We start from the raw sequence: 144,179 nt of genomic DNA, 5'->3' as shown, positions 1-144,179 counted from the left end.
TATATTTATATAAAGTATGAAATATTAGTGAGAGATATTTAATTAACATTTTATTAATGGTATATATTAAAATATTTAAGAAGTACTGTTTTAAACTATATATATATATAAAACATGTTCCACCAAGATTGATGAAGTCCAAGACGGGTGCATCCCTTATCTCGAGGGTGGGCTCCCGTACATTTCTCTCCAAACCTAATTCAGAACCCTCACGGGGTCTCATTAGACATTTATTTTGATAGGCGCACGCATTTTGGCGATTTACCTTTTTCAATGCTCATAAAGTTGACACTGCAAAGTTAATGACATGCGTTTAAAAAACATTTGAACTGATCTTATTGGACGATATCATGGCATGCAAGGAAGGACTACTGCCAATATAGTTCACATACAGTTATTACGGCGGCCATGCTGGAATGTTGTTTCACTCACATTATCCGAATGGAAGTACTTCGTTTTTTATGTTCCTCATTGATACAGTCCCAAATGAGCAAATACAATAGTAGTCTTGCATAGACAAAAAGGATAGTACAGAGTATCTCGTTCAGGGAAAGTCATAAATATTTCAGTCCTCCTCATTACTCCACCTTGAAAGGGCTGCCCTTAAATCTCCATAGTGCCATGTCTTGTCTCTATTTAAAAATCTTTGCCCCTCGCCTCCGCCAAAGATATAAACGTTGCACACATACCCGTAGGTGTCAGTCAAATGGTTAAGACATTCACCAATTCAATAATTGTCAATTTTGGTCGACGGTGATTTGTGTTTCGATGGCGGTTCAGGCAGTATAGATATACTTCCCAACACAAGTTCCACCAAGACTGCCGAACTCCAAGGTGGGTGCATCCTTTATCGTGAGGGTGGGCTCATGTACATTTCTCTCCAAAACAAATTCAGAGCACTCATGGGGTCTTAATAGACATTTATTTTGATTAGCAGATGTGTTTCGGTGACTTACCTTCCTCAATGCTCATAAAGTTGACACTGCAAATTTATTGACATGCATTTAAAAATAATTTGAACTGATCTTATTGGACGATATCATCTTGGCAAATAAGGAATGAATACTGCCATTATAGTTTACATACTGTTATTACGGCGGCCATGCTGGAATGTTGTTTCACTCACATACTCCAAATGGCAGTCCTTCATTTCTTATATTCCTCATTTATACAGTCCAAATGAGCCAATACAATATCAATCTTACATATACAAAAAACAATAGTACTGAGCATCTTGTTCAAGGATAGCCATAATTATTTCAGTCCTCCTCATAATTCCAACCTGAATGGGCTGCCCTTCAATATGTTTTTTCAACAATAGTAGTGTAATATGATATGTTTTTTTCAATATTTTTGTACTTACCATTATAAAGATAAGGGCACAATATTTCTTTTTCATGTTCATTCACAAGAACATTATTTCGATTAAAAACCTTAAAAAGATGTACATAAAAAACATGCAGTGTCAAACAATGCTTTGACAAAATATAAACATTTTGCATCTAGCATTAGGAGGACAGAAGGGAACAGTAGCTCAATGGAAAGTTTGCATCAAGCACAGACCAGTGACAAAAACTTAAAACACGGTCCGCTACTCTATCCAACTATGCTAAAAATCAGAAGAGCTTATGATCTCATTATCATGGAGAGTATGCCCCCCATACCCAGACATTAATGTGTGATGATCGATCAGTAATAATGCATCTATTAAATACTGCACAAAAAGTGTGAGTAACATACAATTAAAGATATCAGAAAAGGCATTCAAGATTAGAACTAATTTGTGCATTTCAGAAAATGAAATAAATACAATTAGTTAAACATTTGATCAAAGACCCCAACTTGCTTTAACAGAGTAAAAGCTCTTTGCCTTTCATCTTACTAATTAAATACACAATGTGCAAAAGTCTGCTAAGGCCAAAGATAATAAGGGGCGACAAATCAGTTAAAAATAATCAAAGTGCTGGTTGGAAAATGCAGAAGCCAGTGTAAGACACATGGGTCTACTCCATTTGTATCTGGGTTTGACATAATTTGGACATAAAAATAAGAAATTTTCAATGTTTTCAACAACCTTATTTGTGTACAGCTCACAAAAAAAGCCATGTTATCAGAGCCATTATACCACTTAGCTGTATGTGTATTGACTTTCAGGACTACAAAACACAACTTCATAAATGCCAAGATTTGACATATTTTGGACAGAAATATAGGACATGATCAAAGTTTTCAAAAGCATTATTGGAGCACAACCTACAAAAAGTCATGTTATCAGAGCCATTATCCCACTTAGCTGTATGCGTATTGATTTCAAGTACTCCAAAACGCAACTTCATGATCAGGGTCCTAGCCATGGGTGGTTGAATACAGACTAGATACACGTCATACCTAGAAAATGGGTTATAAAGATTGAACCTATTAGGGAAGCCCAGATAACTTTGACACAATATTTGTGTTACACAATAATGTTGATTTCAATATTCTGTCAGTGATCCACCTCCAGATTTTCTTGGGGTACAAAGGAAGGGGTTTCTCCATAATGAAAAATAGTTTTTTCATGAAGACTAAAAGTATGTTTGCACATGGGGCCCTCTTTCCCTGTACAAAGTTCACCCAGCAGAAATAGAACAGTTCTGGAAATGCTATATGACTTTCCATTATTATGCATGGAAATAAGGGGGGAGCAAAGAATTCCACTCCGCCGGCGGAGTTGGATGAGATTTACCCTCTGCACGGTACGTGCAGATCACAGAGTTCTGAAAAACTCAGAGAAGTGACGCTGATCAGAGTTTTTTCTCATGGTGGCTCGCCGATGTTAAGGTATCGAGTGAAAGAAATCACGCACTAGACCAGCTTCTGGCAGGATTTCTGAACGTGGGCGGTTGCGGTAGGTCACTACTGCTTGAGTTCAGATATCTGCCACTCATGTTGAGGAAGCTGCCACTCGATTAGAAAATGTATCGAGCGGCAGAAAGAAGCAGCGCACTCTGGCACTCTGCATGATGCCGTAGGGTGACTCCATGATCTCCACCCAGGCCTAATTGAAACCAGCGCGTTGCACAGCTTTCCAGGTATATTCATGGGAATGTTTGTAAATTCCTGAAAGTCATAAAACTACAATTTTCCATAGGTGTTTTATAACTTCCTTTTTGGGCAGACTGAACTGAAGTTCAAGGACTCTGAGCAGTTCCCAAGTGTTTTTATGGCAGCAGTGATTAACATCTACTGTTTTAATCTTTGATGGAAAAAGACATAACTTGAAGGTAAATGTTTCATATTCAGCTCATGGAATTATTACTTCACCAAAATGGCTTATAGGAAACAAAAGTATGTATTTAATGTTCATTTTCCCGCACTGAAACCCAAATGCACCCTCGAAAGAAATTGCTGCCCATCCAAACCCCCGACTAACCTAAACATCACACTTAACAATGATTCTATGCCATCCTGATCTCCAATATACCTAAAATCCTAACCCCAGTCACAAGAGCACCACTACCCTGACCACACCCCATCTACTTCCCAAGACACCCACCACAGAACTTCCATCATCCCAACAGACGCCAATTCCAATTCCAAGTAGCCATTCCATCCTTACTTCATTACCTATTGTAAAATCCACCTGACCATACAACAAACAAATTTTCTGAAAATAAAATCCAAGATACAGGATGGAAAATGAGTCTAAACGATCATACCGCATGGCAGAGTACAAAAATGTGCTGTCCTTGAAATGCTAGAGGTGTTGCCAAAGATCAAATTTCTGCTAGTTGTGAAGGCGTTAGTTTTTTACACTCAGCTTCAGTTGTCAACAGCTTATTGCATCTTGGTGGTCCCTCCATCCCAGCATGATTTACACCACTGTTTGTTAACTGCAGGATAGATGTAAATTTTCCAATGGCTATGCAGGGTATTATACTGACTTACTGTGAAAAGTCCATCCAGCATGAGATTTGTGATTAAACTGTTATTATTAATAGTTTACTTCTTTTCATATAAACCATTTAAAATCTAATACAATTAGTAAGAATTCAATGACAATGTTCAGGTATTTGGCTTCACATTTTAGTTTTTTTATACCATGCTTGAGAAGTTCTCATAAGTATCCAAACATAGTTGGACCCACTGTCAGAAAATGTTTAGACAGCCAAAGCCACATGATGAATCAATGTACATAAAATGTATATGCTTCACTCGTATTACCTATTGGCGGTCATCAGTAGGTAGTTATAGTTAGACCCATGTTTCCACAGGAAAAGTGTTTTTATCTTTGGTGCCGTTTGACGAATCTTTGAGAATTTTCTAAAACAAACTGGCCTCGAGTGTCTTTTTGTGCATGGAAAGTTTTTGGGTGACCTGTCACAAAGTGGCTGCGAAAATGGGGGTGTAAAAAAGCGTTTTTCCCATGTTCATTTCCTTTTTTTTCTTCCCATTTTGTACAAGGCACATTCTATAACCAAAATTATGGGACATTCAACACCAGATATAAGTAGCAAAATACACTGCCCGGTTTGGACTAGTTTAAAAATAAAGATAACAAAATACACTGCCTGGTTTGGACGAGTTTAAAAAGAAAGAATTAATAATACATTAATACACCAGATTTTTTCACAGATACAACCGGTAGTATTAAATCGTAATCCTCTATCCCCACCTGAGATTAGATATCACACAATAATTGAACAATAACAAACATCAGATACTGCTTACCAAACTGTTATTATACCTTTCCTACATTTGCTGTATCCAACCTGTAACTGGAGCCCATATTTGACATCCCAGGGCCCTTTTTCTTCTACCTTTTGTTTTGTAAAATCAGAATTCTAAATTATAGATAGCTGACAACCTTGACCGCCAGTTAATAAACGTAGGAGGATCAGGGATGATCCATTCACTTGTTATACAATAAAGGACTAAAGCCATAGCGATAAACAATATTGCAGTCGTAGATCTCGGCCTTGTATTTCCTTCCCTCTCAAATCCTACATCCAAAATTACCAAGTCCGCAGTAATACTTATTGACGTTCCAAATATAGTACCCATAACATTTTCAACTTCTAATAAGAAAAGACCTAGTCTAGGTCAGGAAAAGAACATATGAACCGAATCTGCAGCTTCTAATCCTCACCTGTTACATTTATACCTCCTTGAAACCCACCATTTAACAATCTTCCCAGGAGTATAATAGAGATCAAAAATCGACATAAAATGCTGGCTCCTAAGTTTCCCGGTCATTAAAATCTGATTTGCAAAATCCAAAGAATCCTCTATATTTATTCCATCGTTCCACAGCTTATTCTCCCACTTTAGATTCCATGTGCCAATTTCGTCCGGGAATACTTCCAATAATTGTTGGTAAATCTGTCCTATTGAAAAACAAAAAAAATCTTATTTTTTCAATCAAGGGAATTTTTTCCAGCACCTGACCCGATCCTCCCTAAAAAGTTGCGAACTTGTAGATATTTAAAAAAAATCTTGTTTAAATAGACCAAACTTAGCCTGCAAATTTGTAAAGGATAGAAGTTGGCCACCATCAAACAAATCACACAAAAGAAAATATCCCTTTGACCACCATCTAAATGTAACTTGATCCCAAAAGATTGGTGGGAGAAGGCCGGAGGAAGAGAATGGGGTATAGACGTTTAAATTTGGAATATTCATCTTCTGCCTAATTTGTTTCCATACTGGATAGGCAGCCTTGAGTACCTTAAACAAGTCTTTTTATAATAACTAGGCTCTGAACCAAACAGCTGTTAACTTCATCCCCCAACCCAAATTCATAAATGGATGGTATACTAGCAAGCGGAATCTCAGTCTTAGTCCCAACTAAAAGGGTGCCCAATAATACAACAAAAAATGTGGGATACCCCATCGTCCCCGATGTCTCCGAAGAATGATCTGTTTGAACGCCCTTCTCGGACTCAGATAGCCCAAAGAACTCTGGAGCAGATCCGCTCTACCTTTCTGAGACAATAAACAGAAAACTCAAGGGGGATTGTTCTAAATAAATATAAAAATTTGGAAAGGACCAGCATTTTTAAAACATTACAACGCCCATGGAGAGAGAGATGTAAATGGTCTAATATGTCCAGTTTTCTATTAACCATATCCATCACCGGTATTATATTCAGGTCCAGAATGTGATCCACTACCGGTGTCATTTTAATTTCAAAATATGTTGCTACAGTAGCGATTGCCAGATATGCCGGAAACTTAATATGGAAATGAAGCTTCTGGGTTTTATCTATGTTTAATTGATAACCTGAAAATGTACCAAACTGTTCTGCGAAAATCCTAACTGCTGGAAGTGCAAAAGAAACATCACTGGTAAGAGCCACAATATCGTTTGCATAAGCCAATGTTCTATTCTCCATATTATGAACTCTGACAGGTTTAATATTAGTGCTCAAATTCAGCTTATTAAGAAATAAATCAATATACAGTGCAAACAGCAGTGGTGAACATGGGCACCTCTGCCTTGTGCCTCTACTAATGCTATATAGTCTTGACTCCTGTCCAGAAATACGAATAGCAGCTCCTGGGCGTACATATAGGGCCTTCACTGCTTGGATAAATTCCGAACAGAACCCCTTACATTGCAGAACATACCACAGGAACTGCCACGAGACCCTGTCGAACACTTTCTCAGCGTCCAACAGGATCACCCCTAGGGGAGATTCTGTTGCCTGAGCCCAATCGAGAAGAGCAATTACACGTCTCACATGATCAGTCGCATCCCTTCCCTGAATAAATCTGTGCTGATGGTCTGAAACCAAAGGAGTAATGACTTTACCTATGCAACAAGCCAAGATTTTTTAGAAGATCTTACTATCAAAGTTGAAAAGTTAGATAGGCCTGTGCGAAGAAGGGTACAGCTCAGGCTTGTCTTTTTAAAAACAATGATTATAGTAGTTTTTTGCCAAGAGTCAGGGTTAGAGCCCCTTTGGGCAGATTGAAATAATATCATAAGATCTTGTTGAAGTACCTGCAGAAAAGTCCTAAAAAATTCCAAAGGGATGCCATCCGGACCGACTGCTTTTCAAGTAGCTAACGACATTATAGCTCCCTCCACTTCTTCCCAAGTAATTGATTCTGCTAATGTCTCGTTCCGATCATGTGTGACCTTAGTTGTCTCTAATTCTGAACAGAATTCCTGCATCAGATCGTCTCCACCTATAGTCTCTCCCTCTGTATATAATTGAAGATAATACCTATTAAACACATTCAGAATTTCAACCAGGGAATCCTGTATCTGGTCAAGGTGGTCCTTAATCCTATGAATTTGATTAGCAACTTCCCTCTGCTGTAATCGCTTTGCTAAAACACTGCCTGTATTTTCTCCTGTTTCATATATTTCGGCCCTATAAAGGGCATGTTTAGCAGCTAGCTTCTCACCAAAGCCTTTTGAGATTCCTCACTATTTAGACTCCTTGTTATTTTCCCCATGAGTTCTATTTCTAATAATCTGAGCTGTATTTTCCTCTGATTAGCTATAGAATAACTAAGAGTCTCCCCAAGTACCCCAGCCATAAAGGCATCCCAGACCATAGAATCAGAGGCTGTATTTCTGTTGATTTTAAAAAACTCAACAATTCAGCTTCCCATGTGAACACAATATGCTTGATCCAACTGCAATTTTTTTTCAAAAGTCCAGGACTTTTGTTTAATCTTAGTGCTCACTGGTAATTCTAATATTACCGTGTTATGATCTGAGATAACCCTGGGTGTAATCATGATCTTGGCAGTCTCAGCAATTTGAGTGAAGACAAAAAATAGTCCAGACGCACTAATTTCTTATGAGGAGCTGAATAAAAAGTAACTCCTGGATCGTCTCTCTTGTGCCTATACCACACATCCACCAACCCATGTTCCATAACTAAACCGTGAGTAGCTATAAAGACTTTAACTTTTTTACCCCTATATGGGAGATTACTAGTTATATCTAAATCACTGTCTAAATGTATATTAAAGTCACCACAAAGAATTAAAGGATGAGGCCATAGTGCTTATTCAACCCTCCGATAATGCATCACTTCCGTATCATCTAGATTTGAACCCTAAATAGAACAAACTGACAAAGGAGTGTCGTTAATCATAATTTCCGCAATTACACACCACACTAAAGTATCCTCTTTTACCCACCTACAAACTCTAAGGTTATGCTTTGCCAAAATGGCTACCCCTTTGGTTGTCGTGCCTTGCCTAGTACAAGCAAGCACATCAAGGCCCAGATTCCTCAGCCACCCACGATTGTTTCAGGATAGATGGGTCTCTTGTAAACATAGCAGATCAATTTGCAAAACCTATAGAATTTTAGCGGTCACACCTCTCTTTTTCCTATAATTCAGGCCACATATGTTCCATGAACAAATACGAATTCTACAAGTCATCATCATATCTAAGATATTCCAACTCAAATCTGGCCAGCCCATACCCAAAACTAGATTCTATACCAACAAAAAAGTGTTATTTCTCTCATAGAAACAAGTACCATAATCATAGCTAACAAAAAGCAGCAAACAACAGCAGTGCTACCCTCTACCCCCTACTCGTGCCTACCCCATGCCCACCAATTCCCCCTCCCCCTCCTCCCAAATGAGGCATAAGGACCGTGGTCCTCTGTGATGGAGATCAGATAATCAACCCCCCCGGTCTCCCCAATGCAAAAAAAGGGTGCGAAAAAAGGAAAAAAGAAGCACAGCAGAAAGTACAACATTAATCCCAGACATCTATAACCGTAAGACACCTTATGTATTCCAGTACATATATTTGTTAAATTGTTTCCCAATTTCCACCTCAGATTGAATTTAAAAACTCTTTAACTAGAAATTTTGAGACAAAAAATTGTGTCTGATCCTCATGTATAATTTTCAATTTGGCTGGATTTATTAAAAAAATATGTGCCCCCCTTTGCCTGAAATAAAGGAATCAGCTGCTGAAGATGCACCTTCTCTCGACTGTGACCTGGCAAAAATCAGTTCGAACAAAAAATGTGCATCCCTTTCCCTTTCTCTACCTGTCCGGTCTATCCAAATTATACATTGCTTCTTGTAATAAGAAATTATTAAGACAGATCAAAATTGCTCTTGGTCTTTTAGTTGATCTCCCCGCTTTTTTCCATTGATTGAAAGGGAATTGATAAGATGTTTGCAGTTCAACTGTCCAGTCCCATTGTTGAAGCTCAGGAAAGGCTTCTAATAAATGTTCCACTGCGAATTGCCGAACGTCATTGCCCTCCACTCCTTCGGGCACTCCGAAAATCCTTAGGATGTTTCTTCTGGAGCGATTTTCCAACTCAGCCAACTTCCAGGCTGTATCATCTTTCTGAGCCTTCAGAGATTCGATAATAACCTTCTGCTGTGCTAATTCATCTTCCAAAACTGAAATTCTAGCTTCAGCTTTAACAAATCTAGTCTTTGCAACTCTGCGCACAGCAGTCTGCAATTTTCAAACTGCTCCCCTGAGTCCATAACCCTTCCGCCCTGTTCTTCTCTCGATGAGCCATTATACTCTGGTAGATGGTAGAAAGAGTAATTTCCCCTTGCGGTTCCATGCTTGATCTGGCTGCTTCCATAGAGGTTTCACCATGCCCCACTTCATCACACAATTTTGGAGAGAACGAGTAGTCCCAGACCAATGAGCCAACTGGGCCCAGAGCTGTATTTGCCAAAGAATCAAGTTGCTCCCTTTGTTTCCGAACCGTCCCATTATTTAAAGAGACCTCATCATCCGTCTCATCTTCATCCAACCGTAGACTGCTTGTGTCCCTTCTGTCTTCTGCCCATTCTCTCCCAGGACTCTCATCCCCAGAAGAGTTAGAGGGGTCCGACATGGAGTAAAACGTATCCCCTGTATCTCATTGCTCCACCAGTAGCTGACTGATCCACATTCTGTGAGCTCAAAATTCCTTCTTCCCCCCTTTCCAGACAGCTATTTACACAGTTATGACTAATAGCTTCTTGTTCCCGGCCAGTCCTTCGAGGATTAGTACATAAGATGGCTTCCAGTACAGATATTTTGGCCTCATTCACAGATATTATATCCCCTGGGATATCAGATGCAACTGTTTGAGGGAAGTTTTAGGGAGCATTTTCCTAGGGGGCAGGGGGCACAGGGGCACTTCACTGAGTGATCGAAGGAGTAATTTAGGGACAAAAGGGGCACCTTAATTTGAGGCCGGTTGTCTGTGAATGCTTGCAATGAAAATGAAGGAAACAGATGTGTGAGTCATGAAAACCAAGCCAAAAGGTTAACAGATTTATTTAAGAGGCACAGTGTTGAGAAAAAGTATTAATAATGCAAAATACATCAGTGATGTCATCAGTGATGTCATTTGAAATGTCATCAGTGATGTCATCAGTGATGTCACTGACCATGTCATGAATGATGTAATATGTGACATGATCAGCAGTGGATTGCGGGTGCGCGATATATAGTTAGTACAACTAACTATATATGGAATTTCAATGGTTTTGTGTGAGTAAAATAAGGTTTTGTAAATGCTAATTCCTAACTATATATGGTCTATAACCTATGGTTTTTTCAGTGAATTTCAATGGTTTTTTAATAGCAAATATCAAAACCTTTAAAATGTATTCTTCTTTAAATCGAAAAATATATTTTACATGTTTTTAATACAATTCATTTTTTTAAATTATTTTTTTTGTTTCGCTCCCGGTCCGCGAACCGGTTAGCTTCCCGTTAGCTTAATTTGGTGCCGCGACCCGGTCCGCGAACCGGTAAACGTTCCGTTTCCGCAACTGCCGCGTTAGAAAACAACATCGTGACGCGTCGCGTCAGCGTGACGTATCGCGTTGTCGCGTGATACGTCATATGACGCGCCGCGTTAGCGTACCCGGAAGCGAACCGGTACGCGAAGCGAGGCGCGAAACGCAGCTTCCCGGAAGCGATCCGGGACGCGGCGCAAAGCGCGTAACGTAAACACAACAGGTCATGTGACTTGTTAATAACACTTTTCATTGGTTCATTTCACTTTTGGTTTCCTAATGATGTAAGACTAGGTCATGTGACCTAAAAGTAACACTTTTCATTGGTTTAGAAGTATTGTTTTTCCCAAATGATGAAAACCCCTCCTTCTTTCCTCACTCTGACGTTCATCTTTGTGAGAGGAAGACCCTTTGTGATCACTGAGCAATGGCTTCATTAGTAGCTTCAGCTGGTGCACCCCCACCACCTCCACCACCTTCAAGGAAGAGAGGACCACCTGCGGAAGTTATCATTCAGCAAGAGGAGGAAGAAGAGGAAGAAGAGGAACAGCAGGAAGAGAGGCATTTTTTGCCTGAGGAGCCCAGGAGGTCTCATCTGAAAGAAAACTTTATTTGGCAATTTTTTAAATATCCTCGGGCCAAAAAAAAGTCAATGCACGGTACGTAACTTGCCTGATCTGTAAGAAGGATTTGTCCAGAGGGACAGATAAGAAGTACAGTTAGGGGAATTATACTATGCATCGCCATATGGATAGGTGGCATCCTATCAACTACAGTGCTGCACAGTTACGTGACCAGCAAGATAATCCCCCTTCTATGGCCAGAAGATCAGTTGTACAGGAAGTGACGGGACCAGAGGCGAGGGAGATGGTCCCAAATATACAGATGAGGTTCGGGGAAGTGAAACAAGTGTGCGTGCGTTGTAACCAATTCATTTGCTGCAGAGAAAGTAGCATCACTCTGATCAACAGAGCTATCGACAATCATGTTTGTCCGAATCGCCCCAGAGAATAAATTCTTTTTTTTTTGTTGCTCCTGTTGAGCCCTTTATAATGAATCGTTTTCGTTTCCCCCCCAAAAAAAACAAAAACAAATATAAAACCGTTCAAAAAATACAAAAAAAGTAAAAAAAAATTCACAAAAACAATTAAAAAAAAGTTCTTATCAGAACTACCTCCCCTTTATAAAGAAATTGGTAGAATATTTAGCAATCTGCCAACATCTATTTCTTTTGGTTCGCTTCCCGGTTCGCTCCCCGGTACGCGAACCGGGAGCGAACCAAAAAAAAAACATTTTTAAAAAAAGAAGAGTAAGTATAAGGGAAGGAAACAGAGAGTAATGTTAAAAGAAAGACAGCTATCGGGACTAAACCAAAGATACTGTTTAATAGATCTATTTACTGAAGAAAAGATGGAAGAGGGTATAATTGAGAAAAACAAAATAGATAAGGAAGTGAAAGAAAAAAAGGAGAGTAGAGAATGTGACTGAATGATTAAATTAAGATTAAAACATTGGAATAACAGAGAGAAAAAACACAATGCAGAAAAGAAGAAGTAACAGAAAAGGAATGATTGAAACAGCAAAGAAATATAAATAACATAGGGGCATATTATCAACATGGGCGATAAAAGTTTTGCTGCTTTTATCGGCAGAAATCTGACGCTAAAGACGCTTTTGCGGCAATTTTCTGCCGATAATGACTGCTTTTATCGGCAGAAAACTGCTGCTAAAGCCGCTTTTGCGGAAGAAAACTGCCGCTAAAGCTACTTTTGCGGCAGTTTTCTGCTGATAAAAGCAGCGATAATTTTATTGCCTGTGTTGATAATATGCCCCTTAGTGTGCTTGAACTACAGAGAGAAAGCATAAGGAACAAGTAGTGAAAGAGTGATCAGTCAGAGACAGTGAGAGTAATAGAGATGGAATGAGTGAACAAGAGTGAGGAAGTATGAGAAGAGAGGGACTGAGAAAAGGAGTGGAAGTAGTAGAGTAAGTAAGTAATAGAGAAAGGAATGAGGGAAGTAGCAAAGGCAGGAAAGTGAGGGTTAAAGAAATGAAGCAGTGGAACTAATAGTAGTTAAATGTGATAGAAATGTAATGAAAAGAGTACAAAACATTTACCTTATAATTGTCGTTAACTAAGTCACTTGTTATTTTTATACTTTCAATCTGTGAAAGAGAGAACAAACATTTGAAAAATATTAAAACATGTATTTAAAAATTAGAAAAGACAAGGGAAAAGATTGAAGGACAAACAGTTTTTCAACAATTTTGACACTTACAGAAGCTTCTGCTTCTCCAGGCCCCCTACACAATCCTAAAGATATACATTTTAAACTAACAGTATCTTGATGCAGATGAAGTGAGGCCTATCTTGGAACATGGTGCATCTTTTGCACTGCTGTTGTCTCACAAAAGTGACGCAATGGCAGCGCAAAAGAGGTGCACAATCATCATAAAACTGTTCCTAACATTTTAAATGATTGTTTCAGGATGGCAATAAAGTGTGTCCTATCCAGACGTTTGTTTCAGGTGAGGCCTACTCAGGGTTGCAGATGAAATTTAGGCTTGTTGAAGAGTACAGAGGAGATAATACATGTGCAGGCCAACCAATAAAGTTCAGACCTCCTCTGTTTCCCTGGACAGGCCTAAACTTCATCTGCACAATGTGATTCGTAATGTTAGGAAACACAGGTAATGTATTTGAAAAACGTGCAATTTCATTTGCTCATTTCACAATCACATCACTTGTGTTTCCTTTGATTAGGTATCTCATTGTGTAGATGTAGTCCAGCATATGAAAGAGTACGCACTGCATGCAACAACTTTGACACTTACTGAAGCCTCAGCTTCTCCATGCCCCCTACACAGTCCTAATTATATACATTTTAAACTGACGGTATCTTGCTGGAAATGAACTGAGGCCTATCTTGCAACATGGTGCATCTTTTACACAAAAGTGACGGAACAGCGGCGTAAAAGAGGCACACAGCCTTCATAAAACTGCCCTTAACATTTTAAATGATTGTTTGTAGATGCTGATAAGGTGTAACCTATCCACAGGTTTGTTTCAGGTAAGTCCTACTCAGGGTTGCAGATGAAATTTAGGCTTGTTGAAGAGTATAGAGGAGATAATACATGTGCAGGCCTAATAACGAAGTGAGTCATGTCCACTGCACTCTTGAACAAATGTCAGACCTCCTCTGTCTCCTGGAACAGGCCTAAACCTCATCTACACAATGTGATGTGTAATGTTAGGAAACACAGGTAATATAATTGAAAAACGTGCAATTTTTTTTGCTCATTCCACAATCACATCACCTGTGTTTCCTTTGCTTAGGTATCTCATTGTGGAAATGTAGTCCATCATATGAAAGACTATGTAGAATGTGAGCACTGTATGCAACAACTTTGACACTTACAGAAGCCTCAGCTTCTCCATGTCTACTACACATTTCTAAATGTAGATCATAAGTACAAAAAGTACAGAATTAATTATACATGTTAAATGGTTTATTTTTGCTGTTCTCAGAATTTATCAAATTTCACTAAAAACAGTGACTTGAAGGTATTCATCATATAACACCGGGGAAAAAAAAACACAATCAAAATGATTGTGTTTAAAAAACCCATATAACATAACCAATCAGAAATCAGAACTCCTCAAAAGTAACTTACTTTCCATGACGTCGAAGGATGTCCTATGAACAGCTTACACTCTGTTGTGCTGCTATTATTTTCAGCCCGCCACTTTCTGAAAGAAATCCTCCATCGTTTTGAAAAATATGTTACATACAATAAATGACTTCTCGCTCTCTACCACACGTTTCCACAAGGCCAAATCATGTAAGAGCCATTTATAACTCTTGGAATTCTTGTAAGCAAATCCCGTCATTTTGTATTTCCGCAACTTTCAGAAAGAAAACGTTCAAGATCACTTTCACAATCCTGGACCAGTAATATCTTACCCTTCTTGCTCACTCATGTTCTACATTTCCTATGACACTGATACTGCTTACTATGAAGCAGACTTACACTACCTCTATGACTACTGCAATTATTTAATTCTCTACATCACTTTTAATCACAAAGCAATATAAAACAGTAGATAAAATTATATCAACCCCTAGAATCATTACACGCCAGTTACCTACCCTAAATTCTCTTTTCTGAAAACAGAAAGTAAGAATATTTTTAAATAAAAAGGCAACATTGTATCGTAGTCAAATGAGAATAATTTCCGAAACAGCAATTTTTTTTACATTTTCAATAAGCTGTGTAATAAGCGGATCTTGTCAAATGACCATCATGCCATATAATAGCTGCAGTTACAAATGTTCTTCCTAAAATCAACGACTGTAGCCACAACATTTGTAATTAAAGTTGAAGACTTACTTTCATCAGGTTTATATAGTTGGATTTTTAAAATGACATAATAATCAAAAGTTTGGACCGATAATCTAGACAGCATTGCAGACTTACATTCCCTCTACTCCATGTTTCGATTGGCTGCTTGAATTAGCTTATAAAAAGAAACAGTTTTTCTGAACTCATACAAAGTGCAGTTATTTTTCCATGACGTCAAGTGTTATGGTAAGAACACCGTTTGCTTTGGGAAATACTCTGTTGTCCTTTAACTAATCTGTGCCTACCACTTTCTGTAAAAAAACATTCTTTTTTTTCAGGAAATACTTAAAACTGAAAAATAACTTTCGACTCTGTACTACACTTATCCTCAAGGCCAAATAGTGTAGGAGCCATTAGAACCTCTTGAAATTTCTCAGAGCAAATCCCGAGATTCTTTCCCTAAAATATTGGTTGTAAAAACACCAGGTAAGAATTTTTAAGGTCAAAAGGCAATTTTTTTTAAAGTTAAAACAGAATCATTGCAGAATGACCAGCCATTTCTAGACTTTAAATAAGCTGTGTAATGTCCTGATGTTATTGAAGGACCGTCATGATATATAATTGCTGCAGTTACAAAAGTCCTTCCTGATATTGACAACTGTGAAGCCACAAAATTTCTAATTAAAGTTGTCAATTTTGTTTCATCAGGCCTACATCGTTGGAACATTAAAATGACATACTGGCCATATGTTCGTATAAATAATGTTGACAACATTTCAGACTTTTACTAGCTTAATAAAGGACACTGATTTACTGTCTGGCAAAGTTAAATATATAAATCTTTCTGAGTCCACACTAGTAGTACTTGATCCCCTACAGTTCTCGCAGTCATGCTGCCATTGATAAGAAAGCCCAAACAGGTGATCTACATCTACACCTTCAGCATGCAATACATCAAGCATATACATTAAAAACTCCTGACAATCTTGCTGAATATTTTGAGAGAATTGTGTTTGACCTGAACATCTGTCTAACAGATTTCGAATTTCAGACACACTTTCTATTTTTGTTCTATCAGTGCTACATTTCTCTAACACAGAATTTAACAAACTGCAAAATCTTTGATCAGAATTGACCACAATCTCTTCTTTTATATTTTCTAGAGAAAACAAAACATTAACCACTACATTAGCATAGCAGTTGACACCAGAACTGTTTTCAAATTGAAAACCAACAACATCTTCAACAGAATCCTTTTTCTTTCTGCTTATAATTTCAGGTTCATCGACTTTTCGTCTTTTTGCTACAACCTCCCTACTATTGGTCACATTTCTTCGTTTCCGGCCTACCACACGTTTCTCAAACAAAGGATATTGAGGCAAATGTGGCGCATACTCTCTTCTTAACCTATTGTATTCCTTAACACAATCTAGATCCGCACAAATGTTTGTGACATCACACTCAATCAAGTACAATCCCGATAAAGTTCTAACTCGTGACAACAGCTGCTTTTACTAGCTTATTAAAGGAGACTGATTTACTGTCTGGCAAAGTTAAATATATAAATCTTTCTGAGTCTACACTAGTAGTACTTGATACCATACAGTTCTCGCAGTCATGCTGCCATTGATAAGAAAGCCCAAACAGCTGATCTACATCTACACCTTCAGCATGTAATACATCAAGCATATACATTAAAAACTCCTGACAATCTTGCTGAATATTTTGAGAGAATTGTGTTTGGCCTGAACATCTGTCTAACAGATTTCGAATTTCAGACACACTTTCTATGTTTCTTCTATCAGTGCTACATTTCTCTAACACAGAATTTAACAAACTGCAAAATCTTTGATCAGAATTGACCACAATCTCTTCTTTTACATTTTCTAGAGAAAACAAAACATTAACCACTACATTAGCATAGCAGTTGACACCAGAACTGTTTTCAAACTGAAAACCAACAACATCTTCAACAGAATCCTTTTTGTTTCTGCTTGTAATTTTAGGTTCATTGACTTTTTGTCTTTTTGCTACAACCTCCCCAGTATTGTTCTCATTTCTTCGTTTCCGGCCTACCACACGTTTGTCAAACAAAGGATACTGAGGCAAATGTGGCGCATACTCTCTTCTTAACCTATTGTATTCCTTAACACAATCTAGATCCGCACAAATGTTTGTGACATCACACTCAATCAAGTACAATCCCGATAAAGTTCTAACTCGTGACAATGCCACATATGCCATACCCTCCTTGAACACAGAACTGCCAATATTCACCAATGCACTGTCTACACTTAAACCTTGCGATTTATGGATTGTCACCGTATATGCCAAGCAAACAGGAAACTGCTTACGGCGAACATATGAGTCTTTTACAAGCAAAAATCTAGCAGAACAACGACCAATTAGCTGTACTTCCTCAATGCCATCAAATTTAATTTTTAAAAATTCAATTCCATCTCTATTTCTGTATTTCACAAAATCAACAACATTACCCATTGATCCATTTACCAGACCTCTTTCAACATGTAAATTCCTTCTTAAAATTATACGGTAGTTTAAGCACACATTCAGAGTCTTTTCAAAACCTGCAGTTTTAGATATAGTCTTCTCTAATGAATCGAATTTTGTTTTCAAATTCTCAGACAACATAATTGTTGATCCCATATGCTCTACTCTGTCAATAGCTTCCAGTTTCACAATCTCTTGGTTTTCTAAATGCAACATTTTATTGTTGAAGATGGCACATTCTGCAAGAGTTGGCTTCAAACATATTCCAGATTTCTTCTCAGTAATTTTCTGAAAAATATTCTCAGGCACAACGTCTTGTTCTGGATATAAATTTGACAGTAATCGTGCATGTAAAGCTTCTTTCCCATGCTCGGTCACTTTTCCAATTCTAACATCTTGTAGAATATTCTTGTAATCTTCATCCTTCGCCTGACGCATATTTTCATGCAGTTCAGCATAATTGAAGTTTAACCATATATTGACGTTGCCAATGCTCCCTAGGCACTTCCTGGTATCTTCATGCGTGAGCATTTTGAACACAGGTTGTCCTTTCACTGGTGTCAGCTGCAGAAGATCTCCGAAAACAATGATGTGTTTGCCACCAAATAACACATCATACTCTGTTTTAAGAACTTCTTGCATTCTCAAATGCACAAAGGCAAGCATGACATTAGAAACCATGCTTACTTCGTCAATGATAAGAAGTTTCATTTTCCTCAAGACTCTTGAAACTTCACAACAAGCATCTCCAGATAACTTGTGGTATTGTAATTTGTTATCATGCTCCACTGGCAGCATCAGTAGACGATGCAAAGTAATACCTTTAATGTTATGTGCTGCCAGTCCAGTTGGAGCGGTGACAACACAAGACAGCGATGACTCAGTCCTTTCCTGCAAATAACATGAAATTGCTTTAATGAGGAAACTTTTTCCAGTTCCCGCTTCTCCACTCACGTACAGTCGGACAGGCTTCAACGACGTACATGAGCACTCTTTCTTCTCATGACTTAATCCATGATCAATTTGCTTGGTAACTTCGTCATATATTTTCCTCTGCTCAACGTTGAGTTGTCTTTCCAAGTCTTCTAAGTTAACCACATCCTCCTGAGCATGTGCCATGGCTCTTTCCACTTCATTCATGGCAGTGGCAGCTTCATTTTCGATAACAGGTCCTCCTAGTGGATCCTGACTCAATGAAACAGAACTCTGACTGTCCTGAGAACTGTCTCTGGCAATCTCGGCTGCAATCGTTGCTTCCTGCTCGATTTCTGCATTCAACATTTCTAGATATTTGGGAAAAGCAGGATATTCTATGGTCTTCTTGGCGGCAGTGAAAGAGTCTTCGTAACAGAGGAAATCTCCAAGCAGTTCCTCTTCTGCACGCCAAGGCTTGAAAAGTTGCAAAAGTGCTAAATAGAAAAACTCCTTTTTTTCAGGAGATTCGCCACTCAATTTTCGATGGTTTACCAAGTGGCATTTTCTTTGCTTGACCAGACATCCCTCACTTCCAATTACAGCATACACTCCTTTATCAATATCTTCTTTGATGTTCCTCTTGAATATGTAATTTTGTAGAACCTCATACAGACAAACATTCTCGAGGTGTCTGCTTCTATTTGGATAATATGTATCCAACATGTTGGTCTTCAAAATATCAGTACTGTTTGGCTCCTTTTCCGCCAAATACTCAATTTCCCGCACAGGTTTCAGAACTCGATTACGCGTTGCAGCAAGACCAAGACTCGCCCAAACGATACTCCTGGATTTGGCATAGAGACTTGCTGAAGACAACCGGTCAGAACATTCGTAAGCTCCGATTTCTCGATGTGACAACATCTTCAGACTGAAACTGTACAACTTCTTACTGAGGCTCTTTTCATGGGAAATGTCCTCCCACATACCCTTCAATTCTGTCTTTTCTTTTTTGGTGATGTAAGATGTCACATACCGAGCCAGAGCCATACAGTTATCAGCCACAAACTGTATATCCATGTTAGCATTCCACATGGACAAAATCACTGGGTTGTAGTCGTTATTATACTTGGACTCTTCGTTCCTTTTCAAATTGTATGTGTTTTAGGTGATTTCTTCATCACATTATGTCGCAGCGAAGACATCAAACTGTTCACTCTACCTTTAGAAATCACCGGCCGTGGAAAGGCGAAACGACATTTGGTGTAGAACTTGTCCTTGTTTCTGAATTTACGACGACAGTACTTTCCGCAACGATGGCTTTGGAAGCGTAGAACTTGTTCTCCTAGGCTTTTGTCCTCCTTTGCGTTTGGAACAGCACATGTAAAATACTGTTCTATGAAACTCATCACTAAGTCTTCTGGATCTGTTCCAAATTTAGGTGCATCCTTGATCCACAGCAGCATATGTATATGAGGAGCACCTCTTGCTTGGTACTCCTTTCTCCAGAAGAAATCCAACACCTCTCCAAGAGGTGGATTCTTCTTGTTCATGATGAAAGACATCATAGCTTCAAATCTATGATTGAAGTACCTGCATACATTCACTGGATCCAAAGAGCACAGTTCTCCGGGTGTCTTGAATTCGATATTTTCAATGTTTCCATTTGCCTCTCGTAAAAATTCAAGTAAGTCTTCCCAGCCATACTCGGCACAGCTCAGAGTGAGGAACCATGTGGGAGTTCCTAAGTTCCTCAGCATACATTTTAAATCACCATGACGACGGTACCAGTACTCATTAGTACCACGCTGACACGCCATGAGATTAATCAGGTGACAATCCAAAATACTGTCTTGGACATTGACTTTATCCATAAAGTCACTTGCCGAGATGTTTTGCATCTGTATACCACTTTTCAAGATGTGGTTCACTGCATATGACAGTCCAGACAGATCGCTTTCAAACAGGAGATTAAACAAATACGGAATGCATTGTCGAAACCTAGCATCTTCTGCATACAATCGTAAAGTCCGGTATTCAGAAGCAGGAATTTGATGAGGTCGCTCATCATATCTTCCTCCTTGACCTGTTGGAAATAGCTGTGGGAAACACCGAGCTTCCAAACTTTCCTCCCAAACACTAATGGGACTCCCTTTGGCTTGTTTCATTTGAAACAACTCAATAGCATTCCCCATGACTTCCTTGGAATGCAAAGGATGAACACTATAATGTTCATATATTTCTTCACTTTTAGAGGGTTCTACTTTCTCAATTTGACCAGCACACAAATCGCTATCCTCTTCCTCACTTACTTCCTCTTCTGCAACATATACATTCTTATAGTACTTATTATTTTTTTTCAAATACAATGTTGCCTTTTTGACTTTCCTAACATCCACTAAATCTTGCCATATTTTCTTATTCTTTGTCGGAACACCATTAACTAAGATAACCAGAGGTTCCTCTTCCACTTTTTCTACTCCAATTGTGTTAATGTTTTTCTTCAAATCTAGAGGCAAATAAACAACTCTTTCCTTTAATCCTCTCTGTAAATCTGATGGAGGCAATTTCCCTGTCTTTGGCTCCATTCTTACAATAGCCTGAAAGGGATGGATACTTTGAATCAAAATAGATTCATAAGTATTTAAATCCTTCAATTCAGAAGGAATCTCAACCAATTCCAGAATATTATGAACCGCTCTAGCAGGCATCTGGTTTTGATTTAATTTGTTACAACAATAAGTACACACACGTTGATCCAATCCCAAATCAAAACAATTTTCTACCATCAAGTATGTTGCGAAATCCTTCCATTCACTATTATTTTCCCTTTCACTTTTTGCATATAAATCCACTAACTTAGTCTGATTCTTATAATAAGTGTGTCGACAACACACACAAGTGAAATTAGGCCTCTCACTTGATTTCACCTGAAACGTGGCAATTTCCTTCTGAAAATTATCTGTACTGGAAACCTGTACACTATCTTCCACATTACCCTCTTCTTCTGGGTCAATTTCAACATTCTCCTCTTTACTTCCAAAGTAACAAAACTCAATTTCTTCAGAAATATTCTTCACATCTATTTCAGAACCATGCAAAAGAGCAGTGCATAATTGTTTAAGCATAATTGCTGGACTCTTAGCATAATACAACATTCTAACTAATTTCCTCACTTTATTATGATGCACTGCTAGCATCCTGAAATGATGAAAAACACTCTGGCATACTCTCCTGGAAAGACAAGCCAGTGAATGACCATGCAAACCTGTCACTTCTCTCACTCTGCAAGGATCTAATTCTTGCAACAACTTCATTTTCTGCTTCAAACTTTTCTTATTAAATGTCCGTACAAAATCACAAAGCAAATTGATGGAATCCTGTCGCCTACTGCAAATACTACTAAACTTCCAGGTGTACACAGGTCCCTTAGGACGTCTTCCTAAAACCTCATTACCTAACACCTCTTCTGCCTCTGTTGTCACAAGTTTTTCTTTTTCAACTGGACAACCATCTTTCACCTCATAAGCTCGACCACTGGTGTCAACTGCATGCACCAAATCATTATCCTGGAAATAACTCTCCTCATTAAAAAATGCCTCACAACTTGAACTATGCATCCATTCTCCTGAAAAAACTTCACAAAAATTACTACGATTAACTGTTCTCTTCCATCTACTATTTGTTTTGAAATCATAAATTGCCTTGTTTAGCTTCCTAATTCTATTGATTATCAAAATAAATAACTTTCGCTTAATTTCAAATGCCTGATCAATAACTTTCTCAATTTTTTTTTTCTCTTATAAAAAACCACTTTCTGCTGACCTTTCTTAATATTTTTTAACAAATTGCCAATTATCCTGTTGCGGAACATGCGTTTACGAATGTCCCTAAACTGTTGTTTCCTTCTACTATCATGCACAGAGTTATCTCTTGCTCTAGCAGTAACATTTTTGATTGGCCTTTCCTTTCCGTTTAAATTGCTTCTCTTTTTCTGGACTAAAACATTTTCTGTAGTACTACTTTTTTTTTTACAAATGTTTCTTATGAATGATTTCGTGGTCTTACCCGGTGCTTTCTTGGTGACTTGACGATTTTTTATTGTAGAGGACTGCTGCAATAATTGATGAACCTGCTGTCTTTGACGTTTTGTAGCCTTTCTGATTCTATCCTTAGACGGCATTCTCAAAATTTGAAATGATCTGCAGTTGAATCTGTGGTAAAATATAATCAAAAATGTTATTAACCACTATTACCAAACAGTAAATCAATAACAGTCATCAAAAACTTAACACACTACTTGTCATTTTTACATAGAATAATTTTTAGTGCTTTGGCAAATTTAGAATACACAAATAGCAGAAAAGAAATGGAATGCTTCTACATTTTACCTGTGCTGTTTTATATGTGAATCTGATCTAATTTTATGAGCATATTTTAATATTTTATTGAAGACACTACACATAACCTGTTTTTGAAGGTGTGTTTAATTTTAAATGAAACGGTTTACATTTTTACTTTTCATTTATTGTAAATTTTAAAAATAAATGTTTATAGTTCCATAGGCTCAAGCAGGTCAGCTTCCCACCCTATGTCATACAATTCTGACAAATCGGCATCCTCATCATGTTCTTCATCATCCTCAGGATTTAAATCATCCAAGGGATCTACTACCACTGACGTTTCAATGACAAGTTCAATGATAAGATCGAGATCAACTGATTGCTCATTATCACTCATGGTTGATGTTGTCGTTATCTTTAAAGAAAGAGAACAACAATAAGATGTTGCAGAGTAAGGCACAAATCTCAGAGACTATAATAGTAAAATTGTTTAACAAGAGTAACATTTTGCAGCTATTATTTAGCCATGTCCAGCAATGCTGAAGAGGTGAGGCCTATGACCAAGTTTTCAGTAAACAGGACTCATCTCTTCTTAACCTTGGATAAACCTCACCGACTCTGTGTCCCCTGCACATACTTAAATGTAAAGGGGCAGATTTATGTTAACTGGCACATCCCCAGGGATGCACCAGTTAACGTGCACCGCTGCTCTACCACCCATGGTGTGCCGCATTTACAATGTGGAGCACCATTGAGTAAAAACAGCACAGATGCGTCACGCATCTGTGTCGCAAAAGCAGCACATTGCACGAATCACATCGTAAACACGACATGTCTACTGCAATGCACAGGAGGAAGCCACACATTGCATGGTGCTTCACTCCTTATGCCTGTTTCAAACAGCCATAAGGATTTGATTCAGCAATGCTATAAAGCTGACTCAGTGAAATCTTCTAAATTTCACTGTGTTAGTTTTACAGGGCTTTCATGCAAATGAATGCCCACCCTGCAACAAAACACCTATATGAAACCTGATGCAGGTTTCATGTGGCACAGGACTTTACAGCATAACACATCTGCCTAGATGCATCAAGTTGTAAATATGTTGCCACATAGCAAATCTTTTGCACCGCCACTGCGTCACAAAAGTGACGCACAGTGACGCAAAAGAGGCATACACCTATCATAAATCTGTCCCTAACATTTTAAATGATTGATTCAGGAGGACGATAAAGTGTGGCCTATCCAGAGGTTTGTTTGAGGTGAGGCCTACTCAGGGTTGCAGATGAAATTTACGCTTGTTGAAGAGTACAGAGGAGATAATACATGTGAAGGCCTACCAATGAAGTAAATTATATCCACTTCACTCTTGAACAAAGGCCAGACCTTTTCTGTGTCCGTGGACAGACCTAAACCTCATCTGCACAATGTCATTCGTAAACTTAGGAAACACAGGTGATGTAATTGAAAAATGTGGAGTTTCTTTTCCTCATTTCACAATCACATCACCTGTGTTTCCTTTGCTTAGGTATCTCATAGTGCAGATGGACTCTAGCATATCAAAGAGTACACATAAGTTGAGCAGTGTATACAACAATTTTGACATTTACAGAAGATTCAGCTTCTTATCTTGTTGGAGATTAAATGAGGCCTGTCTTGCATCATGGTGCATCTTTTGCATCACTGCTGCATCGGTTTCATGTGGCATGGGACTTTACAGCATGACACATCTGCCTAGATACATCAAGTTGTAAATATGTCGCCACATAGTAAATCTTTTGCACCGCCGCTGCGTCACAAAAGTGACGCACAGTGACGCAAAAGAGTCATACACCTATCATAAATATGTCCCTAACATTTTAAATGATTGATTCAGGATGACGATAAGGTGTGGCCTATCCAGAGGTTTGTTTAAGGTGAGGCCTACTCAGGGTTGCAGATGAAATTTACGCTTGTTGAAGAGTACAGAGGAGATAATACATGTGAAAGCCTACCAATGAAGTAAGTCATGTCCACTTCACTCTTGAACAAAGGCCAGACCTCTTCTGTGTCCGTGAGCAGGCCTAAACCTCATCTGCACAATGTTATTCGTAAACTTAGGAAACACAGGTGATGTAATTGAAAAATGTGGAGTTTCTTTTCCTCATTTCACAATCACATCACCTGTGTTTCCTTTGCTTAGGTATCTCATAGTGCAGATGGACTCTAGCATATCAAAGAGTACACATAAGTTGAGCAGTGTATACAACAATTTTGACATTTACAGAAGATTCAGCTTCTTATCTTGTTGGAGATGAAATGAGGCCTGTCTTGCAACATGGTGCATCTTTTGCATCACTGCTGCATCGGTTTCATGTGACATGGGACTTTACAGCATGACACATCTGCCTAAATACATCAAGTTGTAAATATGTCGCCACATAGCAAATCTTTTGCACCGCCGCTGCGTCACAAAAGTGACGCACAGTGACGCAAAAGAGTCATACACCTATCATAAATCTGTCCCTAACATTTTAAATGATTGATTCAGGATGACGATAAGGTGTGGCCTATCCAAAGGTTTGTTTAAGGTGAGGCCTACTCAGGGTTGCAGATGAAATTTACGCTTGTTGAAGAGTACAGAGGAGATAATACATGTGAAAGCCTACCAATGAAGTAAGTCATGTCCACTTCACTCCTGAACAAAGGCCAGACCTCTTCTGTGTCCGTGGACAGACCTAAACCTCATCTGCACAATGTCATTCGTAAACTTAGGAAACACAGGTGATGTAATTGAAAAATGTGGAGTTTCTTTTCCTCATTTCACAATCACATCACGTGTGTTTCCTTTGCTTAGGTATCTCATAGTGCAGATGGTGTCAGGCACTGACTTGCGCCTACCAAACTACATCCCCCATGATGCTCTGGCTCAGAACTACATCCCCCATGAGCCTTTGCGTCGCGGTGGATATAGCACGGCTGAACAATGGCGCGGGTGTACTTGATTCTTCACGGCAGTCTTGCGGATGCGCTGGCGGCTCGCCTTCCTGTGACCCGCCAGGACTGGGGAGAACTCTGACAGTATCACCGGCTGGGATACTGCGTATCTGGTAGAGTACCGCGCCTAGTTTTGCAGGCGCTCCTGTGTTGTGTGCCTGAGAGCCCCGGCTCACTGTGATCAGGCTTGGCTACATTTGAACATTGCGTTTTCAGACTTAGAACGGTGGAGGAAGTGGGTGGCTACTCACTTACCTGCTGTTACTTGTGATAATATGGACTCGTCTAGTGGCGGAATGTAGGGGGAGGATTCCTTCACTTTGCCGTCATGAACCCCTGCCTTTAGGAGTGTTCAATTACGTATATGGAATACAAGTACCAAAGCGGAGGGCGGTAGTGCTGTAACTACGCTCTGCCGTGTTTGGGGTTTTGGGACTACGTTTGTGTTTATGGATTACAGGTACCAAAGCGGACGGCGGTAGTGCAGGAACTACGCCCTGCCGTGTTTGGGGTGTGTGTGTTAAGGCAACTGCAATCAGGAACTTACCAAGGTTTGTGGATGAAGGAATCCACGTTGCTGGTCTGCTATTAACTTGGATTTTTGTTGGAGCGGGTGGTTACTCCCCCAGGGGTAGGTTGTCTTTCTAACAGATGCATACATCTAAGTTGTTACATCATACACATATACTAATGCTGGCATTCATGTCACACAGGGAAGGAGAAAAGAAGGAGTGCATGTTGGCTGGACGCTAATAAAGGGCAGCAAAAGGCAGGTGGCATTTAGTCTTTTGTTTCAGTGAGAATTGAAAGAGAGTAGGATTTGTGACTTGTATTAACCTGTGCACCTTTCTCTTCACAGCTTCCCTTTCCCAGCTGTCCCTTCCTTTCCTTTCCCGGGTGTTTCCCCTTTTAGGGGTTTTTTCCCTCGCCGTATCACTTGAACACCCTGTGCATTCACATCCAGGGTGTTTGGGAGGTCCGGAGGTGGAGCTTTGTCACATCGCATCGATCCTGCAGAGTGCAGAGCTTGACAGAATCAAGTACCCACGAATTACACTCTGCTCGGTCGGTGTGGTGTTGATAAATGGCATCCATGGAGGATGTGTTGCACGCGCTAGTGTTAGTGCAGCAGGAGTTGGCTTCTTCCAAAGCCGAAACCGCTGAACTGCGAGACAAGGTAGAACAGATGTCAAAGAATCCTTTTAATGCCTCAACTGCTGCATCTCCTATACAGGTAACGGTACCACCGCCCATTCCTTTAGCCAATCCTGAAAGGTATTCAGGGGATCCAGGGAAGATACAAGTGTTTTTGACACAGGTGTTGATGCATTTTTCGTGTAAACCGGCTTCATTCCCGACCAATCATTCTCGAGTGGTGTTCGCCATATCTTATTTGGTAGGGGATGCAGCCAATTGGGCTGTGCCATTGGTTAAAAACAATGACGCCATCCTGTCTGACTGGTTGGCTTTTAGAACCGAATTCGAGAAAGTGTTTGACCGCAGGGCGACTAATTTTAGCGCAGATAGGGAGCTTTTAGAGTTAAGACAGGGAAGGGGCGAGTTGATCACCTATTTGACCAAGTTCAACAAATTGGTGGCGGAGGCTGAGTGGCCAGAAGATAAAAGGATGTCCCTTTTCTATCAGGGTTTGAAGGAAGATCTGAAAGATGTAATAGCCCAGGTGGATCCCCAGCCTAGGACATGCGTAGACATGGTTAATCTTGCACTGAGATTGGACAGCAGACTGACGGAAAGAGGGGGCTCCAGGAGAAGATGGGAAAGAGGTTCATTGTACGTAGACCGATCCCCTCGTAAGGTGCCAGGGGGAACAGAGAGTAGCCCAGAACCAATGGAGATAGGGGCGCTCAGAGCCCCGTTGTCCAGAGAATAGAGGGAAGTCAGGAGAACACAAGGGCTATGTATGTACTGCGGTAAAAAAGGACATTACGTCCGGGAATGCCCTTCTAAGCCTAAGGCTTCTGCTGTTAGTCGGTTCAAGAAAGTGGCTGTGTCTACCACAGGGGTTGAGACGGAACAGGCCAAGGACAAGAGGCAGGTGGTGGATGAAGAGAAGGAGTGGAAACTCACTTCTCTCTCTACTATAGGGATAGGAGAGACAGAGTCCCATCTGGTTATTGACATGACCTTGGAATGTGAGCAACAGTTCCATCAGGTGTTGGTCATGTTGGATTCCGGAGCCACTGGTAACTTTATCGATGATGGATTGGTGTCTAGGCTGGCCTTACCACGTGTACCCAGAGACAGCCCTGAGGAAGTCCTGGCTGTGGATGGGCAACCATTGAAATCCGGACAGATAACGGAAAAAACCTGTGAGGTAGGACTATCGGTGAGACAGAAAGGAATAGTCCATTCTGAACTTCTATCACTGAACATTATAGCTGCTCCCCAGTATGAGGTGATCCTTGGAATGCCCTGGTTGTGTCATCACAACCCGGTCGTGGACTGGAAATCCAAAACGTTCCGGTTTTTGCCCGAAAATTGCGGAGCACATATGATGTCCTATCCTTCCGCACACATAGCAGTTCTGTCTTCGTCTTATTCCGCTGCCACTGCGGTGGAAACTAATGTGCAACTTCCAAGCGAATACAGACTCTATAGCGATGTATTCAGTGAGAGCAAAGCAGAAACCCTGCCACCACATAGGGATTACGATTGTCGCATAGACCTGGTGGAGGGGGCTACTATACCTTCTTGTCGGGTATACGCGTTATCCGTGCCCGAAACAGCCCACTTGAGGGAATACATAGATCACTATCTTCGGCTGGGGTTCATCCGACCATCCCGTTCACCTGCAGCCTCCCCTTTGTTCTTCATAGCGAAAGCTAATGGCGATCTCAGGGCCTGTGTGGATTATCGCGTCTTGAACAGGAACACCGTGCGGCATCGTTATCCTCTCCCCCTCATTTCTGTGTTGCTCGACCAGGTGAGAGAAGCCAAGATCTACACTCGGTTGGATCTGCGGGGGGCTTATCATCTGGTCAGAGTTCGCGAGGGGGATGAGTGGAAAACCGCGTTGAAGACGCGATACGGGCTATATGAGTACCTGGTGATGCCCTTTGGGTTGTGTAACGCCCCTGCGGCGTTTCAGTTTTTTATCAATGATGTGCTGAAGGACTATGTGGACCGTTTTGTAGTAGTATACATAGACGATATACTGGTGTACTCACAGAACGAGGAAAGCCATACAGCACAAGTTAAAAGGGTTTTGGATAAATTGAGAGAACATCATTTATACGTCAAGTTGAGCAAATGTGAGTTTGGAGTCAGTGAGGTGGAGTTCTTGGGGGTTAACCTCAGTTCAAAGGGACTGCAGATGTCCGACAGAAAAGTGCAGGCGGTAAAGGAGTGGCCCGCCCCAGGGAATGTACGAGAAGTACAGAGCTTCCTGGGGTTCGCCAATTATTATCGCCGATTTATAGTCCATTTCTCACAGACAGCAGTCCCCATTACCAGACTGCTGAGAAAGGGGGCACCCTTTGTGTGGACTGCAGAGGCGGATGAGGCATTCCGGACCTTAAAAAAGGCGTTTACTTCAGCTCCGGTGCTGGCACACCCCGTTTTGGAACATCCGTTTGTGGTGGAGGCCGACGCTTCGGACGAAGCGATAGGAGCGGTTTTGTCCCAGCGAGATCATCTTACCGGTCAGCTCCATCCAGTGGCCTATCTCTCTAAGAAATTGACCCCTGTTGAATACAACTACACCATTGCAGAAAAGGAACTTCTAGCCATTAAGAGGGCCTTTCAGGAATGGAGGCAGTATTTATGGGGGGCTTGTCATGCTGTGACAGTGTACACTGATCACAGAAACCTGCAATACATGACCTCCGCTAGACACCTAACGCAAAGACAAATGCGCTGGATGCTTTTCTTTGCGGAATATAATTTCGTGGTGACATTCAGACCAGGGACAGATAACAGAAAGGCCGATGCACTGTCCAGACAACAATCACCTACCGAACTTCCGACAGAGACCCAGCATGCCATCATCCCCTCAGCCAAGGTGTTGTGTGTGGTTCGGGCCGAGACCTTTCTGGAAGAAATCAGGAAATCCAGATCGGCGGCAGCATGGGGGCTCTGGGCTAATGAGGCTCCTGGAAGGGTGCTGAAACAAGGTCTCCCCTTGCAAGGAAAATGTTTGTTCCTTCCTACTAGGGTGTTAAGGAGAAAGGCGTTTGAGTGGTGTCACGATGCTCCCATGGCTGGGCACCCTGGTGTGACTAAAACTGTGCAACTCCTGAAACGGCACTTTTGGTGGGAAACAATGGCAATGGACGTGGCCCAGTGGGTACAAAGGTGTGAAACATGTGCAAGAGCAAAAGGAGACAACAGCAAACAAAAAGGCTTGCTAATGCCTATGCCATCGCCTGCTCGACCTTGGCAGAACATAAGTCTGGACTTCATCACAGGCTTACCGCTGGATCAGGGGTGTTCAGCAATCATGGTGGTGGTGGATAATCTGACCAAAATGGGACATTTCATCTCATGCAAAAACCTCCCTACAGCAGGGCAAACTGCTCAACTGTTGGCCTCTCAGGTCATACGGTTACACGGTCTTCCTAGGGTGATTGTGTCTGATAGGGGTCCCCAGTTTGTGGCACGCTTTTGGAAACTGTGGTGCAAAGCGTTGGGCATTGAAGCGGCTCTATCAACCAGCTTTCATCCACAAACCGATGGTCAGACCGAAAGGTTAAACCAAACTTTGAAAAAATACTTACGGTGTTATTCCAGGGAGGCGCACGAATCTTGGGTGGACTTGTTGTGGATGGCGGAGTTGGCCTACAACAACGCCTGGCATAGTTCTACGGGAATGTCTCCTTTTAAGGCCAACTACGGTTACGATGCACATACCATGCCAGTGGACATCCCTGTAGAGGTCTCCAATCATCCCTCCGTCCTGGCACACGTCCGGGCACTGAGAAAGATGCACAAAGGTGTCCAGAAACATTTGGTGAGGGCTAAGGAGGTATACAAGAGGTGGGCGGATAAACACAGAAGGCTGGTCCCTTGTTTAAGGTAGGAGACAGAGTATGGCTCTCCACAAAGAACATCCGATTTAAGCTGAGAAGCGTGTTCCACCCTCGCTACATTGGTCCTTATCCAATTGTTCGGCAGGTGAATCCTGTGGCCTATAGACTGAAGTTGCCTGGCTCATTACGTATCCATCCAGTGTTCCATGTTCACCTTTTGAAGAGAGCTCACTCGGCGCGCAGAGTGGCGCCGCCGCCTGAAGATGGAGAAAAAGGAGTGGAATATGAGGTGAGGTCCATACGTGATTCCCGGCTACGCCGGGGAGTGCTCTGGTATCTGGTCTCTTGGAAGGGTTACTCTGCGGAGGACGATTCCTGGGAGCCGTGGGACAATGTCCACGCCCCGAAGGCTGTTCGCTCCTTCCATTTGAGGTGTCCGTCCAAACCGGGCCCTAGGAGGCGCTTGGGAGGAGGGCGTACTGTCAGGCACTGACTTGCGCCTACCAAACTACATCCCCCTTGATGCTCTGGCTCGGAACTACATCCCCCATGAGCCTTTGCGTCGCGGTGGATATAGCGCGGCTGAACAATGGCGCGGGTGTACTTGATTCTTCACGGCAGTCTTGTGGATGCGCTGGCGGCTCGCCTTCCTGTGACCCGCCATGACTGGGGAGAACTCTGACAGTATCACCGGCTGGGATACTGCGTATCTGGTAGAGTAGCGCGCCTAGTTTATCAGGCGCTCCTGTGTTGTGTGCCTGAGAGCCCCGGCTCACTGTGATCAGGCTTGGCTACATTTGAACATTGCGTTTTCAGACTTAGAACGGTGGAGGAAGTGGGTGGCTACTCACTTACCTGCTGTTACTTGTGATAATATGGACTCGTCTAGTGGCGGAATGTAGGGGGAGGATTCCTTCACTTTGCCGTCATGAACCCCTGCCTTTAGGAGTGTTCAATTACGTATATGGAATACAAGTACCAAAGCGGAGGGCGGTAGTGCTGTAACTACGCTCTGCCGTGTTTGGGGTTTTGGGACTACGTTTGTGTTTATGGATTACAGGTACCAAAGCGGACGGCGGTAGTGCAGGAACTACGCCCTGCCGTGTTTGGGGTGTGTGTGTTAAGGCAACTGCAATCAGGAACTTACCAAGGTTTGTGGATGAAGGAATCCACGTTGCTGGTCTGCTATTAACTTGGATTTTTGTTGGAGCGGGTGGTTACTCCCCCAGGGGTAGGTTGTCTTTCTAACAGATGCATACATCTAAGTTGTTACATCATACACGTATACTAATGCTGGCATTCATGTCACACAGGGAAGGAGAGAAGAAGGAGTGCATGTTGGCTGGACGCTAATAAAGGGCAGCAAAAGGCAGGTGGCATTTAGTCTTTTGTTTCAGTGAGAATTGAAAGAGAGTAGGATTTGTGACTTGTATTAACCTGTGCACCTTTCTCTTCACAGCTTCCCTTTCCCAGCTGTCCCTTCCTTTCCTTTCCCGGGTTTTTCCCCTTTTAGGGGTTTTTTCCCTCGCCGTATCACTTGAACACCCTGTGCATTCACATCCAGGGTGTTTGGGAGGTCCAGAGGTGGAGCTTTGTCACATCGCATCGATCCTGCAGAGTGCAGAGCTTGACAGATGGAGTCTAGCATATCAAAGACTACGCAGAAGGTTAGAACTGTATGGAACATGGCTATGTAAGTCAAAAATTCAAAATCTAAATTTGCCAAGCACACATGGGGGCGTATTTACAAGGACTTTGCACCAAAGGGAAAGGTCTTAAATTAAAATGGGAAAAATACCATCAGAGAGACACAAAGGCCTTATAAATATGTCCCAAGCAACCTATGAAGCTCTAGCAGTACATATCAAGAAACCTAATTGTTTTCATAAATCGTTTTTAAACACATCATCTAAATTAATTATATACCTACATTCAAGGGGAAATGACTTAAAATGGCCTAAGACACATGAAAGCGTTTTTTTTAAGGCCCTTGCAACATTTTTGGGTCACTTTTAACATGGCTATGTTAGTCAAAGAATTAAAATCTAAATTTGCCAAGCACAGATGGGGGCATATTTACAAGGACCTTGCACCACGGGGAAAGGTCTTAAATTAAAATGAGAAAAATTACATCAAAGGAACTCAAAAGCCTTGTAAATATGCCCCAAGCAACCCATGAAACTCTAGCAGTACATATCAAGAAACCTAATTGATTTCAAAAAACGTTTTTAAACACATCTTGTAAAGCAATTATATTCATACATTCATGGGGAAGTGAGTTAAAATACCCTAAGACACATGAAAGCATTTTTGTAAGACCCTTGCACTTTTTTTGCGTCACTTTTAACATGGCTATGTAACACAAAGAAACAAAATCTATTTGTAAAACACTTGACACAAAGCAACATTTTAAATACACAACTTTCTTCATAATGTTCTCCCTAAACCATACTATTCTCTATCTAAATTAAATGAATCTTTTCTCACCTTAGCAAATACTTTATGAGTTTCAAAACAGTCTCAGAAACACACCAAATTGTCTTTAGCAGAGCAAAAGGTATGCACTCCAGAGTCTGCAGCTATAAAAAGCACAGAAAAGCTGTAATTCATCACACATATCTCTCATGTCACCCAATCAAAACTCTTCCCTCACTTTATTCAAATCAACACCCTTCCCCCCTCTGCCCTTTCTGCCTTTTTTGCATAGCAACCACCTCCTGAAAGACCTCTCATGTTTGCAAGTTCACACAACAATGTTTCAATTGAACTCTGAACTCTCAGTACACCTGCGTATCCAGTGCAATCTTTCATAAAATGATTTTTTCTTGACCATTTAAATTACATCTTTCAAAGAACTCATCCATGCACCCTAACTTTCTGTTTTCAGCAATCAAAATCCACCAATCACTGCTACTGCTTCATTAACACAGAAACTCCACAGTTTTTTTCATTTTAAACTCTTATTTTTTCAACTGCCATTTCATTGCCACACTTCATCTGACTGCAGCCGAACCTTCTCTCACCATGTTTTCTGTCTGGATTGTTGGACATAGTTACATCTACTGGGCTCAGAGGTATGCTGATAACAGAAATTTACCTAACCTCAATTTACAAGATGTGGAAATTAAGTGGTTTGGCCACAGAGGATTAAAATGTCACCAATTGATACCATTGGTGAAAACCTTTATGCATTTGCCTAAACCTGACCTGTTAATTGTGCACTGTGGAGGAAATGACTTGTGCACTTTGACTGGGGTAGGTCTGGAAATGCTTTTAAAGGACACCTTTGAGCAATTGATGGCACTTTTTCCTCAAACTGCCTTGGTATATTCAAATATATGCCAAAGACAGAAATGGAGGTGGTCGAACCAATTTTGTCCACAAATTGAGAAATCGAGGAAGCATGTAAACAAATCTGTTTCAGCTTACATGAGAGACCATGGAATGGGCTCCATCTACAACAATAACTTACGTTACTACATGCAAGACATCTACAGAGGAGATGGAGTTCACTTCTCATATGAAGGGAACAGAGTTTTCATTCTGAATTTAAAACTGTGCATTGGTACCTACTTATAAGTACCTAAATGTACCATAAACCCAAAAGCTCTTCTCAGAGCTACCCTACATCTGATCACTCACAATTATTATTTTACTCTAACTTTTTTCACTAATTTTCACCAAAGTACGCTCCCCGGAGCGCTACCCGGTACGCGAACCGGAAGCTAACCGCGCGAAATTTTTTAAAAAAATGGTTTTTTTTCGCACATATGGGCCTCCTCAGCCACCCTCAGAAAACCTAGGGGGTCAAAATACGTCTACCGTGCCCCCTTCTACCCATTCTGAACATTATTTGCCCTCCATCTTGTATCTTAATTCGACCGAAAAACAAAATGGTGGACTCCCGTAACGCTGCCGGTTCGCGTACCGGGGCGCTCACCGGGAAGCGCTCCATTAAAAAAGTAATTTACAGAAGAAACCTTGGAGACACTTTCACCAAATATAGATTAGCTCATACTACATACCAATCCCTACCATTTTCACAAATTTGGTTGGAATTCTATTTAGCCATTTAGCCTGTAGACCTCTCTAAATACCCTGAGGTAAATTACTTCACAAAACACATCTGAAGTGTTGGAATTGACAACCAATTAAAATGTTACTTTCATTTTCTACTTTTTTTACCTGACATATGATTGGTTATGTACCTGAATATATATAAAAAAAGAGAGAGAAACACAGCCATTTTGACTACTACTTCCTGAACTACATTGCAAGATCATTTTCACTCACAACTTAAACTTGTTTTTAAAAGGTAAGATATTATTTTATAAATTTGAAAACATTTTCAGATAGTTATATACTATCCCTCTGTAAGAGTTAGACATTGAGAAAGGCTTGTTTATTATAATTATGGATTGATTTAGGTTTCTGTGGTATTATTATGAATTTACTTAGGCTTTCTCACAGGCACTTTTTAATAGTACTACTTCATGCCTCAAAAGTACCTGTCTGAACTTAAACCCAACAGTGCCCTATCTCTACTGATATATTTATTTTGTATTCAAATTTCAGCACAAAAATGCAAGGAGAACAGAACGTTTCCTTTGAAATTGTCCTAGACATTAATAATGAGGAAATAATTGAACCCATTGACTTGGAATTCATGGATGAATCACGAGACCATGAACTTCTACAATGTGTAGAATCTGTGGATTATTTACTTCATTATGATGACGGTCAAATGTGGGAAGTTATGTTCACTCAACAAGAGGACATATCGGACAGTCAAATGTTAGACGTTCTATTAAATTTTGAAAAAGAATCAGAAAAATAAAATTATATTTAATATTAAAAAATTGTTTGAGTCTTTAATCATTTTTATATGTAATTCATAAACTAGTACCAAATTGATTATAATGTAAAGTCAGACTTATAGTATACTGTGCACAATTCCAAAAATACATTTATATTTAATAATCATTAATACTGCTACTTAAATAAAAAAATAAAAAAGAACAATCAATAAACATACAATATTTCAAAATATCATAGTCTATCATTATTTTTTCCTTATAGTACGCTCTCCGGACCGCTTCCCGGTGCGCGTACCGGGCGCTACCCACGCAAAAAAAACAAAAATTTGTTTTTTTTTGCCCCGCGTGGCCCTTTTAAAGCCTCCACATTAAACCTAGGGGGTCAGGGAGGATCTACTATGCCCCCTTATGGTCATTTCCCCCTTTCTTTTGGCCTCCTCTTGTCTCTCGATCCTACCGAGAGACAAGATGGCGGCCGCTCCGGACTGTTTAGAATGTTGACAGACACCGGAGAGCCAATCAGCTTCGCTTCGCGAAGTTCCGTTACGCGTCAAGTACGCGAACCGGGGCGCTGCCCGGAGCGCGCTTACAGATATATATATTTTTTTGAACGTTAATTTCTCAAAATCCACTGGAGCACATATCTTGAGACCTAGCAAAGGCACATCGGGCTAACAGTCCCTACAATTTTGCCAATTTTCGTGCAAATCCATTCAGCCTTTCGGGCTAAAAGTGAGGCCAACCGCCCTATGGAAATTAACATGGGAAAAGCGTGTTTTGGGACCCCCTTTTTTCTCAGCCCCCCCTTGACGAACTCTCCCCACATTTTCAGTGGCTGCTCAGAAACAAAATGTTCCATTTTCCTGAAAATTTCAGCCAATTCCGTCCACAAACGCCAAAGTTATTAGACATAGAATTTTCAAAAATCCCATAGAGAAAAAATCCTAACTATATATACCTACTGGCGACCGCCAGTAGGTAATATATATATATATATATATATATATATATGAAAGCTCCTAGTTCCCCACAGGTTCCCCTTCAAAAACATTAATTGCCCATTGGAGGATCTTTAACACAATTCCGCATGCAACTGTACATGGTGGACTACGTATCCCAGAAAACCTTCAGCCTATCAGGAGGCATCTAACGGCAGCCTATCAGGAGGCAATTAATGTTTTTGAAGGGAATAAAGGTGTGGTCTTAACGAACACTGTGTGCTTTGTGGAATTTAGCCTTTGAAGAAGAATTTATTTCGAAACGCGTCGGCTGCCTGAGACGTGTTGTGGGTGTGTGGATGTACACCTTGGCTTGAGTGCTTCCCGAACCTGTGGGGAAGTAGGAGCTTTCATTTGTACGCGGCAACCCAGCCGTAAGGGGAAGCACCACCGCATGAAGGCAGGAGAGCAGCGGGCCAGCGGGCTGGAAATCTTGTCCTGTTCTGCATGGAGCCAAGGCACCTATAATTTACCACGCACGCCTCGGGGCCCATTGGAGGGTCTTTAACACAATTCCGCATGCAACTGTACATGGTGGACTACGTATCCCAGAAAACCTTCAGCCTATCAGGAGGCATCTAACGGCAGCCTATCAGGAGGCAATTAATGTTTTTGAAGGGAATAAAGGCGTGGTCTTAACGAACACTGTGTGCTTTGTGGAATTTAGCCTTTGAAGAAGAATTTATTTCGAAACGCGTCTGCTGCCTGAGACGTGTTGTGGGTGTGTGGATGTACACCTTGGCTTGAGTGCTTCCCGAACCTGTGGGGAACTAGGAGCTTTCATTTGTACGCGGCAACCCAGCCGTAAGGGGAAGCACCACCGCATGAAGGCAGGAGAGCAGCGGGCAAGCGGCCTGGAAATCTTGTCCTGTTCTGCATGGAGCCAAGGCACCTATAATTTACCACGCACGCCTCGGGCCCATTGGAGGGTCTTTAACACAATTCCGCATGCAACTGTACATGGTGGACTACGTATCCCAGAAAACCTTCAGCCTATCAGGAGGCATCTAACGGCAGCCTATCAGGAGGCAATTAATGTTTTTGAAGGGAATAAAGGCGTGGTCTTAACGAACACTGTGTGCTTTGTGGAATTTAGCCTTTGAAGAAGAATTTATTTCGAAACGCGTCGGCTGCCTGAGAGGTGTTGTGGGTGTGTGGATGTACACCTTGGCTTGAGTGCTTCCCGAACCTGTGGGGAACTAGGAGCTTTCATATAGATATATATATATATATATATATATATATATATATATATATAAATCCCTTACATTACATATTATATATATATGTATATATATATATATATTACCTACTGGCGATAGCCAGTAGGTATATATAGTTAGGATTTTTTTCCTATGGGATTTTTGAAAATTCTATGTCGAATAACTTTGGCGTTTGAGGACAGAATTGGCTGAAATTTTCAGGAAAATGGAACAGTTTGTTTCTGAGCAGCCCCTAAAAATTTGGGGGGGTTTCGTCAAGGGGGGGCCGAGAAAAAAGGGGGGTCCCAAAACGTGTTTTTCCCATGCAATTTTCCATAGGGCGGTTGGCCTCACTTTTAGCCTGAACGGCTGAATGGATTTACACCAAACTTGGCAAAATTGTAGGGACTGGTAGCCCGATGTGCCTTTGCTATGTCTCAAGATATAGGCTCCAGTGGTTTTTACGAAAATTAACTTTGAAAAATATATATTGGGCTACATTGGGCTATATATATGTTGGAGCCCAAATGTAGCCCAATGTAGCCCAATGTAGCCCAATGTAGCCCAAAGATGGCCACCAGAGACAAAAAAAAACAAATGTAGCCCAAATATCAGCCAGATGTAGCCCAACTATAGCCCAATGACAGAATGTCCCAGAGTGTTCTAAAGAACAACTAGAGTGCTAACAGTCCTACTTATTACAAAGGTATGGCACACCTGAAGCCATCTTGATTGGAATAAAGTGGTAACTCTTAAAACATTTAATTTAAAAAGGAACAAAATGAGTGGGTTCATTTTCCCATAGAAAGTATGATTAGCGAATATATGACGAAATCCCGCATACCATCAGTCCGCAAAAAAAAATCCCGCATGTACTATTAGGCCGCAAATTAAAATAACGAAAACTTTTAGACCGAATATGCCTTTAGCATACACTAAACAACTAAACTACCCTAAACCCTAAAACACTACCCCCAGCATGACCCTACACTACACAAACAGTACAACACTACCCTAAACCCTAAAACACTACCCCCAGCATGACCCTACACTACACAAACACTACAACACTACCCTAAACCCTAAAACACTACCCCCAGCATGACCCTACACTACGCAAACACTACAACACTACCCAAAACCCTAAAACACTACACCCCAGCATGACCCTACACTACGCAAACACTACAACACTACCCTAAACCCTAAAACACTACCCGCAGCATGACCCTACACTACACAAACACTACAACACAACCCTAAACCCTAAAACACTACCCCCAGCATGACCCTACACTACGCAAACACTACAACACAACCCTAAACCCTAAAACACTACCCCCAGCATGACCCTACACTACGCAAACACTACAACACTACCCTAAACCCTAAAACACTACCCCCAGCATGACCCTACACTACGCAAACACTACAACACTACCCAAAACCCTAAAACACTACACCCCAGCATGACCCTACACTACGCAAACACTACAACACTACCCTAAACCCTAAAACACTACCCCCAGCATGACCCTACACTACGCAAACACTACAACACTACCCAAAACCCTAAAACACTACACCCCAGCATGACCCTACACTACGCAAACACTACAACACTACCCTAAACCCTAAAACACTACCCCCAGCATGACCCTACACTACGCAAACACTACAACACTACCCTAAACCCTAAAACACTACCCCCAGCATGACCCTACACTACGCAAACACTACAACACTACCCTAAACCCTAAAACACTACCCCCGCATGACCCTACACTACGCAAACACTACAACACTACCCTAAACCCTAAAACACTACCCCCAGCATGACCCTAAACTACGCAAACACTACAACACTACCCAAAACCCTAAAACACTACCCCCAGCATGACCCTACACTACGCAAACACTACAACACTACCCAAAACCCTAAAACACTACCCCCCAGCATGACCCTACACTACGCAAACACTACAACACTACCCAAAACCCTAAAACACTACCCCCAGCATGACCCTACACTACGCAAACACTACAACACTACCCAAAACCCTAAAACACTACCCCCAGTATGACCCTACACTACGCAAACACTACAACACTACCTAAAACACTACACCCCAGCATGACCCTACACTACGCAAACACTACAACACTACCCAAAACCCTAAAACACTACACCCCAGCATGACCCTACACTACGCAAACACTACAACACTACCCAAAACCCTAAAACACTACCCCCAGCATGACCCTACACTACGCAAACACTACAACACTACCCAAATCCCTAAAACACTACCCGCAGCATGACCCTACACTACGCAAACACTACAACACTACCCTAAACCCTAAAATACTACACCCCAGCATGACCCTACACTACGCAAACACTACAACACTACCCAAAACCCTAAAACACTACCCCCAGCATGACCCTACACTACGCAAACACTACAACACTATCCTAAACCCTAAAACACTACGCCCAGCATGACCCTACACTACGCAAACACTACAACACTACCCTAAACCCTAAAACACTAGCCCCAGCATGACCCTACACTACGCAAACACTACAACACAACCCTAAACTCTAAAACACTACCCCCAGCATGACCCTACACTACGCAAACACTACAACACTACCCTAAACCCTAAAACACTACCCCCAGCATGACCCTACACTACGCAAACACTACAACACAACCCTAAAACACTACCCCCAGCATGACCCTACACTAAACAACCACCACAACTCTACACTACACTAAAACAACACTACACTACACAACACTACACTACACTACACAATCACTAACCCACGAAAAAATTAACACAAACCCACTTACCTCTCTCGTCATCGTGGTTTTCACAACGCAAATGCATTTACATACATGCCTTTAAAACGGAATTCTTTGTAAAGGCATGCGCGATAAATGCACATGCGTTTTGAAAAAATGCGGGATAATGGTATGCGAGGTCAATGACCTTGCGGGATAATGGTATGCGGACTGAAAGTCTGCGGGATAAAAAATGCGGGAAAATGGCTGCAAACCATGATTAGCAGCAGACTTCCCTGGTGAGCACTAGCTTTACTACAGTGATCTAATGAGCAACTAGAGTGCTAACATTCAGAATTTATGGCAAATGTGTGACACATCTGAATGCCTTCTTGATAGAACCAAAGTAAACAAGCATTGAAAATGCAATAGATCTCGCCCTCGTTCAAGTTAAAGCCATTCTGTTTGTAATGAGGTGGCTTTTTAGCTTTGCTTTTATTAGTGTTTTTAAAACTTTCATGTAAATAACATGCATATGTATGCATATATGTATATGTATGCATGCATTTATATTTATATAGATATGCAGATTATATATGTTTATATATGTATATTACCTACTGGCGATAGCCAGTGGGTATATATAGTTAGGATTTTTTCTCTATGGGATTTCTGAAAATTCTATGTCTAATAATTTTGGCGTTTGTGGACGGAATTGGCTGAAATTTTCAGGAAAATGGCACATTTTGTTTCTGAGCAGCCCCTGAAAATTTGGGGGGGTTTCGTCAAGGGGGGGCCGAGAAAAAAGGGGGGTCCCAAAACGCATTTTTCCCATTCATTTTTCCATAGGGCGGTTGGACTCACTTTTAGCTCGAACGGCTGAATAGATTTACATGAAACTTGGCAAAATTGTAGATATGGTTTGCCCGACGTGCCTTTGCTATGTCTCAATATATGTGCTCCAGTGGATTTTGAGAAATTAACGTTTAAAAAAATATATATATCTGTGACAGCGCTCCGGTTAGCGCCCCGGTTCGCGTACCTGACGCGTAACGGAACTTCGCGAAGCGAAGCTGATTGGCTCTCCGGTGTCTGTCAACATTCTAAACAGTCCGGAGCGCCCGCCATCTTGTCTCTCGGTACGATCGAGAGACAAGATGTGGTGAAAAACGAAGGGGGAAATGAAGGAAAGGGGGCAAGGTAGACCACTCCTGACCCCCTAGGATTGATGAGGGGGATATTAAAGTGCCCCGCGGGGCAAAATATAAAAACATTTTTTTTTGTGATTTTACGCCGTAGAGGCGCGTCCCGGTACGCGAACCGGGCAGCTCACCGGGAAGCTAACCGGGCAGCTAACCGGCAGCGTAGCTGTCAACATTGTAAACAGTCCGGAGCGGCCGCCATCTTGTCTCTCGGTAGGTTCGAGAGACAAGATGTGGTGAAAAAAGAAGGGGGAAATGAAGGAAAGGGGGCAAGGTAAACCCCTCCTGACCCCCTAGGATTGATGAGGGGGATATTAAAGTCCCCCGCGATTTTTCGCAGTAGAGGTGCTTCCCGGTACGCGAACCGGGCAGCTAACCGGCAGCGTAACGGGAGTCCGCCATCTTGTGTTTTTGGAGCGTCCGGTTCGCGTACCGGGTAGCGTCCCGGTAAGCGTAGCAAGGGGAAAACCAAGAGAAACAGTAAAAAAAAAATTAAGGGAATAGATTTCCAGCAAACTTGGCAAAATTGTAGGGACTGTTTGTTTGATGTGCCTTTGCAAGGCCTCAAGATATGTGCACGTGTGGATTTTGTCTAATTAAGGTTAAAAAAAATATATATATCTGTAAGCGTGCTCCGGCACGCTTACGTTACGGGTTTTGTTTGCGCTGCAGAGCCGATACGTCACGGTTATGCGACGCGTCATGAGGCGTCTCACGTGGCTACGTGATACGTCACGTAATAAAGAATATATTTTACAGCTATAGATATTAGCTTTTAAAAAACCAATGAAATTCACTGAAAAAACCATAGGTTATAGACCATATATAGTTAGGAATTTGCATTTACAAAACCTTGAAAATTCACTGAAAAAACCATAGGTTAGAGACCATATATAGTTAGCTGGACATTTTATTGACATAAAACCAATGAAATTCCATATATAGTTAGTTGCACTAACTATATATCGCGCACCCGCAATCCACTGCTGATGATGTCACATATTACATCATTCATGACATGGTCAGTGACATCACTGATGACATCACTGATGACATCTCAAATGACATCACTGATGACATCTCAAATGACATCACTGATGACATCACTGATGACATCTCAAATGACATCACTGATGACATCATGACACACCAATACCAGTTACTACATACGCACTCACTGATTCCTACGTCTACACACACATTCACTCATTCACCCATACAATCACTCATACATACAGTCACTCATTATTACAACACTATCATATGCACTCATACACCTATGCAGACACTCACACACTGCCACTCATCCATGGAGTTACTCACACACCTAGTCAGTCCTGTAAAGAATCAATCACACTTCCATTTCCTCATCTATACAGTTAAACACAGAACACCATACTTCAGTGACATCACTGATGACATCACTGATGACATCTCAAATGACATCACTGATGACATCTCAAATGACATCACTGATGACATCATGACACACCAATACCAGTTACTACATACGCACTCACTGATTCCTACGTCTACACACACATTCACTCATTCACCCATACAATCACTCATACATACAGTCACTCATTATTACAACACTATCATATGCACTCATACACCTAGTCAGTCCTGTGAAGAATCAATCACACTTCGATTTCCTCATCTATACAGTTAAACACAGAACACCATACTTTTCACACATATACTAACACATACTTACTCTCTTATACAATCACTGATACAAGTACACATTGATATGCACAGAGTCACACACCTCCCAGCCAGCCACACACACACTCAGTCTTCCATACATCCACTCATTCTTCAATATGTAAAACATATTTAAACTTTACAAAAACACACAGACACTAGATGATGTCATCAGTGATGTCATTTGAGATGTCATCAGTGATGTCATCAGTGATGTCATTTGAGATGTCATCAGTGATGTCATCAGTGATGTCACTGACCATGTCATGAATGATGTAATATGTGACATCATCAGCAGTGGATTGCGGGTGCGCGATATATAGTTAGTGCAACTAACTATATATGGAATTTCATTGGTTTTATGTCAATAAAATGTCCAGCTAACTATATATGGTCTCTAACCTATGGTTTTTTCAGTGAATATATATATATATATATATATATATATATATATATATATATATATATATATATATATATATCACTACATCACTACAGCAAGTTTTCTTCATTTAAGAAGACGCCGCACACCACTTCAATTGTGCTTTGTTGTTTTTATTCTCCTGTAGGTTTTTCCCACCTATGCGTTTCGGACTATACAAGTCCCTGGTTACGGTCAACAATACATGCTTTATTTCACCCTGGTAAAAACCAGTGGTGATCACCCAACAAATCTAGTTGCAAAGCGCCAGCTAGCAGACCACCAACACAGCGATAAAGCTAGAGAAAATAGCAATCAACTGAAATTGCCTACTGTTCCCACAATGCATCTTAAATTGCCAAGTGAGATTTTCAGTATAAATATGCAACATAAACAACTGACAAGTGTTTGTAAACCGTGACCAGGGACTTGTATAGTCCGAAACGCGTAGGTGGGAAAAACCTACAGGAGAATAAAAACAACAAAGCACAATTGAAGTGGTGTGCGGCGTCTTCCGTAATGAAGAAAACTTGCTGTAGTGATTTTTAGCGAGGTTGTCCCGATCCTCGCCGCCAGCACCAGCTAAAGGACGCTCCCCTCGCTTGGGACATTTGCTTGTGAGATATATATATATACATATATATATATATTACCTACTGGCGGTTATAGTTATAGTTAGGATTGATTTCCATAGGGAAATCGCAACCTTCTATTTGGAATAACTTTGGCGCCGGTTGAGGAATCGCCTGAATTTTTCAGCAACTTCGCCTCGCGGCGCTCCGCTCCGCTCCTTCTCTGAAAGTTTGGGGGGGATTCGTCAAGCGGGGGCCAAGATAAAAGGGGGGTCCCAAAACGTGTTTTCCCCATGTTAATTTCCATAGGGTGGTCGGTCACACTTTTAGCTCGAACGGCTGAATGGATTTTCACCAACCTTGGCAAAATTGTAGGGACTGGTAGCCCTATGTGCCTTTGCTATGTCTCAAGATATGTGCTCCAGAGGAATTAGAGTAATTTAGGTTCAAAAAAATGTATATATCTATGGCAGCGCCCCGGTACGCGCACCGGGGAGCGCTCCGGGCGCACCACGCGACTTGCGCACGGAAAGCTGATTGGCTCTCGGGTGTCTGTAAACATTCGAAACAGTCCGCAGCGGCCGCCATCTTGTGTCTCGGTAGGATCGAGACACAAGAGGTGGCAAAAAACAAAGGGGGAAATGACCAAAAGGGGGCAGGGTACCCCCCCCTGACCCCCTGGTACGCACCGGGGAGCGTACCAGGGAGCGTACCATGGGGAAAAATAGTGAAAAAAATTATATAATCATAATAATAAATAATAAATAATAAAATAATCATTTTTAGTGATTACAGGTAGGGTAGCTCTGAAAAGAGCTTTTGGGTTCTGTGGCTGTATTAGGTATGTACAAGTACGTCCCACACACACCCACGTGCACACAACCCCACACCCCCACAACCACACACTCCCCACACACACCTCACACACGCACACCTCCACCCACACCCAAATACCCCACACCGACACCTTACACATCCACACCCACACCCACATCCCACACACCCACACTCACACGCACACCTCACCCCCCAACACACACACACACGCACACACAGATACCTCACAGACACACCCCACACATCCCACACACACACCTCCCCCCCACACACACACACACCTCACAGACACATCCACACATCCCACACATACATACACATCCTACACACATACCCCCCACACCCCAGACACCCCTCACACACCCACACTCCCAACAAAACCCAAACACCCCACACACCCACACCCACACACACACCTTACACACCCACATCCCCACCCACACCCACATACCCCACACACCTATACACCTCATCCCCCCCAGACACACACACACACACATACACACCTCACAGACACACCCCGCACACTCCCCCCACACCTCCCCCCCACACATGGGAAAAACTCAGTGAAACACTAAAATAATAATTTAAAGTGCTTAGAGGTAGGGTATCTCTGAATAGAGTTGTTGTGTTGTGTGGGTGATTTAAGTACCAACATGTAGGTACCAATGCAGAGTCTTAAATTCAATGTACACCTTTTTTTATGTGGATATCTAGCATGTTGTTATAGAAGTTATTGTGGTATATGGAATTCATACCATAGTCTGTCAGGAAAGCAGAAAGAACATGGAGGCAGAAGATGAAAAAGAGATGTCAAATACACATTGGAGATAATATAGTGGGAGAAAGGAAGTATCTGTGAGCAAAATTACTATGTAACACAAAAAAGTTGCACAGTATACTATAAGTCTGACTTTACATTATAATCGATTCTTTTTCTAAATTAAACATAACTTCCATCATTTGACTGTCAGAAACGTCCTCATATTGAATTAACAAATCCACAGATTCTACACATTGTAGAAGTTCATGGTCCCTTGATTCATCCATGAATTCCAAGTCATTGGGTTCAATGATTTCTTTATTGTTCATCTCTAGGACAATTTCAAAGGAAACGTTTTGTTCTCCTTCCATTTTTGTGCTGAAATTTGCACACAAAAAAAAAATCAGTAGAAATATGGCACTGTTGGGTTTAAGTTCAGACAGGTAGTTTGGATTTTTGAACAGTGAAGTTATCTTTGGGCAGTGTATGGTATCAGACTGGAAGTAGAAATATAAAAAAGTGTATGTGATGAAACCCAAGTAAATTCATAATTATACAAGACAAGCCTAAATCCATCCATAACTATAACAGAGAAGTCTATCTAAATCTATATCTATTACAGATGGATAGTATAAAACTATCAGAAAAAGTTTTCCAAATTAACTTAAAGTGCACAACATACTTCAGTTTTCAAAATAACAACTTACCTTTCAAAAAGCAGTTTAAGTTCTCAGTGAAAATTTTCTTGAAATCTACTTCAGGAGGTAGTAGTCAAAATGGCTGGGTTTTCCACTCTTTCTTTATATATATTCATGTACATAACCAATCAAATGTCAGGAAACAAAATAGAAAATGAAAGTAACATTTTAATTGGTTGTCAATTCTAACACTTCAGATGTGTTTTTGTGAAGTAATTTACCTCAGGATATTTAGACAGTGCTACAGCTCAAATGACTCAATGGAATTCCACCAAATTTGGGAAAATGGTAGGGACTGGTATGTAGTATGGCCTATTCTATATGTGATGAAAGTGTCTCCAGTGGTTTTTATGTAAATTAACTTTTATTTTATTTTTTGGAGCGCTTCCCGGTGCGCGCCCCGGTACGCGTACCAGCAGCTCTACGGGAGTCCTCCATTTTGTGTTTTGGTAGATTTGAGTCAGAAAATGGCGGACAAACAACGTTGGGAATGGGTATAAGGGGGTACGGTAGGCACTCCCTGACCCTCTAGGTTTTCTGAGGGGGTCTTAGGAGGCCCATATAGGCCCAAAAAAAATATATATTTTCACATTTTCGCGGGGGGAGCGCCCGGTACGCGCACCCTGAAGCGTACCGGGGAGCGTACTATGGTGAAAAATAGTGAAAAAAGTTACAAAAAGATAATCATTTGGAGTGATAAGAGATAGGGTAGCCCTGAAAAGGGCTTTTGGGTTCTGTGGCTGATTTAGGTACCTACAAGTAGGTACCAATGCACAGTCTTAAATTCAGGAGGAATATTCTATTCCCCTCATCCGAAAAGTGCACACCATCTCCTCTGTAGATATCTTGCATGTTGTAACGCAAGGTATTATTGTATATTGAACCCATTCCATAGTCTCTCATGTAAGCAGAAACAGATTTATTCACATGTTTCCGTGCTTTCTCAAATTGTGGACAAAATTGGTTGGACCACTTCCATTTCTGTCTTTGGCATATATTGGAGTATGCCAAGGCAGTTTGAGAAAAAAGTGCCATCAATTGATCAAAGGTGTCCTTTAAAAGCATTTCCAGACCTACCCCAGTCAAAGTGGCCAAGTCATTTCCTCCACAGTGCACAATTAAAAGGTCAGGGTGTGGCAAATGCAAAAAGGTTTTCACCAATGGTATCAATTGGTGACATCTCAATCCTCTCTGGCCAATCCATTTAATCTTCATATTTGGTAAGTCAAGGTTGTGAAAATTTCTGGTAGCTGCATACCTTTGAGCCCAGTGGATATAGCTATGTCCAATAATCCAGACAGAATACATGGTGAGAGGAGGTTCTGGTGCAGTCAGATGAAGTGTAGAAATGAAATGGCAGTTGGAACAGTAGGAGTTTGCAAAAAAAAACCTGTGGAGTTTCAGTGCTCTTGAATCACAAGCAATGATTGGTAGATTGAGATAGTTGAAAACTGAAAGTTAGGGTGCATGGTTGTGTTCTGTGTAAGAAGTATTTGAATGGTTAAAAAAAAGTCATTTAAAGAAACATTGCACCAGATAAGCTGGTGTGTTGAGTGGTCAAACACCCTTGCTGATTTGATTTGCAACATTGTAGAATAAACGTTTTACCCCGGGACCTCAGTGAGGAGGGAGTTGCTATGGTAACAGGTAGAAAGGGCTGAGGGGGGGAAGGGTGTTGATTTGAAAATAGAGAGGGAAGAGTTTTGATTGGTTACCATGAGGAATATGTGTGTACAATTAGAGGTTTTCTCTGCCATTAATGATTCCAGTGGCTGGAGAACATACCTTTTGCTCTGCTAAAGAAATATTGGTGTGTGTATCTGACACTGTTGTGAATCTCCTAGAGCATTTGTAAAGGTGAGTTATGATTCATTTAATATACATAGAGACTTGTATACTCTATGGAGAAGATTTGAAAGCAAATTGTGGTTTTTTAATGTTGCTTTGTGTCATGCTTTTTGATAATGCTTGGTAAAAAGTTTTTACTGCATAGAGGAATTGTATTTTGTAAAATTGTGAAGTTTTAGTAGTGACATGGAATGCTTGTACATAAGACCTGTGCTGTGTTTCTTAAATGTGATGTCAAAAACGATTTTGGGAAAAATGAATGGCTTTTACATTTTTTAAAAGGGATAAAGAATGTGTGCATGTTTAAAGAAATAAATGTGACTCTTTACAATGATGTTACCTGTGTTAACTCAGTGTAGGAAGCATATTGAGTTTGTTTGCATAGAGGAATTGTATTTTGTAAAATAGTGAGGTTTCAGTAATGACATGGAATGCTTGTACATAGGACCTGTGCTGTGTTTCCTAAATGTGATGTTAAACATGATTTTGAGGAAAATGAATGGCTTTTACATTTTTGAGTATAATGTGACGCAGAGGTTTAAAAAGTGACGCATCTACCTACATGCGTCACTTTTTAAATATGGCAGAAAAAGGTACGTGTTTGGGCTTTCCTGGGGAGCGTAGGTGGTGAGGCTTGTGTCTAAGAGTGCAGTGGACTAGGTTTCATGAAGCCTATCCCTGACTGCACTCTTAGACACAGGCGTCAATTTGACTCTTTACTATGATGTTACCTGTGTTAACTCAGTGTAGGAAGCATATTGAGTTTGTTTGCATAGAGGAATTGTATTTTGAAAAATAGTGAGGTTTCAGTAATGACATGGAATGCTTGTACATAGGACCTGTGCTGTGTTTCCTAAATGTGATGTCAAAAATGATTTTGGGAAAAATAAATGGCTTTTACATTTTTGAGTATAATGTGGTGCAGAGGTTTAAAAAGTGACGCATCTACCTACATACGTCATTTTTTAAATATGGCGCAAAAAGGTACATGTTTTATGCCGCCGATGCGTCACAAAAAGTGACGCATCAGCAGTGCAAAACTGACGCAGGGCCTTATAAATGAGATTCTTTTTTTTTTGCACACTACTCCAGTTTAGTCCTGTCCACTGCACTCTTGGACACAAGCCTCAACTTTTGTGCTCCCCTGGACAGTCTTCATCTCATCTGCACTCCTACTTAGGTGTCAGAATCCTATCACATGGGGAAAGCCTCAGTCTTATACCTGCTGTGAGGCAGATGCTTGTACATAGGACCTGTGCTGTGTTTCCTAAATGTGATGTCAAAAAAGATTTTGGGAAAAATGAATGGCTTTTACATTTTTGAGTATAATGTGGCGCAGAGGTTTAACAAGGGACACATCTACCTACATGCGTCACTTTTTAAATATGGCGCAAAAAGGTACATGTTTGGGCTTTCCTGGGGAGCGTAGGTGGTGAGGCTTGTGTCTAAGAGTGCAGTGGACTAGGCTTCATGAAGCCTATCCCCGACTGCACTCTTAGACACAGCCGTCAATTTGACTCTTTACAATGATGTTACCTGTGTTAACTCAGTGTAGGAAGCATATTGAGTTTGTTTGCATAGAGGAATTGTATTTTGTAAAATAGTGAGGTTTCAGTAATGACATGGAATGCTTGTACATAGGACCTGTGCTGTGTTTCCTAAATGTGATGTCAAAAACGATGTTGGGGAAAATTAATGGTTTTTACATTTTTGAGTATAATGTGTCGCAGAGGTTTAAAAAGTGACGCATCTACCTACATGCGTCACTTTTTAAATATGGGGCAAAAAGGTACATTTTTGGGCTTTCCTGGGGAGCGTAGGTGGTGAGGTTTGTGTCTAAGAGTGCAGTGGACTAGGCTTCATGAAGCTTATGCTTGTACATAGGACCTGTGCTGTGTTTCCTAAATGTGATGTCAAAAACGATTTTGGGGAAAATGAATGGCTTTTACATTTTTGAGTATAATGTGGCGCAGAGGTTTAAAAAGTGACGCATCTATCTACATGCGTCACTTTTTAAATATGGTGCAAAAAGGTACATGTTTGGGCTTTCCTGGGGAGCGTAGGTGGTGAGGCTTGTGTCTTAAAAAGGTTTAAAAAGTGACGCATCTATTTTTTTTTTTTCTTCAAAATCGTTTTTGACATCACAATTAGGAAACACAGCACACGTCCTATGTACAAGCATCTGCCTCACAGCAGGGATAAGACTGAGGCAAATGCTTTCACATGGAGCTTTGCCCATGTGATAGGATTCTGACACCTAAGAAGGAGTGCAGATGAGATGAAGACTGTCCAGGGGAGCACAAAAGGTGAGGCTTGTGTCCAAGAGTGCAGTGGACAGGACTAAACTGGAGTAGTGTGCAAAAAATAAGAATCTCATTTATGAGGCCCTGCATCAGTTTTGCCCTGCTGATGAGTCACTTTTTGTGACGCATCGGCGGCATAAAACATGTACCTTTTTGCGCCATATTTAAAAAGTAACGCATGTAGGTAGATGCGTCACTTTTTAAACCTCTGCGCCACATTATACTCAAAAATGTAAAAGCCATTCATTTTCCTCAAAATCGTTTTTGACATCACATTTAGGAAACACAGCACAGGTCCTATGTACAAGCATTCCATGTCATTACTGAAACCTCACTATTTTACAAAATACAATTCCTATATGCAAACAAACTCAATATGCTTCCTACACTGAGTTAACACAGGTAACATCATTGTAAAGTACATTACACTTGACAGAGGTATAATGTGGTGCAGAGGTTTAAAAAATGACGCATCTACCTACATGCGTCACTTTTTAAATATGGTGCAACAAGGCATATGTTTTATGCCGCCAATGCGTCACAAAAAGTGACGCATCAGTAGCGCAAAACTGACGCATGGTTTTATAAATGAGGCTCATCTTTTTCTTGCACACTACTCCAGTTTAGTCCTGTCCACTGCATTCTTGGACAGAAGCCTCACGTTTTGTGCTCCCCTGGACAGGATTCATCACATGAGCAGTCCTGCTTAGGCCTCATAATCTTTTTTTAGAATGAAATTTGAAAACCAGAGAGAAGGTGAAATGTATAAGCTTTACATTACATTTCTGAAACATTTATAGGGCAAAGTAATGTGTTTTACATTTTTGAGACAGAATAAATTGTGTGTGCATGATTACATAAAAAAATGTGATCTTTTCACTATCGTGTCACCTGTTTCACCTGAGATTAGGAAGTAGATTGTGGAGATGAGGTGAGGCATGTCCAGAGGGACAGAGGAGGTGGGATCTATATTCAAGACTGTAGTGGGAGAGAGGCCTATCCTGGGAAGCATAGGTGGTGAAGCCTTTGTATAAGAGTGCAGTGGACTAGACTTCATGAAGTCTATCCCCTACTGGACTCTTAGACACAGGTCTCACCTACTTTGTACCTGTGGACAGAGCTGTGTTCCACTACACTCTTCAATACAGGCCTCACGTCTTTTGCACCCCTGGAGAATCTTTACTTGATCTGTAACCCTGAATAGACTGTTTGGTTTTTGTCATTGCTTTGTTGTTTAGTAATAGTGATCTATAATGTGCTATTTTTTTCTTTAACACAGATTGAAATCAAGATTTCAAGAGTAAGACAAAATGCCTTCAAGGGAAAGGCGAAGAAAAGAAGATAACCGCAAAAAACAAAAAGAGCAACGGAATTACAGCACTCTTCCACAACAAATACTTCAAAAAACAGGAACAAAGCTCCTGGTAAGAGAACTAAGTCTTTCATACGTAACATATGTACATCGCAAAAAAATGATGGACAGCATGTAGAAAAAGAGAATGAGAGAGTAAATTTGAAAAGGAAGGAGAGACCCTCAAAGAATTCTACAACTGGAGCAGGAGAGAATAATATGTATAGGAATAGAAGGCAGAATCAGTTTAGAGACATTCGTAAACGAATGTTTCGCAATAGGGTAGTTTTAAAATTGTTAAAAAACATTAGGAAAGGTAAACAGAGAGCTGCTTTTTATTAGAAAATAGAAAAATGTAGAGAAGATTGTTGATCAGGCTTTTGAAGTTAAGAAAAAATTATTTATTTTAATAATCAATAGAATTAGGACACTTAACAAGACAATTGATGTTTTCAAATCAAACAGTAGATGGAAAAGAGTAATTAATCGGACTAATTTTTGTAAAGTTTTTTCGGGAGAATGGATGCACAGTTCAAGTTGTGAGCCATTTTTTAATGAGGAGAGTTACTTCCAGGATAATGATTTAGTGCATGCAGTTGACACCTGTGGTCGAGCGTATGAAGTGAAAGACGGTTGTCCGATTGAAAAAGAGAAACTTGTGCCTAGAGAACCAGAAGAGGTGTTAACTGATGAAGTTTTAGGGAGACGTACTAAGGGTCCAGTGTACACCTGGAAGTGTAGTAGTATTTGTAGTGTGCGACAGGAATCAATTGATTTGTTTTGTAATTTCTTACGTACATATAGTAAGAAAAGTCTAAAGCAGAAAGTGAAGTTGTTGCAAGACTTAGATCCTTGCAGAGTGAGAGAAAACACAGGTTTGCAAGGGCATTCACTGGCTTGTCTTTCTAGAAAAGTCTGTCAGAGTGTTTTTAATCATTTTAGGATGTTAGCAGTGCATCATACCAAAATGAGGAAATTAGTGAGAATGTTGTATTATGCAAAAAGTCCAGCACTTAAGCTTAAACAATTAAACAGTGCTCTTTTGCATGGAACTGAATTAGATGTGAAGAAGATTTGTGAAGAAATTGAGATTTGTTATTTTGGTGAAAAAGAGGACAGTGTAGCAATTGACACAGCAATTCAAGTTAATGTGGAAGACAATGTACAGATTTCAAATACAGAAAAGTTTAAGCAAGAAATTACCAGGTTTAAGGTGAAATCAAGTGAAAGGCCGAATTTTACTTGTGTGTGTTGTCGACGAAGTCATTATAAGCATCAAACTAGATTAGTTGATTTATATGTAAAAAGTGAAAAGATGAATAATTATGAGTGGAAAGATTTTGCAACTTATTTGTGGGTGGAGAATTGTTTTGATTTGAGTTCTGATCAGCGTATTTGTAAATATTGTTATGATAAATTAAATCAAAACAGAATGCCTGCTAGAGCTGTTCATAATAATCTGGAGTTGGTAGACATTCCCCGTGAATTGATGGATTTAAATACATAGGAGTCTATTTTGATTCAATGTGCCCATCCTTTTCAGGCAATTGTTCGCATGGAGCCTAACATAGGGAAATTGCCTCCTACAGATTTGCAGAGAGGATTAAAGGGAAGAGTTGTTTATTTGCCCCTAGATTTAAAAAAAAAATATTGATACAATTGGTATAGAAAAAGTAGAGGAGGAACCTTTAGTTATTCTAGTTAATGGGGTTCCGACAAAGAGTAAAAAAATCTGGCAAGATTTAGTGGATGTTAGGAAAGTCAAAAAGGCAACGTTGTATTTAGTCAAAAACAATGAGTATTACAAAGATGTATGTGTTGCAGCAGAGGAAACAGCTGCAGATGAAGACAGTGATTGTTCAGGCGGCCAAATTGAAAAAGTTGATGTGTCTAGAAGTGAAGAAATATATGAACATTGTACTGTTCATCCTTTGCATTCCAAAGAAGTAATGGGGAGTGCAATTGAATTGTTTCAAATGAAAGCAGCAAAAGGAAGTCCCATTAGTGTATGGGAACAAAGTTTGGAAGCTCGTTGTTTTCCACAGCTATTTCCAACAGGTCGAGGTGGACGATATGACGATCGACCACTTCAAATTCCTGCATCTGAATATCGAACTGTAAGATTATATGCTGAAGATCCAAGGTTTCGTCAATGCATTCCCTATTTGTTTCATCTACTGTATGAAAGTGACTTGTCTGGGCTTTCTTATGCAGTAAACCATATACTGAAAAGTGGAGCACATCTGCAAAATGTTTCGGCGAGGGACTTTATGGAGGAAGTGAATCTGCAAGATAATATTTTAGAATCTCATCTAATCAATCTCATGGCATGTCAGAGTGGTACAAACGAGTATTGGTACCGTCGCCATGGGGAATTGAAATGTATGCTAAGAAACTTAGGAACTCCTACATGGTTCCTCACTCTTAGCTGTGCCGAGTATGCATGGGAGGACTTACTTCAATTTCTACGAGAGGCAAATGCAAATATACAAAATATAGAATTTAAAACACCTGGAGAACTTTGTTCTTTGGATCCAGTGAATGCATGCAGATATTTCAATCATAGATTTGAAGCTATGATGTCTTTTATTACCAACAAAAAAAAATCCTCCCCTTGGAGAGGTTTTGGATTTCTTTTGGAGAAAGGAGTATCAAGCGAGAGGTGCTCCTCACATACATATGGTGTTATGGATTAAAGATGCACCCAAATTTGGAACAGATTCGGATGAGACAGTGATGAGCTTCATTGAAGAGTATTCAACATGTACTGTTCCGAAAACTACCGAAGAAAACAGTTTAAGACAACAAGTTTTACGCTTTCAATCCCATCGTTGTGGAAAGTACTGTCGTCGAAAATTCAGAAACAAGGACAAGTTCTACACAAAATGTCGTTTCGGCTTTCCACGACCAGTGATTTCTAAAGGAAGAGTAAATAATTTGATGTCTTCTCTGCGACATACTGTGATGAGGAAATCACCAAAAAATACATACAATTTAAAAAGAAACGAAGAGTCCAAGTACATCAACGACTACAACCCAGTGATTTTGTCCATGTGGAATGCTAACATGGATATTCAATTCGTTGCTGACAACTCTATTGCTGTGGCTCGATATGTGACGTCTTACATCACAAAAAAAGAAAAGACAGAATTGAAGGAAATGTGGGAGGACATTTCACATGAAAAGAGCCTAAGCAAGAAATTATACAGTTACAGTCTGAAGATGTTGTCGCATCGAGAAATTGGAGCATATGAATGTTCTGATCGATTGTCGTCAGCAAGTCTCTATACGAAATCTAGAACCATCATTTGGGTGAGTCTAGGTCTTGCTGCAACACGAAATCGAGTTTTGAAATCTGTACAAGAGATAGAGTATTTGGCGGAGAAAGAACCAGAAAGTACAGATATTTTGAAGACAATCATCTTGGATACATATTATCCAAATAGAAGTCATCACCTTGAGAATGCTTGTCTCTATGAAGTTCTGCAAAGATATATTTATAAGAGGAACATCAGAGAAGATATCAATAATGGAATATATGGAGTCATTGGATGTGAAGGATGTCTAGTGAAACAGAAAAAAGGTCATTTGATTAATCATCGAAAATTGAGTTGTGAAAATCCAGACAAAAGGGAATTTTACTATTTGGCTCTTTTGCAACTCTTTAAACCATGGTGAGAAGAAGAGGAACTACTTGGAGATTTTCTCTGTTATGAAGACTCTTTTAATGCTACGAAGGATACCATAGAATGTCCTGTTTTTCTAAATTACCTGCAACTGTTGAATGAAGAAATAGAGCAAGAAGCAAAAATTGCTGCAGAGATTGCGAGAGACAGTTCTCAAGGCAGTCAGAGTTCTGCTTCATTGAGTCAGGATCCACTAGGAGGACCAATTATCCAAAATGAAGCTGCCACTGCCATGGATGAGGTAGAAAGAGCTATGGAGCAAGCTCAAGAGGATGTAATTAATTTAGAAGATTTGGTGAAACAATTAAACCTTGAGCAGAAACTGATATATGACGAAGTCACAGAACAGGTTGAACATGGATTGAGTCATGAGAAGAAAGAGTGCTCATGTACATCATTTAAGCCTGTCCGACTGTACGTGAGTGGAGAAGCGGGAACTGGAAAAAGTTTTCTAATTAAAGCAATTGCATCTTATCTGCAGAAAAGGACTGAATCACCGCTGTCTTGTGTTGTTACCGCTCCAACTGGGCTGGCAGCACATAATATTAAAGGGATTACTTTACATTGTTTACTGATGCTGCCAGTGGAGCATGATAACAAATTGCAATATCACAAGCTATCTGGAGATGCGTGTTCCGAAGTTTCGAGAGTCCTGAAGAAAATGAAACTTCTTATCATTGATGAAGTAAGCATGGTGTCAAATATAATGCTTGCTTTTGTGCATTTGAGAATGCAAGAAATTCTTAGAACAGACTATGATGTTTTATTTGGAGGAAAACATATTATTGTTTTTGGAGATTTTCTGCAGTTGACTCCAGTGAAAGGACAACCTGTGTTCAAAATGCTCATGCATGAATATACCAGGAAGTGCCTAGGAAGCGTTGGAAACGTTAATATATGGTTAAACTTCAAATATGCAGAACTGCTTCAAAATATGCGGCAGGCAAAAGATTATAAAAATATTTTACAAGATGTAAGAGTAGGAAAAATAAGTCAGCAAGGGAAAGAAGCTTTACATGGACGGTTAATTTCAAATTTGTACCCAAATGAAAACATTCTTCCAGAGAATATTTTTAAGAAAATTAACGAGAGGAAATCTGCCATATGTTTGATGCCAACTCTGAAAGAATGTTCCATGTTCTACAACAGAATGTTAAATTTAGAAAATGAAGAGATAGTGAAACTGGAAGCTACAGATAAAATAGAGCATATGGGAGCAACAATTGTTTTGTCTGAAAATTTGAAATCAAAATTGGATTCATTAGAGAAGAGTATATCTAAAACTGCTGGTTTTGAAAAGACTCTGAATGTGTGTTTGAATTGTCGTGTCATTTTGAGAAGGAATTTAAATGTTGAAAGAGGTCTGGTAAATGGAGCAATGGGTCATGTTGTTGGTTTTGTGAATTACAAAAATAGAGATGGATTTGAAATTTTAAAAATTAAATTTGATGGCATTGATGAAATAGAACAAATTTGTCGTTGTTCAGCTAGATTTTTGCTCGTGAAAGACTTATATGTTCGCCGAAAACAGTTTCCTATTTGTTTGGCATATGCAGTGACAATTCATAAATCTCAAGGTTTAAGTGTAGATAGTGCTTTGGTGAACATTGGAAGTTCTGTGTTTAAAGAGGGTATGGCATATGTGGCATTATCACGAGTCAGAACTTTAATAGGATTGTACTTAATTGAGTGTGATGAAACAAAGATTTGTGCTGATCTAGATTGTGTTAAAGAATACAATAGGTTAAGAAGAGAGTATGCTCCACATTTGCCTCAATATCCTCTGATTGAAAAACATGTGGTAGGCCGAAAAAGAAGAAATGAGAGTAATTGCAGTGAGGTAGTAGCAAAAAGACAAAAAGTAGATGGAACTGTACGGGAATTTAGACTCGAGCAATTGCCCTGCGTGCAATTACAAGCTGGAAAGTGACCTGCACGTGGTTTTGTTTTGCAAAGCTTATAGAAAAATCAGGAGTTACTGGCTGGTCCCCTACTTAAGGAACCTGGGCTTCCGGACTTACGCCCCAGCCTATAGAGTGCTCAAAACTGACCTTGCAGCCCCAACTGTGTTTGTGATGGCAAAATTCTTGACGGCAATGTGGAGATCACGGGCAAGAATCATAAGGGACTCCAACGTGGCACGATCCATAAGTTTTTAATCCCACCTAAAAATGAACTGTGTAACTATGAACTTTGATTTCTTGATTTAAAAAAAAAAAAAATCTTTTGAAACTATTTTTAATCTTTTTAATGTTTTAATGTTGTTATTTGGATATCTTTTATGATCTTAACGATCGAAATAAAGATTTTTTGAAGTTGTAATTGTAAGCAGAAGGAAAAAGGATTCTGTTGAGGATGTTGTTGGATTTCAGTTTGAAAACAGTTCTGGTGTCAACTGCTATGCTAATGTAGTAGTTAATGTTGTTTTTTTTCTTCAAAATTTACAAAAACAGATTGTCGAAAATCGGGAAGAAACATTGTGCTGTTTATTGAATTCTGTGTTAGAGAAATGTAGTAGTGATAGAGGAAAAATAGAAAGTGTTTCAGAAATTAGGAATCTTGTAGACATATGTTCAGGTCAAAATCAATTTTCACAGATAATTCAGCAGGATTGTCAGGAATTTTTAATGTATATGTTTGATGTATTGGAAGATGAAGGAGTAGATATAAAAAATCTTTTTAACCTTTCTTATCAATGGCAACATGACTGTGATAACTGTGCTTCATCAAGTAGTACTAGAATAGACTCTGAAAGATTTATATATTTGACTTTACCAGACTGCAAATCAGTGCCTTTTAATAATCTAGTTAAAGCAGCGGATCACAATATGGTGTGTACCCAATGTAAGTCTACAATGCTGTCCACATTATTTCTACAAAATTATGGTCACTATGTCATTTTAATGTTCCAACGATGTAGACCTGATGGAACTAAATTGACAACTTCTATTAAAAATTGTGTGGCTTCTCAGTTATCGATATCAGGAAGAACCTTTGCAACTGTAGCTATTATTTTTCATGATGGTCCTTCCACAACATCAGGGCATTACACATGCTATTTAAAAACTTCTAAAGGTTGGACCCAATGTAACGACACTCATTTGACTTTCAAACAACGTTTGCCTTTTGGCTTTATAAATTCATACCTAGTGTTTTTACAGCCAAAATTTAGGTAAAAGTAATTGGCTAATGAAGACGGGAGCAGTTAATAAAGGTTATTTTGCTGTTTAAAAATATATTCTGAGTAAAAGTGATCCAGGCAATATAAAAAATTGACTTGTCATATAGGTATTGTAAGTGGATCTCATAGTAATTGATGTTAGTATTATACAAAATGATGAACATGAGTGAGTCAGAGATGGTTTTACAAATACTTAAATATTGTGAAAATGTTGTATAGCCTTTCTTTCAGAACGTCGGGAAAAAGGTCATTTCAGAGTGTCTTAGAATTAATTTGAACATATCTTCATACATCTGACACTATTTGGCCAAATGGAAAGGTGCAGGAATGAGTAAAGAGTCATGACTGAAAAAAAGGAGTATATGAAAATATTGAAAATATTTCAGATGTTCTTGGAGCTTTTCTGATAGAAAGTCGAAGAAATGGATTTTTAAGTGAACAGCAAAGTACTTTCCAACGAGAAAAAGGACCACCATGATACAGTATTTGGCCTCAAGGAAAAGTAAGTCAATCTAACTTTAGCGTACATTTGTCTTTTGTCAGTATTTTAAGTTTTTTCTTAAAACACAATCTTTTAGATTGTGTTTTTTTTTCCGCTGTCATATGATGAGTAATTTCAACTCACTGTTTTAAGTGAAATTCAATATATTCTGAAAACAGCAAAAATAAACTATGTAACATGTTGTACAAGTTATTTTATACTTTGGATTGTGTAAATTAAATTGTATTCCCATTCTGTGACACTTCCTTTCCTTTTTCCATCCTCTGTCAGCTCTTTTTACTCATTTATAATGTTTTTCTCTCACTCTCTGTAACCCCCGTTCCCTTACTCCACTTCTTTGACAACCCCTCATTCTCATTTCAACTGTGTGTATCCCGTCTCTCCCTTGCATAACATTTCAGCTTTCAGTCTCTCTGCTTTACTTCTCTTTTCCGTATTTTCCTCCTTTGCTCTTTTAGTAATTCCTGTTTACTCACTCAGCAGTATTATTGCACTCTATCACTATAAATCACCCACTCTACCTAGCTTATCTTTGTTTGCTCCTTACTTTTGACCTCTTCTCTCTATTTGTCGTTCACTACTTCTATGTCCTCAGTGCCTCACTCTACTTGTGTTATTTTCACTTGTGTTTATCTACCTTCTATCACTTCTTTTACAACAACTTCACTGCTCCTCTCTCATCGTTCTTCATCCCATTTCTTTTACTCTGGTTCCATTACTATCCTTTATTTCCTTTCTTTCAATGTCCTTCTCTTTACTTTCATCACCAAATTATTTTCTCTCAGTACCACTGTTTTAGTCGTCTTCTCCTCTCTTTCCTTCTTTTTGCTCACTTACTCATTTTCTTTTCTCACTCATTGTACTCCACCTCACTCAGTTTTTTTCTTAGTGTGTCTACCTTATAACTTCCTCAGTCCATTTCCCTCAATCGTTGTATATTATCCTGTCTCCCTTCATCCTTTCACTCTATGACTGTTCTTCACTTACTCTCAGTTATCTTCTATTCCTCAGCAAGCTCCCGCCTCCCAGCGGACCCTCCCTCCTGGCTCCCTTCTTATGACGCCCCCAGAGCGCGAGCGCAGCGGACGCGCGCAGCGGGAGCACCGAATGAGCGCCGAATGTGCGCCAAAGGTAAGCCCGTCTGCGCCCGTCCGCGCCTGGCCCGCGCCCAGCACCTGGACCCCTGTCTCCCGCAGTCACCAGCCCTCCCGCCGGACCTACGACGCCACCGAACTCAACGCACTCAACACCGGCCGATCCCCCGGATGCTACCGAGCCACTCCGAGACGCACCCACGGACCCTTCGACTGCCACTCCTGCAAGTTCACCTGCATCCGGACCTGCACCTCTCCAGCACCGACCAAGACCAAGACGAGCAACAGCAGCAGCCACCTGAAATGCTTCCTGCTCAACACCCGCTCCATCCACAGACACGCCGTCGAGCTCTGGAACCTGCTCGACACAACTTCACCAGACGTCGCCTTCCTCACGGAAACCTGAATGAACGCCTCTTCAGCGCCCGACATCGCCATCGCCATCCCAGAGGGCTACAAGATCATCCGTAGGGACCGTATCAACCAGACCGGAGGAGGCATCGCCATCATCCACAAGAACACGATCCGCATCACGACCGACACCGACGACTCCCTCGCACCCGCCGAACACCTGCACTTCCAGGTCCACATCAACCCCAAGACCACCCTCAGAGGCACCCTCATCTACAGACCCCCGGGACCACGCACACAATTCAGCGAGGACATCGCCGACTTCGTCAGCCCTCACGCCCTCCTCTCCGCTGACTACATCCTCCTAGGGGACCTCAACTTCCACCTGGAGTACAACAACGACCGCAACACCGCCACCCTGCTGGACAATCTCGCTAACCTCGGACTCAAGCAACTGGTGACCACCCCCACCCACCACGCCGGACACACACTCGACCCCGTCTTCTCATCCAGCAAGGACATCACCTTCAGCCACGCCACCGGACTCCACTGGACAGACCACAGCTGCGTCCACTTCAGCTTCAAAAGGACCACGATCCACCACCACCAACAACAGGTCCCACGCAGAAGCTGGAACAAGATCACAGCCGACCAGCTCACGTCTTCCCTGAGCAAGAACCGACCCACCAGCGCAACTAACCCCAGCCAAGCGGCCACCAACCTCACCAAGTGGATCAGCGACTGCGCAGACGACCTCGCCCCCCTTAGGACCCCGCCCAGCAGACCCGGCAGCAAGAAAGCCCCATGGTTCACCGACAAACTCAAGAGCTCCAAGAAGAACTGCCGAGAGCTCGAGAGAACCTGGTGCAGAGACCCAACACCGGACAACATGACTGCCCTCAAGCTCGCCACCCGAAAACACCACCAACTCATCTGTGCCACCAAGAAAACTGCCTTCAAGGAACGACTGGACTACAACAACACAACAGCAAGGAACTCTTCAACATCGTTAAAGAGCTCTCCAACCCCAACGCCGGAAACAACGACATCACCCCTTCGCAAGACCTCTGCAACTCCCTCGCCACCTACTTCCACAACAAGATCGCGGACATACACAACAGCTTCAGCACTCAACCTTCGCACGCCATGACCGAACCACCGCACCCCACCACCACCCTCCGCGTCTGGACCCCGATCAGCACCGAAGACACCGTCTGCACGATGAACTCCATCCACTCCGGATCTCCGACCTACCCCTGCCCCCACCACATCTTCAACAAGGCTGACACTGTCATCGCACCCCACCTGCGGGACATCATCAACATCTCCTTCGACACCGCTACCTTCCCGGAGAGCTGGAAGCACGCCGAACTCAGCACTCTTCTCAAGAAGCCATCAGCCGACCCCACCGACCTCAAAAACTACCGCCCTATCTCGCTGCTCCCGTTCCCTGCAAAAGTCATCGAGAAGACCGTCAACAAGCAGCTGGCCGCCTTCCTCGAGACGAACGGATCCCTCGACCTCTCGCAGTCTGGCTTCCGGGCCAACCACAGCACCGAGACCGCCCTGATCGCAGCCACCGATGACATCCGAGCACTGCTCTACAACGGAGAAACTGCAGCCCTCATCCTCCTAGACCTCTCCGCGGCCTTCGACACTGTCTGCCACCGTACACTAGTACAGCGTCTCAGCGACGTCGGAATCCAGGAGAAGGCACTGGAGTGGATCACCTCCTTCCTCGCCGGAAGGACACAGGGAGTCCGCCTCCCACCGTTCAGATCTGAAGCCACCAAAGTCATCTGCGGTGTTCCCCAAGGCTCCTCGCTCAGCCCTACCCTCTTCAATGTCTACATGAGCCCCCTCGCAGCCATCGCACGCCAGCACAACCTCAAAATCATCTCCTACGCCGATGACACCCAGCTGATCCTCTCCCTCACCAACGACCCCGCCACCGCCAGAGCCAACCTTCACGAAGGGATGAAAGAGGTAGCCGAATGGATGAAGAACAGTCGCCTGAAACTGAACTCGGACAAGACGGAAGTCATCATCCTGGAATCCTCACCCTCCGCCTGGGATGACTCCTGGTAGCCCCCCGCCCTGGGCAGCGCACCCAAACCAACAGACCAAGCACGCAACCTGGGATTCATCCTGGACTCCTCCCTCTCCATGACCAGACAAGTCAACGCCGTCTCCTCGTCGTGCTTCAACACCCTGCGCATGCTACGTAAGATCTTCCGGTGGATCCCCACCGAGACCAGGAAGACGGTCACCCAGGCCCTCGTCACCAGCCGCCTGGACTACGGCAACTCCCTCTACGCCGGAACCACCGCCAAACTCCAGAAGAGACTCCAGCGGATCCAGAACGCCTCAGCACGACTCATCCTGGACATCCCCCGTCGCAGCCACATCTCCGGACACCTGAGAGACCTGCACTGGCTCCCGGTCAACAAGAGAATCACCTTCCGTCTCCTCACCCACGCACACAAAGCCCTACACAACCAAGGCCCAGGTTACCTCAACAGTCGCCTCAACTTCTACGCTCCCAAACGCCTTCTCCGATCGACCGGCCACGCCCTCGCTGCCGTCCCCCGCATCCGAAGAGCCACCACAGGGGGACGGTCCTTCTCCTACCTCGCCGCCAAGACATGGAACTCCCTCCCGACCCACCTCCGCCTGACCCAGGACCACCTCGCCTTCAGGAAGCAACTCAAAACCTGGCTGTTCGAGCAGTAGCGGACCCCCTTCCCCCAGCGCCTTGAGACCCTCTGGGTGAGTAGTGCGCCATATAAATGCTTTGATTGATTGATTGATTGATTCTTCTAAATGCATCCTTTATTAGACTGTTTTCTGTCTCAGTCATTATCTTTTTACTTACTTCTGTTTCCTGATTTAGTTTTGCTAACTCACATTGTTTTAGTATCTTTCTTACCTTCAGTTCATTTCTCTGTTCTTCTCTCTCTTTTTGTCTGTGAATCTATATGCCTTACTCTTTGTAATTTCCTCTTCTTCTATTTCTTTTTCTCTCTTTTTGTCCTTCTACCTTAGTTTATTTCCCTTTCTGTGTTCTTCACTCTAACTTTATTTCTAAATAGAGTGTTATGATTTTTAACCTCTTCATTTGTATCTTTTAATTTAAAATACATATTTTACTAATTATAACTTATTTTTTCTTCTCTCTTTCACAGATACAAAGTGTAGTTAAAAAAATTAATTAAAGTTATATTTATTATATGGTAAGTATGACTAAAAAAATGTAGTTTGTTATCACCCTTTGCTTTAAGCTCACTAACATTTTCTCAATCTACCACACTCCTGTGTCTTTACTCTGCTTCCCTCACTTATTCTTATTCTACATGTTTACTCCCCTTTTCCGATTTCCCATCTCATATTCAACTTCTTTCAATCCCTTTTCTTTACTTCACTTACCCTCTGTTCCCTTCCTTTGCTTCTTCACTCATTCTCTTTTTCTTAATTATTTACCTTACTCCTACACATACACCTCATCCCCCTTCCAACACATACACACACCTGTAACATACACCCCACGCACACACCTCATACACATAAAAAATCCTCCCACACACACTCCTCAAACACACACACATTCCATACACACACATACATCGCACACATATACACCCCACACACATACACTCCTCACACATATTTCACACACCCTCACCTCCACCCACACCGAAACACCCCACACAGCCACACCCACAGACACACCTTACACACCTACACCCACTGACTCCCTATAAGTCACACACACTGCATTACTTATCTTTTTTTGTTGTTTTACTCAAGCCCATTCAGGTACTGTTTCCTTTACTCTCTTTGTCCTCTCTCTTTGTCACTCCCCATGTGTAATCCTAATTCAATTTTTCTCCCTCTTTCACCCCTCTTTACTTATACTACCTGGTCTTTTCTCACTTTCCCTCATCGTTCTTCAATTATCGTGGTTCAGCCACTACCCTTCATTCTCCATTTTTTACTGTCCTTTCTTTTTCTTTTAACAGCCAATCACAGTCTCACACTATCTCTACTTTAGTGTTCTTCCTCTCTCTTCCTTTCTTTCGCTCTTTTAGTCATTTTACTTTTCTCACTTTCATCCAATTACACCTTCTCTATTTTTTACTATGTAATAAACAATCCCTATGTGGTCATCTTGTAGCACTTTTTTTCTTAACATAACTCTGTTTGTGTCCTTCCCTCATGCTAACTGCTTCATAAAAAAAAAAATTCTTTTTTGGGGGGGGGGCGCGCCCCGGTACGCGTACCCTAAGGACAAAAAATTGACAGAGATCCTTTAAAAATATAGGTTTAATTTTATAAATGTGAGGTAGTTCTGAAAAGAACTTTTTTTTTATTCTTTTTGTTGTTTTATATTTTTTTATTATTTTACTGAACATTTTTTTTTTTTGAACAATTTTATATATTTTTTGTGTTTTTTAAGGGAACAAACAAAAAACAGGGAAGTGGAAATGGCTCAACAGGAGCAAAAAAAAGAAAAGAATTAGTGCTTCCTTTTCTTGTTGCATTGGTGGTTGTCCGCAGCATTATTTATTAAGGTAACACTAAGGGGCCATTATGATGTCGGGCGGATTGCCTCCGCCAGACTGGCGGTAGCCACCGCCGGCCTGGCGGAGGCAATACGCCCGACATCCATTGCCAAATTCCCCCCGCCATATTAGGATGGCGGGGGGACCGCAGCGGTGAAAATCACCGCCCGCCTGTTTTTCGCCCCGGTGCCCTTGCAGCCGGGGCGGAATATGTGTAATATGGTGGCGGTGTCTGTTAGACACCGCCAGCCATATAACAATGCGCATTCTGGCACGCCTTTACGTGGCGGTAATGCCACCACGGAAAGGCAGGCGGAGTCCCCCTGCAGGGGCCCGTTGCGGGCCCCCAGGGACTCTGTGGGGGTGGGGAGTGCACATGGGGGGTACCTATGGTACCCCCCTGCATTTCAATGCACAACATAACAGGCACCTCGCGGTGCCTGTCATGTTGTGCATTGAAATGCACAACGTGCACTTTACACATGGCAGCGGGCGGAGATTTCAGCTCCGCCCGCCGCAATAGCACCCATACAGGATGCGCCCACCTGTGTGGCGGGCGCATCCTAATGCCCTGGTCGGGACCCCCGCCTTAAGGCGGGCGGTCCAGAGTCCCGATGTGATGGCGGGCGGACTAAGTCCGCCCGTCATCATAATGGACCCCTAAGTTCACCATAACATAACGTTTTGCCACAGAAAATGCAAACATTTTTTATGGTGCCAAATTTTTGTTGTATATTTGGCACCATTCGGCGTGCTTCAGGACCAGAAAGTGAGTCTTCAGTAGAGGAGGTGCTGGCCACAGGGGGAGGGTTGTTCTGAAGTTCCTGTACTTCAGCGTGGGCTAAGTTATTGGGATGAAACCTCTCCATGTGGCGGATCATGGTAAAATTACCAAATGAATATTTCTTTAGGGGATTGTCCCTGGAGAGGACTGAGCCACAAATTAAACAGGTGACTTTGGGGGCGTTCACCTTTTTTTTGTCTTCAGGGATTGAATAGAATTGCCAAATATAGTGCACTTTCACGTGCCTTTGCCTTGGTTCTTCATGCAGGAAGCGCCTTGATTGTTCCTCCTCCTCTTCTTCCTCTTCTTCTCCTCCAAGGAACTGTGGTGGTGGACCTTCTTTTCTTGGTGGTGGTGGTGGTGGTGGGGGTGCACCAGCTGCAGCTACAAGTGATGCCATTGCAGTGATCAAAAATAGCTCTTGCTCTCTCAATGAAGAAAGTTAGAATGAGGAAAAAAGGAGGGGGCTTTCATCATTTGGAGAAAAAAAATGATGAGAACCAATGAAAAGTGTTATTTTCAGGTCACATGACCCAACACATGACCCAATGCGCTTACGTTACGCGCTCCGGCGCGCTTACGCTATGCGCACCGCGCCGCGCCGCGGAGCGCTTCCGGGTGCGTTTACGCAGCGCGTCATAAGACACATCGCGCGGCAACGCGATACGTCGCGCTTACCCGACGCGCCATAAGATGCATCACGTTGCTACGCGATATGTCACGCTTACGCGACGCGCCACGATGTGGTTTTTTCGATCGCGGCAATAGCGCTAACGGGACGCTCCCCGGTACGCGCCCCAGGGCGCGCCGCAATATTGCGCTTACCTGTGTGTTCCCCGGTAAGCGCCCCGGGAGCGCCCCGGGTTAAAAAAAAAAAAAAAATTGACATAATTATACAATATAAAATTCAATTTAAAATGTATTATTTTTTATAACTATAATGATTTGCTATTAAAAAAACATTGAAATTCACTGAAAAAACCATAGGTTTCACACCAGTTATAGTTAGGAATTAGCATTAAAAAAAACAATTACATTCATTTAAAAAACCATAGGTTTCACATCAGTTATAGTTAGCTGGAAGTTTTACTCGCATAAAACCAATGAAACTCCCACGTTATAGTTAGTTGGACTCACTATAACTTGCGCGTGCAATGCACTGCTGATGACGTCACATATTACATCACTCATGACATGGTCAGTGACATCACTCATGACATCACTGATGACACCATCCTTGTGACACAGTGACAGACCTCCTTTCACTGAAATGTAATCCTTGAAACACATATTGAAAAATAAAAAGTAACATGTTAAAAAAAATGGAGATACCCATACCAGTTACTACAACCAATTGAATAATTCCACCATCTATATACACATGCACTGATTCACCAACAGTTCTATATATTCACTCATACATATAGTCACTCATCATATGTAGTGATACACCTATATATCCTGTTACACACCGACAGTCATCCAAAAGTTACTCACACACATACTCACACATGCAAATAAACTATTGAACATCCATTTATTTGCATATACAGCTATACACACACTACCACTTTACTTCAAAGAAAACTTACACATACTTACTCTCTTAAACAATCACTTATAGAAACACATACTAATTTAAATAGGAACTCTTACAATCTCTTACTCTTAGATATACTCACTTATATACATCAATATTCACATACACTAGATTAAAACATATGTAGTTACTGATAAAGAAACTAGTGAGACACTCATTCACTCAGTAACACACATGTACACAGTCATCCACCCATACAGTCCTGCACATATGCTGTCTTCAAAACACATACAAAGAGAGAGTCAGTCATTCATGCATCTATGTGCTAAGTAATACCTCCACCAAACCATACAAACACTCATACTGATACTAAGAAAAACATCTAATAACCTATATACATACACATGTACCTACTCACCAACCCATGCAGCCACTTATAGACAAAGTGAAACACTAATTAATATATTTAAATATTTAAACATTACTCACTAATATTTATTTTTCAAAAAGACACACATTCACTGGATGGTGTCATCAGTGATGTCATGAGTGATGTCACTGACCATGTCATGAGTGATGTAATACGTGACGTCATCAGCAGTGCATTGCACGCGCAAGTTATAGTGAGTCCAACTAACTATAACGTGGGAATGTCATTGGTTTTATGCGAGTAAAACTTCCAGCTAACTATAACTGATGTGAAACCTATGGTTTTTTAAATGAATATATATATATATATTACCTACTGGCGGTCGCCAGTAGGTATATATAGTTAGGATTTTTTCTCTATGGGATTTTTGAAAATTCTATGTCTAATAACTTTGGCGTTTGTGGACGGAATTGGCTGAAAGTTTCAGGAAAATGGAACATTTTGTTTCTGAGCAGCCACTGAAAATTTGGGGGGGGTTTGTCAAGGGGGGGCTGAGAAAAAAGGGGGGTCCCAAAACGTGTTTTTCCCATGTTAATTTCCATAGGGCGGTTGGCCTCACTTTTAGCCCGAACGGCTGAATGGATTTGCACGAAACTTGGTAAAATTGTAGGGACTGGTAGCCCGATGTGCCTTTGCTAGGTCTCAATATATGTGATCCAGTGGATTTTGAGAAATTAACGTTCAAAAAAAGATATATATCTGTAAGCACGTTCCGGGTAGCGCTCCGGTTCGCGTACTTGACGCGTAACGGAACTTCGCGTAGCGAAGCTGATTGGCTCTCCGGTATCTGTCAACATTCTAAACAGTCCGGAGCGGCCGCCATCTTGTCTCTCGGTAGGATCGAGAGACAAGAGGAGGCCAAAACAAAGGGGGCATAGTAGATCCTCCCTGACCCCCTAGGTTTGATGTGGAGGCTTTAAAAGGGCCCCGCGGGGCAAAAAAAAAAAATGTTTTTTTTTTTTGCGTGGGGAGCGCCCGGTTCGCGAACCGGGAAGCGGTCCGGGGAGCGTACTATAAGGAAACCATGTTGCAAGACAGGCCTCATTTCATCTCCAACAAGATAAGAAGCTGAATCTTCTGTAAATGTCAAAATTGTTGTATACACTGCTCAACTTATGTGTACTCTTTGATATGCTAGAGTCTATCTGCACTATGAGATACCAAAGCAAAGGAAACACAGGTGATGTGATTGTGAAATGAGGAAAAGAAACTCCACATTTTTAAATTACATCACCTGTGTTTCCTAAGTTTACGAATGACATTGTGCAGATGAGGTTTAGGTCTGTCCACGGACACAGAAGAGGTCTGGCCTTTGTTCAAGAGTGAAGTGGATATGACTTACTTCATTGGTAGGCCTTCACATGTATTATCTCCTCTGTACTCTTCAACAAGTGTAAATCTCATCTGCAACCCTGAGTAGGCCTCACCTCAAACAAACCTCTGGATAGGCCACACCTTATCGTCATCCTGAATCAATCATTTAAAATGTTAGGGACAGATTTATGATAGGTGTGTGACTCTTTTGCGCCGCTGTGCGTCACTTTTGTGACGCAGCAGTGGTGCAAAAGATTTCCTATGTGGTGACATATTTACAACTTGATGCATCTAGGCAGATGTGTCATGCTGTAAAGTCCCGTGCCACATGAAACCGATGCAGCAGTGATGCAAAACATGCACCATGTTGCAAGACAGGCCTCATTTCATCTCCAACAAGATAAGAAGCTGAATCTTCTGTAAATGTCAAAATTGTTGTATACACTGCTCAACTTATGTGTACTCTTTGATATGCTAGAGTCCATCTGCACTATGAGATACCAAAGCAAAGGAAACACAGGTGATGTGATTGTGAAATGAGGAAAAGAAACTCCACATTTTTCAATTACATCACCTGTGTTTCCTAAGTTTACGAATAACATTGTGCAGATGAGGTTTAGATCTGTCCACGGACACAGAAGAGGTCTGGCCTTTGTTCAAGAGTGAAGTGGACATGACTTACTTCATTGGTAGGCTTTCACATGTATTATCTCCTCTGTACTCTTCAACAAGCGTAAATCTCATCTGCAACCCTGAGTAGGCCTCACCTCAAACAAACCTCTGGATAGGCCACACCTTAATGTCATCCTGAATCAATCATTTAACATGTTAGGGACAGATTTATGATAGGTGTATGCCTCTTTTGCGTCACTGTGCGTCACTTTTGTGACGCAGCGGCGGTGCAAAAGATTTGCTATGTGGCGACATATTTACAACTTGATGCATCTAGGCAGATGTGTTATGCTGTAAAGTCCTGTGCCACAGGAAACTTGCGTCAGGTTTCATATAGGTGTTTTGTTGCAGGGTGGGCATTCATTTGCATGAAAGCCCTGTAAAACTAACACAGTGAAATTTAGAAGATTTCACTGAGTCAGATTTATAGCATTGCTGAATCAAATCCTTACGCCTGTTTGAAACAGGCATAAGGAGTGAAGCACCATGCAATGTGTGGCTTCCTCCTGTGCATTGCAGTAGACATGTCGTGTTTACGACGTGATTCGTGCAATGTGCTGCTTTTGCGGCACAGATGCATGACGCATCTGTGCTGTTTTTACTCAATGGTGCTCCACATTGTAAATGCGGCACACCATGGGTGGCAGAGCAGCGGTGCACGTTAACTGGTGCATCCCTGGGGATGTGCCAGTTAACATAAATTTGCCCCTTTACATTTAAGTATGTGCAGGGGACACAGAGTCGTGAGGCTTATCCAAGGTTATGAAGAGATGAGTCCTGTTTACTGAAAACTTGGACATAGGACTCACCTCCTCAGCATCGCTGGACATGGCTAAATAATAGCTGCAAAATGTTACTCTTGTTAAACAATTTTACTATTATAGTCTCTGAGATTTGTGCCTTACTCTGCAACATCTCATTGTTGTTCTCTTTTTTTAAAGATAACGACAACATCAAGTATGAGTGATAATGAGCAATCAGTTGATCTTGATGTTATCGTTGAACTTGTGATTGAAACGTCAGTGGAAGTGGATCCCTTAGATGATTTAAATCCTGAGGATGATGAAGACTATGATGAGGATGCTGATTTGTCAGAATTGTATGACATAGGCTGGGAAGCTGACCTGCTTGAGCCTATGGAACTATAAACATTTATTTTTAAAATTTAGAAGAAATGAAAAGTAAAAATGTAAACCGTTTCATTTAAAATTAAACACACCTTCAAAAACAGGTTATGTGTAGTGTCTTCAATAAAATATTAAAATATGCTCATAAAATTAGTTCAGATTCACATATAAAACAACACAGGTAAAATGTGAAAGCATTCAATTTCTTTGCTACTATTTGTGATTTCTAAATTTGCCAATGCACTAAAAATTGTTCTATGTAAAAATAACAAGTATTGTGTTAAGTTTTTGATGACTGTTATTGATTTACTGTTTGGTAATAGTGGTTAATAACATTTTTTATTATATTTTACCACAGATTCAACTGCAGATCATTTCAAAATTTCAGAATGCCAACTAAGGATAGAATCAGAAAGGCTACAAAACGTCAAAGACAGCAGGTCCATCAGTTAGTGCAGCAGTCCTCTACAATAAAAAATCGTCAAGTCACCAAGAAAGCACTGGGTAAGACCACGAAAACATTCATAAGAAACATTTGTAGAAAAAAAAGTAGTACTACAGAAAATGTTGTTGTACAGAAAAAGAGAAGCAATTTAAACGGAAAGGAAAGGCCAACCAAAAATGTTACTGCTAGAGCAAGAGATAACTCTGTGCATGATAGTAGAAGGAAACAACAGTTTAGAGACATTCGTAAACGAATGTTCCGCAACAGGATAATTGGCAATTTGTTAAAAAATATTAAGAAAGGTCAACAGAAAGTGGTTTTTTATAAGAGAAAAAAAAAGTTGAGAAAATTATTGATCAGGCTTTTGAAATTAAACGAAAGTTATTTATTTTGATAAACAATAGAATTAGGAAGCTAAACAAGGCAATTTATGATTTCAAAAGAAATAGTAGATGGAAGAGAATAGTTAATCGTAGTAATTTTTGTGAAGTTTTTTCCGGAGAATGGATGCATAGTTCAAGTTGTGAGGCATTTTTCAATGAGGAGAGTTATTTCCAGGATAATGATTTGGTGCCTGCAGTTGACACCAGCGGTCGAGCTTATGAGGTGAAAGATGGTTGTCCAGTTGAAAAAGAAAAACTTTTGACAACAGAGGCAGAGGAGGTGTTAGGTAATGAGGTTTTAGGAAGACGTCCTAAGGGACCTGTGTACACCTGAAAGTGTAGTAGTATTTGCAGTGTGCGACAGGATTCCATCAATTTGCTTTGTGATTTTGTACGGACATTTAATAAGAAAAGTTTGAAGCAGAAAATGAAGTTGTTGCAAGAATTAGATCCTTGCAGAGTGAGAGAAGTGACAGGTTTGCATGGTCATTCACTGGCTTGTCTTTCCAGGGGAGTATGCCAGAGTGTTTTTCATCATTTCAGGATGCTAGCAGTGCATCATAATAAAGTGAGGAAATTAGTTAGAATGTTGTATTATGCTAAGAGTCCAGCAGTTATGCTTAAACAATTATGCGCTGCTCTTTTGCATGGTTCTGAAATAGATGTGAAGAATATGTGTGAAGAAATTGAGTTTTGTTACTTTGGAAGTAAAGAGGAGAATGTTGAAATTGACCCAGAAGAAGAGGGTAATGTGGAAGATAGTGTACAGGTTTCCAGTACAGATAATTTTCAGAAGGAAATTGCCACGTTTCAGGTGAAATCAAGTGAGAGGCCTAATTTCACTTGTGTGTGTTGTAGACGCACTTATTATAAGAATCAGACTAAGTTAGTGGATTTATATGCAAAAAGTGAAAGGGAAAATAATAGTGAATGGAAGGATTTCGCTACATACTTGATGGTAGAAAATTGTTTTGTTTTGGGATCGGATCAACGTGTGTGTACTTATTGTTGTAACAAATTAAATCAAAACCAGATGCCTGCTAGAGCGGTTCAGAATAATCTGGAATTGGTTAAGATTCCTTCTGAATTGAAGGATTTAAATACTTATGAATCTATTTTGATTCAACGTATCCATCCCTTTCAGGCTATTGTAAGAATGGAGCCAAAGACAGGGAAATTGCCTCCATCAGATTTACAGAGAGGATTAAAGGGAAGAGTTGTTTATTTGCCTCTAGATTTGAAGAAAAACATTAACACAATTGGAGTAGAAAAAGTAGAAGAGGAACCTCTGGTTATCTTAGTTAATGGGGTTCCGACAAAGAATAAGAAAATATGGCAAGATTTAGTGGATGTTAGGAAAGTCAAAAAGGCAACATTGTATTTGAAAAAAAATAATAAGTACTATAAGAATGTTTATGTTGCAGAAGAGGAAGTAAGTGAGGAAGAGGATAGCGATTTGTGTGCTGGTCAAATTGAGAAAGTAGAACCCTCTAAAAGTGAAGAAATATATGAACATTATAGTGTTCATCCTTTGCATTCCAAGGAAGTCATGGGGAATGCTATTGAGTTGTTTCAAATGAAACAAGCCAAAGGGACTCCCATTAGTGTCTGGGAGGAAAGTTTGGAAGCTCGGTGTTTCCCACAGCTATTTCCAACAGGTCAAGGAGGAAGATATGATGAGCGACCTCATCAAATTCCTGCTTCTGAATACCGGACTTTACGATTGTATGCAGAAGATGCTAGGTTTCGACAATGCATCCCTATTTGTTTCATCTCCTGTTTGAAAGCGATCTGTCTGGACTGTCATATGCAGTGAACCACATCTTGAAAAGTGGTATACAGATGCAAAACATCTCGGCAAGTGACTTTATGGATAAAGTCAATGTCCAAGACAGTATTTTGGATTGTCACCTGATTAATCTCATGGCGTGTCAGCGTGGTACTAATGAGTACTGGTACCGTCGTCATGGTGATTTAAAATGTATGCTGAGGAACTTAGGAACTCCCACATGGTTCCTCACTCTGAGCTGTGCCGAGTATGGCTGGGAAGACTTACTTGAATTTCTACGAGAGGCAAATGGAAACATCGAAAACATCGAATTCAAGACACCCGGAGAACTGTGCTCTTTGGATCCAGTCAATGTATGCAGGTACTTCAATCATAGATTTGAAGCTATGATGTCTTTCATCATGAATAGGAAGAATCCACCTCTTGGAGAGGTGTTGGATTTCTTCTGGAGAAAGGAGTACCAAGCAAGAGGTGCTCCTCATATACATATGCTGCTGTGGATCAAGGATGCACCTAAATTTGGAACAGATCCAGAAGACTTAGTGATGAGTTTCATAGAACAGTATTCTACATGTGCTGTTCCAAACGCAAAGGAGGACAAAAGCCTAAGAGAACAAGTTCTACGCTTCCAAAGCCATCGTTGCGGAAAGTACTGTCGTCGTAAATTCAGAAACAAGGACAAGTTCTACACCAAATGTCGTTTAGCCTTTCCACGACCGGTGATTTCTAAAGGAAGAGTGAACAGTTTGATGTCTTCGCTGCGACATAATGTGATGAAGAAATCACCTAAAAACACATACAATTTGAAAAGGAACGAAGAGTCCAAGTATATCAACGACTACAACCCAGTGATTTTGTCCATGTGGAATGCTAACATGGATATACAGTTCGTGGCTGATAACTGTATGGCTGTGGCTCGGTATGTGACATCTTACATCACCAAAAAAGAAAAGACCGAATTGAAGGATATGTGGGAGGACATTTCCCATGAAAAGGGCCTCAGTAAGAAGTTGTACAGTTTCAGTCTGAAGATGTTGTCACATCGAGAAATCGGAGCTTACGAATGTTCTGACCGATTGTCTTCAGCAAGTCTCTATGCCAAATCCAGGAGTATCGTTTGGGCGAGTCTTGGTCTTGCTGCAACGTGTAATCGAGTTCTGAAACCTGTGCGGGAAATTGAGTATTTGGCGGAAAAGGAGCCAAACAGTACCGATATTTTGAAGACCAACATGTTGGATACATATTATCCAAATCGAAGCAGTCACCTCGAGAATGTTTGTCTGTATGAGGTTCTACAAAATTACATATTCAAGAGAAACATCAAAGAAGATATTGATAAAGGAGTGTATGCTGTAATTGGAAGTGAGGGATGTCTGGTCAAGCAAAGAAAATGCCACTTGGTAAACCATCGAAAATTGAGTGGCGAATCTCCTGAAAAAAAGGAGTTTTTCTATTTAGCACTTTTGCAACTTTTTAAGCCTTTGGCGTGCAGAAGAGGAACTGCTTGGAGATTTCCTCTGTTACGAAGACTCTTTCACTGCTGCCAAGGAGACCATAGAATGTCCTGCTTTTCCCAAATATCTTGAAATGTTGAATGCGGAAATCGAGCAGGAAGCAACGATTGCAGCCGAGATTGCCAGAGACAGTTCTCAGGACAGTCAGAGTTCAGTTTCATTGAGTCAGGATCCACTAGGAGGACCTGTTATCGAAAATGAAGCTGCCACTGCCATGAATGAAGTGGAAAGAGCCATGGCACATGCTCAGGAGGATGCGGTTAACTTAGAAGACTTGGAAAGACAACTCAACGTTGAGCAGAGGAAAATATATGACAAAGTTACCAAGCAAATTGATCATGGATTAAGTCATGAGAAGAAAGAGTGCTCATGTACGTCGTTGAATTCTGTCCGACAGTACGTGAGTGGAGAAGCGGGAACTGGAAAGAGTTTCCTCATTAAAGCAATTTCATGTTATTTGAAGGAAAGGACTGAGTCATCGCTGTCTTGTGTTGTCACCGCTCCAACTGGACTGGCAGCACATAACATTAAAGGTATTACTTTGCATCGTCTACTGATGTTGCCAGTGGAGCATGATAACAAATTACAATACCACAAGTTATCTGGAGATGCTTGTTGTGAAGTTTCAAGAGTTCACTAGGAAAATGAAACTTCTTATCATTGACGAAGTAAGCATGGTTTCCAATGTCATGCTTGCCTTTGTGCATTTGAGAATGCAAGAAGTTCTTAAAACAGAGTATGATGTGTTATTTGGTGGCAAACACATCATTGTTTTCGGAGATCTTCTGCAGCTGACACCAGTGAAAGGACAACCTGTGTTCAAAATGCTCACGCATGAAGATACCAGGAAGTGCCTAGGGAGCATTGGCAACGTGAATATATGGTTAAACTTCAATTATGCTGAACTGCATGAAAATATGCGTCAGGCGAAGGATGAAGTTTACAAGAATATTCTACAAGATGTTAGAATTGGAAAAGTGACCGAGCATGGGAAAGAAGCTTTACATGCACGATTACTGTCAAATTTATATCCAGAACAAGACGTTGTGCCTGAGAATATTTTTCAGAAAATTACTGAGAAGAAATCTGGAATATGTTTGATGCCAACTCTTGCAGAATGTGCCATCTTCAACAACAAAATGTTGCATTTAGAAAACCAAGAGATTGTGAAACTGGAAGCTATTGACAGAGTAGAGCATATGGGATCAACAATTATTTTGTCTGAGAATTTGAAAACAAAATTGGATTCATTAGAGAAGACTATATCTAAAACTGCAGGTTTTGAAAAGACTCTGAATGTGTGCTTAAATTGCCGTATAATTTTAAGAAGGAATTTACATGTTGAAAGAGGTCTGGTAAATGGATCAATGGGTAATGTTGTTGATTTTGTGAAATACAGAAATAGAGATGGAATTGAATTTTTAAAAATTAAATTTGATGGCATTGAGGAAGTACAGCTAATTGGTCGTTGTTCTGCTAGATTTTTGCTTGTAAAAGACTTATATGTTCGCCGTAAGCAGTTTCCTGTTTGCTTGGCATATGCAGTGACAATCCATAAATCACAAGGTTTAAGTGTAGACAGTGCATTGTTGAATATTGGCAGTTCTGTGTTCAAGGAGGGTATGGCATATGTGGCATTGTCACGAGTTAGAACTTTATCGGGATTGTACTTGATTGAGTGTGATGTCACAAACATTTGTGCGGATCTAGATTGTGTTAAGGAATACAATAGGTTAAGAAGAGAGTATGCGCCACATTTGCCTCAATATCCTTTGTTTGAGAAACGTGTGGTAGGCCGGAAACGAAGAAATGTGACCAATACTAGGGAGGTTGTAGCAAAAAGACGAAAAGTTGATGAACCTGAAATTATAAGCAGAAAGAAAAAGGATTCTGTTGAAGATGTTGTTGGTTTTCAATTTGAAAACAGTTCTGGTGTCAACTGCTATGCTAATGTAGTGGTTAATGTTTTGTTTTCTCTAGAAAATGTAAAAGAAGAGATTGTGGTCAATTCGGATCACAGATTTTGCAGTTTGTTAAATTCTGTGTTAGAGAAATGTAGCACTGATAGAACAAAAATAGAAAGTGTGTCTGAAATTCGAAATCTGTTAGACAGATGTTCAGGTCAAACACAATTCTCTCAAAATATTCAGCAAGATTGTCAGGAGTTTTTAATGTATATGCTTGATGTATTGCATGCTGAAGGTGTAGATGTAGATCACCTGTTTGGGCTTTCTTATCAATGGCAGCATGACTGCGAGAACTGTAGGGTATCAAGTACTACTAGTGTAGACTCAGAAAGATTTATATATTTAACTTTGCCAGAGAGCAAATCGGTGTCTTTTAATAAGCTAGTAAAAGCAGCTGATCACAACATGGAGTGTAGCCAATGTAAATCTGAAATGATGTCAACATTATTTATACGAACATATGGCCAGTATGTCATTTTAATGTTCCAACGATGTAGGCCTGATGGAACAAAATTGACAACCTTAATTAAAAATGTTGTAGCTTCGCAGTTGTCAATATCAGGAAGGACTTTTGTAACTGCAGCAATTATATATCATGACGGTCCTTCAATAACATCAGGACATTACACAGCTTATTTAAAGTCTAGAAACGGCTGGTCATTCTGAAACGATTCTGTTTTAACTTTCAAAAAAAAATTGCCGTATGACCTTAAAAATTCTTACCTGGTGTTTTTAAAACCAAAATTTTAGGGAAAGAATCTCGGGATGTGCTCTGAGGAATTTCAAGAGGTTCTAATGGCTCCTACACGATTTGGCCTTGAGGATAAGTGTAGTACAGAGACATAAGTTATTTTTGAGTATTAAATAGTTCCTGGAAAAAAAGAAGATTTTCTTACAGAAAGTGGTGGGCACAGATCAGTTGAAGGACAACAGAGTATTTCCCAAAGCAAACGGTCTTCTTACCATAACACTTGACGTCATGGAAAAAAAAACTGCACTTTGAATGAGTTCAGAAAAACTGTTTCTTTTTATAAGCTAATTCAAGCAGCCAATCAAAACATGGAGTAGAGGGAATGTAAGTCTGCAATGCTGTCTAGATTATTGGTCCAAACTTTTGATTATAATGTCATTTTAAAAATCCAACTATATAAACCTGATGAAAGTAAGTCTTCAACTTTAATTACAAATGTTGTGGCTACACAGTCGTTGATTTTAGGAAGAACATTTGTAACTGCAGCTATTATATGGCATGATGGTCATTTGACAAGATCCGCTTATTACACAGCTTATTTAAAATGTAAAAAAAATTGCTGTTTCGGAAATTATTGCCATTTGACTACGATACAATGTTGCCTTTTTACTTAAAAATATTCTTACTTTCTGTTTTCAGAAAAGAGAATTTAGGGTAGGTAACTGGCGTATAATGATTCTAGGGGTTGATATAATTTTATCTACTGTTTTATATTGCTTTGTTATTAAAAGTGATGTAGAGAATTAAATAATTGTAGTAGTCATAGAGGTAGTGTAAGTCTGCTTCATAGTAAGCAGTATCAGTGTCATAGGAAATGTAGAACATGAGTGAGCAAGAAGGGTAAGATATTACTAGTCTAGGATTGTGAAAGTGATCTTGAACGTTTTCTTTCTGAAAGTTGCGGAAATAGAAAATGACGGGATTTGCTTACAAGAATTCCAAGAGTTATAAATGGCTCTTACATGATTTGGCCTTGTGGAAACAGGTGGTAGAGAGCGAGAAGTCATTTATTGTATGTAACATATTTCTCAAAACGATGGAGGTTTTCTTTCAGAAAGTGGCGGGCTGAAAATAAAAACAGCACAACCAAGTGTAAGCTGTTCATAGGACATCCTTCGACGTCATGGAAAGTAAGTTACTTTTGAGGAGTTCTGATTTCTGATTGGTTATGTTATATGGGTTTTTTAAACACAATCATTTTGATTGTGTTTTTTTTCCCCGCTGTTATATGATGAATACCTTCAAGTCACTGTTTTTAGTGAAATTTGATACATTCTGAGAACAGCAAAAATAAACCATTTAACATGTATAATTAATTCTGTACTGTTTGTATTTATGATGTACATTTAGAACTGTGTAGGAGGCATGGAGAAGGTGAGGCTTTTGTAAGTGTCAAAGTTGTTGCATACAGTGCTTACATTCTACGTAGTCTTTCATATGATAGACTACATTTCCACAATGAGATACCTAAGCAAAGGAAACACAGGTGATGTGATTGTGGAATGAGCAAAAAAAATTGCACGTTTTTCTATTATATTACCTGTGTTTCCTAACATTACACATCACATTGTGTAGATGAGGTTTAGGCCTGTTCCAGGAGACAGAGGAGGTCTGACATTTAATCAAGAGTGCAGTGGGCATGACTCACTTCGTTAGTAGGCCTGCACATGTATTATCTCCTCTATACTCTTCAACAAGCCTAAATTTCATCTGCAACCCTGAGTAGGACTTACCTGAAACAAATCTGTGGATAGGTTACACCTTATCAGCATCTAGAAACAATCATTTAAAATGTTAAGGGCAGTTTTATGAAGGCTGTGTGCCTCTTTTACTCCGCTGTTCCATCACTTTTGTGTAAAAGATGCACCATGTTGTAAGATACGCCTCAGTTCTTTTCCAGCAAGATACCGTCAGTTTAAAATGTATATAATTAGGACTGTGTAGGGGGTATGGAGAAGCTGAGGCTTCAGTAAGTGTCAAAGTTGTTGCATGTAGTGCGTACTCTTTCATATGCTGGACTACATCTGCACAATGAGATACCTAACCAAAGGAAACACAAGTGATGTGATTGTGAAATGAGCAAAAGAAATTGCACATTTTTCAAATACATTACCTGTGTTTCGTAACATTACGAATCAAATTGTGCAGATGAAGTTTAGGCCTGTCCAGGGAAACAGAGGAAGTCTGAACTTTATTGGTTGGCCTGCACATGTATTATCTCCTCTGTACTCTTCAACAAGGCTAAATTTGATCTGCAACCCTGAGTAGGCCTCACCTGAAACAAACATCTGGATAGGACACACCTTATTGCCATCCTGAAACAATCATTTAAAATGTTAGGAACAGTTTTATGATGATTGTGCACCTCTTTTGCGCTGCCATTGCGTCACTTTTGTGAGACAACAGCAGTGCAAAAGATGTACCATGTTCCAAGATAGGCCTCACTTCATCTGCATCAAGATACTGTTAGTTTAAAATGTATATCTTTAGGACTTTGTAGGGGGCCTGGAGAAGCAGAAGCTTCTGTAAGTGTCAAAGTTGTTGAAAAACTGTTTGTCCTTCAATCTTTTCCCTTGTCTTTTCTAATTTTTAAATATATGTTTTAATATTTTTCAAATGTTTGTTCTCTCTTTCACAGATTGAAAGTATAAAAATAACAAGTGACTAAGTTAACGACAATTATAAGGTAAATGTTTTGTACTCTTTTCATTACATTTCTATCACATTTAACTACTATTAGTTCCACTGCTTCATTTCTTTAACCCTCACTTTCCTGCCTTTGCTACTTCCCTCATTCCTTTCTCTATTACTTACTTACTCTACTCCTTCCACTCCTTTTCTCAGTCCCTCTCTTCTCATAGTTCCTCACTCTTGTTCACTCACTCCGTCTCTATTACTCTTAGTGTCTTTGACTGATCACTCTTTCACTACTTGTTCATTATGCTTTCTCTATGTAGTTGAAGCACACTAAGGGGCATATTATGAACACAGCCAATCAAATTATTGCTGTGTTTATCGGCAGAAAACTGCTGCAAAAGCGGTTTTAGCGGCAGTTTTCTGCCGCAAAAGCGGCTTTAGCGACACATTTCTGCCGATAAAAGCTGCAAAACTTTTATTGCCTATGTTGATAATATGGCCCTATGTTATTTACATTTCTTTGCTGTTTCAACTATTCTTTTTCTGTTACTTCTTCTTTTCTGCTTTCTGTTTTTTCTCTCTGTTATTCCACATGTTTTAATCTTATTTTGAACATTCACTCACATTCTCTAAGAAACTCTTCTTTGTTATTCTTCTACTCTCCTTTTTTTCTTTCACTTCCTTATCTATTTTGTCTTTCACAATTATATCCTCTTCCATCTTTTCTTCGGTAAATACATCTATTAAACAGTATCTCTGGTTTAGTCCCTATAGCTGTCTTTCTTTTAACATTACTCTCTGTTTACTTCCCTTATACTTACTCTTCTTTTTTTTTTTTTTTTTGGTTCGCTCCCGGTTCGCGTACCGGCGAGCGAACCGGGAAGCGAACCAAAAGAAATAGAGCTTGCCAGAGTGCTAAACATTCTAGCAATTTTTTTATAAAGGGGAGGTAGTTCTGAAAAGAACTTTTTTTAATGTTTTTGTTGTTTTATATTTTTTTTTTATTTTTCTGAAAAAAAATTTTTTTTTGTATTTTTTGAACAATTTTATGTTTTTTTGGGGTTTTTTGGAGGGGAAACAACAAAAAACAGGCATTGGAAAGGGCTCAACAGGAGCACAAAAAAAAAATATTTTTTGGGGCGTTTAGAGCACTTGTGGTTTTCAAATGCTCTGTTTATTAAGTTAATGCTCATATTGGCACATGAGAGTAAGGTACCGCAATATAAACAGACAATCTTCATGTGGACAAAGTTTTCCTGAATGTTTGGCACTGTTTCCCGTGCCTCTGGCCCCGACAGAGATACCTGTGCCGATGTCCTGGCCACAGGAGTTGGTGGGTTGTCCTGAAGGTCACGCACCTCTGCCCGGCTGTAATTTAGTGGATGCCACCTCTGCATGTGATGGTGCATAGTATAGTTGCTGTAACTATACTTCTTATCTGTGCCTCTAGATAAGTCCTCTTTGCATATGAGGCACGTCACATACCGAGCATTAACTTTTTTCTGTCCTTCAGGAAAAGAAAAAAACTGCCAAATGATACTATTTTTATGATGAGATACCCGGGGCTCCTCTTGTAAAAACTGTGTTGTCTGTATTTCCTCTTCCTCTTCTTGATCCTCTTCCTCCTCTGTGTTGGGAAGGAACTGTGGAGGTGGTCCTCTCTTCCTTGATGGTGGTGGTGGTGGTGGTGGGGGTGCACCAGCTGCAGCTACTAGTGAAGCCATTTTCCACTGAGCAAAATAGGTCTTCCTTTCACAAAGTTGAAAGTCAGAGTGAGAAAAAAGGTAGGGGCTTTCATCGTTTGGGAAAAAAAATAGTTCTAAACCAATGAAAAGTGTTATTTTTAGGTCACCTGACCTAGCCTTACATCATTAGGAAACCAAAAGTGAAATGAACCAATGAAAAGTTTTATTAACAAGTCACATGACCTGTTACGCTTATGTTACACGCTGCGGAACGCGCACCGGATCGCTTCCGGGGAGCTGCGCTTCGCGCCTCGGTTCGCGTTCCGGAGCACTTCCGGGTGCGCTAACGCGGCGCGTCATAAGACGCATTACACGGCAACGCGATACGTCGCGCTTTCGCGACGCGCCCCGGATCGCTTCCGGGGAGCTGCGCTTCGCGTCTCAGTTCGCGTACCGGAGCACTTCCGGGTGCGCTAACGCGGCGCGTCATAAGACGCATTACGCGACAACGTGATACGTCGCGCTTCCGCGACGCGTCACGATGTTGATTTCTAACGCGGCAGTTGCGCAAACGGAACGTTTACCGGTTCGCGGACCGGGTCGCGGCATCAAATTGAGCTAACGGGAAGCTTCCCGGTTCGTGAACCGGGAGCGAACAAAAAAAATAATAATAAAAAAAATTATTAATAAACATATAAAATATATTTTTTGATTTAAAGAAGAATACATTTTACAGCTATAGATATTAGCTTTTAAAAAACCAATGAAATTCACTGAAAAAAACCATAGGTTATAGACCATATATAGTTAGGAATTAGCATTTACAAAACCTTGAAAATTCACTGAAAAAACCATAGGTTATAGACCATATATAGTTAGGAATTAGCATTTAAAAAACCTTTTTTTACTCACACAAAACCATTGAAATTCCATATATAGTTAGTTGCACTAACTATATATCGCGCACCCGCAATCCACTGCTGATCATGTCACATATTACATCATTCATGACATGGTCAGTGACATCACTGATGACATCACTGATGACATCTCAAATGACATCACTGATGACATCACTGATGACATCTCAAATGACATCACTGATGACATCACTGATGACATCATCCAGTGACTGTGTGTTTCTGTAAAGTTTAAATATGTTTTACATATTGAAAAATGAGTAGATGTAGAAGTGTCTAAATAAAAGATTTAGTAGGTGCGTGACTGACTGTATGAGTGAGTGATTAAATGTGTCTCACTGAGTGCATGGGTTAGTGACTAAACTGTCTTAATCTGTGCATTATTATGTCTGTTGTTCTGTAAACTGCTGCATGTGTTGATCAGTAGCTATATGAGTAACTATATGGGTTATTGATTGATTGCCCAAGTATTTGTATGGGAGACTGAGTGTGTGTGTGGCTGGCTGGGAGATGTGTGACTCTGTGCAGATCAATGTGTTATTGTATCAATGATTGTATGAGAGAGTAAGAATGTGTTAGTATATATTTGAAAATGTAAGGTACTCTATGTTTAACTGTATAGATTAGAAAATGGAAGTGTGATTGATTCTTTACAGGACTGACTAGGTGTGTGAGTAACTCCATGGATGAGTGGCAGAGAGTGAGTGTCTGTATAGGTGTATGAGTGCATATGATAGTGTTGTAAAGATGAGTGATTGTATGTATGAATGATTGTATGGGTGAATGAGTGAATGTGTGTGTAGACATAGGAATCAGTGAGTGCGTATGTAGTAACTAGTATTGGTGTGTCAATGGTTTAAAAAATTATATTCTGTATTTAACACTGGGTGTAACAGAGGTTATATTAAAGTGTGAGGAGATGCATTGTATTGTCACATGAATGATATCATCAGTGATGTGACCATTGATGTCAAATGAGATGTCATCAGTGATGTCATTTGAGATGTTATCAGTGATGTCATTTGAGATGTCATCAGTGATGTCATCAATGATGTCATTTGAGATGTCATCAGTGATGTCATCAGTGATGTCATTTGAGATGTCATCAGTGATATCATCAGTGATGTCATTTGAGATGTCATCAATGATGTCATCAGTGATGTCACTGACCATGTCATGAATGATGTAATATGTGACATGATCAGCAGTGGATTGCGGGTGCGCGATATATAGTTAGTGCAACTAACTATATATGGAATTTCAATGGTTTTGTGTGAGTAAAAAAAGGTTTTTTAAATGCTAATTCCTAACTACATATGGTCTATAACCTATGGTTTTTTCAGTGAATTTTCAAGGTTTTGTAAATGCTAATTCCTAACTATATATGGTCTATAACCTATGGTTTTTTCAGTGAATATATATATATATATATTACCTACTGGCGGTCGCCAGTAGGTATATATAGTTAGGATTTTTTCTCTATGGGATTTTTGAAAATTCTATGTCTAATAACTTTGGCGTTTGTGGACGGAATTGGCTGAAATTTTCAGGAAAATGGCACATTTTGTTTCTGAGCAGCCCTTGAAAATTTGGGGGGGGTTCGTCAAGGGGGGGCCGAGAAAAAAGGGGGGTCCCAAACCGTGTTTTTAACATTGAGTTTTCCATAGGGCGGTTGGCCTCACTTTTAGCCCGAACGGCTGAATGGATTTGCACGAAACTTGGCAAAATTGTAGGGACTGGTAGCCCGATGTGCCTTTGCTAGGTCTCAATATATGTGCTCCAGTGGATTTTGAGAAATTAACGTTCAAAAAAAGATATATATCTGTAACAGCGGACCGGGCAGCGCTCCGGTTCGCGGACTTTACGCGTAACGGAACTTCGCGTAGCGAAGCTGATTGGCTCTCCGGCGTCTGTGAACATTCCAAACAGTCCGTAGCGGCCGCCATCTTGTCTCTCGGTAGGATCAAGAGACAAGAGGAGGCCAAAGCGAAGGGGCAAATGACCATAAGGGGGCATAGTAGATCCTCGCTGACCCCCTAGGTTTGATGTGGAGGTTTTAAAAGGGTCCCGCGGGGCAAAAAATAATAATAATAATAATAATCGAACGGCTGAATGGATTTGCACGAAACTTGGTAAAATATTAGGGACTGGTGGCCCGATGTGCCTTTGCTAGGTCTCAATATATGTGCTCCAGTGGATTTTGAGAAATTAACGTTCAAAAAAAGATATATATCTGTAACAGCGCTCCGCTTCGCGTAACGGAGGTTTGCGAAGCTGATTGGTTCTCCGGCGTCTGTAAACATTGCAAACAGTCCGTAGCGGCCGCCATCTTGTCTCTCGGTAGGATCGAGAGACAAGAGGAGGCCAAAGCGAAGGGGCAAATGACCATAAGGGGGCATAGTAGATCCTCCTTGACCTCTTAGGTTTGATGTGGAGGTTTTAAAAGGGCCCCGCGGGGCAAAAAAAAAATAATAATAATAATCGAACGGCTGAATGGATTTGCACGAAACTTGGCAAAATTGTAGGGACTGGTAGCTCGATGTGCCTTTGCTAGGTCTCAATATATGTGCTTCAGTGGATTTTGAGAAATTAACGTTCAAAAACAAGATATATATCTGTAACAGCGCTCCGCTTCGCGGAGATAAAATTATATCTGTATTACCTAGCTGTTGCTAACACCAGTTAGCGACGGCTAGTAGGAGATAGCGACCATCTTGGGCCCCACTTTGCATGTGAGTGATATTTATCACTAATGACATGCAAAGTGGGCATGCCAAGATGTTAGCGACTGGAAACAGTCGCTAACATCGCTATCTCCTATTATCAACTTTTGGAAATATTCGAGATAAGCGCGAATATCTCCAAAAGCTAGCACCTGCCCTGAGCAGTTCTTAGCCATGTTATCCAATGGGAGGTGGATAACATGGCTAAGAGCATTAGCTCGGTAATGCATGAATATCGCTGAGTTTTCAGCGATATTAATGCATTGCGGTCGTTTATTATCGTATTTGCGATAAACCTTGATAATAGCAAGGTTTATCTGCGATAATTTCTGATGATGCTTAGCGGTAAAAAAAATCGTTGCTAAGCATCGTTAGGGATAAATATCGCTTAACTTTGGTAATATGCCCCAACGTCTGTTAACGTTCGATTCGAAGGAAATCAGGAAGTGTTGAAAAACATTGTCTGCGCCATCTTGTCTTTTTTCAAATGCCACACTTTTGTCGTGCACGGCAGCCATTTTAGATGCCTTGACCAGACCCACTCTGTGCACGCTGTCGATCCTTAGCATGGCTCCCCACCCTCGCAAGCATCTCCCCCAGGCAGTGGTCACCCCCGCTCTCTGTCTTATGCATGGGTAATAAACCTCCCCCCATCTGCGCTGCTCTTCCCTGAGAATCACACCCTGTGCCCGCCCGACACCTCCCTTTCGCCCTATTCACTACCGCACCCTCTGACACTCCTTTTCCTCTGTGTCCGATTGTCCAGGCTCGTCCTAGGGTATCAGCTAGCCCTGCAGATGTAGTTTATGGCCCCAGCTGTAAAGAATCACCCCTCTTCAAAGGAGTTATAGTAGATCAAGGCCCACACTTGATGAGATCCGTCACAGCAGACGCGTTCCTATTATCTGAAAACCATCCTGTATTGTGATTGGGGAGGGGACCGAGCCTGAAGCGGAAGATTCCAGGGATGACTCTTTGTACATCAAAGTTTTTACAATTATGTGTCACATTAAAAATATATAGCACTCCGACAAAGTAGTAAGATTATAAAACTTTAATAACTTATAAATATATACAAGAAAACAAAAATAGTAATAACATATAAACATTTTTAGGGAAAAACAACGAAGTAGCGGTCGGCTGTGCGAATAGTCCCAACGCAGCACAACGTCCAGATTTCCGGCGTGGGGCGTCGCGGGGGGTGGGTCATCAGTAGCAAACTGTTGTGCGAATAGTTCCAAGGCAGCAGAACGATGGCACCAAGGTGATGTCCAGTAAGTTGCCGCACTGGTTTTGGTATCCTACAATGCTGCTCCGAATAACGGCGTGGGGCGCCCCGGGGGAGGCGGCGTGAACGGGCCTCTCCAGGTGGAGTGTCATCTGTTGTAGTGGGGCGCCCCTTTACCGTTTCAGTTGCCATTCCGTCCGTTTTTGGTCCACTGTGTCAAAAGCCGCAATTCAGCTGAGTTGCGCCCACTCTTGCGGTGCAGCGATAGGCGGCTGTCACAGGACTCTCAAAATGGCGGCAGGCTCTTTCCTTTTTGGGCCTGGTCCACTGAAATGGCCCTGGGACACCTTGGAAATCGGACGCTTGTCTGCTAGGTCTTGGACCCCATTCTCGAAAGCGTCCCCTCCGCCTTGAGGATTCATCAAAAGTTTTGGGGGCCCCCGACTCCTGTAGGCTTCTGGTGGGGAGCGGTTGCCATGATTGCTCGCGGAATGACCACGACGGCGCTACGAGATGGTGGTGCTCTCATGCTGACGCCAGCTTCAGTCTGAAACATCCAGAAACAAGGTGGGGCTTTCATCGTTTGGGAAAAAAAAAGTTTTCATCCAATGAAAAGTGTTGTTTTTAGGTCATATGATCAAGCCTTCCATCATTAGGAAACCAAAAGTAAAATGAACCAATGAAAAGTTTTATAAACAAGTCACATGACCTGTTATGCGGCATAGGGTATAAAATGCGGAGAAAATACGTTGGCACGTGAGGCGGCGTCAGTAGCGAACCGATGTGCGAATAGGCCGAAGGCAATACAACGCGCCAAGATCCGGATGGCACCGAGGTGGTGTCCAGCAAGTTGCAGCACTGGTGTGGCCATCCTACAATGCTGAAAGTCGGCGTGGGGCGCCCCGTTGGCCTGTGAGTTTGCGTCAGTAGCGGACTGATGTGCGAATAGGCCGAAGGCAGCACAACGCGCCAAGATCCGGATGGCACCGAGGTGGTGTCTAGTAAGTTGCCGCACTGGTGTGGCCATCCTACAATGTTGAAAGTCGGCGTGGGGCGCCCCGTTGGCCTGTGAGATGGCGGCAGTAGCGGACCGATGTGCGAATGGGGCCAAAGGCAGCGCAACAATATTTTCGGAATAGAAGACACCACAAGGCGCTGAGATGCCAAGATCCGGATGGCACCGAGGTGGTGTCTAGCAAGTTGTGGCACTGGTGTGGCCATCCTACAATGGTAAAAGTCGGCGTGGGGCGCCCTGTTGGCCTGTGAGATGGTGTCAGTAGCGGACTGATGTGCGAATGGGGCCAAAGGCAGCGCAACAATATTTTCTGACTGACACCACAAGGCGCTGAGATGCCAAGATCCGGATGGCACCGAGGTGATGTCTAAGTTGCGGACCGATGTGCGAATGGGGCCAAAGGCAGCGCAACAATATTTTCTGTATGGAAGATTTATTTATTTATTTATTTATTTATAAAAACATTTATAGAGCGCGAACGAAGGCCCATGGGCATCTCGGCGCTAGAGTTACTGCAATGTGTTGAGCCTCATCAGACAGGAGATCATTGGTTGAAGAGCCATGTTTTTAATTGCTTGCGGAAGATCCAGAGGGGCGTTGAGATGCTAAGATCCGGATGGCACCGAGGTGATGTCTAGCAAGTTGCTGTACTGGTGTGGTCATCCTACAATGCTGAAACTCGGCGTGGGGCGCCCTATTAGCCTGTGAGATGGCGTCAGTAGCGGACCGATGTGTGAATGGGGCAAAGGTAGCGCAAGAATATTTTCTGAATAGAAGACACCACAAGGCGCTGAGATGCCAAGATCCGGATGGCACCGAGGTGGTGTCTAGTAAGGTGCACTGGTGTGGTCATCCTACAATGCTGAAACTCGGCGTGGGGCGCCCCATTAGTCTGTGAGATGGCGTCAGTAGCGGACCGATGTGCGAATAGGCCGAAGGCAGCACAACGCGCCAAGATCCGGATGTCACCGTGGTGGTTTCATAGTTGAGAGGCACTTCATCTGCAGTGGGGCGCCGAGATCCGGATGGCACCGAGGTGATGTCTAGCAAGTTGCTGTACTGGTGTGGTCATCCTACAATGCTGAAACTCGGCGTGGGGCGCCCCATTAGCCTGTGAGATGGCGTCAGTAGCGGACCGATGTGCGAATAGGCCGAAGGCAGCACAACGCGCCAAGATCCGGATGTCACCGTGGTGGTTTCATAGTTGAGAGGCACTTCATCTGCAGTGGGGCGCCGAGATCCGGATGGCACCGAGGTGATGTCTAGCAAGTTGCTGTACTGGTGTGGTCATCCTACAATGCTGAAAGTCGGCGTGGGGCGCCCCATTAGCCTGTGAGATGGCGTCAGTAGCGGACCGATGTGCGAATGGGGCCAAAGGCAGCGCAACAATATTTTCTGAAGAGAAGACACCAAAAGGCGCTGAGATTCCAAGATCCGGATGGCATCGAGGTGGTGTCTAGCAAGCTATGCAGTTGAGTTGTGTGCGCACTTGCGTCGAATAGGTCGAAGGCAGCATAACAATGTTTTCTGAATAGAAGACACCACAAGGCGTTGAGATTCGGTTACCACCGAGGTGATGTCTAGCAAGTTGCCGCACTGGTGTGGCCATCCTACAATACTGCTCCGAATAACGGCGTGGGGTGCCCGAAGGGGGGGGGGGGGGGGAGGCGGCGTGAACGGGCCTTCCTAGGTGGAGGCTCGTCTGCTGTAGTGGGGCGCCCCTTTACCGTTTCAGTTGCCATTCAGCTGAGTTTCGGCTGCTCTTGATGCTACAGCGACAGGCGGCTGCAACAGGACTCTCAAAATGGCGGCCTGTTCTTTGGATTTGGGCCTGGTCCACTAAAATGGCCCTGGGACACCTTAGAACTCGGACGCTCGATTTTTTTTTCCTTTCCTGTACATGCAAAAAAAGGTAAATGCCCGGTACGTTACACGCTTCATCTGCCACGATGAACTCTCCAGAGGAACCGAAAAAAAATATAGTTATGGTAACTATACCATGCATCGTCATATGGAGAGGTGGCACCAATTAATTATAGTGCTGCATAAAAGAGAGATTTGGAGGAGAACCCCTGACCTGCTAGTACATTCATCAAAGAAGTGGCACTGACAGCATCAGAGGCAAGGGAAACGGTCCCAAATATTTAGAAGAACTTTGGAAAGATTAAAATGACATGTTTAGATTGTGGCAAATTAATTTCATGTGGACAGATGAGTGTTACTCTAATAAATACAGCATATGAACATCATCATAGTCGATGGTTGGTAGAGACATTTTGACTATATCCTGGACCTGCCCGTCCTCGCCCAAAATGGCGCCGGAATAAATGGGACTCGTAACTCCTTGTTGTGTACTGGTTGCAGAACCTTGAAATCACGAGATACGTATGCAGTTTTGAAGCACATGGCGGGCGGGGACGAGAATTGATTGAATATTTCGACATCCCTATTGATATTAAGTTCTGATGTGTTATTGATTACTGTACTATTGAAAGTTCGAATTAACGTCACCCATGGTACTTGCCCGCAAATGTATATGTAGATAATTTTATTGTAACTGGCCCTGTCGTATTTTAATTATAAAATGTACGTCCACCGATTCCGTAACTGTTAGACACCTTAGTTCTTGCAACCTAATGGCCCGCCCGTTACGTTCCTCTACAGTGTAAATGTCTACTCATCATATACGATTACAGTTTGCTCCGTGGCAGGCCCACGTGGTTATAGGCTCGTATTTGTATAATGAAATTTTCACAATAAAGGTTTTTAAAAGAAAACATGGTAGTAGTATATACATTGGTAAAGTTTTTAATAATAGTCACTGTTTTAGAATCATTAAAAGGCAAGTGAAATAAAGCAGACCAATTACATGAAGGGTAAAAGGTACAATACGAAGGAACGCAGTAAAGATAAATGGTCAAGGGCTGTTGTGTTTTCTATTCCTGCAACATAAAGTGATCGATAAGAATCTCATATTCAGGCGTATCGGCGACTAAGACAGCAGGTCGACCCTCTTTTGCTCAACGGCTCCGTCATGGGACTAAGAAACGCTCTTTTTCTCGAAAAAAGAATATATTTTACTTGCAGGACAGTTGTAAATTTTCCGGGAAAGTACATTAGCCTGGAACATTATAACATATATTTAAGAAAAAATAATGTTCGGAAGTAATAAAAAGCGTAATTTTTAGGTCATATGACCAAGCCTTTCATCATTAGAATAAGAAAAGTAAAATGAACCAATGAAAAGTTTTATTAACAAGTCACATGACTTGTTATGCTTACGTTACGCGCTGCGCGCCCCGGATGACTTCCGGATGCGCTAACGCGGCGCGTCATATGACGCATTACGCGACAACGCAGGTCCAGAATATAGTCAAAATGTCTCCACCAACCAGCGGTCGGAACACAACCCCTTTCAGCAGGCTAAATAGTTCTGTTAAATGACAACAGAAGGGACAGGCAACAAGAACCATCAGTCAAAGAGGGGAGGGCTAGTTCTTCTCTACCGGGTTACATTGGGGCGCTACCGGAACTGATCGAATTGGTAGTCTACAGTGTTTCTGGATGTTTCAGACTGAAGCTGGGGTTAGCATGAGAGCAGTACCATTTCGTAGCTCCGTCGTGGCCATTCCGCAACCAATCATGGCAGCCGCTCTTTATCGTTTTTTTGGGCGGGGTGGGTGGCGGAGCCGAGCTGTTTTGCAGCCATCATTGTGTGGAGTTCAGTTCATTTCACTAGTTTTGTATTTGTCATGAGGGGTTGTTCCTAATGTTTCTATTTTAGCGAGGTCAAAAAGAGATCCCGTTAGTGGCCTACTGATTTTGCTCGATTCCTTTTCTTTTTTTTTTTACACGATTTTTCGTTATCTGCAAAGACAAAACAGAGTATTGCGACTCTGTGTTTGTTTGTAAATAGAGAATGAACCAAAGAGAACCAATTCTAAAACAGTAAATACTTGGATAACAATCAATCAAATGGAGAGAGAAGCAGGCACGACGTATTACAACGGGGGCAAAGGCCTGCGTTAACTACCCTTCACTATGTGCAAAGAGAGAGTACTCCTAATAGAAATGAGGGGGGGGGCACCATTCAAAGCAGATCAGTGTGCATAAACACGAAAATGTTTTCACTTACCACGTACTTGACATTCGACAGCTTATGATATTTGCTATTAAAAAACCATTGAAATTCACTGAAAAAACCATAGGTTATAGATCATATATAGTTAGGAATTAGCATTTACAAAACCTTGAAAATTCACTGAAAAAAACCATAGGTTATAGACCATATATAGTTAGGAATTAGCATTTAAAAAACCTTATTTTACTCACACAAAACCATTGAAATTCCATATATAGTTAGTTGCACTAACTATATATCGCGCACCCGCAATCCACTGCTGATGATGTCACATATTACATCATTCATGACATGGTCAGTGACATCACTGATGACATCTCAAATGACATCACTGATGACATCACTGATGACATCCCATTTGACATCAATGACCACATCACTGATGATATCATTCATGTGACAATACAATGCATCTCCTCATATTTTAATATAACCTCTGTTTCACCCAGTGTTAAATACAGAGTATAATTTTTGAAACCATTGACACACCAATACTAGTTACTACATATGTACTCACTGATTCCTACGTCTACACACACATTCACTCATTCACCCATACAATCATTCATACATACAATCACTCATCTTTACAACACTATCATATGCACTCATACACCTATACAGACACTCACACTCTGCCACTCATCCATGGAGTTACTCACACACCTAGTCAGTCCTGTAAAGAATCAATCACACTTCCATTTTCTTGTCTATACAGTTAAACATAGAGCACCTTATATTTTCAAACATATACTAACACATACTTACCTTGTTATACAATCATTGATATAAGTACACATTGATCTGCACAGAGTCACACACCTCCCAGCCAGCCACACACACACTCAGTCTCCCATACAAATACTTGGACAATCAATCAATAACCCATATAGTTACTCATATAGCTACTGATCAACACATGCAGCAGTTTACAGAACAACAGACATAATGATGCACAAATTAAGACAGTTTAGTCACTAACCCATGCACTCAGTGAGACACATTTAATCACTCAGTCATACAGTCAGTCATGCACCTACTAAATCCTTCGTCCAGACACTTACACATCCACTCATTCTTCAATATGTAAGACATATTTAAACTTTACAGAAACAAAAAATCACTGGATGTTGTTATCAGTCATGTCATCAGTGATGTCATTTGAGATGTCATCAGTGATGTCATCAGTGATGTCACTGACCATGTCATGAATGATGTAATATGTGACATCATCAGCAGTGGATTGCGGGTGCGCGATATATAGTTAGTGCAACTAACTATATATGGAATTTCAATGGTTTTGTGTGAGTAAAATAAGGTTTTTTAATGCTAATTCCTAACTATATATGGTCTATAACCTATGGTTTTTTCAGTGAATATATATATATATATATATATATATATATATATATTTATATATATATATATATATATATATTCACTGAAAAAACCATAGGTTATAGACCATATATAGTTAGGAATTAGCATTTACAAAACCTTGAAAATTCACTGAAAAAACCATAGGTTATAGACCATATATAGTTAGGAATTAGCATTTAAAAAACCTTATTTTACTCACACAAAACCATTGAAATTCCATATATAGTTAGTTGTACTAACTATATATCGCGCACCCGCAATCCACTGCTGATCATGTCACATATTACATCATTCATGACATGGTCAGTGACATCACTGATGACATCACTGATGTCATCTCAAATGACATCACTGATGACATCACTGATGACATCTCAAATGACATCACTGATGACATCCCATCACAACTGAATGAGTGGATGTATAAGTGTCTGAATGAAGGTTTTAGTAGGTGCGTGACTGACTGTATGAGTGAGTGATTAAATGTGTCTCACTGAATGCATAGGTTAGTGACTAAACTGTCTTAATTTGTGCATCATTATGTCTGGTATTCTGTAAACTGCTGCATGTGTTGATCAGTAGCTATATGAGTAACTATATAGGTTATTGATTGATTGTCCAAGTATTTGTATGGGAGACTGAGTGTGTGTGTGGCTGGCTGGGAGATGTGTGACTCTGTGCAGATCAATGTGTTCTTGTATCAATGATTTATAAGAGAGTAAGTATGTGTTAGAATATGTTTGAAAATGTAAGGTACTCTATGTTTAACTGTATAGATTAGAAAATGGAAGTGTGATTGATTCTTTACAGGACTGACTAGGTGTGTGAGTAACTCCAAGGATGAGTGGCAGAGTGTGAGTGTCTGTATAGGGTGTATGAGTGCATATGATAGTGTTCTAAAGATGAGTGATTGTATGTATGAATGATTGTATGGGTGAATGAGTGAATGTGTGTGTAGACGTAGGAATCAGTGAGTGCGTATGTAGTAACTAGTATTGGTGTGTCAATTGTTTAAAAAAATATATTCTGTATTTAACACTGGGTGTAACAGAGGTTATATTAAAGTGTGAGGAGATGCATTGTATTGTCACATGAATGATATCATCAGTGATGTGACCATTGATGTCAAATGAGATGTCATCAGTGATGTCATTTGAGATGTTATCAGTGATGTCATTTGAGATGTTATCAGTGATGTCATCAGTGATGTCATTTGAGATGTCATCAGTGATGTCATCAGTGATGTCATTTGAGATGTCATCAGTGATGTCATCAGTGATGTCATTTGAGATGTCATCAGTGATGTCATCAGTGATGTCACTGACCATGTCATGAATGATGTAATATGTGACATGATCAGCAGTGGATTGCGGGTGCGCGATATATAGTTAGTACAACTAACTATATATGGAATTTCAATGGTTTTGTGTGAGTAAAATAAGGTTTTTTAAATGCTAATTCCTAACTATATATGGTCTATAACCTATGGTTTTTTCAGTGAATTTTCAAGGTTTTGTAAATGCTAATTCCTAACTATATATGGTCTATAACCTATGGTTTTTTCAGTGAATTTCATTGGTTTTTTAAAAGCTAATATCTATAGCTGTAAAATGTATTCTTCTTTAAATCCAAAAATATATTTTATATGTTTATTAATAATTTTTTTAAATATTTTTTTTGTTTCGCTCCCGGTCCGCGAACCGGGAAGCTTCCCGTTAGCTCAATTTGATTCCGCGACCCGGTCCGCGAACCGGTAAGAAATCAACATAGTGACGGTATCGCGTTGCCGCGTAATGCGTCTTATGACGTACTGCGTTAGCGCACCCGGAAGTGCCCCGGGGCGCGGACCGAGGCGCGAAACGCAGCTCCCCGGAAGCGATCCGCGGCGCGAAAGCATGACGTATCGCGTTGCCGCGAAATGCGTCTTGTGACGTATCGCGTTAGCGCACCCGGAAGTGTCCCGGGGCGCGGACCGAGGCGCGAAGCTCAGCGACCCGGAAGCTAACCGTGGCGCGTTCCGCAGCGCGTAACATGAGCGTGAGAGGTCATGTGACTTGTTAATAAAACTTTTCATTGGTTCATTTCACTTTTGGTTTCATAATGATGGAAGGCTAGGTCAGGTGACTTAAAAATAACACTTTTCATTGGTTGAGAAGTATTGTTTTTTCCCAAATGATGAAAACCCCTCCTTCTTTCCTCACTCTGACTTTCATCATTGTGAGAGGAAGACCTATTTTGCTTGTTGGAAAATGGCTTCATTGGTAGCTTCAGCTGGTGGACCCCCACCACCACCACCACCTCCTCATGGGAAGAGAGGACCACCTCCCCAGGTCCTGACCAACACTGAGGAGGAAGAGGAAGAAATGGATGAGGAGGGAGAAGAACCACAATTTTTAGAAGAGTTGCCCCGGGTTTCCAGAAAGAAAGCCAGTTTCATCTGGCAGTTTTTTTCAATACCTCGTGGCCAAAAAAAAGTCAATGCGAGGTATGTCACCTGCCTCATATGCAAGGAACAATTGTCCAGAGGGACGGACAAAAAATATAGCTTTGGAAATCACACAATGCACAGGCACATGACAAGGAAACATCCCCTAAATTACAGCCGGGCGGAATTAAGGGATATGCACGACAATCCAAGACCAACTCCTGTGGCCAGACCAACAATACCGGTTTCCCTAACACCAGAAGAGGCACGGGAAACTGTGCCAAATATTCAAGAAAATTTTGGGCACATGATTCACTTATGTATGCACTGTCGTGCATTATTAGCTTGTGGCAACATGAGCATCAATGCACTCAACCTGGCGTATGAACACCATGATTGCCCTAACCGCCCCCAGTAATTTTTTTTTGCTCCTGTTGAGCCCTTTTCAACGCCTGTTTTTTGTTGTTTCCCCCCCCCAAAAAAAACCCAAAAAAATATAAAATCGTTCAAAAAATACAAAAAAACCAAAAAATGTTCAAAAAATAAAAAAAAAATATAAAACAACAAAAATATAAAAAAAAAGTTCTTTTCAGAACTACCTTCCCTTTCCAAAAAAATTGCTAGAATGTTTAGCACTCTGGCAAGCTCTATTTCTTTTGGTTCGCTTCCGGGTTAGCTTCCCGGTACGCGGACCGGGAGCTAACCAAAAAAAAAAAAAAAAAAAAAAAAGTGTAAGTATAAGGAAAGGAAACAGAGAGTGATGTTAAAAGAAAGACAGCTATAGGGAGTAAAGAAGAGATACTGTTTAATAGATCTATTTACTGAAGAAAAGACAGAAGAGGGTATAATTGTGAAAAACAAAATAGATAACGAAGTGAAAGAAAAAAAAAGAGAGTATAACATTAACAAAGAAGAGTTTCTTGGAGAATGTGAGTGAATGTTCAAAATAAGATTAAAACATGAGGAATAACAGAGAGAAAAAATAGAAAACAGAAAACAAAAAATAACAGAAAAAGATTAATTGAAACAGCAAAGAAATGTAATTAACATAGAGCCATATCATCAACATAGGCAATAAAAGTTTTGCAGCTTTTATTGGCAGAAATGTGTCGCTAAAGCTGCTTTTGTGGCAGAAAACTGCCACTAAAACCACTTTTGCGCCAGTTTTCTGCCAATAAAAAGAGCAATAATTTTATTGGCTGTGTTCATAATATTCCCCTTAGTGTGCTTCAACTACACAGAGAAAGCATTATGAACAAGTAGTGATAGAGTGATCAGTCAAAGACACTAAGAGTAATAGAGACGCAGTGAGTGAACAAGAGTGAGGAACTATGAGAAGAGAGGGACTGAGAAAAAGAGTGGAAGGAGTTGAGTAAGTAGGTAATAGAGAAAGGAATGAGGGAAATAGCAAAGGCAGGAAACTGAGGGTTAAAGAAATGAAGCAGTGGAACTAATAGTAGTTAAATGTGATAGAAATGTAACGAAAACAGTACAAAATATTTACCTTATAATTGTCGTTAAATTACTCACTTTTTGTTTTTATACTTTCAATCTGTGAAAGAGAGAACAAACATTTGAAAAATATTAAAAAATGTATTTAAAAATTAGAAAAGACAAGGGAAAAGATTGAAGGACAAACAGTTTTTCAACAACTTTGACACTTACAGAAGCTTCTGCTTCTCCAGGCCCCCTACACAGTCCTAAAGATATACATTTTAAACTAACAGTATCTTGATGCAGATGAAGTGAGGCCTATCTTAAAACATGGTGCATCTTTTGCATTGCTGTTGTTTCAGAAAAGTGTCGCAAGACACTAAAATTTTAAATAATTGCTTCAGGATGCCAATAAGATGTCTACTATCCAGAGGTTTGTTTCAGGTGAGGCCTACTCAGGGTTGCAGATGAGATTTACACTTGTTGAAGAGTACAGAGGAGATAATACATGTGAAGGTCTACCAATGAAGTGAGTCATGTCCACTGCACTCTTCAACAAAGTCCAAATCTCCTATGTTTCCCTGGACAGACCTAAACTTGATCTGCACAATGTGATTCGTAATGATAGGAAACACAGGTGATGTAATTGAAATACGTGCAATTTATTTTGCTCATTTCACAATCACATCACTTGTGTTTCCTTTGCTTAGGTATCTCATTGTGCAGATGTAGTCTAGCATATGAAAGAATACGCAGAAGTGCAGCACTGCATGCAACAACTTTGACACTTACAGAAGCCTCACCTTCTCCATGCCTCCTACACAGTTCTACATATACATCATAAATGCAAACAGTACAGAATTAATTATACATCTTAAATGGTTTATTTTTGCTGTTCTCAGAATGTATCAAATTTCACTAAAAACAGTGACTTGAAGGTATTCATCATGTAACAGCGGGGAAAAAAAAACACAATCAAAATGATTGTGTTTAAAAAACCCATACAACATCAGAAATCAAAATTCAGAACTCCTTAAAGTTAACTTACTTTCCATGACGTCCAAGGATGTCCTATGAACAGCTTACACTCTTTTGTGCTGTTATTACTTTCAGCCCGCCACTTTCTGAAAGAAAATCTCCATCGTTTTTAAAAACACATTACATGCAATAAATGACTTCTTGCTCTCTACCACAATTTTCCACAAGGCCAAATCTGGTCAGAGCCATTTATAACTCTTGGATTTCTTGTAAGCCAATCCCGTCATTTGGCATTTCCGCAACTTTCAGAATTAAAATGTTGAAGATCATTTTCACACTCCTGGAATAGTAATATCTTCCCCTTCTTGCTCAGTCATGTTCTACATTTCCTATGACACTGATACTGCTTACTATGAAGCAGACTTACACTACCTCTATGACTACTACAATTATTTAATTCTCTACATCACTTTTAATCACAAAGCAATGTAAAACAGTAGACAGCATTGCAGACTTACATTCCCTCTACTCCATGTTTTGATTGGCTGCTTCAATTAGCTTATAAAAAGAAACAGTTTTTCTGAACTCATTCAAAGTGCACGTATTTCTCCATGACGTCCAGTCCTATGGTTAGAAGTTATGTCTCTGAACTACACTTATCCTCAAGGCCAAATTGTGTAGGAGCCATTAGAACTTCTTGAAATTCCACAGAGCACATCCCGAGATTATTTCCCTAAAATTTTGGTTTTAAAAACACCAGGTAAGAGTTTTTAAGGTCATACGGCAATTTTTTTTTGAACATTAAAACAGAATCATTGCAGAATGACCAGCCATTTCTAGACTTTAAATAAGCTGTGTAATGTCCTGATGTTATTGAAGGGCCGTCATGATATATAATTGCTGCAGTTACAAAAGTCCTTCCTGATATTGACAACTGCGAAGCTACAAAATTTTTAATTAAAGTTGTCAATTTTGTTCCATCAGGCCTACATCGTTGGAACATTAAAATGACATACTGGCCATATGTTCGTATAAATAATGTGGACATCATTTCAGATTTACATTGGCTACACTCCATGTTGTGATCAGCTGCTTTTACTAGCTTATTAAAGGAGACTGATTTACTGTCTGGCAAAGTTAAATATATAAATCTTTCTGAGTCTACACTAGTAGTACTTGATACCATACAGTTCTCGCAGTCATGCTGCCATTGATAAGAAAGCCCAAACAGCTGATCTACATCTACACCTTCAGCATGTAATACATCAAGCATATACATTAAAAACTCCTGACAATCTTGCTGAATATTTTGAGAGAATTGTGTTTGGCCTGAACATCTGTCTAACAGATTTCGAATTTCAGACACACTTTCTATGTTTCTTCTATCAGTGCTACATTTCTCTAACACAGAATTTAACAAACTGCTAAATCTTTGATCAGAATTGACCACAATCTCTTCTTTTACATTTTCTAGAGAAAACAAAACATTAACCACTACATTAGCATAGCAGTTGACACCAGAACTGTTTTCAAACTGAAAACCAACAACATCTTCAACAGAATCCTTTTTGTTTCTGCTTGTAATTTTAGGTTCATTGACTTTTTGTCTTTTTGCTACAACCTCCCCAGTATTGTTCTCATTTCTTCGTTTCCGGCCTACCACACGTTTCTCAAACAAAGGATACTGAGGCAAATGTGGCGCATACTCTCTTCTTAACCTATTGTATTCCTTAACACAATCTAGATCCGCACAAATGTTTGTGACATCACACTCAATCAAGTACAATCCCGATAAAGTTCTAACTCGTGACAATGCCACATATGCCATACCCTCCTTGAACACAGAACTGCCAATATTCACCAATGCACTGTCTACACTTAAACCTTGCGATTTATGAATTGTCACCGCATATGCCAAGCAAACAGGAAACTGCTTACGGCGAACATATAAGTCTTTTACAAGCAAAAATCTAGCAGAACAACGACCAATTAGCTGTACTTCCTCAATGCCATCAAATTTAATTTTTAAAAATTCAATTCCATCTCTATTTCTGTATTTCACAAAATCAACAACATTACCCATTGATCCATTTACCAGACCTCTTTCAACATGTAAATTCCTTCTTAAAATTATACGGCAGTTCAAGCACACATTCAGAGTCTTTTCAAAACCTGCAGTTTTAGATATACTCTTCTCTAATGAATCCAATTTTGTTTTCAGATTCTCAGACAAAATAATTGTTGATCCCATATGCTCTACTCTATCAATAGCTTCCAGTTACACAATCTCTTGCTTTTCTAAATGCAACATTTTGTTGTTAAATTTGGCACATTCTGCAAGAGTTGGCATCAAACATATTCCAGATTTCTTCTCAGTAATTTTCTGAAAAATATTCTCAGGCACAACATCTTGTTCTGGATATAAATTTGACAGTAATCGTGCATGTAAAGCTTCTTTCCCATGCTCGGTCACTTTTCCAATTCTAACATCTTGTAGAATAGTCTTGTAAACTTCATCCTTTGCCTGACGCATATTTTCATGCAGTTCAGCATAATTGAAGTTTAACCATATATTGACGTTGCCAATGCTGCCTAGGCACTTCCTGGTATCTTCATGCGTGAGCATTTTGAACACAGGTTGCCCTTTCACTGGTGTCAGCTGCAGAAGATCTCCGAAAACAATGATGTGTTTGCCACCAAATAACACATCATACTCTGTTTTGAGAACTTCTTGCATCCTCAAATGCACAAAGGCAAGCATGACATTGGAAACCATGCTTACTTCGTCAATGATAAGAAGTTTCATTTTCCTCAAGATTCTTGAAACTTCAAAACAAGCATCTCCAGATAGCTTGTGATATTGTAATTTGTTGTCATGCTCCACTGGCAGCATCAGTAAACGATGTAAAGTAATCCCTTTAATATTATGTGCTGCCAGTCCAGTTGGAGCAGTGACAACACAAGACAGCGATGACTCTGTCCTTTCCTGCAAATAGCATGAAATTGCTTTAATGAGGAAACTTTTTCCAGTTCCCGCTTCTCCACTCACGTACAGTCGGACAGGCTTCAACGACGTACATGAGCACTCTTTCTTGTCATGACTTAATCCATGATCAATTTGCATGGTAACTTCGTCATATATTTTCCTCTGCTCAACGTTGAGTTGTCTTTCCAACTCTTCTAAGTTAACCGCATCCTCTTGAGCATGTGCCATGGCTCTTTCCACTTCATTCATAGCAGTGGCAGCTTCATTTTCAATAACAGGTCCTCCTAGTGGATCCTGACTCAATGAAGCAGAACTCTGACTGTCCTGAGAACTGTCTCTGGCAATCTCGGCTGCAATCGTTGCTTCCTGCTCAATTTCCGCATTCAACATTTCTACATATTTGGGAAAAGCAGGACATTCTATGGTCTCCTTGGCGGCATTGAAAGAGTCTTCGTAACAGAGGAAATCTCCAAGCAGTTCCTCTTCTGCACGCCAAGGCTTGAAAAGTTGCAAAAGTGCTAAATAGAAAAACTCCTTTTTTTCAGGAGATTCGCCACTCAATTTTTGATGGTTTACCAAGTGGCATTTTCTTTGCTTGACCAGACATCCCTCACTTCCTATTACAGCATACACTCCTTTCTCAGTATCTTCTTTGATGTTCCTCTTGAATATGTAATTTTGAAGAACCTCATACAGACAAACATTGTCGAGGTGAATGCTTCGATTTGGATAATATGTATCCAACATGTTGGTCTTCAAAATGTCGGTACTGTTTGGCTCCTTTTCCGCCAAATACTCAATTTCCCGCACAGGTTTGAGAACTCGATTATGCGTTGCAGCAAGACCAAGACTCGCCCAAACGATACTCCTGGACTTGGCATAGAGACTTGCTGAAGACAACCGGTCAGAACATTCGTACGCTCCGATTTCTCGATGCGACAACATCTTCAGACTGAAACTGTACAACTTCTTGCTGAGGCTCTTTTCATGGGAAATGTCCTCCCACATATCCTTCAATTCTGTCTTCTCTTTTTTGGTGATGTAAGACGTCACATACCGAGCCACAGCCATACAGTTATCAGCCACAAACTGTATATCCATGTTAGCATTCCACATGGACAAAATCACCGGGTTGTAGTCGTTGATGTACTTGGACTCTTCGTTCCTCTTCAAATTGTAAGTGTTTTTAGGTGATTTCTTCATGACATTGTGTCGCAGCGAAGACATCAAACTGTTTACTCTTCCTTTAGAAATCACCGGTCGTGGAAAGCCGAAACGACATTTAGTGTAGAACTTGTCCTTGTTTCGGAATTTACGACGGCAGTACTTTCCACATCGATGGCTTTGGAAACGCAGAACTTTTTCTCTTAGGCTTTTCTTCTCCTTTGCGTTTGGAACAGCACACGTAGAATACTGTTGGATGAAACTCATCACTGAGTCTTCTGGATCCGTTCCAAATTTAGGTGCATCCTTGATCCACAGCAACATATGTATATGAGGAGCACCTCTTGCTTGGTACTCCTTTCTCCAGAAGAAATCCAACACCTCTCCAAGAGGTGGATTCTTCTTATTCATGATGAAAGACATCATAGCTTTAAATCTATGATTGAAGTACCTACATACATTGACTGGATCCAAAGAGCACAGTTCTCCGGGTGTCTTGAATTCGATGTTATCTACGTTAGCATTTGCCTCTCGTAGAAATTCAAGTAAGTCTTCCCAGCCATACTCGGCACAGCTCAGGGTGAGGAACCATGTGGGAGTTCCTAAGTTCCTCAGCATACATTTTAAATCACCATGACGACGGTACCAGTACTCATTAGTACCACGCTGACACGCCATGAGATTAATCAGGTGAGAATCCAAAATACTGTCTTGGACATTGACTTTATCCATAAAGTCACTTGCCGAGATGTTTTGCATGTGTATACCACTTTTCAAGATGTGGTTCACTGCATATGACAGTCCAGACAGATCGCTTTCAAACAGGAGATGAAACAAATAAGGAATGCATTGTCGAAACCTAGCATCTCCTGCATACAATCGCAAAGTCCGGTATTCAGAAGCAGAAATTTGATGAGGTCGCTCATCATATCTTCCTCCCTGACCTGTTGGAAAAAGCTGTGGGAAACACCGAGCTTCCAAACTTTCCTCCCAAACACTAATGGGACTCCCTTTGGCTTGTTCCATTTGAAACAACTCAATAGCATTCCCCATGACTTCCTTGGAATGCAAAGGATGAACACTATAATGTTTATATATTTCTTCACTAGTAGAGGGTTCTACTTTCTCAATTTGACCAGCACACAAATCGCTATCCTCTTCCTCACTTACTTCCTCTTCTGCAACATATACATTCTTATAGTATTTATTATTTTTTTTCAAATACAATGTTGCCTTTTTAACTTTCCTAACATCTACTAAACCTTGCCATATTTTCTTATTCTTTGTCGGAACCCCATTAACTAAGATAACCAGAGGTTCCTCTTCCACTTTTTCTACTCCAATTGTGTTAATGTTTTTCTTCAAATCTAGAGGCAAATAAACAACTCTTCCCTTTAATCCTCTCTGTAAATCTGATGGAGGCAATTTCCCTGTCTTTGGCTCCATTCTTACAATAGCCTGAAAGGGATGGATACTTTGAATCAAAATAGATTCATAAGTATTTAAATCCTTCAATTCAGAAGGAATCTCAACCAATTCCAGATTATTATGAACTGCTCTAGCAGGCATCTGGTTTTGATTTAATTTGCAACAACAATAACTACACACACGTTGATCCAATCCCAAATCAAAACAATTTTCTACCATCAAGTATGTTGCGAAATCCTTCCATTCACTATTATTTTCCCTTTCACTTTTTGCATATAAATCCACTAACTTAGTCTGATTCTTATAATAAGTGCGTCGACAACACACACAAGTGAAATTAGGCCTCTCACTTGATTTCACCTCAAACGTCGCAATTTCCCTCTGGAAATTATCTGTACTGGAAACCTGTACACTATCTTCCACATGACCCTCTTCTTCTTGCTCAATTTCAACATTCTCCTCTTTACTTCCAAAGTAACAAAACTCAATTTCTTCACATATATTCTTCACATCTATTTCAGAACCATGCAAAAGAGCAGCGCATAATTGTTTAAGCATAATTGCTGGACTCTTAGCATAATACAACATTCTAACTAATTTCCTCACTTTATTATGATGCACTGCTAGCATCCTGAAATGATGAAAAACACTCTGGCATACTCTCCTGGAAAGACAAGCCAGTGAATGACCATGCAAACCTGTCACTTCTCTTACTCTGCAATGATCTAATTCTTGCAACAACCTTATTTTCTGCTTCAAACTTTTCTTATTAAATGACCGTACAAAATCACTAAGCAAATTGCTGGAATACTGTCGCACACTGCAAATACTACTACACTTCCAGGTGTACACAGGACCCTTAGCACGTCTTCCTAAAACCTCATTACCTAACACCTCTTCTGCCTCTGTTGTCACAAGTTTTTCTTTTTCAACGGGACAACCATCTTTCACTTCATAAGCACGACCACTGGTGTCAACTGCATGCACCAAATCATTATCCTGGAAATAACTCTCCTCATTAAAAAATGCCTCACAGCTTGAACTATGCATCCATTCTCCAGAAAAAACTTCACAAAAATTACTACGATTAACTATCTCTTCCATCTACTATTTCTTTTGAAATCATAAATTGCCTTGTTTAGCTTCCTAATTCTATTGATTATCAAAATAAATAACTTACGTTTAATTTCAAATGCCTGATCAATAACTTTCTCAACTTTTTTTTTTCTCTTATAAAAAACCAATTTCTGTTGACCTTTCTTAATATTTTTTAACAAATTGCCAATTATCCTGTTGCGGAACATTCGTTTACGAATCTCCCTAAACTGTTGTTTCCTTCTACTATCATGCACAGAGTTATCTCTTGCTCTAGCACTAACATTTTTGATTGGCCTTTCCTTTCCATTTGAATTCCTTCTCGTTTTATGGACTGAAACATTTTCTGTAGTAATATTTTTTTTACTACACATATTTCTTATGAAATATTTTGTGCTCTTACCCGGTGCTTTCTTCGTGACTTGACAAATCTTTTTGTTAGAGGACTGCTGCTTATTTTCTTTCACCTGCTGTCTTTGACGTTTTGCAGCCTTTCTCTGTCTTTCTATTGTTGGCATGGTGAAATCTTGAAATGATCTGCAGTTGAATCTGTGGTAAAATATAATAAAAAACACACTACTTGACATTTTAAATAGAAGATTTTTTAGTCCTTGCAAATTTACAATACAGAAATAGCAGAAAAGAAATGACATTTATATTTATGTTACCTATGCTATTTTATATGTGAATCTGATCTAATTTTATGAGCATATTTTAATATTTTATTGAAGACACTACACATAACCTGCTTTTGAAGGTGTCTTTATTTTTAAATTAAACGGTTTACCTTTTTACTTTTTATTAATTATAAATTTTAAAAATAAATGTTTATATTTCCATAGGCTCAAGCAGGTCAGCTTCCCATCCTATGTCATATAATTCGGACAAATCTGCATCCTCATCACGCTCTTCTTCATCCTCAGGATTTAAATCATCCAAGGGTTCAACATCCACTGATGTTTCAATTACAAGTTCAATGATGAGGTCAAAATCAACTGATTGCAGATTGTCGCTCATGTTGAGGTTGTCTTTATCTTTAAAGAAAGATAACAACAATGAGATGTTGCAGAGTAAGAGACAAATCTCAGAGATTATAATAGTAAAATTGTTTAACAAGAGTAATATTTTGCAGCTATTATTTAGCCATGTCCAGCGATGCTGAGCAGGTGAAGCCTATGTCTAATTTTTCACTGAACAGGACTCATCTCTTCTTAACCTTGGATAAGCCTCACCGACTCTGTGTCCCCTGCACATACTTAAATGTAAAGGGGCAGATTTATGTTAAATGGCACATCCCCAGGCATGCACCAGTTAACGTGCACCACTGCTCTGCCACCCATGGTGTGCCGCATTTACAATCAGATAGGAGAAACCTGCGTCAAAACCCTGCGCCTGCTTGAAGCAGGCATAGGTCTTGACGCAACATTGTGGAGATGGTGCACCCCTGAGCGTTGCTGGAGCTGCATCGCACTTGCGATACAACTCCAGCAATGCGCCACCTTAACGGCACAGATGCGTCACGCATCTGTGCCATTTTTGCCCCATGCTGCGCCGCATTGTAAATGCAGCACACCATGGGTGGCGGAACAGCGGCGCAGGATGACTGGCACATCCCTGGTGATGCGCCAGTCATCATAAATCTATCCCTAAGCTTCTTATCTTGTTAGAGATGAACTGCCATATGTATCATCAAAATATTTTGCATTTCCTAAATAGCGAATTTTAAGGAATAAATAGCGATTCTTTACCATTCCTAATTTGCGATGAGCAAATTGCTAATTGCAAGTTACCCATTCATTTCCATGGGCTAGGAGGCTCATAGGAATGAAGGTTTAATTTGCGATTAGCAATTTGCTCATCACAAATTAGGAATTTTTCCAAGGGTGCAGGGGTGTCTCAAGAACACCCTGCTGCACCCCTGAAAAAGAAATTTGGGGGCATATGGCACACATACATGCCCTAAGGGCAAGTGTTGGCGTCATATGGGACCTTTTGTTTTTTTAAAAAAAAGCTTTTTGAAAAGAATTCACAAATTACCACCAATTTACCACAATAGTTTCCAAATCCTTAATGTCATTTTTTACATATTTTTTGTTTGATACATTGCATTTAAGTAGTCACAAAATTTGCAAATCCTTCAGTGCAATTGCAAAATAAGGAATAGCAAATTTTGCTACTCCTTATTTTGCATCAAACTTGTTTGATACATACCATTTGTCTAATTAACATTCGCAAAGGCCGAAATTCGTAGAATTTTGATCTTTGCGAATGCTAATTAGCTTGATACATATGGCCCCAAGTGAGGCCTGTCTTGCGACATGGTGCATCTTTTGCATCACTGCTGCATCGGTTTCATGTGGTACGTTTTTTTTACACCATGACATATCTGCCTAAATGCATCAATTTGTAATGTTGTCGCCTCATAGCAAATCTTTTGCACCGCCGCTGCATCATAAAAGTGACGCACAGTGGCACAAAAGAGGCATATACCTATCATAAATCTGTCCCTAGCATTTTAAATGATTAATCCAGGATGACGATAAAGTGTGACCTATCCAGAGGTTTGTTTAAGGTGAGGCCTACTCAGGATTGCAGATTAAAGTTACGCTTGATGAAGAATACAGAGGAGATAATACATGTAAAGGCCTACCAATGAAGTAAGTAATGTGCACTTTATTGCGCCAGTCATCATAAATGTATCCCTAAGCTTCTTATCTTGTTACAGATGAACCACCATATGTACCATCAAACTATTTTGCATTTCCTAAATAGCAAATTTTAAGGAATAAATAGCAATTCTTTACCATTCCTAATTTGCAATGAGCAAATTGCTAATTGCAAATTAGCACCGCCGCTGCATCATAAAAGTGACGCACAGTGGCACAAAAGAGGCATACACCTATCATAAATCTGTCCCTAGCATTTTAAATGATTAATCCAGGATGACAATAAGGTGTGGCCTATCCAAAGGTTTGTTTAAGTTGAGGCCTACTCAGGATTGCAGATTAAAGTTACGCTTGATGAAGAATACAGAGGAGATAATACATGTAAAGGCCTACCAATGAAGTAAGTAATGTCCACTTTATTGCGCCAGTCATCATAAATGTATCCCTAAGCTTCTTATCTTGTTACAGATGAACCACCATATGTACCATCAAACTATTTTGCATTTCCTAAATAGCAAATTTTAAGGAATAAATAGCAATTCTTTACCATTCCTAATTTGCAATGAGCAAATTGCTAATTGCAAATTACCCATTCATTTCCATGGGCTAGGAGGCTCATAGGAATGAAGGTTGCAATTTGCGATTAGCAATTAGCTCATCACAAAATAGGAATTTTTTCAAGCGTGCAGGGGTATCTCAAGAACACCCTGCTGCACCCCTGAAAAAGAAATTTGGGGGCATATGGCACACATACATGCCCTAAGGGCATGTATGGGCGTCATATGGGACCTTTTGTTTTTTAGAAAAAAATGCTTTTTGAAAAGAATTCGCAAATTACCACAAACTAGAAGTTGGTGGTAGTTTCCAAATCCTTAATATCATTTTTTACATATTTTTTGTTTGATACATTGCATTTAAGGAATCGCAAAATTTGCAAATCCTTCAGTGCAATCGCAAAATAAGGAATAGCAAATTTTGAATTAAGGACATTTTAAGTCATTTCCACATGTGCAGTGTTTTCAAATTATGATTTGAAAATCGTTTTTGGGGAAAAGTAAGGGTTTGCAAATTTATGACAAGGACATAATGGTGTATGCTTCTCTATGAGGCATTTCAGTGTCTCTGATGTCATTTTTCCCATATTACATTATAAGACCTTTCCCCATGGAGCACATTCCTTGTAAATATGCTCCCACCTGTGCATGGCGAATTTAGATTTTGACTGTTTGAGTCACATAGCCATGTTAAAAGTGACCCAAAAAAATTGCAAACGTTTTAAAAAAACACATTCATGTGTCTTAAGGACATTTTAAGTCATTTCCCCATGGACAGTGTTTTCTAAGTGGCGCAAAAGAGGCATACACCTATCATAAATCTGTCCCTAGCATTTTAAATGATTAATTCAGGATGACGATAAGGTGTGGCCTATCCAGAGGTTTGTTTAAGGTGAGGCCTACTCAGGATTGCAGATTAAAGTTACGCTTGATGAAGAATACAGAGGACATAATACATGTAAAGCTCTACCAATGAAGTAAGTGATGTCCACTTCATTGCGCCAGTCATCATAAATGTATCCCTAAGCTTCTTATCTTGTTAGACATCAACCGCCATATGTATCATATAACTATTTTGCATTTCCAAAATAGCGAATTTTAAGGAATAAATAGCAATTCTTTACCATTCCTAATTTGCGATGAGCAAATTGCTAATTGCAAACTACCCATTCATTTCCATGGAGCAGGAGGCCCATAAGAATGAAGGTGCAATTTGCGATTAGCAATTAGCTCATCGCAAATTAGGAATTTTTCCAAAGGTGCAGGGGTGTCTCAAGAACACCCTGCTGCACCCCTGAAAACGAAATTTGTGGACATATGGCACACATAAATTTTAACAACATTCCTTTACCTCAAAAACGATTTTCAATTCATAATTTGAAAACACTGCCCACAGGGAAATTACTTAAAATGTCCTTAAGACACATGAAAGTGTTTTTTTATTGCCTTTCCAGCATGGTTGGGTCACTTTTAACATGGCTATGTAACACAAACATTTAAAATCTAAATTTCCCATGCACAGGTCGGAACATATTTACAAGCAACTTGCGCCACAGAGAAAGGTCTTACATTAAAATGGGAAAAATAACATCAGGGACAGTCAATTGCCGTATAAAGAAGCATACACCGTTATTTCTTTTTATTAATTTAAAAACAATTCCTTTTCCCCAAAAACGATTTTCAAATCATAATTTCAAAACACTGCACATGGGAAAATTACTTAAAATGTCCTTAAGACACATAAAAGCGTTTTTTGATTGCCTTTGCAGCATGTTTGTATCACTTTTAACATGGCTATGTAACACAAACATTCAAAATCTAAATTTTCCATGCACATGTGGGAGCATATTTACAAGCAATTTGCGCCACATAATTCATAATTTTCTCCTAAAAGCACACTATTCTCTATCTAAATTAAAGAAATATTTTCTCACCTTAGCAAATACTTTGAGTTTGAAAACAGTCTCAGAAACACACCAATTTGTCTTCAGCAGAGCAAAAGGTATGCACTCCAGAGTCTGCAGCTATCAAAAGCACAGAAATGCTGTAATTCTTCACACATATCTCTCATGTCACCCAATCAAAACTCTTCCCTCACTTTTTTTCAAATGAAAACCCTTCCCCCCTCTGCCCTTTCTGCCTTTTCTGCATGGCAACCACCTCTTGGAAGACTTCTGGTGTTTGCAAGTTCACACAACTTTGTTGCAATTGAACTCTGAACTCTCAGTGCACCTGCATATCCAGTGCATTCTTTCATTTAATGATTTTTTATTGACCATTCAAAATACATCTTTCAAAGAACACATCCGTGCACCCTAACTTTCTGTTTTCAGCAATCAAAATCCACCAATCACTGTTACTGCTTCATGAACACAGAAACTCCACAGTTTTTTTCATTTTAAACTCTCATTTTTTCAACTGCCATTTCATTGCCACACTTCATCTGACTGCAGGAGAACCTTCTCTCACCATGTTTTCTGTCTGGATTGTTGGACATAGTTATATTCACTGGGCTCAAAGGTACGTTGAAAACAGGAAATTACCTAACCTCAATTTACAAGATGTGGAAATTAAGTTGTTTGGCCACAGAGGATTAAAATGCCACCAATTGATACCATTGGTGAAAACCTTTATGCATTTGCCCAAACCTGACCTGTTAATTGTGCACTGTGGAGGTAATGACTTGGGCACTTTGACTGGTGTAGGTCTGGAAATGCTTTTAAAGGACACCTTTGAGCAATTAATGGCACTTTTTCCTCAGACTGCCTTGGTATATTCAAATATATGCCAAAGACAGAAATGGAGGTGGTCAAACCAATTTTGTCCACAAATTGAGAAGTCGAGGAAGCATGTAAACAAATCTGTTTCAGCTTACATGAGAGACCATGGAATGGGCTCCCTGTACAACAATAACTTGCGTTACTACATGCAAGATATCTACAGAGGAGATGGAGTTCACTTCTCAGATGAGGGCAACAGAGTTTTCACTCTGAATTTAAGAATGTGCATTGGTACCTACTTATAAGTACCTAAATGTACCATAAACCCAAAAGCTCTTCTCAGAGCTACCCTACATCTGATCACTCACAATTATTATTTTACTCTAACATTTCTCACTAATTTCCAACAAAGTACGCTCCCTGGGGCGCTACCCGGTACGCGAACCGGGAGCTAACCTCGCGAAATTTTTTTTAAAAATGTTTTTTTTTCGCACATATAAGCCTCCTCAGCCACCCTCAGAAAACCTAGGGGGTCAAGATAACTCTACCGTGCCCCCTTCTACCCATTCTGAACATTATTTGCCCTCCATCTTGTATCTTAATTCGACCGAAACACAAAATGGTGGACTCCCGGAACACTTAAGGTTCGCGAACCGGGGCGCTCAACGGTACGCGTACCGAGTCGCTCCCTGGGAAGCGCACCATCAAAAAAGGTGGGAAAGTAGTTCACAGAAAAGCCACTGGAGACAATTTCACCAAATATAGATTAGCTCATACTACATACCAATCCCTACCATTTTCACAAATTTGATTGGAATTCCATTTAGTCATTTAGCCTGTAGACCTCTCTAAATACCCTGAGGTAAATTACTTCACAAAACACATCTGAAGTGTTGGAATTGAAAACCAATGAAAATGTTACTTTCATTTTCTACTTTTTTTACCTGACATTTCATTGGTTATATACCTGAATATATATAAAGGAAGAGAAGAAAACACAGCCATTTTGACTACTACTTCTTGCTGTACATTTCAATAGTATTTTCACTAATTCCTTCAACTTCTTTCTAAAGGTAAGTTTTTATTTTTAAAACTGAAGCATATTGTGCACTATAAGTTAATATGGTAAACTTTTTCTGATAGATATATACTATCCCTCTGTAGTAGTTATAGATTTAGAGAGACTTCTCTGTTATAGTTATGGATGGAGTTAGGCTTCTCTTGTATAATTATGAATTTACTTACGTTAAATCACATACACTTTTTTATATTCCTACTTCCACTCTGATACTATACACTGCCCAAAGATAAATTCACTGATAAAAAATGCCTATTTAAAATTATTCCCTACATTGCCCTATCTCTACTAATATATATTTTTTTAATCCAAATTTCAGGCAAAATGGAAGGCGAAAACCAAGTTTCTTTTGAAATGGACCTGCAAGAGAGCAGCCAAGAATTGATTGATACAATTGATCAAATTGACATTGAATTTTTCGATGAAACTTGGGACAATGAACTACTGCAATGTGTACAAGCAGTAGATAACCTCCTTGCAAATGAGGACATTTTACACCCTCAGAGACTACAATGTATATTCCATGATAATTATGAAATTTCTGACAATGAAATGTTAGAAAGTTTAATAAATTATGAAACACAATCACAATAAAAAAAAATGCTTAAAAAATAAAAAAAATAAAAAATAATCAACAAAAACAACAATCAATTAACATACAGCATTTGAAAAGTCTATCATTCATTTTTCATTGCAGTACGCTGCCCAGAACGCTTCCCGGTTCGCGGACCGGGCGCTCCCCACGCAAAAAAAACCAAACATTTTTTTTTGTTTTTTTTGCCCCGCTGGGCCCTTTTAAAACCTCCACATTAAACCTAGGGGGTCAGGGAGGATCTAGTATGCCCCCTTATGGTCATTTTCGCTTTTGTTTTGGCCTCCTCTTGTCTCTCAATCCTACCGAGAGACAAGATGGCGGCCGCTCCGGACTGTTTAGAATGTTGACAGACACCGGAGAGCCAATCAGCTTAGCTACGCGAAGTTCCGGTACGCTTAAGGTCCGCGGACCGGAGCGCTGCCCGGAGCGCGCTTACAGATATATATCTTTTTTTAAACGTTAATTTCTCAAAATCCACTGGAGCACATATATTGAGACATAGAAAAGGCACATCGGGCTACCAGTCCCTACAATTTTGCCAAGTTTCGTGCAAATCCATTCAGCCGTTCGGGCTAAAAGTGAGGCCAACCGCCCTATGGAAAACTCAATGTTAAAAACACGTTTTGGGACCCCCCTTTTTTCTCGACCCCCCTGGACGAACCCCCCCCAAATTTCCAGGGGCTGCTCAGAAACAAAATGTTCAATTTTCCAGAAAATTTCAGCCAATTCCGTCCACAAACGCCAAAGTTATTAGACATAGAATTTTCAAAAAACCCATAGAGAAAAAATCCTAACTATATAGTAGGTAATATGTATATATATATATATATTCACAGAAAAAACCATAGGTTATAGACCATATATAGTTAGGAATTAGCATTTACAAAACCTTGAAAATTCACTGAAAAAACCATAGGTTATAGACCATATATAGTTAGGAATTAGCATTTAGAAAACCTTATTTTACTCACACAAAACCATTGAAATTCCATATATAGTTAGTTGCACTAACTATATATCGCGCACCCGCAATCCACTGCTGATGATGTCACATATTACATCATTCATGACATGGTCAGTGACATCACTGATGACATCACTGATGACATCTCAAATGACATCACTGATGACATCACTGATGACATCACTGATGACATCTCAAATGACATCACTGATGACATCATCTAGTGTCTGTGTGTTTTTGTAAAGTTTAAATACGTTTTACATATTGAAGAATGACTGGATGTATGGAAGACTGAGTGTGTGTGTGGCTGGCTGGGAGGTGTGTGACTCTGTGCATATCAATGTGTACTTGTATCAGTGATTGTATAAGAGAGTAAGTATGTGTTAGTATATGTGTGAAAAGTATGGTGTTCTGTGTTTAACTATAGATGAGGAAATCGAAGTGTGATTGATTCTTCACAGGACTGACTAGGTGTATGAGTGCATATGATAGTGTTCTAATAATAAGTGACTGTATGTATGAGTAATTGTATGGGTGAATGAGTGAATGTGTGTGTAGACGTACGAATCAGTGAGTGTGTATGTAGTAACTGGTATTGGTGTGTCATGATGTCATCAGTGATGTCATTTGAGATGTCATCAGTGATGTCATTTCAGATGTCATTAGTGATGTCATCAGTGATGTCACTGAAGTATGGTGTTCTGTGTTTAACTGTATAGATGAAGAAATGGAAGTGTGATTGATTCTTTACAGGACTGGCTTGGTGTGTGAGTAACTCCATGGATGAGTGGCAGTGTGTGACTGTCTGCATAGGTGTATGAGTGCATATGATAGTGTTGTAATAATAAGTGACTGTATGTATGAGTGATTGTATGGGTGAATGAGTGAATGTGTGTGTAGACGTAGGAATCAGTGAGTGCTTATGTAGTAACTGGTATTGGTGTGTCATGATGTCATCAGTGATGTCATTTGAGATGTCATCAGTGATGTCATCAGTGATGTCATTTGAGATGTCATCAGTGATGTCATCAGTGATGTCACTGACCATGTCATGAATGATGTAATATGTGACATCATCAGCAGTGGATTGCGGGTGCGCGATATATAGTTAGTGCAACTAACTATATATGGAATTTCAATGGTTTTGTGTGAGTAAAATAAGGTTTTCTAAATGCTAATTCCTAACTATATATGGTCTATAACCTATGGTTTTTTCAGTGAATTTTCAAGGTTTTGTAAATGCTAATTCCTAACTATATATGGTCTATAACCTATGGTTTTTTCTGTGAATTTCATTGGTTTTTTAACAGCTAATATCTGTAGCTGTAAAATGTATTCTTCTTTAAATCCAAAAATATATTTTATATGTTTATGAATAATTTTTTTTTAAAATTTTTTTTTTTCTTCGTTCCCGCTTCGCGAATCGGGAAGCTTCCCGTTAGCTGACCTTGATGCCGCGAAATAGACCGCGAGCCGGTAAACGTTTCTTTACCGCAAGTGCCGCGTTAGAAAACAACATCGTGACGCCTCCCGTCCGCATGACGTGTCACGTTGTCGCGTGATACGTCATATGACGTACAACGTTAGCGAACTGGTACGCGAAGCGAGTCGCAAAGCGCAGGTTTCTGGAAGCAAACCGGGAGGCCCTGCAAAGCGCTTAACGTAAACACAGCAAGTCATGTGACTTGGTAATAACACTTTTCATTGGTTCATTTCACTTTTGGTTTCCTAATGATGTAAGACTAGGTCATATAATCTAAAATGAACACTTTTGATTGGTTGAGAACTCTTGTTTTTCCCAAATGATGAAAATCCCTCCTTCTTTCCTCACTCTGACTTTCATCATTGTGAGAGAAAGACCCTTTGTGATCACTGAGCAATGGCTTCTTTAGTAGCTTCAGCTGGTGCTTCCCCACCACCTCCACCACATCCAAGGAAGAGTGGACCACCTGCTCAAGTTATAATTCAACAAGGAGAGGAAGAAGAGGAACAGGAGGACGAGCACGAAGAGAGGCAGTTTTTGCCTGAGCAGCCCAGGACGTCTCACCGGAAAGAAAACTTCATTTGGCAATTTTTTAAAATTCCCAAAGGTCAGAAAAAAGTAAATGCAAGATACGTAACTTGCCTTATATGTCAAGATAGACTGTCCAGAGGGACCGACAAAAAATACAGTTTCGGAAACTACACAATGCATCGCCATATGACTAGGTGGCATCCTAACAACTACAGTGCTGCACAGTTTCGGAACGACCTAGATAATCTCCCTATTATGGCCAGAAGATCTGTTGTACCGGAAGTAACGGGACCAGAGGGCAGGGAGATGGTGCCAAATATACAAATGAGATTTGGTGATGTAAAACACATCTGCGTATTTTGCGATGGATTCATTTCCTACGGAGAAAAAAGCATCACTCTGATCAACAGAGCTATTGACTATCATATGCAAGTTTGTACGAAACGCCCAAAATAATAAATACTTCTTTTTTTTGTTTTGTTGCTCCTGTTGAGCCCTTTACAATGAATCGTTTTCATTGCCCCCTCCAAGAAAAACCCAAAAAAATATAAAACTGTTCAGAAAAATTCAAAAAAAGTAAAAAAATGTTCTTAAAAAAAAAAAAAAAAGTTCTTTTCAGAACTACCTCCCCGTTATTAAAAAATTGGTACAATATTTGGAACTGTGCCAACCTCTATTTCTCTTAGTTCGCTTCCCAGTTCGCTCCCCGGTACGCGAACCGGAAGCGAACCAAAAACAGTAAGTATAAGGGAAGGAAACAGACACTTATGTTAAAAGAAAGACAGCTATAGGGGAGTAAACTAGAGATACTATTACCCGTAATCCACTGCTGATGATGTCACATATTACATCATTCATGACATGCTCAGTGACATCATCAGCAGAGGATTGCGGGTTTTTTGGCAACGTGCCTTATCCACGGTTTAATAACGCTGCCTTTTGCTTTATATAAGTTTTCAAATTGTATGAAATATATACCAATAGGTCGTTATGAACCTTTAGGTAGTGCTTTTCTTCATGAGGTCTGGTCGCTTCCATACACATACAGATGTTTCAAAGATGATCAAGAAGTTTATCTGAATGGAGAGGAATGCACTGAGACGCCAGATCATTCACTAATGTGTAGGGACATACAGTTACACGGTTCATGCAACAAACACCGACCAAATATGGCTTGCGTGTTGCAAGGCACGCCAGTTCCTGCTATCATCCCCACGTTCAAGTTGTTGGAAAATGGTAGTTATTTGATGCTCAATAATGAAGATTGTTCTGAGTTAATTAAAAGTATTCCTTTTATCGTAACAGTAAGTGAACGGGTTATTTGCTGCAGAAATGTTCTATTTCCTCCCACACATGAACATAGGGAGTTTTCAATCTGGCCACAAATACCAACCTTGGGACAGATTTCAACGGCATGGCAAGAATAAGAGCTCTTTTGTCTCAGAGAGAGGTGGCCTTGAGTTCGGCCCGTGAAACTTTCGTGCTTCACATAGCGAACACCCGTACAGAGGTGCACACACTTTTCAATTCAGATTTGCCTTTCAAATTCAGCAAGATGGTTCCGACTATCTTTAACGCATCCTCCGCAAAGTCCCTGGCGCACTTTTTTAAAGTTGTTACCAGTGGTCTCGTGACTTCATTTGAGAAAATCTTTGGACTCATCCCTGCTTCCTTTCATTCTATTTTCTCCACTCTGGTTCGTGGATTGGCATTTTTACTTGCATTACCAGCGGACGCTCTTGTGCTTTTTTACATTTTTAAATATGGATGTCCCTCCTATGCAACCTCCCACCCTGCAGCTGCTGACACTGTTCCGCAATCGCATGCTAGAATATTATGGCACAATGCCGTTGGCGATATTAAGCACGGCATATGGATTATCTTTTCGATTCTCCTACTTCACCTGTGTCCAGCCTGTATTTCACTGCCTGACCTGTGATTTCGATTGGGCCATTGATTTGTGTCTCTGCGGACCGGTTTCTCCTGACGTCGACTTTAATCAGCTGATGACTCCTATCATTACTCACGAGTTGGTTTGTCCTGGCGAAAGGATTATGGCTGTGGCATTGATGCATGGACTACTTGGTCCCTGGAATTTACTGGCGGCAGCACAGTCTTTCTTGGAACAGAGCTTTCTTGAAAACCCACCGAGCTGTCCTCTGATGGTGATAGAGGATCCGGTGCTGGGAGAGCACGTATGTTCTTTTCCGCTTTTAAATTGGATGGCTGAACTGTTTTCGGATGAAGACGGTGACTTCCTATTGGAGGCTGTTGCAGCTTATTTTGCATACACAGTTATGTCATAGACCTTTTTCATGTTTGATATGCTGAGTACTAGCATTTCATTGACAATTCATTGACTTATTTGTCAAGTTTTTATTATTTACCTTGCCTATTGGCTTAAGACTCGATAAAGTACTTGGCTGTTTTATTTTTCTTTAGCATTAAATTTTCCTAGTTTTTAATGCTTTACCTTGCGGACCGTCCACATATAAACTTGCAATCTGCTCTCATGAGATGGCACTTCTATTATCTTATTCAGTTCGTTTCCGGATCATGGGGAGGTGTCATCTAGGTCCTGGATATCTTTACACCGTGTTAAGTTAGCATGGGCTCATTACCGGTTTAAACGCCATTTTTCCTTTTTTGCAACTTCTGCACACGACACTTAGTTGTTGCTTTAGCTTTCCACCTAGTAGTTCATCGTGGTTTACATGAGAATAATATGTTATTGCTCTACTATCTGCTTTGCTTGTTAAACTATATCTGTACAGCGAGTGCTAAAGTTTCAAGAACAACACGATACAGAATTGTTATGAGGTCTGATCTCCACGACTTCATACTCATAACATAAGTGCAACTTCTGCCAATTCTGGGCATGAGGCGGGTTTTATATTGCTTTGCCGAACACACATACACAACAGTTGATGCGGCTCACATGAAGAGAGAGCTGGTGTATGCTGATGTGATTCCTTCAAATCTAAGACACTAAAGTATGGGCACGCCCTAAACCAACACAAAGAGACCTTCTTAGCAAATAATATAATATGTGTATTAGGGAGGGTGAGATATAAGCAGCCGCGGGCCGTGGAGGGAGTTACGGTGAGGCAGGGAGGCGGGGAGGGGGAGAAGCAGGGTGGAGCCCTCTCTACCTTGCCCCTCCCCCTCCCCGCCTCCCTGCCCCACCGTAACTCCCTCCACGGCCCGCGGCTGCTTATAAGTGTTGCTAACTCTTATTCATTTACAGCATGTTAACATACTATCACCATTCGCTTTTTATGTACTAGTAACTATGCTGGTAATTTTGCTACTGATAATATGTGTACTTGTATTATCTAAGATACTACGCCTGTGAAGACGGCATTAGTAAATAAACATTTCAAATACACATGTGTTCTTCTTAACTCCATGTTCTGGTTTCTAAGAAATATATAACGACCGACTGTTCATGAGTTCCACGTATCCTGAGGTACTATAAGTTCATATTCTGGATTGTCTAAACATTGAGAGTTTGTTATATCCAATGTGACACTGTACCTAGCTTGCTAAGGAGTTTTTGATTACTAACGTGAGTTTTGGGACACCCTAATTCGCCGAGGTTCCAATCCTCTGTCCACAGTTCTGTGTGAGAACAGAAACCCTGCGACAGGGGCACCCCCGACCCTTGCTGGAGCTTCATCACACTTGCGATACAACTCCAGCAATGCGCCACCTTTACGGCACAGATACATCACGCATCTGTGCTGTTTTTGCCCCATGATGCGCCGCATTGTAAATGCAGCACACCATAGGTGACGGAACAGCGGCACAGAATGACTAACACATCCCTGGTGATGCGCCAGTCATCATAAATGTATCCCTATGCTTCTTATCTTGTTAGAGATGAACCGCCATATGTATCATCAAAGTTTTTTGCATTTCCTAAATAGCGAACTTTAAGGAATAAATAGCGATTCTTTACCATTCCTAGTTTGCGATGAGCTATTTGCTAATTACAAATTACCCATTCATTTCCTTCATTTCCATAGGGCGGTTGGACTCACTTTTAGCTCGAACGGCTGAATGGATTTCCACGAAACTTGGCAAAATTGTAGGGACTGGTAGCCCGATGTGCCTTTGCTATGTCTCAAGATATATGCTCCAGTGGTTTTTACGAAAATTAACTTTGAAAAATATATATTGGGCTACATTGGCCTATATATATGTTGGAGCCCAAATGTAGCCCAATGTAGCCCAATGTAGCCCAAAGATGGCCGCCAGACACACAAAAAAACAAATGTAGCCCAAATATCAGCCAGATGTAGCCCAACTATAGCCCAGTGACAGAATGACCAATCAGCTTCGCAAACCTCCGTTACGCGAAGCGGAGCGCTGTTACAGATATATATCTTTTTTTGAACGTTAACTTCTTAAAATCCACTGGAGCACATATATTGAGACCTAGCAAAGGCACATCGGGCTACCAGTCCCTAATATTTTGCCAAGTTTCGTGCAAATCCATTCAGCCGTTCGATTATTATTATTATTTTTTTTTTTTTGCCCCGCGGGGCCCTTTTAAAACCTCCACATCAAACCTAGGGGGTCAGCGAGGATCTACTATGCCCCCTTATAGTTATTTCCCCCTTTGTTTTGACCTCCTCTTGTCTCTCGATCCTACCGAGAGACAAGATGGCGGCCGCTACGGACTGTTTGGAATGTTGACAGACGCCGGAGAACCAATCAGCTTCGCTTCACAAAGCTCCGTTGCGCGACAAGTACGCGTCCTGGGCCGCTGCCCAGTCCGCTGTTACAGATATATATCTTTTTTTAAACGTTAATTTCTCAAAATCCACTGGAGCACATATATTGAGACCTACAAAAGGCACATCGGGCTACCAGTCCCTACAATTTTGCCAAGTTTCGTGCAAATCCATTCAGCCGTTCGGGCTAAAAGTGAGGCCAACCGCCCTATGGAAATTAACATGGGAAAAACGCGTTTTGGGACCCCCCTTTTTTCTCGGCCCCCCCTTGACGAACCCCCCCAAAATTTTCAGGGGCTGCTCAGAAACAAAATGTGCCATTTTCCTGAAAGTGTCAGCCAATTCCGTCCACAAACGCCAAAGTTATTAGACATAGAATTTTCAAAAATCCCATAGGGAAAAAATCCTAACTATATATACCTACTGGCGACCGCCAGTAGGTAATATATATATATATATATTCACTGAAAAAACCATAGGTTTCAGGAGTTATATAGTTAGGAATTCGTTTTTAAAAAACCTTTGAAATTCACTCAAAAAACTATAAGTTTTAGTGGTGTTATAGTTAGCTGGACATTTTACTCATACAAAACCATTGAAATTGCTCCTATATAGTTATTTGTTCTAACTATATTTCGCGCACCCGCAATCCACTGCTGATGATGTCACATATTAGATCATTCATGACATGGTCAGTGACATCACTGATGACATCTCAAATGACATCACTGATGACATCACTGATGACATCATCCAGTGAATGTGGTTTGCTTCGTTATTTAAATATGCATTATATATATAGCAATTTACATTGAAGAATGAGTGGATATATATAAATAAATATTTGGATGGAGGATTTAGTAGCAGTGTAATTGACTGTTTACTTGACCAATTTATAATGTCTCACTAAATATAGTGGATAGTGACTAAACTGTGTGAATATCTGTATCACTTTGTCAGTTGTTGTGTAAACTGATTATACAGTTGGTTACTAGCTATGTGAAAGTCTATATTAGTTATTGATTAGTTAACTGAGTATTTGTATGGGAGTGTGAAAGTGTGTGTGGTTCGGTGGGGGGTGTGTGACTGTCCAAAGATGTGTGAATAGTTGATTCAGTAGATATATGAAGTTAAAACAACATGTTCTAACAGTTTGGGTGAGGGAATCTCTTTATGGGTGTGGTGAAGAGCAAATATATTTCTTAAAGGTACAGGTCCAACAAACTAGAAAAATAAAAGGCAGTGTATGTGTCAGTTGTTGTATATAAATAAGTATACATAAGACACAATGATTGTGTGAGTGACTGTATGGATAACTGTATACTTGTAATAATGATTTTATAATTCACTAAGTATGACTTACTATCTAAATGAATAGAAGAAGTGGTGTTTGTATAAGTGTTTTGCTAAGTAAATATGTAAGTATGATCCATTGTTTGCATACGTGAGTAGGATGACTTCATATGTGAATAAGATGCGTGCTGTTGTTTAATGTCGATATAGATGTATAAGTATTTTTGATAGTGTTCTATTGTTCATTGACAGCATGTATGAGTGAATCCATAGGTAAGTGATTAGATGTGTGTATACATCTATGAATCACTGAGTGGATTTTTAGATACTTGTATTGCTGTGACAATGGATTTAAATATGATACTCTGTATTTTACAAAGAGTGGTGAAAAATTGTAATAGTGTATGAAAAGGTGTATGTGATTGTCACGTGGATGATGTCATCAGTGATGTCATTTGAGATGTCATCAGTGATGTCACTGACCATGTCATGAATGATCTAATATGTGACATTATCAGCAGTGGATTGCGGGTGCGCGAAATATAGTTAGTACAACTAACTATATAGGAGCAATTTCATTGGTTTTGTATGAGTAAAATGTCCAGCTAACTATAACACCACTAAAACTTATAGTTTTTGAGTGAATTTCAAATGTTTTTTAAAAATGAATTCCTAACTATATAATCCTGAAATTTATGGTTTTTTCAGTGAATTTCAAAGGTTTTTTTAAATGCTAATTCCTAACTATATAAGGCCTCAAACCTATGGTTTTTTCAGTGAATTTCAAAGGTTTTTTAAATGCTGATTCTTAACTATATAAGGCCTGAAACCTATGGTTTTTTCAGTGAATTTCAAAGGTTTTTTAAATGCTAATTCCTAACTATAAATGGTGTGTAACCTATGTTTTTTCAGTGAATATATATATATATAAAATTTCTATGGCAAAATGAAACCCCTCATTTTGTTCCTTTTCAAATTAAATGTATTAAGTGTTACCACTTTATTCCAATCAAGATGACTTCAGGTGTGCCATACTTTTGTCATAAGTAAGACTGTTAGCGTTCTAGTTGTTCTTTAGAACACTCTGGTACATTCTGTCATTGGGCTATAGTTGGGCTACATCTGGCTGATATTTGGGCTACATGTGGGCTCTTTTGTCTCTGGTGGCCATCTTGGGAGACTGCATATCAGAATTTTTTTCATGAAATATAAGAGGATTTGAGAAGTCACTCAAAATGTGCCCTAATTTTTCTTTCTTCTGCACTAATCATAATTTCTATGGCAAAATGAACCCCCTCATTTCGTTCCTTTGCAAATTAAATGTTTTAAGTGTTAACACTTTATTCCAATCAAGATGACTTCAGGTGTGCCATACTTTTGTCATAAGTAAGACTGTTAGCGCTCTAGTTGTTCTTTAGAACACTCTGGGACATTCTGTCATTGGGCTATAGTTGGGCTACATCTGGCTGATATTTGGGCTACATTTGCTTTTTTTTGTCTCTGGTGGCCATCTTTGGGCTACATTGGGCTACATTGGGCTACATTTGGGCTCTAACATATATATAGCCCAATGTAGTCCAATATATATTTTTTTAAAGTTAATTTTCGTAAAAACCTCTGGAGCACATATCTTGAGACATAGCAAAGGCACATCGGGCTACCAGTCCCTAAAATTTTGCCAAGTTTGATGGAAAATCATTCAGCCGTTCGGGCTAAAAGTGAGTCCAACCGCCCTATGGAAATTAACATGGGGAAAACACGTTTTGGGACCACCCTTTTATCTCGGCTCACCGCTTGACGAATCCCCCCCAAACTTTCAGGGAAGGAGCGGAGCACCGCGAGGCAAAGTTAAGGAAATTTTCAGGAAGATTCCTCAACCGGCGCCAAAGTTATTCCCAATAGAATGTTGCGATTTCACCATGGAAAACAATCCTAACTATATATGCCTACTGGCTATCGCCAGTAGGTAATAACATTTCTATGGCAAAATGAAACCCCTCATTTTGTTCCTTTTCAAATTAAATGTATTAAGTGTTACCACTTTATTCCAATCAAGATGACTTCAGGTGTGCCATACTTTTGTCATAAGTAAGACTGTTAGCGTTCTAGTTGTTCTTTAGAACACTCTGGGACATTCTGTCATTGGGCTATAGTTGGGCTACATCTGGCTGATATTTGGGCTACATGTGGGCTCTTTTGTCTCTGGTGGCCATCTTGGGAGACTGCATATCAGAATTTGTTTAATGAAATATAAGAGGATTTGAGAAGTCAATCAAAATGTGCCCTAATTTTTCTTTCTTCAGCACTAATCATAATTTCTATGGCAAAATGAACCCCCTCATTTTGTTCCTTTGCAAATTAAATGTTTTAAGTGTTAACACTTTATTCCAATCAAGATGACTTCAGGTGTACCATACTTTTGTCATAAGTAAGACTGTAGCGCTCTAGTTGTTCTTTAGAACACTCTGGGATATTCTGTCATTGGGCTATAGTTGGGCTACATCTGGCTGATATTTGGGCTACATTTGTTTTTTTGTCTCTGGTGGCCATCTTTGGGCTACATTGGGCTACATTGGGCTACATTTGGGCTCTAACATATATATAGCCCAATGTATCCCAATATATATTTTTTCAAAGTTAATTTTCGTAAAAACCACTGGAGCACATATCTTGAGACATAGCAAAGGCACATCGGGCTACCAGTCCCTACAATTTTGCCAAGTTTGGTGGAAAACCATTCAGCCGTTCGGGCTAAAAGTGAGTCCAACCGCCCTATGGAAATTAACATGGGGCAAACACGTTTTGGGACCCCCCTTTTATCTCGGCCCCCGCATGACGAATCCCCCCCAAACTTTCAGGGAAGGAGCGGAGCGCCGCGAGGCAAAGTTAAGGAAAATTTCAGGAAGATTCCTCAACCGGCGCCAAAGTTATTCCCAATAGAATGTTGCGATTTCCCTATGGAAAACAATCCTAACTATATATACCTACTGGCTATCGCCAGTAGGTAATAACATTTCTATGGCAAAATGAAACCCCTCATTTTGTTCCTTTTCAAATTAAATGTATTAAGTGTTACCACTTTATTCCAATCAAGAGGACTTCAGGTGTGCCATACTTTTGTCATAAGTAAGACTGTTAGCGTTCTAGTTGTTCTTTAGAACACTCTGGGACATTTTGTCATTGGGCTATAGTTGGGCTACATCTGGCTGATATTTGGGCTACATTTGGGCTCTTTTGTCTCTTGTGGCCATCTTGGGAGACTGCATATCAGAATTTTTTTAATGAAATATAAGAGGATTTGAGAAGTCACTCAAAATGTGCCCTAATTTTTCTTTCTTCAGCACTAATCATAATTTCTATGGCAAAATGAACCCCCTCATTTTGTTTCTTTGCAAATTAAATGTTTTAAGTGTTAACACTTTATTCCAATCAAGATGACTTCAGGTGTGCCATACTTTTGTCATAAGTAAGACTGTTAGCGCTCTAGTTGTTCTTTAGAACACTCGGGGACATTCTGTCATTGGGCTATAGTTGGGCTACATCTGGCTGATATTTGGGCTACATTTGTTTTTTTTGTCTCTGGTGGGCATCTTTGGGCTACATTGGGCTACATTGGGCTACATTGGGCTACATTGGGCTACATTTGGGCTCTAACTTATATATAGCCCAATGTAGCCCAATCTATATTTTTTCAAAGTTAATTTTCGTAAAAACCACTGGAGCACATATCTTGAGACATAGCAAAGGCACATCGGGCTACCAGTCCCTACAATTTTGCCAAGTTTGGTGGGAAACCATTCAGCCGTTCGGGCTAAAAGTGAGTCCAACCGCCCTATCGAAATTAACATGGGGAAAACACGTTTTGGGACCCCCCTTTTATCTCGGCCCCCGCTTGACGAATCCCCCCCAAACTTTAAGGGAAGGAGCGGAGCGCCGTGAGGCAAAGTTAAGGAAAATTTCAGGAAGATTCCTCAACCGGCGCCAAAGTTATTCCCAATAGAATGTTGCGATGTCCCTATGGAAAACAATCCTTACTATATAAACCTACTGGCTATCGCCAGTAGGTAATATATATATATAAATATATATATATATCTTGCTCAATTTCTTTACTTTTTAGAAAGAAAAACTGCACATCAGGCTTCTTTATTATGAAGCGAACAAACGCGTTTCGGCGTCAAGCTTTTGTCGGTGTTCATGACACCACTATAGTGACAGACTAATAAAGTTTCTTAATCTCATGGTAAGAAAGAAAGGACCATTACCCTTAAGCAAACATTGGGCGCCATCTTGGAGTGTATGCAAGGCACGATACCATTATCTCCACATATTACGGTAATTAAACCACAACACCATTGAGCCATAAATCGGCATACCCCTGGCCCCACAAATTGTTGCAGAATAAAACCATTTATACATGTTATTACATGAAATAGAGCCGTGGATCGGCCTGGGTCCCTTCTATACAAACCACTATTATATTACACATTGAAACTTTACACTTCTCCTGTAAAAAGTACAATTTCCTTAAATTCCTTGGATGAACAGCTCGGATTAATAATCATTCAATAATCATCTCATATTTCATCAAACGTTCATGAATAAGCGAATAAACATAAACATCAGCCATGGTTACCCATAGATCTTTGTGACCCAATATGACCGTTCTGGACAGAAACAATATTTTCTCAATATATATAATCAGCATGATAAAACAGGACAAACCAAAACAAAAGACTTTAAACTATAGTAGTAAACTAAGACTTAGAGCATAACTGTAAGGCAGATCACATTATTTCCCTAGATGAATTGCAAGTTCCTCCCCACTGTTTAGACCTTTGGGGAATTTAGACGATAGGTCGATAATATATCTCGACTATAATCGTCGTAACTTCCGCAAACGGTCTCCACCTCTGATGTTACAAGGGACACAATCTAATCCAAATTACTGTAGCTTTTTTCTATCCTTATTGTGGAATTCTGCAAAATGGCGGGCAACCGGATAGGCGGGATTCGCTTTATCGATGGCCCACAGATGTTCCAATATCCTAATTTTCAGGTCATGAGTAGTACTACGAATGTAGCGTAGGCCACATGGGCAGACAAGACAATAAACTGCAAAGGAAGTATTACAAGTTAAGAACTTTTTGATTTCCATCGTTCTTCCTGTGTCTAAAAGAGTGTAGGTGAGGACCCGTTTACTAGCTGCACAGACTGTGCACCTACCACAGGGATAAAATACCTTCATCACCTTCAAGGTGTTAGTTTTAGGTATAGGTCTCTCAAGATGGCTTCTGACCAGCATGTCCTTTAAGGACCTACTGTCACTATAGCGGTGTCATGAACACCGACGAAGGCTTGACGCCGAAACGTGTTTGTTCGCTTCATAATAAAGAAGCCTAATGTGAAAAGCTCCCCCGTGAGTGCGGTTTTTCTTTCTAAAAAGAAAAGAAATTGAACAAGAGATGTTGCGGCGGTCCACGGCCGCTGACCGCACCCGCCTATGAGTGCACCGGACGAGTAGTGGAAAACGAGCGGTGATATATATATATATATATATATATATATATATATATATATGAGGCATACAACGTCTTGGCATCCGTGGAAAAAGACGAGGCGAACCCTTGAATAGTGCGGTATAATTTTATTGGAGCCCAAACACCACACCGAACAGGACGCGTTTCAGCCCTAGGAGGGACTTGATCACATGACGAACGCTGAACAGGTGAGGTGACCCTTTTAAAGTGCTAGCGTGCATGTAAATTGAAGTAAACATAGAAGATAGACTAATGCATATTCCTCTATCATACCAAGATAACTCCATAATAACATTAATTTCCCAAGAGCAAGCAATAAATAACAGTATAAATACTATATACACACAGGTTAAAATGTAGGCGCACAAAAATGTTTTAAAAGTATTTGGATATTAAAACTATGGGTACGGAATAAAAGGCAAAAAAACTAAACAACATGTAAAACCTTTAAAAAAAAGTTAATTACATATTAATACGTTATCATGCCATATCCCTCTCCTGTTTTACCAAATAGATATAGATGTTGCGCCACCCTGTATTAAGGACACGGGTCATAGGAGATCACAATTTGATCTGAACATTAAATCAAATCAAACGTTAATATAATCCCGATCTCATGTGTGAACAATGTCCTATTAAAGCTTGCTAAAAGATTTTTTTGGTGCTTACAGGAGAAATGAAGCCCAAGTGGGCAATGCATTATGTGCAAAATCGCAATATTCGTGCAAACGCATAAATAAATAATGCACAATTCATAAATTTAATGTCACGCTAGATAAAACCCAGTGTAAAAATACTTGAAAAAGGAGTGTCACATCTATTACTTTAAACATCTATTAATTAAAAATTGGAATATTTAGATAGTTGCATCATTTTTATACGGGAAGCAGCAAATATGTATAAGATGATATATATACACATACAAGTAAAAGTCAATATATTCATGAATCATTAATACAGGACAGCAGATAAGACTCATAGATGGGTGTACATATCTTCACTAGAATTAATTCCATTAGGGATCTTGCAGTCGAACAGTATTATGTGACGTGTTTCTAACTTTCGTAAGAGACCTTCACGGTCTCCCCCCCTCCTTAAAGGAGGAACTGTATCGATAAGAAAGTATTTTAGTCCCTCTGGATTCTTGTTGTGAACCTCCTCAAAGTGCCTAGCTACAGGGTACGTGGTGTCGGCGTTGGAAATGGCTCTAAGGTGCTGGAGTATCCTTTTATGTGCTGGTAACTTTGTGCTGCCCACATAACATAGGCCACACGGACACTCCAGCACATACACCGCGTACTCTGTCTTGCAAGTAAGCTTTGCTTGGATGCGCACTGGTTGACTATTAAAAGGAATAAGATATTCACTCTTAGTGATGCCATTCCTACAAGCCTTACAAACCGAACATTTGCGGAAACCCCTACTCCCTAACAACTAATCCCCAGATGTTCTTATTTCTGGGCTGCTAGAAACCAAGCTGTCACGGCATAGATTTCGCCTTCCTTAATGTAATATTAGGAGGGGTAGGCATTTGGTCTCCTAAGATCTGATCACTAGCAATGAGTGACCAATTGCCACGTACTATTCTACGAATAGCCTGATGCTGTCTGCTATACGTTAAGATCAGTCTGGTTTCCATATGGCTACTGGGGGATGCTTGTTCAAGAGGTGCAACTAGCTGTAATCTACCTCTAGTATTGGCTCTACGTATGGCGTTCTCCACAACCACAGGGCTGTAACCTCTCCTGAGGAATCTAGCCTTACATTCCTTCTGGGCAATCATACAATCTAAGTCTGAGCTGCAGATCCTTCTAATACGCAGCATCTCACCATATGGGATGCTGCGTATCAGGGGAGCCGGATGGTGACTAGAGGCATGAAGAATGGCATTGCCAGCAGTTGGCTTCCTAAATATTTTAGTGCGCAATTCCAAGTTGTGTATGTAGATTTCTACATCCAAAAAACAGATGGAGGAACAACTCATCTGACTAGTGAAGCCCAAATTTAAGGAGTTGTTGTTAAGGTCATTGATGAACACTGATGCCTCGTCCTGACTGCCATTCCAAATGATAAGCAGGTCGTCAATATATCTCAGCCACTTGACGACCTTGGTGGCAAGTATCTGAGGGAAAGAAGGGTGTAGGACCTGCTCCTCCCAGAAGCCCATGTGAAAACAGGCATAACTAGGGGAGAAGCAGGCCCCCATAGCCACACCCCTTGTCTGTTGGAAAACCTGGTTCGTGAACAGAAAATAGTTGTGATACAAACACAGTTCAATCATCTCAAGTATCATAGAGGTGTGCTCATTGAGACATGGCAGTCTGCTCCTGAGATAATGGAAAACGGCTCTGAGTCCATCCTTGTGATGGATAGAAGTATACAAGGAGGAAACATCCAATGTAATCAAAGTATAGCCAGGTTGCCAAGGCACATCAGCAAGTTTTTTGAGTAAGTCTCCAGTATCTAATACGAAAGATGGCAGTTTTTTAACGTATTCTTGGAGAAAAAAGTCTACGTATTTACTCACGTTTTCCAGGATGCCATTACGTGCTGATATTATAGGGCGTCCTGGAGGTTTTTTACTGTCCTTGTGTACCTTTGGAATAAAATACGCCACTGGCATTACCGGATTCATATTTCTCAGAAATTTGTACTCATCCAATGTAAGCAAACCTGCACTCCGCCATGCCATTAATTTGCCGTAGATCACAATCCAGGCAAGTTTGACGTCTCCCATGCTGACTCTCTTATAGCACTCTTTATCAAGCAATTGGGCCCATGCTTCTTCCATGTACAGTTGTTTGGGCCAGAGCACCACATTGCCACCCTTATCAGATTCATGGATAATGATGTTTGTATCCCCCTGTAATTTTTTGATAATTTGGTGGTATGCGGTATCTTGATAATGCTTTTTATTTCTTTCTTTGATTTGTTTGTTGAAAAGTTGTTAAAATTCAAGAGTTACTATGTCCTCAAAGAGGTCAATGTTGTCCTTGAGCATGAGAGGACAAAACGTGGATTTAGGTTTAAACGGAGTCACAACTCTAGCAGAACTGACCCCTGTGTCCGTGCACACGGTAAGTACTGTAGTTTCGGCCTGTATCTGTTCAACTATCTGTGACAGGTCTGAGCTAGCCGATGGAATGGAGGGTACTAATTCAGGATCCAGGACCACAGGCACAATGTTCCTGGCAGGTTTAGTGGTGGCATGAAATTTGCGAAGTTTAAGCTTTCTGGTGAATTTGAAAAAATCCACCCTAGTAGTGGCATAGTCGAAATTGTTCAGCGGACTATAGGAAAGACCAAGTGCTAAAATGTCATTTTCTTTTTTAGTCAATGTGATGTCAGTTAAGTTGATTATCGTTTTTGAATCAGGATCTAATGGCGCTTCCATTGCCGTTTCTTTTTCTGAGCTGGATGGCTGCCGCCGCTTACGTTGTTTGTTGCAGCGGCGTCTCGCCCTTCGTTTCCAGTTGTTGTTACGTTTGTGTTGACATTTCGGACACTTGAGCGCAAGCTCTGCTTCCTGTCCTGGCAAACTGCATCTAGCTCCAGAGCAAGAGTAAATTTTCGAAACCCCAAACGATTTGATCTTACTTGCTCGTTGTCGGATTCACTGCCAGCAATCGAACTTGCGCCAGAGGATGGGCCAGGTTCTTCTATATTAGCGCTACCCGAATTAATCACAGGACTAGCCGATGCATTGTTCTGAGCAAAGGTGAATATTTGTCCGTGCTCATCGTCCAGCCTATCTCGCTGGAATTTGTAGGTTTTGCGCTTTTTAATGATAGCCTCTTCACGTTGAAGTCGGAACTACATATCATCTCTGAACTTCTTCATTGACGAGCTGGAAGGAAGTTTTTCGATCTCCGCACTAATGCAGTTGATTTCTTTTTGAAGGGCCACTCGGTCGCTCTCCGCATATTTTACAAGAATCTCGACTAGGCGTCTTGAGTATTCTAGGTTGGCCTCCGCCCAATCTGTTAGCATCTGAGGGTTGGGATTTTCGTATGATGGAGCCAGCATGTTTCGAAGACCCCTCGGGATCCGACCAACCTCTAATTACCTGGTCAGGGAACGGTGCTCCCACCACTTTGCGTGTTCAGACTTCTTAGCTTTTTATAGACGCTTAAACAACTCCTTTAATCCCGGTTGGGTCTCTTGTTGTCCGCTATTGACCACTTTGATGACATTATCCCCAGTCGGGGAATCTGAAAACATGTCCAGTGCCGCTTCCTCGCGATTTTTCAGCGTGTCGGACGACATGGTGTAAACACAGGTTGGGCTTACCAGCTCTCGGGTTTTGGATCTGGTCAGATGTAGAATGACTCCGACTCAGGTCCAGCACACTCCTCACGGAACACTCAACGGTAACCCCAGAGGAAAACCAACACGGAAAGCCACAGCTACGTCCTGTCCTCAGTCGACAGACCGAAGACCCGGAACTCCACCGCAGCACTTCCTGGTTACCTTCGGGGAACTTCCGCTATCCCGGGCAGGCAGCTTACTCCCGACTCGGAGAAACAGGGGATTCCGGAACGGAATCAAAGCTTCATGCCACGAGCCCACGAAGAGGAGGGGTTACGCCACTTCAGAGAAGCAATCCTGAGGATAATTTGAGGCATACAACGTATTGGCATCCGTGGAAAAAGACGAGGCGAACCCTTGAATAGTGCGGTATAGTTTTATAGGAGCCCAAACACCACACCGAACATGACGCGTTTCAGCCCTAGGAGGGCCTTGATCACATGACGAACGCTGAACAGGTGAGGTGACCCTTTTAAAGTGCTAGCGTGCATGTAAATTGAAGTAAACATAGAAGATAGACTAATGTATATTCCTCTATCATACCAAGATAACTCCATAATAACATTAATTTCCCAAGAGCAAGCAATAAATAACAGTATAAATACTATATACACACAGGTTAAAATGTAGGCGCACAAAAATGTTTTTGGAGGCAGAGGAAAAACGAGAGGAACAGGAAGGCCAAAGCAAGGAGGAAAAAACGAGGTTCCAGCCCCAATGGGAGTGGAAACACGGGGCAGCAAACAACAGAAAACAGTATGACTGTTGTTAACCTCTCGGAACGCAATCTGTCCAAAGATGAAATTGATGTCCTCACTTTGGGCCTTTCCTTTTGTCCGACCGGCAACATGAACTTTGCACGCACACAAATTGTTTTTTTCAAGAAAATTTAAACTGAAGAAGTGGTTCAATACCAAACCCAGAAGACACACTACTGATGAAGGACTGAATACTGTGAGTAATCTTAATACTGAGGACTTAGCACTGTGTAATTTAATGCTGAATGACACACAAGAGGCACTGACTGAACCAGATTTGAACAGCTGGGGGTTTGACACTGATGGGAACCCGGGGAGTAAATTTAAACCTAAGTCAACTTTCCTTCCTAATGTACAATGTGAAGCAATAGATCTTTTCGAGAAGGGTGTTCTTACAGACTTGAAAAAATTAAGATCAACCAAAATTCCATTTCATCATAAGAACCTCACTATTTCCCAGATTAATGCCATTGAGAGTCTGAAGGCGGATGACAGTATTGTCGTCCGTCAATCGGACAAAGGGGGAAATGTGGTGTTCTTAGGAAAAAAGAAATACTTGGAGGAAGGCATTCGGCAACTACAAGACACTGCCTGCTATCAGAAGTCTGATAGAGCAGAAATATTAAAATCGAATACCACATACAGAGAACTGTTAGTGGAATGGCGAGAGAAGGGACAGTTGGAGTGGGAGGAATATTACTATCTGTATTGCCCGCATCCACGCATCCCAGTCCTATACCTTCTACCCAAGTTACATAAGAACTGTCAGGATCTCCCGGGAAGACCCATAGTCTCCTCAATGGGATCCCTTCTAGAAAATACATCTAGATTCATTGACTATCATTTGAGACCTTATGTATTGGCACTTCCCTCTTATTTGAGAGATACAACGCACTTTCTTACCAGCATACAAGGTATACATTGGGAGGATGATTTTGTCTTAATCACCCTCGATGTTGGTAGCCTTTATACCAGCATCAGGCACCAACTAGGGTTACAGGCCATTAGACTCGGTCAATTTCCCTATTGGACCACTCCAACATGATCATTAACATGATCGAATTTTGTTTGAAAAATAATTTTTTTGTCTTTGATGGCACCATCTAAAAGCAGTCACAGTGCACCGCGATGGGCACCTGCTTCGCCCCCAGCTACGCAAATGTATTCATCTGCTGGTGGGAGGAGCAGGTGGCCGCATCGATGGAAGAGTTTGACACCAATGTTGCCCTGTGGCTGCGGTACATTGACGATATTTTCATCATTTGGAGTGGATCAGAACAATCAGCTAGGGACTTTGTGATGAAATTAAACGAGAATGATCTGAATTTGACCTTCAGTGCAGCATCACCAAAACCTCGATAGAGTTTCTTGATATCTCTGTTACTATCAATGGTCGCAGCATTGAAACCAAATTGCATCGTAAAGACACTGCAGGGAATAGTATCCTCAGGGCAAATAGCTCACATCCCCGCAACTTGGTACACGGTATCCCCTAAGGGGAACTATTAAGTGCCAGGAGAAACTGTAGTTCAACAGAAACCTTTGAACTAGAAAAAAACACAATGTGTAAGAGATTCAAGGAACGGGGCTATGGCACAAAAACAATCTTAGAGGACTGTAAGAGGGTGGATAAAATCGAGAGAAATGATCTACTATATCTAGTAAGGGATAGTGACAGCACCGAAAAAGTAAGATTCATCACGACTTATTGTGGACAGGCCAACAAAATCCGTGAGATCTTTAGAAAATATTGACATGTCCTTTTAAGTGATGAACATTTGAAATCTGATTTGGGGAGCAATCCACAGATCACGTTTCGGAAAAGCAGATCACTAAAAGATGAATTAAGCCATAACCATGTGACACAAGTGAAACGAGGTCAACCAGGCATACAACCAGGCTATAAATGTTGCAACAGATGTAAAGCATGCAAAGGAAGTCCAAACTGTGATAAATTGGTGGTCCCCAGCACAGGAAAGGAATTTGTGATCAAGAAACACTTAACTTGTAACACCACACATTGTGTATACATTCTGATTTGTCCGTGTAACAAATGGTATGTGGGGAGTACTAAACATCAAGCCAAAAAGAGAGTCCTTGAGCATCTTCGAGCTATCAGGAACAACAACAGATTGTATCCTATAGCTCGCCATTTTCAATCACATCACTACCAGGATGAGACAGGAGTACGTATGGTTGTGATTGACAGTGTCGACCTTGGGATTAGGGGGGGTAATCAGGAATTATCCCTATGCAAACTAGAATCAACATATATTATTGATTTTGAAAGTATTGCACCGAATGGACTAAATATTACTGAAGAATTAGCAGTACACCTACATTAATTATGAATGTATAAGTTAATAGTAAGTACAGTATCGCAGTCGCAAGTTATTAGTAATTTTACATTTCTATGTCTATAGGTGCCCTGATGTTTGTAGGATGTTGTGGCCACACGACTGTTCATTCACATGAAGGCTCGACTTGTGAAGATAATGAAAGATATGTTGCACCATGATTCATGTAACAGTGGATACAATCTATCCGTGTTGATAAACAAATGATGATAAAGCCCACTTGGATAAAACCATCCTAGATCTCTATGAGACATGAGACTTTAGACACAGCATATTTTGTGCACAGATAAACCACTAATGGGACTTTCTTGTCATGTCTAAATTATGTAATTGTACCAACTTTACATAAATTCGTGTAACAATTGATGCAAGAATGCATGTACAATCTAAAATTCAAATATTCATGTGTATTGAACTGATTACACAGTGTTCGCGACATCTTTAACACAATCCAAAATGGCAGATACATTTACCTGTATGAGCACAGCACCTTGGAAACAGTCCTATGTTTATGTTTTACATCAATGGATTTAAATTTGATTATGTGCACGGGGATTCACAAGCGTGATCAAGGCTTAATCGCCGAAACGCGTTGTTTGTTGCCACAATAAATAATTTTGCTGAAGGAAGGTGTCCGACTATCTTTTGGAACGAAGGAAATTGGTGAAAGTACGTTTTGGGACTTCCGGTGTCCCTGCTCGGACCGCCCGACGACAGCATCTCCAATTATACAGGAGATTGGTGGGAGAATATATATATATATATATATATATATATATATATATATATATATATATATATATATATATATATAACTGCACATCCTGGTTGGTACATCCATCACCCCCACCTTGACACGGCTGTGGTGGGAAACTTCCCTATTCTCATGTACAGACCCATGATGTGATGTGCCACATTTCAACAGAAAAGTGAGACAGTGACCTCTGCACCAGTGAACTTCGCACACGGCTAGGTTGGGGGTCTACAAATTAGGCTGGCAGGGCGTGAAAAGGGGCTCATACTTCAGGTGTGGGCAGAACTGGTCTGGGGTACCCCATGATAAAAAATAGACCCTCTCTCGCAACCAAGGCCGGCTCACCCTCAGATGCAGTAGGGGCAATTACATTGATTACATCAGTAATATCCACAGCCCACTGCACATCTCCTCTCAAGCCCTTCAAGCCACCCTTGACCCCACGGCTTCCCCACTCTCCTCACTAGAAGCAGCCACAGAAGCAGAGACAGAGACAGAGTTGATACTTTGTAGTTTCAGGGGTAATACTGCTACTGCAATATTGTTTCCAAGTCCAGCCTCAACATTGTTTCCACATTCCACCAGAGCATCAACAGCCTCCGAGACTTCCACCACACTTCTTCCCCTTGCCGGTTTCTATTTTATACAGCACTGGAACTGTTAGACGGCTACGCGTAGAGGTGCCACCTTTTCCCACCGACTCTGGAGAAGAACCATCTGCTTGTCACGTGCTCCACCATCGCCTCCTCTTCCGCTGCTGGCCTTCGCAGGACTCCCGGCGACAGGAACTGTGCCTGCGGGAGGCCCCCAGGTCTTAGCGCCCTTGGCTGCATTTTTCGGAGGCATTGTACTGGGTGAGCTGAAAGACAAAGTTGTGTGCCACCAGCGCACAATATCAGTACAAAATATTCTTGAGGGCTGTGGAAGAATCAAGCGCCAAAACTGGTACCTCCAGAACATGCCAATTCACCTACATCCAAATCACTTTATGTCCCCTAAGAGCAAACAGTACTGCGAGGGCGAGTTAATCCAGGAGAGTGCCGATATCCAGCTTACTTAGCTGAGCTAGCTGCCGCTATCTTGCCTCCCCTCCGTATGTTCATTTCACTTGAGTCTTTAGACACGCAGGACAGAATTGCACCAAATTTGGATGAAAGCTAACTTTTTGTCTGCAGATTGTGCTTTTTGTTTTGTGGTGGACATCCCTTTAGAATATTGCGAGATATTAAAGGAAATCTACATTTGTATATGTCGGCAGAGCCTAAGCTTGGATCTCATGGTGAGATCTGATTGGCTGTCAGCACTTCAACCAGAAAGTGATGGCAGCCATCTTGGGACCAATATACATGATAGCACCCCATTGAATTGTATTGTAGTGAATGGCAGGATTTGAGGATCACAAAAAGGAGAATGTATACAGGGTGATATCAGATTTTGGGTAGAATATAAGTAATTTGTTGCTAAGGTGACTTTACTATATGAAAAAGTCTTCTGCTTGGATTTCATAAATCATATTTGAGAGAAAACTGTTTTCTCCTGATTTTCCTATAGAGGTTATGGAAGGTGCTCCAGAAGCTACAATGAGAGCATATTTTCTGTGAATTCACACTACCTTTCTCAGCCATATGGGAATGAAGTCTAACAATCTCAATCGAAAATGTACTTGCAATAGGAGCAGCCTGTTAGTTTATTCCCTTGTGTTCTAATGCAGCCTCCCAGAGTGATGGTAAAAAACAACTAGAGCGTTAACAGACTTATTTATAACAAATGTGTGGCACATAAAGTCATCTTGATTAAATCAAACTGGTAAAGCCTAAACATTTAATTTAGAAAGGAACAAAATGAGGAGGTTCATTTTGTCATAGAAATTATGGTCAGTGCTGGAGATAGAACAATTAGGACGTTTTAAATTAGTTCTCAACTATTTTTCTCTTCTGTTTCATTAAACCATTCTGACATGTATAATGAAACATGCATTTGCAACACCAGCAAGATACTGCCTGTTACCTCCCTGGTGATCAGCAGTTTACTGCAGTGTCCTAATGAGTAACTAGAGTTCTAACATTCTGAATTCATGCCAAAAGTATGGCACATCTGCCTGCCACCTTTATAGATTAGAAGTGGAAAACTGAAAGCATTTTCTACTGAGGACACTTCCGTAAGTAACATGATTGGGGAGCTTCATAACAAATAAGTCAAACAAGATGGCCACCAGAGAGAAAAGAGCCCAAATGTAGCAAACATGTCACCCAAATGTAGCCCAATTATAGCCCATTTTGGGCTTCTTTATCAAAATGCATGAAAGGGTTAACACTTACTAACCAGAAGTGGAGTTACAAAAATAAAATATGAAATATATGTTTTTATTTGCTGTCTTCAGCAGTATCAGAGAGTGCAACATTGAAAAGATTGCTAGTAATGGTTCTTTGTATGAGAATGGTGTGCTATTCTTATCCTTAGTGCTTCTTATGCTTTACATTTCCAGAGAGGATTGAATCTATCTAATAAGAGCAAAAACAATTTGACCAACTAACTAAATTTTCAGGTATGTGAACTACATTTAATTTTGAGAAAAAAGAATTGACTGAAAAGGTATATGTGTATGTTAGGATGTTAAAAGTGAGGATGAAATATACAGAAAAAGCATTGAAACTTTATAAGATGATCTATGAGTGGTAGTGTATTTTTTAATATATGTATTAATAGGTGAATAAGATGCTTTCTGAGTGTGCGAATATGTATCAGTTTGTCAGTTGTGCAGACTAGGTGTGTGAGGAGTTGGTTCACAATGTTTTGCCCTAGAACCGTATATTGTATATGTGCTGTTTTACTGCATGTTCTAATTGCTGGAAAAAAACTGCCTGCGAAGGTGTAAACTTATACTTAACAATGTATTAGAAGATCTGCAAAGTTTTAAATCTATACATGATATGCTGGTCACAAAGAATGTTTTGAAGTCTGGGAATTATAGTCCTATTTATTCCATTTAAAAGAGGACTGCAAGTCTCAGAATTGAAAGGAAAAAACATGCACTCTAGTGTACATTACGCATGAACCTGTGAAACTTGACACCTATGTATTAGATGCCCTTTAGAGTGTATGTATTGGCAAATGATAGGACAGGTTTGTAGGTGCTTAAATGGTAAGACATGCCCTTTAAACTAATACTGAGTTACACATATAGTATGAGAGTGCTAGGCATAGTTCAATATGCAGTGTTTAAACATGGGTCAGGCCTACTAGGGCAGACCCTGTCTGAGCAGTCTCACTGCCAGCTTCACTTAGCATGTAAACCTGTATGTCAAGTCTTAAATGCATGTTTTAGTACACGTAACTAGCCTCTGAGAAACCCTGTAGTTATGCCATTGGGTTCAAACGGGAATGGCATGGTGAGCAAAAAAACGATGGATTTAAGCCCAGATCTCTGTACTGGGGTGAATGTATGACATTGTTCTACATTCTGTCCAAACTGTTGTTTTTGCATTTGTCACCCCGAGTGGGACGGGTATGTTCAGACTTGAGTCCTGTGCTCTCCATGCCACTGGAATCAAGCTATCCTGGCTGATTAACAGTCCTAGGATGCTTGTTTCCAGTCCGGGGAGGACGTGGCTTGGCAGTTCGGGTGGGACTGTTCCCATGGGGCACAGGGTCTAGGCTGATTTGCATATGGCTGGGTTCAAACTGGAATGGCATGGTGAGGAAAAAAACGATGGATTTAGTCCCAGATCTCTGTACTGGGGTGAATGTATGATATTGTTCTGCATTCTGTCCATCAACTGTTGTTTTTGCGTAGGTATTCCATTAAGCACAGTGCTTTGTGCTTAAAAGATTGTGAGATGTCCTTTGGGTTTTGGTAAGTTGCTCATACACTTGCCGACCCCTATGCCAAGCACTACATAGAATGTACCACCCATAGTATAACTGACATATATGTTTCCAAAGCACAGAGCCTCTCTCTCATCCAGTCACGCAGTGGCAGCGGGATTTATACATTACTTGCATACTTATTGACTTGCCGACCTCTTGGGTAAGTACTACATAGAGTACACCAGCCATAATGCAACTGACATAAATGCTTCCAAAGTCTCTCTCTCATCCAGTCACAGAGCAACACAGGGACATATACATTCACCCACATACTCAGAAACTACTTAGGTATACAGCAGTATGAAAAGCAGTTATAGACACACCTACGTACCCACACTCAAGGAATTCAAACTTTATTTGGTCATTCCAACCATAAAAGTGCAAGTGCTTACAGTACAAAATTGCTAAATTTAATACATTGCAATAATAGTTTACATTTTTTGTGACAGTAAAAGTGCAAGTGCTTACAGTACAGAACTTCAAGTTTGAATATATGACATAAATTCACAAGATGCATTACAATAAATTATTATTAAGAGATATGTTAATATGAATTTAAAAAAACTTAAAGATCAATTAAAAAAGATAAAAAGTTTAACAGCCGACAAGGAATCCCCAATAAAGTGCATTAGAGATCTCACTAAAAAATCTCAATAAAAAAAGTTCGAACCATATGCTACATTAATAAAGCACAAAAAAAACATATGGCACCCATATCACATCTTTAGTGTGTACCTTCTAATTAGCCATATTTTTTCACGAAACTTAGCTACTGTGCAAGCAATAATGTTGTCTTGAATCAGTTTTCAAGATGTGCAGCGCTTCTTGGTGACACTGTGTTCCCAATAACCTACAAACAAGCACCAACCCTTAACGTCTCGGGGAGTTATACATCGGGAAAGTAAAGAGGATATGTGCAATTGGCTCAACAGAACTAGGGCAGCCAGGGCAATGCAATTGTAGATCAGGAGGCCATCGCCACCCAGCTGTAAAGGAGATCACAGGAAGGGTTCCAAATCTAAATTGGATGTAGAGCTTTCTATCCTTTGGAATCGTTATGACCTCCAAATATTGCTTGTGTGCACTTTGGAATTTAGAATCCATTAATTCTATTGTAAGACGGCCACCGTGCGAATATGTTTTATTAGACGGGGGCAACAAAGTTCCAGTAATGGGTCTCAACCAGTCCCTTGCTTGGTAGTGAACAGGGTTCTTTGGCATCCCACGAACTCCCTAGGCCTATTGCTGTGAGTAGGGATCTGATTTTGGTAAACCACCCAATTTTATTAAAGCAATCAAGTTTACAAACTTCTTCAGGTGCAGCTGCATAGTAAAAGAGCTCTGGAGTTAGTTTCAGATGCAGTCAAAAGAGCAAGGAGCAGAGTTGTGCTTTGTCCTAATAGATGGTCTGGCCATGTCTAATCTTAAAGGAAGAAGCGGAGTACTTTGTGGGATCTCAAAAATGTGTTCTCAGTGGTAAGGAGACCCTCCAAATTTTCAAACCCCCATAGTTTCGCCCCGCACAGAGCGGAGCCCACTACTTTATGGTCATACATTTGTAGTGGTGCTGCTATTGGTCTTGACTGGGAGCATCTATGCTCCTTCAACTTAGCCCAAGAAGTCTGCTTCTGTTGAAGATTCCGCTTCATTATCTGGTACATCCAGGTCATTACCTTAGAAACGGTCACAATCAAGTAGTCGAATGTTGTTACTCTCTCAGGGGGAATCCCCTCAAGAGTCAATTTTCCTTTAAAGGACTTATGGGGTTCATCAATAGAAGTTTTGTTTTCTGTAGGCCTCTCGACTTACAGAAAATGTTGAATCGATCTAGCAACAGTTGAAGACAACTGGGGGTCTTTGAGACCAACAGAGTGTTGTCTGCAAATAATAGAGTTGCTACTTTGACTCTCCCCAAAGAGGGGGCATCGGCTCGGACTTCCGCAAGATAAATAACCACTCCATTGATAAAGAGCGAGAACAGGGTAGGAACCAGCACACAGCCCTTTCTAGCCCCCCTATCAACACTAATTGGGTCTGGTAGCTGCCCTTGCTTCACCCAGTGATCCCTGGCGAAATTGTTCTCCTGAAGACCAATGCAAGGAGCGAATTGGGAGTCCCAGCTCTTACAGAACTTGCCATAATTTGTGTCTGGGGATGAAATCCAAGGCATACTTTAAGTCGATAAATGCTGTGTAGAGGCCACCCTTCTCTATTGTGACTGTTTTCCATACCAGTAGTGAGATTCGAAAAACCTGATCGATTGTGCTGACTTTTTTTCTGAACCCAGCTTGGAAGGGGGATAAGATGTTAGTCTCCTCCATCAAATCTGTGATCTGTATGAGAAGTACACGGGAGAAAACCTTTTAAGCACCAACGATCAGGCTGATGGGCCTGTAGTTGGATGCTAGCGAACGATCGCCCTTTATAAACACCGAGAGGACCTTGACTACCTTCCACGAAGGTGGTATTGCAGCTTACATACCCATATAATCCCTAACACAGGCCCTGAAGTATTCGTTCAGCCACTTACATACACTTTTAGAGAGCAATAAAGGATCTCAAACAGACAGCCATATACTGGCACATTTACTTAATAATCTCATGGCACTGCTACAGGTCAACACCAAATCTCACTCAGATATGTAGGCAAGTACTCACACAACCTAGTCATTCATTCATACAAATAGTCTTTTAAACGTGGCTCAGGCCTACTAGTGCAGATCCTGTCTATGCACTCTCACATTGAGCTCAACTTGGCATGTGAAAGCACTCATTAGGCCTTAAACCCATGTTTTAGTTTACATAACTCTCCTCTGAGATAAGCTGTAGGTATGCCATAAAGCACAGTGCTTTGTGCTTAAGAGATGTCATTTTGTGTTTTAGTAAGTTCCTCATCTACTTGCAGACCCTATGACAACTACTACATAGAATATACCACTGATAATGCAACTGGCATACATCATAGATATGCAGCAACACAGTAATGGATATGATACCATAGCCAGTGAGAGACTAAAGCATAGTGGCACAGAAAAAACACAGAAACAAAAACATAAACATTAGTTGAGTAATGTTAGTTTTATTATATTAAGACAGCTGTTTTTGTTGGTAATGACTTAAAATATGTAATGTGACAGTATGTAATTAAAAGGTAAATGTAGTTGTTTTTCCTTTTCAAGCATCAATTTGTAGTTACATAGAGACAATTAAAATCTTATCAAATATGTGGACAACTGTGAAGTGTGCAAATTCAAGTAAATAAAAAATGAAGTTTGAGATCAACTAAGAAAGTAGAAAAAGTACATGATAGGAAAGTAAAAAACAAAAAAAAGGAGGCAGTTTAACCAGGAGGCAGAATCAGTTTAAGGAAATCAGAGTTAGAATATTCCATAGTAGAGTAATTCAAAATCTAACAAGAACTATGAAAAAGTATAAAAGAAGAAGAGATGCAGCCAGAAAAAAGAAACGTGTTGAGGGTATAGTAGATAAGGCATTTGCTCTCAAGAGGAAGCAATTTATTTTGATTTATTTTAAACAGAATAAACACTCTAGATAAAATAGTGTGGTTTATGAGAAGACGAAGCCAAAAGAAAAGACTTGTCAATAAGAGGAAGTAATTTATTTTGATTTTAAACAGAATGAAGACAATGGATAAAATAGTGTGGTTTATGTGGAGAACAACCCAAAAGAAAAGACGTGTCAATAGAACTGACTTTTTCAAAGTTTTCAGTGGTGAATGGAGGCATACTTTTAGCACGGAGTCTTTTTTAACAAAGAACGCTACTTCCAAGAGAGCACATTAGTGCACGCAGTTGAAGAATGTTATGAGATGAAGAATGGTACTTCTATTCCAAAAGATGTGATGGTAGCTAGAAATTTAAAGGAAGTGATTGCTGAAGTGGTACAGGGAAGGCGCACACAGGCTCTTGTGTACAGATGGAACTGTAGCAGTGTTTGCAGTATTCAACAGCAATCAAATGATAAGTTGAGAACTTTCCTATGTAAGTTTCCAAGCAGAAGTCTAAAACAGAAAATTGTGGCTTTACAAGTATTAGATTCATGCAAAGTAAGGCAGCATACTAATTTACTGGGGCACTCACTAGCATGCCTATCAAAGAAAGTGTGCCAAACCACCTTTCATCATTTCTGAACGTTAACTGTACACCATTCTAAAATGTGAACATTAGTTAGGAGGTTTTACTATTTCAAAACTGCTGACCTATGAATACAGTTGTTTTGCATGGTTCAGTGGCAGAGGTAGAAAACGTTTGTGGTGATGTACAGTTTCATTTCTTTGGCCCCTGAAGAGGAGTGTAGGCAAAAGGC

This window comes from Lissotriton helveticus, chromosome 8 (genome assembly GCF_964261635.1).
Source record: "Lissotriton helveticus chromosome 8, aLisHel1.1, whole genome shotgun sequence".
Classification (NCBI taxonomy): Eukaryota; Metazoa; Chordata; class Amphibia; order Caudata; family Salamandridae; genus Lissotriton; species Lissotriton helveticus.
Note: the sequence above shows the minus strand (reverse complement) of the source record.